General features: G+C 43.2%; 1 protein-coding gene across 3 annotated transcripts; it reads right to left on the bottom strand.

Moving 5' to 3' along the window:
- Positions 1-36,492: 36,492 nt before the first annotated feature.
- Positions 36,493-133,933, bottom strand: SRPX (sushi repeat containing protein X-linked). 3 transcript variants are annotated; one of them, XM_079765823.1, is made up of 10 exons: positions 133,807-133,923; positions 74,404-74,463; positions 65,012-65,203; positions 61,257-61,433; positions 56,744-56,870; positions 53,599-53,720; positions 52,176-52,355; positions 45,124-45,257; positions 39,742-39,863; positions 36,493-37,026 (listed from the first exon to the last, which is right to left on the bottom strand). In XM_079765823.1, exons 1-10 carry the CDS (start codon positions 133,874-133,876, stop codon positions 36,843-36,845), a joined length of 1,368 nt encoding a protein of 455 aa, XP_079621949.1. In that variant the 5' UTR covers positions 133,877-133,923; the 3' UTR covers positions 36,493-36,842. The 3 variants fall into 3 exon arrangements, with proteins under 3 accessions (XP_079621949.1, XP_079621950.1, XP_079621951.1); XM_079765824.1 differs by lacking the exon at positions 74,404-74,463 and having other exon boundaries at positions 133,807-133,933; XM_079765825.1 differs by lacking the exon at positions 39,742-39,863 and having other exon boundaries at positions 36,827-37,026.
- Between the last annotated feature and the right edge of the window lie 10,246 nt (positions 133,934-144,179).

The following is a 144,179-nucleotide window of genomic DNA, read 5'->3' as shown; positions in this document are numbered from 1 at the left end:
CTGAAATGTGATTTTTTACTTTCTTTTAAAAGAACAGATTGAGCAGCCTCCATGATGGCCACATGTCTTACCGCTCACGTGGCTTGGGGGCTGCCATCTTGAAATAACAAAGGCCAACCCCCTTCCTTTAAATAAGCCAATGTCTTTGTAAGCAATTTAAATAAGTCTTCTAAGAAAGTTACTGAAGGCTTCCCATGATCCCTCTGTATATGCAAATTAGCTAATGGGAATACTCTTAAAAATAAATTTCTTGCTTAATAAAAAGGAGAGATTTGAAAATTTTGAAATCTCTTCCACTGGTATTACAGGATAAACTGAGGATTGTTATTAAAATATTAAATCTGTTCCATGCTAGTGGTCACCATAACCTTAAGAGAAATTGTTTCATGTGGCAAAGATTTTTAAATGAAACTCTCTATAGCCTGAAAAATTATTTTGGAAGGAAATAAAGAGAGGTTTTCTTCAAATATCATAAAGATTGTAATTGATAACCAATGCATTAGGCCTCCGAAGGTGGAGATAAGAAAAGATTAAATGACTTTCAGAGATTATTAGGGGACATTAACTGGTTAAAACCTTGTCTATACAAAAAGAAATTGATAGCCAGTTTGAAATTGAATTGCCTTGGCCTAGAGCAAAGAATATCCTTACATGATATTATTCTACAATTTCATTATAATTTTTGATATTTTACAACAGCATATTGTACATTTATCCCAAACAAACTTACAAACTAGTTCTTTGAATATTTGGCAGCAATTTAAAAAGGACATGAAAGGATTTACCCCCTTCCAGGGTGTGGAAGGCCCCCTGGGGAAGCACTTGAGCATTCCATATTGGTCCCTCTTGCCCTTTTTGCCAAGAGGAACCCTCTTCTCACAATGCAATTTCCCATAGCTGTTGCCCGAGTTTTCTGTTCATGCTGAGGTTGAAGCCTCATGGAGGCTGCTACCATGGATCTGTCTCTCGCCCAATGGCATGAGCTGGGCCCTCCATGGAGAAGAAACCTGGGTTCCCCAAGATATGTGATCAGTGCCGGGGCCCCGCCAGCTGGCGAGGGGATCCCAAGGCAGGTGCTGGGCATGGAGGCCATGGGGGCATAGGCTACCAAGGAGACAGAACTGAACCTCACATCACCCTGCTTGGGCCCAGAGGATGGCTGGTTAGTCAAAGACGGGTAAGATTCCTCAGGGGAGGAACAACCTAAGACAGGCACAGTCGCAGAGGGGCCATCAGGAGAGAACTTGGGGGTCAACAGAGGTGGGGCACAGATCCTCACCCCCCCCAATATTACAGGGGCTTGAACACTCGCCCCTTCTGAGGAAGGTCTCCTGCCCCATGGCTGCTTCGCGCTTCCCATGCCAGCTCAGATTGGGACCCAGGCAACATACAGAGACTTGGCCCAGATCAGATCTGGACCCAGATAACAGAAAGAGACTTGGCCCAGCTTGGACTGGGACCCAGGCAACAGAGAGTTGGCCCATGGCAGCTGCCCTATATCTAAATCCAGCCTAAATCCAGGAATGCTCAGGGCTTTCTCAAGGATGCAAAATAACCCTTTCCATTAATATTTACAGGATAAACTAAGATTGTTGTTAGAGTATTAAATTTTGACAGTAAAATAGTCAAGTTTTCAGATTAATTTAAATTGGCTAAATGAAATAAGTGAATATTCAAGAAAAATCTAATTGTACAAAAAGCTGTTTCTAAAGTATTAACCAAAATTTCTATTGGTATTTCATTTTATGGTAAAATTGCTTAACACCCAATGAATTCAAAGCAGTCATATTTTTGTGCAAAAATTAAAAATAAAAGTCATCAAGACTGCATTAAAATTTTTTATAACAGCCTCATAATAATTAATCAAAAAAGGATAGTAGAATAATATCCTGTAAGAAATATCCTGTAGGGTAAATTACATCAAGCCTTAATTGCTTTAGAATTTTACTTTAAAAATTATTTTTCATTTATAATGCTGATAAGGCACCCATGAAAAATCTTATGGTGTCAACATAAGCCAAAGGAAAATCATTAGGACAAAAATCAAAAGGATCCCAAATCTAATTTATACAAAAGAGTTCTTTATTAACCTTTGGTCGAGAATATGTTTATATTTCCAGAAAACTCCAAAGCCCATATGGATTCCTGCAACAACGGATCCCAGAGAGGACCTGATAGGACTGTTTCCAGCCACAGAATAAGTAGTGGCCCCCGATAACAGAGGAGAAATAGTCCAGAAATAAAGATAGTGAAGATGCCTTACCATGATAGCAGTAATTACCTGTGCATTGCTGCAGGTTGACCAGGACCAAGGGTAAGGAAGGTCGGTGTGCACGCTTACAGACCATGTGTGCACACCCTTCTGCATAGAACTCAAAATATTTGATGTTTTGTGTTTTACCAGGACCCCTGACTTAGGGGCTTGCCTTATTTTAACACAGAGAATAGTATTAGCTGCCACATTAAAAGAGATGTTATACCTCAGGCATTAACCATTTTTACAGATGGATCCAGTTCCAAAAAGGCTGAATATACTGCAGCAGGGGAGCAAAGATCCTTCAAACTTTTTATATATCAGTAGAAATGCAAGCTCTTATTTATGCCTTAACAGATTTTGCTACAGAGCCCATCAACCTATAGTAACAGTGCTTATGTGGTAAGTATGACCAAATTTATTGAAACAGCTACTATAGGGCACACTAATTCAGAGGAACTTTTCATTTAATTTTCAGCCTTTATAATGTTATTAGAGAAGGACAATGTCCATGTTTTATTGGAAGCAATGTCCTCAGTATGTTATCCTCCTTTCTGTGCCAACTTTAGGGGTAAATCCCCGAGGACTTAAACCTAATCAAATCTGACAAAATGGATGTCACTCAATAGTGGAAAGAGCCAATCGTACTCTTAAAATCATTTATTAAAACAAAAAGGGGGAGACAGGTGTTATGTGTCACCTCAAAAGAGGCTCAGTCATGCTTTTTATACTGTAAAAATTTTGAATTATAATGCAAAGGATTGTACAGCAGGTGAAAGGCATCAGGCCTCCTGTACAATAGCTTCCACCGAGTCAGCTAGGTGGAAGGAAGCATAAACCAGACAAGAGTTTTATCAGATTCAGTAATAATGTGGGGAAGAGGTTGTGTTTTATATCTTTCCAGAAGGAGCAATGCAGCCAATTTGGGTGCCAGAGCATTACGTCCATCACCACAATGGACCCAGAGAAGTTCCTGTGTCCCTTCACTCAAAAGGACTGAGAGCTGCCCTGATGACAATGAAGCAGAAGAAGAAGAAAACTGAAAGCTAAGCTACACAGGGGACTGAGGTGCCAACATGGAGTCATCTGAAGAAAACGACTGAGGCACAGCAGATTGTGGTAAAGCAAGAAGTTGAAGCTACTTCTTTAATCATGTTTCTGGCCATGCACAGCCAAGTCTGAGGACTCTTGAGTAAATCAGCAAAAGAAACTTTCATTTAGTAGGAAAATGTTACTGTAGTTTGATTTCTTTATTGTTGTGTTGCATTGGCATTGTTTTATTAATAGCCATGTCTGGATTTTGCATTGGCATTGTTTTGTTATTGGGTTTTGCATTGGCATTGCTTTGTTAATGTTTTAATAGTCAGAAATTTGTTCTTGATGTTTAAATTTTACTTCCATTATTAGTAGCTTAAATTGAAAAGAAAGGGTGAGATGTAGGAAGCGGTTATAGGGTTAAGCCTCTGACTGACCTGTGGCAGGGTCACAAACAAGTTCGTTTGGAGGGCAGACCCCTCCCAGCATAATTAAGCCTAATCCTGTAACTGATCCCTAGATCCTTCCTGGGTAGCTAGTGGGCTGTGGGAGAGGCAGCAAGTGCTGCCAAAACATGTGAAACTTACAAGAACATTGTTAATTGCCTTGTTTGTCCCTGATTATAAATAAAGCCTCAGCTTTGCAGTCTGGATCTGTTCTGTGGCCTCAGCCAGGCACAGAAAGATTCACCCAGCCCCAGCTTTCAAATCTATCTCTGTGTCTCCTCTCTTTATTTCTAATATTTCTCAATCCCTGCCTGCCTCCACTTAGAACCGGTTCGTTCATCTCTCTTTCCACGCGGGACGCAGAAAAGGGAGATCCCCGCCATGTCTGCCCGCCCCCCCGCATCAGGCCCCCGCAACTAACAAAAGAGAAAGATGCAAATTGACCATACCTCTGCGACACACACTAGCCAATCAGGAGTGGGTATGCAAATTAACCTGACAAAGATGGCAGCGACCCTGCCCCCCAGCCGCTCTGCGCCTGTGGGAGTCAGAGAAGTCGGGGGAGACGGAGAAGTGGGCGCCAGCGCCTGAGACTGGCTGCGGCCCAGGAGACGAAGAAGCCGCCTACCCCGTGATCCCAGGCCACAGCCAGCTGGAGAAGCCACCCATACTGCATCCCAGGGAAGATGGAGAAGCCGCCTGCCTGCGGTCCAGGTGCCAGCCTAAGGCATGGTAGACAGAGAAGCCACCCACCCCGCAGTCCTGGGCACCACCACCTGCGGCTGCAGCCCAGGCGAAGCCACCTGCCCACCATCCCCTGCAGCTGCAGCCGGCCCGAGCGAAGCTGGCCCGGATCCCAGGTGCCTATGGCTGACCAAAGGGAGGGAAGCCTGGATCCCGTGTGCCTGTGGCCGGCTGGAGGAGGGAATCCTGGGTCCTGGGTGCGGGGCCAAGGCAGAGGTGGTTAGGGACAATCAAGCCAGCAGGGGAGCAGATAGGGATGATCAGGCTGGCAGGCAGAAGCAGTTAGAGGCAATCAGGCAGGCAGGCGAGCGGTTAGGAGCCAGCAATTCTGGATTGTGAGAGGGATGTCCAACTGCCGATTATCCCCCGAGGGGTCCCATATTGGAGAGGGTGCAGGCCGGGCTGATGGACACCCCTCCCCCCACTACCCCCCGTGCACGAATTCAGTGCACCGAGCCACTAGTTTCTATATATAAAAGCCTAAGCAACCGAACAACCAAAAGACCAGTTACTATGATGTGCACTGACCACCAGGGGGAAGATGCTCAACACAGATGCTGCCCCCTGGTGGTCAGTGCGCTCCCACAGCAGGACTGCCACTCAGCTGACCAACAGGCACCAGATGCTGGGCTCACGACTGGCGGGTGCAGCTGTGGCACCGCAAACTTCTCCCACCTCCACAGCAGCAGGGCTGGGATGAGCAGGAGTGGTGCCCAGCCCCAGCTTGGGCTCCTCCCCAGCCGCCTGCCGCTTCATGCATTGCTACATCCCTCAGGGGATGTCGGACTGCCAGTTTCGGCCCAATCCCTGCAGGCCAGCAGTCCAACATCCCCCAAGGGGTCCCAGATTGCAAGAGGGCACAGGCCAGGCTGAGGGACCCCGACGGTGCACGAATCCATACACCGGGCCTCTAATTCTTAACAATACTTGTAGGTATACAGACCTTGTCAGTGCCTCAGGATGGCTGACTATTTTTGATATCTGTCCTTTTTCTCCTTGAAATGCTTTTGATTTCCACTGTAGGTGGAGGTGTCACAGACAGGGCAGATGTCCATTAGCGGTTAGGAACCTAATAAGGTTCATTACAACAATGTTGGTGAGTCTTTAATTAATGTTTCTTTAAATGGACAAAAATGTCCGGGTGTTAAGTCGTGGTCATTGACCTCTTTGTCTCTGGGAGAATATTGTGACATTAATGTTGTAAATTTATCAGTCCCTGTAACCTGGTTAATAAGCCTTGATAATAATGTAAAATGTCTCCTTTTGGTTTTTCTTATATTTGAAAAATAACATAAAAATTAACAATATTTAAAACAATGATAAGAATAATCATTTTTATTTTATTTAGCCTACAATCAATTTTTATTGATTTTTTTTACCTTTTTTTTATTGAGGTATTATATGTGTACATATCTTACCATTACCCCCGCCCCACCCCACACCCATACATGCCCTCACCCCCCAGAGTTTTGCGTCCATTGTTTATGCTCATATGCATGCATACAAGTCCTTCGATTGATTTCTTATCTCCCCCACCTCTCCCTAACTTTCCCCCGGTAATTTGAAAGTCTGTTTGTTGCTTTACTGTCTCTGTATCTATCTTTTTTGTTCATCAGTTTATAATGTTCTTTATTATCCATAAATGAGTGAGATCATGTGGTATTTTTCATTCATTGACTGGCTTATTTCACTTAGTATAATATTCTCCAATTCCATCCAGGTTGCTGCAAATGATGAGAATTCCTTCTTTTTTATGGCAGCATAGTATTCCATTGTGTAGATGTACCACAGTTTTCTGATCCAGTCATCTGCTGACGGGCACCTAGGCTGTTTCCAAATCTTAGCTATTGTAAATTGTGCTGCTATGAACATAGGGGTGCATATATCCTTTCTGATTGGTGTTTCTAGTTTCTTCGGATATATTCCCAGGAGTGGGATTACTGGGTCAAATGGGAGTTCCATTTTCAGTTTTTTGAGGAAACTCCATACTGTTCTCCACAGTGGCTGCACCAGTCTGCATTCCCACCAGCAGTGCACGAGGGTTCCTTTTTCTCCGCATCCTCGCCAACACTTGTCGTTTGTTGATTTGTTGATGATAGCCATTCTGACAGGTGTGAGATGGTACCTCGTTGTTTTGATTTGCATCTCTCGGATAATAAGTGACTTTGAGCATGTTTTCATGTGTCTCTTGGCCTTCCTTCTGTCTTCTTTTGAAAATATTCTGTTTAGGTCCTTTGCCCATTTTTTTATTGGATTATTTATCTTCCTTTTATTAAGTTGCATAAGCTGCCTGTAGATGTTGGAGATTAAACCTTTATCAGTGATACCATTTGCAAATATGTTCTCCCATGCAGTGGGCTTTCTTGTTGTTTTGTTGATGGTTTCTTTTGCTGTAAAAAAGCTTTTTATTTTGATGTAGTCCCATTTGTTAATTTTCTCTTTAGCTTCCATTGCCCTAGGGGCAGTGTCAGTGAAGAAGTTCTTTTGGCATATGTCTGAGATTTTGTTGCCTGTGGATTCCTCTAGTATTTTTATGGTTTCCCGTCTTATGTTTAAGTCCTGTATCCATTGTGAGTTTATTTTTGTGTATGGTGTAAGTTGGTGATCTAGTTTCATTTTTTTGCATGTGTGTGTCCAATTTTCCCAACACCATTTATTGAAGAGACTGTCTTGACTCCATTGTATGTTCATGCCTCCTTTGTCAAATATTAATTGAGCATAGTGGTTTGGGTCGATATCTGGATTCTCTATTCTGTTCCATTGATCTATATGTCTGTTCTTGTGCCAGTACCAGGCTGTTTTGAGAACAGTGGCTTTGTAATACAGCTTGAAATCTGGTATTGAGATCCCTCCTACTTTATTCTTCTTTCTCAGGATTGCTGCGGCTATTCGGGGTCTTTTTTTATTCCAGATGAATTTTTGGACAGTTCTTTCTAGGTCTGTGAAATATGCTGTTGGTTTTTTGATGGGGAGTGCATTGAATCTGTACATTGCTTTGGGTAGTATGGGCATTTTAATGATGTTCATTCTACCAATCCATGAACATGGTATGTTCTTCCATCTGTTTACGTCTTCCTCAATCTCTTTTTTCAGTGTCCTGTAGTTTTCCGCATATAGGTCTTTTACCTCCTTAGTTAAGTTTATTCCTAGGTATCTTAATTTTTTTGGTGCGATGGTAACTGGGATTGCTTCTTTTGTCTCTCTTTCTGTAAGTTCACTATTGGTGTATAGAAATGCCATAGATTTCTTGGCGTTAATTTTGTATCCCGCTACATTGCCGAATTCATTTATTAACTCTATTAGTTTTCTGATGGAATCTTTTGGGTATTTATGTACAATATCATGTCATATGCAAATAAGGACAGCTTCACTTCTTCTTTTCCAATTTGGATGCCTCTTATTTCTTCTTCTTGCCTAATTCCGATAGCTAATACTTCCAGTACTATGTCAAACAGGTGTGGTGAGAGTGGGCATCCCTGTCTTGTTCCTGTTCTTAGGGGAAATGGTTTTAGTTTTTGCCCATTGAGTATGATGTTTGCTGTGGGTTTATCATATATAGCTTTTATTATGTTGAGGTATGATCCTTCTATTCCCACCTTGTTGAGAGTTTTTATCAAGAAAGGGTGTTGGATTTTGTCAAATGCTTTTTCTGCATCTATTGATATGACTATGTGATTTTTATCTCTCAATTTGTTTATGTGATGTATCACATTTATTGATTTGCAGATATTGTACCATCCTTGCATTCCTGGGATAAATCCTACTTGGTCATGATGTATGATCTTTCTGATGTATTGCTGGAGCCGATTTGCTAGGATTTTGTTGAGGATTTTGGCATCTATGTTCATGAGGGATATTGGTCTGTAATTCTCTTTCATTGTGTTGTCTTTATCTGGTTTTGGTATTAGGGTGATGCTGGCTTCATAGAAGGAGCCTGGAAGTGTTCCTTCCTCTTGAATTTTTTGGAATAGTCTGAGGAGGATAGGTTTTAGTTCTTCCTTGAAAGTTTGGTAAAACTCTCCTGTGAAGCCGTCTGGCCCCGGGCTTTTGTTTGCCGGAAGCTTTTTGATGACTGCTTCAATTTCTTCCATAGTTACTGGCCTGTTGAGCTGTTTAGATTCTTCCTGATTGAGTTTTGGAAGGTTGTATTTGTCTAGGAATATGTCCATTTCCTCCAGGTTGTCCAGTTTGTTGGAATAGAGTTGTTCGTAGTATTTTGTAACAATCCTTTGTATTTCGTCGGGGTCTGTTGTTATTTCACCTCTTTCATTTCTGATTTTGTTTATTTCTGTCCTCTCTCTTTGCTTCTTGGTGAGCCTGGCTAGAGGTTCATCAATCTTGTTTATCCTTTCAAAGAACCAGCTCTTGGTTTTGTTGATCTTTTGTATTGTTTCTTTGGTCTCTATGTCGTTTATCTCTGCTCTGATCTTTATTATTTCTTTCCTTCTGCTTACACTGGGCTTTTCTTGTTGCTCTCTCTCTAACTCTTTGAGTTGTTGGGTTAGGTAATTTATTACCATTGTTTCTTGTTTTTTGCAGTAGGCTTGTAGAGCTATGAACTTCCCTCTCAGGACTGCTTTCGCTGTGTCCCATAAATTTTGGATTGTTGTGTTTTCATTGTCATTTGTTGCCATGATGTTTTTTATTTCTTCCTTGATGTCTTTGGTAACACAGTCGTGGTTTAATAGCATGCTGTTTAGTCTCCATGTATTTGATTTCTTTGGGTTGTTTTTATTGTAGTTGATTTCCAGTTTTATGCCACTGTGATCTGAGAAGATACTTGATATGATTTCTATCTTCTTGAATTTGGAGAGACTTTGCCTATGTCCGAACATATGGTCTATCTTTGAAAATGACCCATGTGCACTTGAGAAGAATGTATATTCTGTGGCTTTGGGGTAAAATGTTCTGAAGATGTCGATTAATTCCATCTGGTCTAATGAGTCATTTAGGATTGATGTTTCTTTGCTGATTTTTTGTTTAGAGGATTTGTCCAATGGTGATAGTGGGGTATTGAAGTCTCATACTATGATTGTATTGCTGTCAATCTCTCCTTTGATATCTTCCAGGAGTTTTTTAATGTATCTTGGTGCTCCTGTATTGGGTGCATATATGTTTACCAGAGTTATTTCTTCTTGTTGGATTTCTCCCTTTAGTATTATGAAGTGTCCTTCATTATCTCTTGTTATGTCCTTCACTTTGAGATCTAATTTGTCAGATATAAGTATTGCTACCCCAGCTTTTTTTTCATTTCCATTCGCCTGGAAAACCTTTTTCCATCCCTTTACTCTCAGTCTGTATGCGTCCTTTTTTTTGAAGTGGGTTTCCTGTAGACAGCAGATATATGGGTTTTGTTTTCTTATCCAATCTGTTACCCTGTGTCTTTTGATTGGGGCATTCAATCCATTTACATTTAAAGTTATTATTGATAGGCACTTATTTGTCGCCATTTTTATTCTATACCCCTGTGTTCCTTCTTTGCTTCCTATTTCTTTCTTTCTTTCTTTTTTTTTTTTTTTTTACAGCAGACCCTTTAGCATTTCTTTCATTGCTGGTTTGGTGGTGATAAACTCCCTTAGCCCTTTTTTGTCTGTGAAGCTCCTGATTTCACCTTCAATTTTGATTGATAGCCTTGCTGGGTACAGTATTCTTGGATTGAGACCCTTCCTTTGCATGACTTTGTATATTTCATTCCATTCCCTTCTGGCCTGATGAGTTTCTGTTGAGAAATCAGTTGCTAGTCTGATGGGGGTTCCTTTGTATGTAACTGTCTGTCTCTCTCTGGCCGCTTTTAAGATTCTTACTTTGTCGTTGGTGTTTGCCAACTTAATTATAATGTGCCTTGGCGTCGGTCTTTTGGGGTTCATTTTGCTTGGAACTCTGTGAGCTTCTTGGATTTGTGTGGGTTTTTTCTTCCCCATATCAGGGAAGTTTTCTGTTATTATTTCTTCTAACAGGTTTTCTATTCCTTGCTCCGTTTCCTTTCCTTCTGGTACCCCTATTATCCTGATGTTGTTTTGTTTTGTGTTGTCCCGAAGTTCCCTTAGGCTCTCCTCATGCTTTCTAATTTTTGTTTCTAGAAGCTGTTGTAATTGGGTATTTTTTTCCATCTTGTCTTCTAGCTCACTTATGCGGTCCTCTGCTTCTTCTAGTCTACTCTTGATGCTTTCTATTGAGTTCTTTACAGCAGCGATGTCATTTTTCATTTCTTCTTGGTTCTTCTTCATTTCCTCTTGGTTCTTACTCATATTGTCGAATTTGTCTTCCATCCTTTTCAGCCACCTTATGACCATTTCTCTGAATTCTTTCTCTGATAGGTTGCTTGCCTCTAATTCGTTTACTTCCTTTTCTGGTGATGCCTGCTTCTCTTTCCTATGGGGGCTATTTCTTTGTCTCCCCATGGTTTCTCTTCTCCGGATGTCTGGTTATATAGTTCTCTCTCTCCGGCGTTGATTTAAAGGTACAAAATACAACACAACCAGGCACAACACACAAGGCACTGAACAGAATTGTATTCACGATATTAATAACCTCCAATAAAGGTAACCACCAGAGAAAGACAAATTAGGGAATAGGAGTGGAAGAGGGAGAGTAAAAAGAAAGAACAACAAAAAAAAGAGTGTGAATCTGAACTTGGGAAAAGAGCAGGAAAAAAAGAAAAGAAAAAAAAGTAAGAGAGACAAGAACAATACTAAGAGAGAAAAGGGGAACAAACTATATATATGGGGAGTAGACTCCACTAGAACAACCACTAATCCCAGCAAATTCCAGCAACACGAGCCTGGAGATTAATACAAACTGCAACACCAACTAATATCAAGTGAGGCAAGGGAAAACAAAAGTAAAAAACAAACAAAAACAAAGCAGACAATAGAACCAAACAAACAAACAAAAAGAATAATCAAAACAATCTCATAAAAAAGCATAAAAATTCAATCTAATCAACATTCAAGCAAACAACAACAAAAGGCCAGAGAGAAAAATAATTTTTTTAAGGAAGCATAGAGAGAGGTATGTATGGATTTGGAGCAGGGGGTTGGGAATTAGATATATAAGTAGGGTGAAATTTTAGCAGAGGGTAAACTGAAAAAGTAGGGAAAATCTAAAGCCAGAAAGGGTTAAGATAAACAGGAGACCAAAAGGGGAAAGGTTAGGAGGAGAGTGATGGCAAAATGTTAGCGTTGAGATAGGGTAAGGGAAAGATGCAAATAGAATGTAGGACACTAATCCCAAAATAAAAGAAAGAGAAAATCAAATGACATTTAAAAAAAAAAAGTAAAATAATAGTAATAATAATGCTGATTGAAAATAAAAATGTAATAATTAAAAAGGTGAAAATCGAGTGAGGAAAAAGAAAAAAATTTAGTTTCTTAAGTAAAAGATGCAAAAAATGAAAATAAAAAAATTAGAATAAAAAAATTTTTAAAAAAATTGAAAAAAGAATTAAAAATTAAAAAATAGGAAGACTAAAATGTGCAGTAGCAGCTGTCATTCACTTCCTCTATTATTCTGTTTGGTATGCCTGATTCCCAGTCTTGGCAGTATTTCAGTTCAGCTTCGTTCCTCTGCTCCTCAGTGTTGTAAGCCAGTCCTGCTTTTTAAGCCGGCCGTGTCTTAATTTCTCGTATTTATTTTTGATTACACCAGAGACAATTAGCGTTTCAGCCCCTGGATGGCAGTGTTTCTGAATTGACTTCCGGGCCTCTCTAGATTTTTTTTTTTCCCCTCTATGGCACTCACTACCGGTTTGTGGAGGTGTGCACCTCAGAGCTTGTGGAGGTGTGCGCCTCAGAGCTGCCTCTCTGATGGTCACACCCAGCTCTGCTCCCCAGGTTCCGGAAAAACAACTTCCCCCTGCAGTCTTTCAGGGTTTTTCCACCTGGGTTTTCCTATGTATTGGGCTTAGTAATCAGAATCGGAAAGAGCCCAAGTGTGCGGACAGAGGGTCTGTGCGCCAGACTAAGGAACCTGCACTCCTTTGAAAATTCTTAGTCTGATCCTCCTCGTCAGATTAAAATGAGTTGCTTTTAAGAGGTCACTTCTGTTAGCAGCTCAGAGGACCCCCTTCCACATTCACGGATCACGGCAGCTCCAACTGCCGCCGATTTTTCTAGGCACAGACCTCCCAGTTCCTGCCGGTCCTACGGCTCGCGCGCTTCCCTCCCACCGTGGGGATTAGAAACCACACCTTATTTCAGGCAAAATCTGACCTTTCCGTGGTGCAGTGAAGAGTTCCTTTGAATCCGAATGTTTGCGCCGATGGGGGACCGGTGTTCTGGTGCTCGCAGCTGTTCAGTGTTTGCAATTGTCGCGGAAAGTCAGGTTTCCAATAAAATCCTCCTTTCCTTGCAAGATGGCGAGGCGCCCAGTGAGCCCGCAGCTTCAGGAGGAGACCCAGCCCCTGTGGGTGCTGCACGGTCAGGGGAACCCTGGCCAGCACTCCCCCGCCTTCTCCTGGAGTTTAGCTGTCCCTTGGCTTGCCAAGATACACTCCCCCTGCAAACCTCTGCTGCTCCTACTCTCCGCCCCAGGACCAGACTCCAAACACGACTCTATTCCGTCGCCATTTTTTCTCTCCAATTTTTATTGATTTTGATTTGCCAAAATTTTTATGAATTCAGGTATTTCTTAGAGTCTTATAAATATTTAAATACTAGCAGCCCGTTTGCACGAAGATTCATGCAATAGACCTTCATTCACCTGGCTGCCTGCACCAGTTTTCTGCAGGCACCGGGGACGCAGGCCTTGGCTGTGGCCACCGCCTTCTGCCTTCTTTCAGGGTCGGGGCTTGGCCCTGGGCGGCGGCCTTGGGCTCTGCTGCACCCCAGCGTCCCTGCTAAGGATCGTAGGAGCCGACCCCCAGTGGTTGCCTGCTATCCATGCAGGCTCCCCGCTGGTGCCCAAGGCCAGGAAAGTGCGTCCCTGCTACGGATCTTAGGAGCCGACCCCCTGGTCATTGCCTGCGATCCGTGCAGGCTCCCTGCTGGTGCCCAAGGCCAGGAAAGTGCGTCCCTGCTACGGATCTTAGGAGCCGACCCCCTGGTCATTGCCTGCGATCCGTGCAGGCTCCCCACTGGTGCCCAAGGCCGGGAAAGCCTCCGCCCAAGGCTTTCCCGGCCTTGGGCTGAGCCGCACCCAGCGTCCCTGCTACAGATCGTAGGAGCCGACCCCCTGGTCGTTGCCTGCGATCAGTGCAGGTTCCCCACTGGTGCCCAAGGGCGGGAAAGCCTCCGCCCCGAGGCTTTCCCGGCCTTGGGCTCCGCCGCACCTCAACGTTCCTTCGACAGTTTCCTGGTGGGCGTGGCTTTGTGGGTGTAGCAAAGGTACGGTCAATTTGCATAGTACTCTATTATTAGGTAGCATATGACCTGTTTAGAAATCTATAATTTACAGCAAACCACTCCTTCTCATGAATTTTATAAAAGATGTAATCTATTTGAAACTGTACTAGAGTAAAACAATGATTCTATAAATGACAAAACATAAGGTAGCATGGTTATAGATTTTTTAATACAGTACTTGAGGAAAACTTTGCTTTTTAATGATTATTGTACAATGACATAGAGAATAACATATAGTCCATATATTTTTTTAGACTTAATATGTAACTTCAATTAATATCTATAATTTTAAAACTTTGACCATGGATTATCAGAAGTGCATGTTGAACATCAGAAACAATTCATAACCTTCCAGTGTGTGGACCACAGAGACCTGGAGTGTTACTGCCGAACGGCCTCACAGGGAACCACTGCTCTTGGCTGCTTAGTGTACTGACAGGACACGTGCTACGCTGGGAGTTCCCTGTGTAAATCTGGCTTTCAAATTTTGCAATTTTTTTCTTAGTGCAGGTTGAAATTTTTATAACATCCATTTTAATAAAAAATAAATGTATATAAATAGAACATAGATGTTAGTATTTTTATTATTAATATCATTATTATTACTTTATTATTTTAAGTATGTTAATGTTTAATTACTTTTTGTTGTTAATCCTCACCTGAGGATATTTTCCCATTAATTTTTAGAAAGAGCGGAAAGGAGGGGGGGGGGAAGAGAAAGAGAGAAACATCGATGTGAGAGAAACACATTGATTGGTTGCCTCCTGTATGCTCCCCAACCAGGGCTGGGGATCGAGCCTGCAACCCAGGTAATGCTCTTGACTGGAATTAAGCCTACAATCCAGGTATATGCCTTTGACTGGAATCGTAGTCGGGACCCTTCATTCGGCTGGCCAAAGCTCTATCCACTGGGCCAAACCGACTAGTCCTAATGACTTTTAAAATTTTTTTTCATAAAGACAGGGATTAAATTGTTGAGGTATTTCAGGGCCCATTGGAATAAATTAGTCATTTTTTGTTCAACTATAACATTTGTTACAATTTAAACTTTGGAAAGATTGTTAATTAAATATTGTGACATAAATTTTGTAAAACTAGGTAAGGCTGGGTAAAAATAGTGTTAGTATTAAATATTTTGTCCAGACTATAAGATTTTGTTTAATTTAGAAGTATTTAATTTTTTAGGCCCATAAAAGATTACATCCTAATAATGCCATATGGAGGGAAAAAATGCACAGCACATAATACAAAGATGTATATGTATCATACAAATACCATATACTTACAGATTATATACATAATTAAAGAGTAACTCACCTTTTTTGCTTAAATATGTATTTTCATATTTTTTTAATCCTCACCAGGAGTGAGAATATTTTTCCCATTGATTTTTAGAGAGTGGAAGGGAGGAGTGAGGACGGCAGAGAGAGAGAGAGAAAGAGGCAGGAGAGAGGGAAACATCGATGTGACAGAGACACATCTATTGGTTGCCTCCCACATGTGCCCTGACTGGGGATGGTACTGGACCTGCAAATCAGGTAAGTGCCCTTGACCGTGAATCAAACCCACAACCCTCTGGTGCATAGGACAATGCTCTAATCACTGACCAATGCCAGCCAGGGATGTATGTCCATATTTTATACTTTTTTATTTAAAGTAATTTAATATATGAGAATTTTTAGTGTTTGGAAGTTCCAAATTTTCAATGATAATGAAATATTAACCAACCATTATTGCCTACATGGACTTGTATTAATATATATTTTTTATTTTAATGGCCATTTTAAGATAAGATTTCAAGTAAAACCATCTTTTTTCTGTAAAATGCTTGCCAGTAATAGGATTCCTATCAGGAGTATTATTGAGAGCTGGGGTCTGGGAGTTTCTGACCTTGGAGGCACAATTTCCCATGTAAATTGTAGTGGGGGGGGGGGGTTTGAACATTGGCAGTCTGAGCAAATTTTCTAGGGAGGCTATGTAGTGGGTCACAGTGTGCTGCTTATGGGTTGAACTCTTTGAGGCTCTCAGCCATTGAGTGGCATTCAACCCTATCACATACCTCAGTTTCTCTCCCCGGCTGTCTAATACAGCCCTGAGGACTCGGCGTGCTAGGTGACCAACCTTTATATGCGTGTCCCCGGATGAGTCAATTTCTTAATGACAGTTGTGTTGGAGGTTCCCTGTGGGGCCCCTACAAGTCATGAGGAATGACCTCTGACACCTCCACAAAGATTTTTAGTCCCCTAAGAGCACTAGAGATTCAGGCTGGAGGGAGGACATGCCCCTTATCTTCGGAGCTGAACTAGTTCAGCTCTCCTTTATACAGCAAAGGCATTTGCTCAAACTCTCAGAAAACAATTCAAATTGAAAAGCCAAATTTAAAAACCAGCCACCCATTTTTCCTCCTGTCTCACCTTATAGCCTGGGTTCTGTCAACCCTTAACCTTCTCAGGTTACTATGTGGCCCGTTTTCATCCACAGAGTGAAACAAAGGAAGGGATTCAATAGAAGAGACAAGATCAAGGGGCCCTTGGAGACAGGTTCAGGGGGCTAGCCTGGATGGGCTGCCACTGCCCACTGCTCCCCTGGTTGCAGGTCTCGAAGGGACTTTTAGAGCTTAGGAGAAACAAAGTAAAAATAGGATATGAGAGAAGGGAACACACCGGAGTGAGGAACAACACACACCTTTGTCTTAAGGATTTTACCTGTTTTATTTATTTGGGTTTTTAAATACGTTTTTATTGATTTCAGAGAGACAAAAACACAGGGGAAAAGAGAGAAACATCGATGTGAGAGGTCTATCAATCACTTACCTCTTGTTGAACCCACAAGAGCGTTCAACCTGGGCATGTATCCAGACCTGGAATTGAACACGTGACCTTTTTTTTTTTTTTTTAATATATTTTATTGATTTTAGAGAGGAAGGGAGAGGGAGAGAGAGAGAAACATCAATGATGAGAGAGAATCATTGATCGGCTGCCTCCTGCATGCCCCCCCCACTGGGGACCAAGCCCGAAACCCAGGCATGTGCCCTTGGCTGGAATTGAACCTGGGACCCTTCAGTCCACAGGCCGACGCTCCATCCACTGAGCCAAACCAGCCAGGGCGAACACGTGACCTTTTGATGCAATGGGATGATGCTCAACCAAGTTAGTCACAATGGGTAGGGCAAAGGTTTTACCTCTTTTTTGTTATTTTGTTTTGTTTTGTTTTTTAATCCTTACACAAGGATATTTTTTCATTGCTTTTTAGAGAGAATGGAAGAAAGAGGGAATGACAGAGAGAAATATCCATGTGAGAGAAACACATTGATTGGTTGCCTCCTGCACAAGCCCCAACCAGGGCCCGGGCCAGGGAGAAGCCTGCAACTGAGGTACGTGCCCTTGACCGGAATCGAACCCGGGACCCTTTGGTCTGCAAGCTGATTTTCTAGCCAAACTGACCAGGGCAAGGTTTTACCTGGTTTTTCAAGGTGACAATTTTAGGGGAGGTCTCAATGAAATATCTCAATAGAATATTTATTAACGCCTCATGTGTCCTTTGACATGCTGATGCATTACAAAGAGCAGAAACAGTGATCAGGGTCATTCTCTGATCAGTTTCACCTTTTAAAATGTCACTGGAAAGGGACTTGAACCAAGGGGCATCGGCCCAGACACGGTCTGGAATGTGTAACCCATTGGCTCCTAAGCATCCTAGGTCAGGGAAGATACATTCTTGTGATTTATTAGTTGTGCCTATAAATTACTAGGCCCTGTTAGAGTCTCAGATTCCCCATTCCCCTTGCCAAGGACTTTTCCTAGCTTTTTCATAACCTGCCACAACTCTATACACTTGGGGACTCTTATTAGTGTTGAATTCAACGCAATGACCATCAGTGGACAGACTAGATGCCAGAGCCATAAATAGGACCCCAGACACACACCCTGGACTCCAGAACCTGGACCCTACAGAGGACCACAAACCAAAACCTGGACCCCCGGCCCTGGGATTCAAACTCGAAGCGATTCCCCTGACTCCAGCATACTATGCAGCACAAAATCCAGAAACCGGATGCCAGAGACTGACAGCGGATTCTTAAAACCAGATTCCATACACCAGAATCTGAATCTATAGATAGCTGCACTCGGACCCCACACAAGAACCCAGGACACAAAGCCACACACAAAGAGACCCAAAACTCCAGATACACACCGAATACATATTTGACGTGAAACCACAGACCCTGGACATATAGCAGGGATCTATAACTAAGATGCCACAGCCACAATGTGGCGTTGGAGACAGACACCAGACCTCAGGTGCCAGATGCCAGATGCATGAACTGAACCAGATCCTCACGTTGCACACAAACCCGTGATTCAATAAAGAGAACCCATGTCACTCTGAGTCCAAGCAGCTAGTTTCACAAATACTTTTTTTCATGCCAATGTCAATGTATAAGAGAAGAAAATAATTCCAGAACTTCAAAATCCTATCAATCCCTGCAGTGTCACACACATGAGGCCGACAGAATAGTACAGTAATGATAATGCTCACCTTTGCTGTCAGGTGTCCATGATCTCTCGGCTGCATCAGCGTGATAAGTTAGCCGTGTCCCAGCCGATCGTTTCACAAGGCTGGCTCTTCAAAACTGTGGGAGATTTAAAAAGTAATTATTTGCCTCATACCTTGTAAATTCTAACAGCTGGGCTAACAACCAAATTAACATGATCAAATTAACAAGAGAAGTACCACATTTAATACATGCACAAGGAAAACTCATACAGATGAGTGCCAAAGACAAGAAGGTAATATAGGAACAGGAAATATTGGAAAATGGGGAACCAGGGTCTTAGATAGTGGATGTGAAATAGGTGATATTTAGGAAAAGTACAGGATATGTGGCATGTTAATGCTTGTTAGGTAATCTCCAAAACTATAGGATGGGGAGAAGGGGTAAGATATGAGTATCAATAAACTCCTGGTAGCCTGGCCAGTGCGACTCAGTGGTTGAGCCTTGACCCATGAACCAGGAAGTCGTGTTAGATTCCTGGTCAGGGCATATGCCCAGGTTGTGGGTTCAATCCCCAGTAGGGTGCATGCAGGTGGCAGCTGACCCTTGACTGTTTGTCATCACAGATATTTCTATCTCACTCTCCCTTCCTCTCTGAAATCAATAAAAATATATTTGAAAATAATAAAGGAAATGTCTGAAAAGGAAAATGAATAAATAAAAGTTACTCTGAACAGATAGAATAATGTATTTATTGTGTTATAAAGCTACAATAATTTAAAAACTTGGGTAATGGCCTGTGAATAGAAAAGTTGATGGAACAGAATGCAAAGTCCAGTAATAGACTAAAATACATATGGAAGTTTGGTATAATAAAAATATCTCCTTAGAACAGTGGCAAAATATGCAGTATATAATAAATGGTGTTGGAACAACTGAATGGGAAAATATTGAACCAAAATCAATTCATTTCACTCATAACTAGTACCAAAACTGAAAGCTAATGAAAACATAAGGGTAAAAAGAGATCAAAGTGAAGGAATGGAAAAAGATATATTAAGCAAACATAAACCAAATAAAAATTATATGATAACACAGGAGACTTAAAGGCAAAGAGCATGACTATAAATAAAGAGCACTCCATATCAATAACTTCATTTGAACAGGAAGATCCACATTCACAAGCACTTCATCACATGAAATCTAAGTACACAGAACTGAGCTACAGGGGAAACGAGACAATTTTATAATCATAATAAATTTATAATGATAATATACTTAACATACCTCTCTCATTCAGAGACAGAACATACATCTTTCAGAACCAATAGCCTCCCACAGAGACCTCAGTAAAGATGTAAAAAACTTTAACCTGAGCAGCAAACTATATTCAACGTTCAGAGAACACACTGTACCCAACAACCTTTCCTGCTGAAAGGCACGAAGGTGTTATTCCCAAGTTGCACCCGAGATGGCAGCAGAGGAGCACACTTCAATTATACTTTACTAGAGGCCCAGTACACTAACTTTGTGCACGGGGAGGGGGGGGTCCCCTCAGCCCAGCCTGCACCCTCCCCAATCCAGGACCTCTCGGGGGTTGTCCGACTGCTGGTTTAGGGGGTCAGGCCTAAACCAGCAGTTGGACATCCCTCTCACAATCTGGGACTGCTGGCTCCTAACTGCTCACCTGCCTGCCTACCTGATTGCCCCTAAGTGCCCCCCCCACCAGCCTGATCACCCATAACTGCCACTGTCTGCCAGCCTAATTGCCCCCAATTGCCCCCACCTGCAGGCCTGGTTGGTCCCAACTGCCCCTCTGTTGGCCTGGTCGCCCCTAACTGCCCCCTCGCCAACCTGGTTGCCCCATGCAGCCTGCAGTCAGTCCTTTGGGCGTCCCTCACTAACCCCCCTGCCGGCCTGGTCGCCCCTAAGTGGCCCCCCCCACCAGCCTGATCACCCATAACTGCCACTGTCTGCCAGCCTAATTGCCCCCTATTGCCCCCACCTGCAGGCCTGGTTGGTCCCAACTGCCCCTCTGTTGGCCTGGTCGCCCCTAACTGCCCCCTCGCCAACCTGGTCACCCCATGCAGCCTGCGGTCAGTCCTTTAGGCGTCCCTCACTAACCCCCCTGCCGGCCTGGTCGCCCCACGCAGCTGCTGTGTGGTTGTTAGTTACTGTTTGGTTGTCCAGTCTGGTTGTGAGGACCCTAGGCTGTTATTAGTATGGATGTGACCATGCAATACTATGAGGTTTCAACAAACTTCAAAGAACTGAAATTATATACAGTATGTTTCTTGTTGTCATTGCAGTTAATGTAGAAATCAGGAACAGAAGGCACTGAGAAACTCCTAGTATTTAAAAGTGATGAAATGCACTTCTAAATAACCCCCAAAATACATCACAATTCAAGTTAGAAAATAATGTGAACTGAATGATAATAGTACATGCCAAAACTTATGATGAAAAATGTGCACTAATATATGCACATATTAGGAATAAAAGCTGAAAATTTACATGTTTTGCATCCATATCAGGAACCTATCCTGTCCGGTATAGCTCAGTGGTTGAGCGTTGACCTGTGAACCAGGAGGTCATGGTTTGATTCCAGGGCACATGCCAGGGTTGTGGGCTCCATCCCCAGTCGGGGGCCTGCAGGAGGCAGCCAATCTCATCAGTGATATTTTTCTCTCTCTCTCTCCCTCTCCCTTCCTCTCTGAAATCTATATATACATAAAAGAACCTAAAACAGTAAAACAAATCGAGAGAAAACAGAACGAAGGAAATGTGTGCCTGTATCTGAAGGGGGATATAACCGTAGCAGTTTTTGTTTGTTTTTTTAACTCTTGGGATAGAATTTTGAATTAATTTTATTTTTTTCTGCATTACTTAAGTAAACTACAACAAACAAAGCCATTTTCATTTTAGGAAAAATAATGTTCTAGAGGAAAACATGGGATAACTTATAAATAAGCTAGACTGTTGTGGTAACAACACAACTCTTTCCTTTGCTCACCAAGCCTGGTCTCTTAGTCTAAAGAGAACAGAAGCTCTTTCTAATTGTTTATCCAAAAGTGGCTCCTTTCATAATCTGCACTTCTTTGTGTGTAATTCCAGCCGATCTGAGAGAGGAACTCCTAAGCTTTGGGTCCCTGGAATTTACTTGGCCCTGGTTCTAACATTTACAAGCGATGTTCTTTTGAACACAGAACAGATCTCTCGGGGTCTTCATTCTGTAAATTGTAAAATTCACACACACCCTTTTTATTTTGTTAATCCTCACCCAAGGATATTTTTTTTCATTGATCTTTTAGAGAGAGTGGAAGGGAGGGATGGAGGGCAAAAGAGAGAGAAACATCCATGTGAAGGAGACACACTGATGGGTTGCCTCCCGTACTCACCGTGCATCAAATCTGCAACCCAGGTTCATGCCCTTGACTAGGAATCAAACCTGTGACCCTTTGGGATGCAGTCCGTTGCTCTAACCACTGACCTACAACAGCCAGGCCAAATGCCTGTTTTATAGCTTTAACATTCGTTGCTGACAGACAGAGCCTCAGCGCCTGGGCTCTGCCTCCAGAGAAACTGCAGGATGGGACCGCGCAGCTCAGTAGACTGACAGGGAGGCGGCGCTCCAGAAGCTGGTGTTCAGCCGCAGGACGTGATCATGAAAAGTGGCCCCACAGGAAAGGCTCACTGATGTCCACCCGCCTCTCAATCAGGAAAAATCCTGCTGGTCGTCTTTTATCTGCGACCCACTGTTTGTCCCGTGTCCCAAAACCAGTTATTTTACGAGGCATGTTGACACAACTGATCTAAGGAGACATTTGTATCGTACAAAATTTATTCATGGTTTTGGGTCATTTACTAAAACTTCTATGCTGCTCCATTAATTTACATACAAGTTAATGTGAAAAGCAATGAGGTAATATTTGGAATATAAAAGGTTTCGGGAAACAGTGAGGCGAGGTGATATTTAGGAAAAACACAGCACACTTGGCAGGTTATGTTTGTAAGAAAACCCCAAAAGCAATAGGACATGTTTGGGTGGGGTGGTCAGCAGGCTCCTGTTTACAGCCTTAAGGTCTAAAGCAGAGGCAGTTAGGCTAACGTTCCCTTCCTAAAAGGTATTTCCATGGAAATCTCTTAGAAAAAAGTTGGGGAGAACTATAGGTTCTTTCTTTACTTAACTGCCAGTTCAACATCAACATGCAAAATGCAATGACCCTCCCCCCCGCCCCCAGGGCAGTGCATTGTTCACAGCTTTGGTCCTCTTTATTCCCACCTTTGGACGGTAAATAAAAGCTTCACATCCAGAAGGTAAACTTCCAAGCTTAAGCTATCTACGTATTTTCCCCTTTAATCTTCATTGACTTCAGAGGATGCGGAGGAGATAGAAAAAACCCGGACACGCCCGGACCTGGGGTCAAAACATTGGTGGCTACAGGCCAACCGAGTCACGGGGCCTTGTTGTTACAGCTGAAACACATCATCATTTCTTAGAGAGCGTCCATTAAAGCTGGGGGCAGTGACACACGAAAGGGCTCAGCACAGAAGCCAGGAGAGCCTGGGGTGGCTGTGGCTCCTGAGAAACAGGTCGCAGCGACTAAGGGGAGCCGCCTCTCCTGTGGCCCCGCCACTCACCCCAGCCACTAGCCACCTCGCGCCTCACACGCAGCCTCTCCTCACGTCCTCCGCACGGCGCCACCTCACACCGCACACCGCACACCCCACATCCCTCGGCCTCACTCTCATCCTCGGCACCGCTCACCGCACCCTCACACTCGGCGCCTCTCTCCTCACCTCGCGCGGCTCGCCTCAGCCTCAGCCTCGGGCCAACGGGCCTCTCTTTGAGCCGCTCGCCTCACATGTCAGGACTGCGCTCCTCCCAGGCCACCACTCACCTCAGGTCCGCCAGCCACCTGCCTAGTATCCTGAACCCAGTGTAGGCTCCAGTTGGGTCACCTTCCTCTCCTCAGGTCCACACCTCCGCTCCCCTCAGGTTCAAGGGGCCTCTCACCTCCTTTCCCACTCTGCCCACACATCCTGGGGGGTTGGGCTCCGGGTGCACAGCAAGGCCACGCCCCTAAATTCCAGCTCAGCTATAGCCTCAGGTTTGGCCCCGCCCTCTACTCCCACCTGGCCCTGCCTCTCCACTTAGGAAAAAGCCTTGCCAGAAACTTTTTTTGTTGTTGTTAACACGTTAAGCGCCCAGCCTGTTTTGTCTTCCGGACAGAAAGTATAGTGTCCGTCACCGGTGACTGAATGGTGGCTTAACGTGTTAATCCTCACCCAAGGATATTTTTCCATTGATTTTTGGGGGGGGAGAGTGGAAGAGAGAGAGAAAGACAGAGAGAAACCTGGATGTGTGAGAAACACATCAGTTGGTTGCCTCCTGCAGGAGCCCCAAAATCGAACCAGGGACACTTTGATCCAAAGACCAATGCTTTATACACTGAGCCAAACCGGCTAGGGCTCCATTGATTTTTTTTTTTTTTTTTTTTTAGAAAGAGTGGAAGGGAAGGGAAGGGAAGGGAAGGGAAGGGAAGGGAAGGGAAGGGAAGGGAAGGGAAGGGAAGAGACAGGAAGAGAGAAACCATGACAATGGGCAGTTCTTGAATGATAATGGACCACATTTCAAGGTTGACTCCCAGGTCCTAGGGGCATGGGACTCCAGGCCAGGTTAACACCTTCCTCTCTGAAATCAATAAATTTATATATATATTAAAAATCCATTGTAACCAGATTGTTTTGGTATTTAAATTCCTCAAAGTTTAACAGAGAGACTAGTTCTTTTAATGGGAAATTGCATGAGGAAGCAAGAATTGTCTAATTCTCTAGCATATTGGAGAAATCATTCTGCTTATGTGTATTCTTCTTTTGTCATTTACTTGCCATCCTCCTTTTCTGATGTTTTGTAGTATCTAAGGAAAGGCCACATGTTGGGCCTTTCTGTATATCATGTTTATAATGAGGCTGTTATACTATTTGGGTAGGCAATTAGCTCAAATAGACCATAGGAGAGGGGATTTCATGTACCCACTTAGATCTCTTCCTTTGATGGTAATTTATAAAGCTAGGTGACAAACTGCCATTCTCTGGAGCATTATCTCTATAGAAGAGATTTTGCTTCCAGGCATTTGTTGACAGTTTGGCTCAAATAAACTCACAAAAATTCTTTACAGGTTTGAATGTTTCTTACGATAACACAGGTAATGTTACCTGATATTTATGCTGAGAGCACTTTATCCCTGTAAGATTGGAGTCACTCAAGGGATTAGGCAGATGCAGGGGCAAGTAAGAGGGGAGTTTATTAGAGGTGTGGATGAAAGGGGCCACATGCTAACCTGACAAGCTCAGGGACCTAATGTAACCCCTAATGTAACCACAAAGGATGATCTGAAATGAAACTTTAACTATAAGCAGTTATAGTGGGTAGTTACATCCTAGGCCTGTATCTTCACTGACAAGGTCAACCTTTACCTTAACTGAGCTTATCTGTCTGTTTGCATCTATAATATGTTATTAATAATAACGTATCCTTGAAATATCTGGGTAACTTGTAAGTTCCTTTTTTCTGGACCCCTTGGGGCACAACCTAATGTGCTTGGGCACCAGTGTTGCAGAAGAGCAAAGAAATACCAAGTACACTTCCTAGAGAAAGGGAGGGACCCCGTAACACTAGTGGACTCCGGGAATAATTTCCAAATCAGAGGGAATAAACATGCAGAGGGCTTCACTTTTTATAACCTTCTTGGGTCTTTTTCTTGCAGATATGGTTCTGCCCCCTTTCGTGGGCTTACAGGAAGGCCCCCAGGTGTCGGGGGTCCCCTTGCCATATCTGATGATCTGTCCTGGGGCCAGTGATAATGACCCTCCCACCCCCCAGGGCAGTGCATTGTTCACAGTTTTTATAGCCTGACACGCCTTGAAAGACCAGTCCCCCCCCCCCCCCCCCCCATGTCCCACAAGCTTCTTTTAGCCTTTTGGAGCAACGGCCATGGGATGTTATGGTGAACAGGGGTGACGACCACTCTTAGCTACTTCCTGCTGGAAAAGGATGATGACCAAGGGGTTAGTATCCTGCTTCTTCCTATCAGAGGGGTTTGTAGGGAGTTCTTCTGGTTTGTAGGACCATCTGAAGTTTAAAGGCATTCCCGTCCAGTTTGCAGGCAGGCAGAGGTAAGCAGTGGTCCGACACGCATAGAATGTTCCTGCAGGGGGCACCAGGGGTAGGTGGTGTTTTCAGCCTTGGGGGTAGAGTTGCATAGTTCATCTGGGAGGTGACCTGTTGGATGTTGGCCTTGGGTACTGCTGAAACAAATAGGAGCAACATTAGTTAGCTGCACATTGGCCGTGACAGGTCCTATTATTATTTGTTTCCATCCAATACAATTCCCCCCTCCCCACGTGCATTTGGTAGTAGAGTTGTAACATGCTGCAGGCTGATAAGTATAGCTAACAAAAATCTGGCTTGATTGGGTTTTCTCGTGGACTACCAGGTCTAGCATATTTGGGTAGCGAGTTTCTAAGCAAGGAACAAAGGATGGCATGACAAGGTGTAATCCAACAATTTATAATAAGGCCTTTGTTTCCTTGCTGTGTTGGGAGCAGAAATTTTATGGTGCTTCTGTGTCCCGGCAAGACCAGATGAGTTCTCCTCCTGATACTAGTCTCGGATTCCACTGGCACTCATAAAAAGACAAAATAAGAATTATTCGATAAAACCAGTGATTATCCAAAAATACTAGAGCATGTTACGTTAGGAGGAGATAAGAAAGAAAGATTAGTCTTAGGGAGATTTCAGCAGGATGTTATCTGAATTCCTTGGAGCAGGTTGCTTGGCCAGGTCTGCTGTCTTCTTGAGGGTGATCTGCAGAGGGTGTTTCTGGTCAGAGGTCACCTTCCACTCAGACTGGATGTCACTTGGCTGGTGGGCTGCCTTCACCCAGGAGTGGTGGATCCAGGTATTCAGTCCTGCAACCTTAAGAGCTGTGGGGGTGGTTAATATGACTGGATAGGGTCCCTTCCAGGTAGGCTTGAGGGGCTCCTTTTTCCAGTCCTTTACTCAAACCTGATCTCCAGGTTTATAAGGATGTACAGCTGTTCCTAGAGAGATGGGTAGTCGGTCAATAACCCACCTGTGGACCTCAAAGACAGTTTTTCCAAGTCCTTGTAGTTGTTTCTGGATTTCTAAGTTCCCTATTTCCCCCCAAATCTCCCTTTGGCCGAATTAAGGGAGGGGGTCTACCTTATAGAATTTCAAAGAGAGAGAAACCTACCCTGGCCCTTGGGGCACAGCGTACCCACAAGAGTACAAGAGGCAAGATATCTGTCCAGGGTAAGGTTGTCTCTTGGCATAGCTTAGCCATAGCCTGCTTTAGAGTCTGGTTCATGCATTGCACTTTCCCTGAACTCTGAGGCCTGTAAGCTGTATGTAGATTCCATTTAATTCCTAAAGCCTTGGCTACCTGTTGTACTGTTGTACTATTTCTGCTACAAAGGCTGGGCCATTGTCAGACCCTATGGTCAGAGGCATTCCATACCGTGGAATTATATCCTTCAGCAATGCCTTAGTGACTTCTCTCGCCTTTTCAGTATGAGTGGGATATGCCTCGACCCAACCTGAAAAGGTGCAAAGACTAGCAGTTATTTATTCCCTCTGATAGGCCCTATTTCTGTAAAATCTACTTCTAAGTCCTCAAAAGGAGCTTGTCCACAGCGCTGAACTCCTATTGGTCCCACAGGACCCTGTTTGGCATTGTTCTGAGCACAGAGGAGGCAACGCTGAGAGACTGAGGCACACAAGGAGGGTAGATGGGCAATTAGGTAGTATCTGCCTAATAAAGCTTCTAGGGCAGTCTTTCCTAAATGAGTGAGTTCATACTGCTGGAGGACTACCTTATGTGCTAATTGTTCTGGGACATAGACCCTATGATCTGGGAGTATCCACCAGCCTTCCATTGTTCTCTTGCCCCCTTCTTTCCAGGGACCATCTCTCTTACTGAGGAGTGTATCTTGGAGGTTCAGGTAATTCGGGGGACAACATGATCCATGCTGGTGTTGCTTGTTCTTTAGCAGCCAGCTTGGCTGCAGCATCAGCGCGCTGGTTTCCTTCTGACACTGAGTCTTTCCCTTTCTCGTGACCTTTGCAATGGATGATGGCTATTTTCTTAGGCTCCCAGACTGCTTCTAGTAACTTTAGAATCTCATTCTGATTTTTGAGTCCTTTTCCTCCTGCTGTCAAGAGCCCCCTTTCCTTATGTATGGCCCCATGGACATGCAGGGTAGCAAAGGCATAGTGCAAGTCGGTGTAGATGTTGGCATGCTTATTCTTACTGAGTTCTAGGGTGCTTCCTAGGGCCCACTGTTCTGCCCTCTGCACTGACCATCCTTCAGGCAGGGCCTGTGTTTCAATTGTCACAAAGTTTGATACCACTGCATATCTGGCTCGTCTTTTTCCTTCATCTAAGAAGCTGCTGCCATCTGTGAGCAATACCAAGTCTGCGTTTTGCAGGGGCCTATCCCTTAGGTCTGGCCGGCTGGAATAAACCTCCTCTAGGACTTCCAGGCAATCATGCTCAGGGGCCCCCTCAGCAATGGTTACAAAGGTGGCAGGATTAAGTGTTCTCACTGCTTCTAATCATACCCAAGGATTCTCACATAACAGCCCTTGATACTGAGTCATTCGAGCATGAGTCAGCCAGTGCTGCCCCATTGCTTCCATCAGGGTGACAACAGCATGAAGTACTTTTACATATAAGTTTTGTTCTAAGGTAAGCTTATCCGCTTCCTTGGCTAATAATGCTGTGGCTGCAAGGGCCCTGAGGCACGGGGGCCACCCGGAGGCAACTGGGTCAATCCACTTGGAGAGATAGGCTACTGGTCTTTGCCAGGGTCCAAACTCCTGGGTTAGAACTCCTAGGGCTACCCCGCTGTTCTCGTGAACAAAAGATTAAAGTATCACGTCACATCTGGTAGCCCTAAAGCTGGGGCCTCAATTAGCTTTGCCTTTATGGTGATGAAGGCTTTCTCCTGTTCGGGACCCCAGTCGATGGGTGCCTTCTCGTCTCCTCTTAAAGCTTCATAGAGAGGCTTGGCCAGGTCTGAAAACCCTGGGATCCAAATTTGACAGAATCCTGCGCTCCCAGGAATTCCCGAATCTGCCGCTGGGTACTAAGGACTGGGATGGCACATACTGCCTGCTTCCTTTCAGTCCCCAGCCTTCGTTTCCCTTGGGTGATCCAGAAGCCTAGATACTTGACTTCTTTCTGACAAATCTGTGCCTTTTTCTTAGACACCCGATAACCTGTTTCAGTTAATAGTCTCAGAAGGGCTCGTATTCCCTCCCAGCACTGAGCTCCTGTGAAGCTAGCCAGTAGGAGGTCGTCTACATATTGGAGTAGAACACACCCCAAGTCCTGTCCTGGGAACTTAGACAGATCAGATGCTAGTGCTCCACTAAAAAGAGTAGGGGAGTTCTTGAAGCCTTGTGGCAGTCTTGTCCAGGTGAACTGCTCCTTGGCCCCTGTAGTTGGGTTTTCCCATTCAAAAGTGAAGAGAGGGTGACTGGAAGGTGCTAATCGAAGACAGAAAAAGGCATCTTTCAGATCTAGGCATGTAAACCATTCCGCCTCTTATGGGATGAGTCCCAGAAGAGTGTAGGGGTTGGGCAGTGCTGAATGCAGGGTTATAACAGCCTCATTAATAGCCTGTAGATCCTGCACCAGTCAGTAGTTGTTAGTCCCAGGCTTTTTGACAGGCAAGAGAGGCGTGTTCCATGGAGACCTGCATCGTTTAACAAGTCCCCACTGAAGCAGCCAGTCTAAGCGGATCTGGATTCCTAGGCATGCTTCCCTTGGAATTGGATATTGGCGGATTTTAACAGGCTGTGCCCCAGGCTTTAACTTGATTACACCTGGGCATGGTCCTTAGCCAGGCCTGGAGGATTCCCTTCTGCCCAGATCAGCAGGAATTCTTTCTCTAATTCAGGTTCTAATGGTGAGACCTTTGTCTGGGGGGTATAAAGTCTCCATTCTTCCTCCCTTGGCACTGCTAAGTACAGGATCATTGGGGAGGTCTCCTCACCTAGGTGAAGCTGTGCTGAGCCATCTGGAGCAAAAGTGATTTCTGCCCCCATTTTGGCTAAAAGGTCTCTACCCATTAGAGGCACTGGATAGTCTGGCAAGTACAGGAATTCATGAGTTACTTGGTGACTGCCAAGTTGGCATCGGCGAGGGCGGCAGAATGGTCTATGGGTCTGGTCCCCAGTAGGTCCAATAATAGTGACCTCCTTTCCTGAGAGAGGCGCTACTTTCTGAGTGACTACTGAGTGCTCAGCTTCCATATCAACCATAAAGTTCACAGTCTGGCCCCCAATTTTCATTCTGATCATGGGCTTGTGGGGGCCTAGCTGAAGTGAGCCCAGTCTGTCCTAGTCAGAATCAGCCATTGCTAGCCCAATGAAATCTGCTTCAGGTGGCTCTGGTTGATAGCAACTGGGCAGAAAAGGGGGCCCAGTCTTTTTACTTTGCTGTTTGGGACATTCATTCTTCCAGTGTCCTGTTTCCTTACAATAGGCACACTGGTCTCATCTCAGGCTTGCTCTTCCTTTCCCCCCTGGTCTGTATCCTTGCTGATCTGTCTGGGAGCCTGAGCCTCTAAAAGCTGCTGCTATTATATTGGCCCTTCTTTGTATTCTCTTTTCTTCCTCCTTCCTTGCCGCACTGTCTCCAATGATGAAAACCTTGTTAGCTATCTTTAGCAGTTCTGTAGCATTCTTTCCTGCAAACCCTTCTAGTTTCTGTAATTTTCTCCTGATGTCAGGCTAGGTTTGGCCTACAAAAATGGCATTTACCATGGTTTGATTTTCTCAGGTCTAAAGGGGGTGTAGATCCGGTATGCCTCACATAGTCTCTCATAGAAAGCTGTCAGGAGCCAAGAGTCAATCACAAATTAATTCTAACATTATTTCAGTAAGCTAATGAAACAGAACCTCATGGAAACTTGGTCCTCGCCACAGACTTACTTCCTCATGCCTAAGGACAAAACATTCTTTGCATAGCTGCCCTTCAACTGCCACACCCTTTATCTATAGTCAGCACCCTTTACGACTTTAGCCAAATTATCTAAGCCCACATGACCCGCTCAGCCCCCACCCCTCCTAGGCATCTCCCCTTCTAGAAACCACATATAAGGAACACTGTAAGAATAAAATTTCGAGGCTTGATCAGAAACCCGTTTGTCTTGCCTCCATTCTTTGCGTCCCTTGTCTGTCTCTCATTCTCTTAGGTGCGCCGCCTCGGTACCCCCGTTAGAAGACCCCGCTGGCCGGGGCAGAAAGCTGCTGGACTTTCATCAGGCTTCTGGAAAACCTCAGAGATTTTAGCCATATTGGTGGGCTTCTTGGCTCCGGCCCTGACCCCCTGGAGGAAGGCCAGCTGATATCTTTCTAGCCCGGTCCTTCCATCTTCTGAGTTTGGGTTCCAATAGGTTTCCTCATCTGAGAAGGCCTTCCTGGCCCATCTGTCTGTATCTAATATTCTTGCTGGGGCCTGGGTCTGGAGTCACTTCCGAGCCTCTGTTGCTACTCTCATGCTCTCCTCAGTGTTAAAGAACGTGAAAAGGAGCTGCTTGCAGTCCACCCAGTTGGGCTCCTAGGTCTGGAAGATCATTTCTAGAAGGTCTATCATGGCCTGAGGTGTTTCAGAATAAGCTGGGGTGTGATGTTTCCAATTCAAGATGTCACTGGTGGTAAAGGGCCGATAATAATAGACTGGCCCTCCCTCCTGCAAAGTCCCATCCTTGCCAACTACTTTGGCACCCCGAATCTCCCTTAGAGGCATCTGACGTGCTGGTTGTGGACTGGGCCCTCGATCAGCTGAACACAAGCCCCGCCAAACTGAGCTTACCGGCTTGGATTCAGATCACTAACCTCCAAATATGAGGGTTACATTGGAATTACCCCTTTTAGTCTCCTCAATCTAATCTAATATCAGTAGATTTCATGTAACCCACCTATGTACCTCCTTTGATTGCAATGTATAAAAAGAGGAAAACCCACCATTCTCTGGAGCACTATCACAATCTGTTGAAATATTGCTTCCTGACAATTGTCGACAGTTTGGTTCAAATAAACTCACAAAAATTCTTTACAGGTTTGAATGTTTTCTTACATTAACAGAGGGAATGGGGATGGAGCCACAAGCAGGGAAGGTTCGGACTCAGCCTCTGTTATCATTGGGGTTGATTTTTATGCGCCAAAACTGCAATGGGAGGGAGCTGAGGGCTGTAAGTGGCCTTTGTTATCATTGGCCTACTGTTTCACCCTCGGATGCTGCTGCCTCCTATTGTCTGGATAGGGTGGCCAAAGGCTGTTCCATGAAATGAGGCTGGGGCCACTTTCTCATTCGGGTCTTTCTAATCTGCCTGAGCCAAATGTCCTCTGCTGGCCTGTTAATCCCTACTACAGTCCATATGCATTATCCCATTTGATTCATAACAGTCCTAGAAAGTGGAAAGGCTGGGCATAATTAACCTATTTTTACAGATGAGGAAACTATGTTATAATGTTACAGAAAACCGAAGAAGAACAAAGCAATACCAGAGAGATGGAGTTACATTTATTACACGCAGGTCCAGAGGAAAATGTCTCTCAAATTCTGGGCCCCAACATGCAGGAATTTTCCCTATTTATATGATTTTACCTTCTTTGTCTCCCAAATATGGAGTGTTTCCGGCCCACTTTGCAAGTTCTTAAAGAGCCCCTATGTGCTGGGGCCTTGAGACCTCAACCAGCTGCCTGGCCTGGCACCAGCACTGATAACCTTGTCTGGGGAAGGTTCAATAGCCTCTCTGAAGTGGGAGTAGTTTTAGCAAGCAAGAATTTACAGAAGCCAAACAGCAGGGTTAAAATTTCAAACAGCAGTTTTCATATAAGATGGATGCTTCAATGAAGAGCTTAAATAACATTCCCAAGTAAAGATAGGCTGGGACCAGATCTAAATTTCCTAACTTCTGGCTAAGAGCTCAGTTTCTGATGCCTGGTACGCCAGGGTGGGAGAGACCCAGGAAAGCAGGGGTGGCCCACTGAACGCTGCCTGTCTTGAGGTTCAAGGCCCTCTGCTGTTTGCTGGCTTCCCAGAGCTGATGCCATCCTCCACTCCTCCAGCTCATCCCCAGGGGCTCATTTCTTAATTAGCATACTCATTCTATGCCTTTGTCATGAAAATTGTGCAATCTTGTTTTCAGGTCTCTTAGGGGATAATTCTTGGCAAAGTAAGAACTAGCTGAGTGTATACATTAGCTGGTTCTATATATTGTTATACAAAGTTCTGAGGTCCCAGAAAAACTCGGTGTATTGTTCTTGGATTCCAAAGAAATCACCAGGACATGGGTTTACTAGGACTTAGGTGCCATTGATGAAGTTGAACCACTAAATCCAATCAGGCTTTGCCTCCACCTAGACTTTCCCAACACAGGCTTTTATAGAGGACAGAAAACACATAAAAACAGATTATGCAGTGGAAGGGGATGTGTTTTCAAGCAAACCACGTGAGATCAAAACTGCTACCTGTTTTCTTGACTGAGGAGATGGGTAGGCTCCCAAGGTCTCACAGTCTGCTTACTGATGGTTTTCTTGTCTTCCCACAAGGTGGGAGAGGGAGCTGGAGCATGGGAAGGAGTCATGTTCCCATTTACCGTATGTTAAGGAAAATATTGAACCAAAGGTGATAATTATAGGGAATGATGTCTTGGTCTCATTAAAATAAAGATCCTAATAGCAGGACTGTCTATACCCAGAGTGTGCTGGGCACATGACAGGAGGCATCGGTGGGTAGTGGGCTCCCATCACTGCAGCAGCTCCCATACAGTCTCCGTGCCCACCTGTCAGGGAGGGGCTGGGCAGGGGTCTCCTTGGCCTCTCCTAGTTGGATTAGATGCCTCTACCTCTGCTTCCAATTCCTCCAGATTTAAGGGAGACCAAATTTGTTGTGCCTCCCTCTTGCATTAGTGCTTGGTTAGGTAGCTGCCTGTCGGGATAGCAGCTGTCTCTTGCTATAGTAGCCGCCTCTTGTGACAGTGACCAGCCAGGAAGTCATTTCTGGCACTTTTAGTTTCTTTTTCTAGATACAGTACATCTTTCTAACTGGAATAATATTCCTTTAACAATTATTTCCAAACTGTATGATATCTGCAGTAGTGGTTCAGCTTACAGTTTCATATCAGATGTCCCACCTAGTTTGTCAGCTGTTTTTTCTAGATGTACACTAGATGGCAGCAGACAAAATCTTTTCCTAGTGACCATCACTGATGTGTTATTCCCAATATGCACACAAGATGGCAGCAAAGAACATTTTCCTGTCTTAGGCTATCTGGCCACTCTATTAAAATGAGAACCCAGGTATTTGATTGTTATATCTTTTTTATGTATTGATGATTTTATAACTATATACTGATCTTCTTTGTTTCTTGTTACCATTTTTGGCTTGCCATCTATTTTGTCTGATATAAGCATGGCTAAGCTCACCTTTTTTTCTTTTTTCTGCTTGTTTGGAATATCATCCATCCCTTCACTTTGAGCCTATGTGTATCTCTAGAGCTGAAAATGAGTCTTCTGTAGGTATTATATAGTTATATCATTTAAAAAAATCCATACAGCCATTCTGTGACTTTTTATTAGTGAGTTTAATTAATTTATCTTCATGGTGATTGTTAATATGTAAGGATTTACTACTGCCATTTTACATTTTGCCTTCTACTTTGTTTGTCTATCCATTGCTTCTTTTTCCTTCTGTTTCTGTCTACATTTGTAAGTTGGTGGTTTTCCTTTTTAAAATACATTTTATTCATTTTTACAGAGAGGAAGGGAGAGGGATAGAGAGTTAGAAACATGGATGAGAGAGAAACATCCATCAGCTGCCTTGAGCCCTCAACCAAGGTACATGCCCTTGACCAAAATTGAACCCAGGACCCTTCAATCCACAGGCTGACGCTTTATCCACTGAGCAAAACTGGTCAGGGCAAGTTGATGGTTTTCCATGGTGATTTCCCTTTTTTATGTTTTGTGTCTCTGCTCTAGATATTTGTTTGTAGTTACCATGAAGTTCACATAATGCATTTAATAAATAAAATAGTCCTTTTTCTGCTGATAGAAATTTATCTTCATTTACTTTTCACTCCACATTTATATTTTTGATATCACAAATTATTTCTTCATGCTATGACTTTCTTACCAAATTATAGTAGTCATAGCTATTTTTAGTGCTCTTTTCTTTGAGCTTTATGAAATAATTGTTTAATTTACTATTCTAAAATAGAGTTTAAGTTTTCTGATTCTAATTATAACCTTATTCAGAATTTTGTGTACTCTTATCTTTTTGTTTCAACTTGAAAAGCTCCTTTAAACATTTCTTGCAAGGCAGGTGTAGTGGTAAGTGAACTCCCTTGGCTTCTGTTTGCCATGGAAAGCCTTTATTTCTCAATATCTGAAGGATAACTTTGCCAGATAGAGTACTTACTGGCTGACAGTTTTATCTTTCAATACTTCGAATATGTCATTCTCTCCTGGCATGAAGAATTTCTTCTGAGAAATTTGCTGATAGCCTGAGGGTTTCCTTTATAGTTTACTGACTTCTTTTCACTAGCTACCTTTAAAATTCTTTATCATGGAATTTAGACAACTTTATTATAATGTATCTTGGAGAAGGTCTTTTTGCATTGAGATAAAAAGGTGTTCTATTAGCTACATGGTCTTGTAGATACCTTCCTTCACCAGATTTGGGAAGTACCCCAGTAATTTTTTTTTTCTTTAAATAAACTCACTGCACCCTTCTGCCTCTATTCTCCTTCTAGTATGCCTATTTATCTTATGTTTACTCTTATGATCAAGTCTGATAGTTCTCATAGGGCTTCTTTACTATTTTAAAATCTGAATTCGTTTTTCTTCCACCTGAATTATTTCTAAATTCCTAGCCTTGATCTTGTGGTTTTTTTTCTCTTTCATCTGATCTGCTCTATTTCCAATGCCTTCTAATGCAATTTATCACCTTTATTGAGTTCTTCAGCTCAAGAATTTCTATTTTTTTTATTTTTTAGAATTTCATATTCTTTGGTAATGTACTCCTTTTGTTCATTAATTTTATCCCCAAGTTCATTGAAGAGCCTTTTTGAATTTTCTTATAGCTCATTGAATTTCTTCATAATAGCTATGTTGAATTTTTTATCAGTTAGATTGCAATAGTTCATGTCTTTGGGTTTGGGTGCTAGAGATTAGCATTTTTGTATTTTAATACCATATAATCATGATTTTTCATATTGATTGATATAATATACCTTTGTTCTCACATTTGAAGTAGAGAACATCTTTCTTTCTTTTTTTCGTTTTTTAATCCTCACCTGAGGATATTTTTTCCAATTGCTTTTTAGAGAAAGTGGAAAGGATAGGGAAAGACAGAAACATTGATGTGAAAGAAATACATCAATTGGTTGCCTCCTGCACATGCCCTGACCAGGGCCCTGGGCTGGGGAGGAGCCTGCAACCAAGGTACGTGCCCTTGACCGGAATCCAACCCGGGACCCTTTGGTCTACAGGTCGATGCTCTATCCACTGAGCCAAAACAGCTAGGGCAAGAACACCTTTCTTATTTAGGTAAAGCTTTGTTTACTTTTATTCAAACAATTCAACAGGTTAGTCGTTAGGAGCCTTTCTTTTGTTTTCTAGAATGTGGCACTATAGCAAAAATTTTTGGTTTTTCTTATGAGAGCTGACTCATCACTAAGGTTGGACTATATACATAATAAAAATGGCATGGAAAAGAAAAACACAGGTGGTGCTAGAGCAGGCGGAGGTGTGTGTGTGGCTTTGGGTTTGCCCAGGGCCTGTTAGGGGGACCTTTGAGTGGGAAGTGGGTTCTCAGAGGTCAATGGGCAGATCTCTTGCTAGAATCCTGGGGCAGACAGCAGGAAAGGCATTCCTTTGCTCTCTTTGTCTGCCTTCTTCCTTTCCATCCCTCCAGTTAGGGAGGCCTCTCTTTAGAAATCTGGGTGTCGCTGAAGAGCAAGGGGGACATCCAGCTGCAGACAAAGTGGCCTGGCAAACTTTCAGGCCTAAAACTATTGACCACACTAAGTATGGCTGGTGCACTTGAAAAATAAAATGAGTTTTAACAAATTTGCTCCAAAATATTTTATTAGTAAAAATTTTATATAAAAAATGATGAAAGAAAAGTTACCTGTCACATTGAATAACATATTAAAAGCATGTGCATGATTGTGCTTTCTAAAATTAACCAGCCCATCATGGAGCAAAGAAAGTTAGAAATAGTAAATATAGTCATGTCTTTTTTTGGAAAATGTCAAAGTACAGAAAGCATCGTGCTAATTTTTAAGTGCAAAGAAAGGTCATAATAAAATAGAATTTAAAAAATTACAAATAAAAATCTGTACATCAAGGATATGTTTAAGGACTTTCTGGGTGCCGAGCACTATGTAGAAAAAGAAGAGGGACTACACAGAGAGGAACCATCACATCAGGTGTTGCACGTCTGGCCCATTTCCGCTTGCAGGGCCATCTCCTCTTTCCTCAGTGGGAATGTGTCAATCAGGTTGAAGAGGGCCACAGGGGTCACCAGGGAGACATAGCGCTCCTTGTCCATGCCATGCTTATCAACCAGCACCATGCTGAAGGAGTAGAGCGGGATTCGCAGCAACAGCCTAGGGCAGAAAAAGAGGGGAATATGTCAAGCCCTAGCTGATTAGGTTCAGTGGATAGAGTGTAGGTCTGCAGACTGACGGGTCCCAGGTTTAATTTGAGGTCAGGGCACATGCCCTGGTTGCAGGATCGGTCCCCAGTAGGGGGCGTGCAGGAGGTAGCCAATCTATGATTCTGTCTCATCATTGATGTTTCTATCTCTCCCTCTCCCTTCCCTTCTGAAATCAATAAAAATATTTTTTTTTAAAAAAGAGAGAATATGTCAAGCCCTAGCCAGTTTGGCTCAGTGAATAGTGTTGGCCTGTGGACTGACGGGTCCCAGGTTCAATTCTGGTCAAGGGCACATGGCCGGTTGCAGGCTTGATCTCTAGCGTGCAGCATGCAGGAGGCAGCCAATCCATGATTCTTTCTCATCATTGATGTTTCCATCTCTCCCTCTCCCTTCCTCTCTGAAATCAATAAAAATATTTTAAGAGAGAGAGAGAGAGAGAGAGAGAGAGAGAGAAAATATGTCAAACCTGACTCCCAAGCATTCTGGTGGACCAACCAGACAACCAGAGCCCTATAGTGACAACATGTGCAAAGAAAAGCTTCATACCACAAAGGACTGAATCAGCCTTGAGACTCATGCTACACAAAGTGTGGTCCGTCACATGGAATCTTGTTAGAAATGGAGAATCCCAATCTCAGAGGGAAGATGAGGGAGGGTGGGTGGAAGTTAATCAACCAAGGACTTTGTATGCATATATGCATAACCCATGGACACAGACAATGGGGCGATGAGGGGGGGCTGGAGGGGGTCAATGGGGGGAAAAAGAGGATATATGTGATACTTCCAACAATAAAGATTTATTTTTAAAAATATTTCCCAATGTGATGTTTATAAAGCAATATAAGTAGACATGTAAGAGCATCTAAGAGCATCTGACAGACCCGAGTTTGAACCCTGATGGTTGTTTTTTTCGTCCAAAATAGTATTTATCAAGAATCTCCTCTATGCAAACAATAACTTTTTAGAAAGCATTTTCAGTATCATATGTGGGAATTCTTACCTAACCCCATTATTGGGGAATGGGGGGCATTATTCGCTGGTGTGGACAGAAAGGTTAGAATTATGGTTTTAAACAACTTAGCCTCTAAGCCTGAATCTAGAAATCAGATAATACTACCTCCTTTCTGAGGTTTGTTGTAAGGATTAAATGAAATGGAGTATGTAAAATGATGAAGACTGTGCTGGAAGCATTATAATAATTTAATAAACGATTACCTTTATTTTGAAAAAAAAAAGAAGAAATGGAGAATCCCACACTCACCCCCAAGCCTACTGAATTAGGTAGAATCTGCATTATTAGCAAGATCCACAGATGACAGGCATGCCCATAAAAGGTCGAGTAGCATTGCTTTAGATTATAATGGGCAGGAAGTCAGTAGGCCTGCAGTGGTGCTATGTACCAATTGTTGCTACAAGTCATTTACAACAAAGATAACAGATATTTTGCATTAAGTTGGAGTCAATCCAACTTTGCTAACTAGGTTTGCATAACCACATAGGCACTAGATCTAAGTCAGTGGTTATCAACAGGGGACATCTGGCTATGTCTGGACATATTTTTGGTTGTCACAATGGGGTAGAGGCCAGGGATGCTGCTTAACATCCTCTAATGCACAAGACAACCACCCAAAAAATGATTATCCAGAGCCAAATGGCAATAATGCAAAGGTTGAAAAAGCCTGGACTGGGTGAAGCTGATTGAAGTAAGTTTCAAAACTTTCTAATTCTGGTCCGTTCTGTAGCCAGCACAAGATAGCACAATCACAGGGGATTGAATTTGGTTCATTATAATTTGACTCTACTTCACTAGAATTAAAACTGCAAAAAATATGATTTTTATATCAATACAAACACGTTTAGATGAAGAAAGCTAAAGAAAGCAAACAATGTAGCCCTACCCAGTTTGGCTCTGTGGATAGAGTGTTGGGCCTGTGGACCAAAGGGTCCCAGGTTCAATTCGGTCAAGGGCATGTACCTTGGTTACAGGCTACTCCCTGGCCTGGGGCCTTAGTTTGGGCTCGTGCAGGAGGCAACCAATCAATGAGTTTCTCTCACATCGATGTTTCTCTCTCTTTCCCTCTTCCACTTTCCCTAAAAATCAGTGGGAAAGTATCCTTGCGTGAGGATTAACAAAAAGAAGAAGAAGAAGGAGAAGGAGAAGAAAAAGAAGAAGGAGAAGGAGAAGAAAAAAGAAGAAGAAGAAGAAGAAGAAGAAGAAGAAGAAGAAGAAGAAGAAGAAGAAGAAGAAGAAGAAGCATGCATAAAATGAGCCTGCTCGGTCTCTTTTCCAGATTTATTTATTTATTTTAGTTTAGATATCTTGAAATTGTGTGTGAGGCAGAGTACATACTACAATCTGGATTTAAAATAAAAAAATTTTCTCACATATGTTTAATAAGAGAAGTATCCAGATTTTTGGTGGTGTGTGGGGAGAGAGAGAAATCTTTTGGGAAGGCTCTCCTCAACCCGTCCTACTCCCAACAAGTGGGGAGAAAAGAACAAAGACAAAGCAAAAACACTTGGTTGGAGGGTGAAAGAAGATAATAAAAGCAATTACACATTTAAGGTTACCTGGAATCAAGACTGAATAGAAAGAAACCAGGGAACCTGATCAGAAAAATGTACATTTGTAGGGAGAAAATTTCAGAACAAGACATCCCCCTACCTGAGCTGCAGAGCTAGGGCTGGAGGCATAATTTTCACTCCTATCCTGCCAATGAGGGTCGGGAACACGCCCACCAGCTCTACCACAGTGATATGTCGAAGATCCAGGCTGCACTGTGCTTGCTGGAAAAGAAAAAAAAAAAAAAAAAACGTAGGAAGGTGTGAGCATGGCTGAAGAAAGAGACTTCCATGTCAAATCATAGACTGAAAGAAACAGAATTGGTCTGGCTTTTCCTTTTAAATATATTTTTATTGATTTCAGAGAGGAAGGGAGAGGGAGAGAGAGAGAGAAACATCCATGATGAGAGAGAATCATGGATTGGCTCTTACTATACACCCCGTACTGGGGATTGAGCCCACAACCCAGGCATGACCGGAATTGAACCTGGGACCCTTTAGTCCACAGGCTGACGTTCTATTCACTGAACCACACTAGCTAGAGAAGTTTTTGGAAGTTTATTTGCCCACTCCATACTGTCCTGAAAAGAGTTGAAAACTGGGGTGAAACCAGTGACTGGAAAACCTTAACACCTTCCTAGAGGAATTATTCAGAAAGGCCTTGGCAATAGAATTTTGAAAACCTAAGCAAAACAGCAGTCTCTGTCTTTCCAGATGGGGTAAGATTTTACAGGAGCCAAATTTCCTAGAAAGTGTCCAAGAATACCTCCAGAGGATTCTAAATTTGTCTTTGCAAAGAGAGAAAATTTTTTCCAGAGTCCCCCTACCTGACCTTGTGTCCATCCTATGCACCCCCTGCTGAGTCCCCCACAACCCAGCATGCCAGGGAAACAAGGATAAAATGTTTTAGCTCTCTGAGCTGGCCCTTGGCAAGAGCCACAGGAACATGGCCCATTCAGTCCCGTGCCAGGAGGTCTCTCATCAGGAGCAGCAATGGCCACAGGGAACACAATGTAACATAATGGGGGGGGGGGGGGAATATGAACCTCCTGAATTATTATTTTTAAAAAAATATATTTTATTGATTTTTTTTTACAGAGAGGAAGGGAGAGGGATAGAGAGTTAGAAACATCGATGAGAGAGAAACATCGATCAGCTGCCTCCTGCACACTCCCTACTGGGTATGTGCCTGCAACCAAGGTACATGCCATTGACCGGAATCGAACCTGGGACCCTTGAGTCGCAGGCCGACACCCCATCCACTAAGTCAAACCAGTTAGGGCCTCCTGAATTATTAGAACACCATTAAAAATTTTTTTATTGATTTCAGAGAGGAAGGAGAGAGAAAGAGAGATAGTAACATCCATGATGAGAGAGAATTATGGATTGGCTGCCTCCTTCACATCACCCCACTGGGGATTGAGGCCAAAACCCAGGAATGTGCCTTTGACCAGAATTGAACCCGGGACCCTTCAGTCCACAGGCTGACACTCTATCCACTGAGCCAAACCGGCTAGGGCAGAACACCATTTTTTAAATGACAATTCCACTGAAACAACCCTATATTGGATGACAGAATTGGTAAAACAAATAAACAAACAAAAGACTTAGGAAAGGTAAAAATACACTTTTTATTATTCTAACTGAAACATGTAAGTTGATCAAACCTTCACTTGAAGGCTCTGGTTTAAATACAAATATAGCCCTAGCTGGTTTGGCTCAGTGGATAGAGCGTCAGCCTGTAGACTGAAGGGTCCTGGGTTTGATTGCTGTCAAGGACACATGCCCAGGTTGCAGGCTCCATCCCCAGTAGGGGCAATGCAAGAGGCACCCGATCCATAATTCTCTCTCCTCATGAATGTTTCTCTCTCTCCCTCTCCATTCCTCTCTGAAACCAATAAAAATATATTAAAAAACAAATATAAATATATTGAGTGGTGGGAGGTCACACATAAACACCTAGATGCCCACTATTCAATCCAACCTGTTGATTGGTAATTTTGCTGGTCCCCAAAGTAATAGACTAGACTAGGGCAGGGGTCAGAAGACCTTTCCCACAAAGGTCCAGGGAGCCAATATATTAGACTCTGCAGAGCTGGATGGCCTCTGCCCTAATCCATTGTGCCATAGTGGTTCACAAACAGCCATAGACAATGCACAGATGAATGTGTGTGCCTGTGTCCCAATAAAGTTTTACCTACAAAAGTCATAGTGTGCCCACATAGAGGAAAAGGAAGTTGTTTTGGATTAATCATTTTTTAATGTAACAGAAGAGGTCAGAAAATGTATGATCATGGAATATAGACTGGAAGGCCAATTTCTCACACACTGGAGTGGTGTGAGCTTGTGTTACCTGAACAACAAGTCCTGTAATTGGGACAAGAGAATATGAGGATGGAGGTAGGGTGTCAGGATTGGGGCTAAAGACACCATGAATTGGGTTCCTATTTAAGGAACCTGAAAAAAAAATATATATATATATATTTTTTTAACTAGAGGCCCGGTGCATGAAATTCGTGCACAGGTAGGGTCCCTAGTTTTGGCTGGAAATCAGGGCCGATCAGGTTCCCTGCCTCCCCACCTCCTCCTTCCCTTGCTCTGCCACTGGTCCCCCGCCATGTTCCATGCTGCCCCCCCTGGTGGCCAGCGCACTTCATAGCGAGCTATCAAACTCCCGGTAGAACTCCTGAGGGGACAATTTGCATATTAGCCTTTTATTATATAGGAGGATTGATTTCAGAGAGTAAGGGAGAAGGAGAGAGAGATAGAAGCATCAATGATGAGAGAGAATCATAGATTGGCTGCCTCCTGCACACCCCCATTGGGGATAGAACCTGCAAACTGGTCATGTGCCCTGACTAGGAATCAAACCATGACCTCCTGGTTCATGGGTCGCTCAACCACTGAGCCACGCCAGCCAGGTGAACCTGAAAAATTTTGTATGGTTGTTCAGAGTTTATGGGAATTTCTTCAAGTACACGAAAAGAATGAAGATTTAGGATTCATTGAATTAATGCTGAACTGAGAAGTAAAATTGTAGCTTTTGATTAAATCAAGATTGTTGTAAACACATAGTTGTATTCACTGTAATAAATGAAATATTCCTAAAAAAAAAAAAAACCACAAATGTACAGCACTGTGTCCACACCCCAATGCACATCCTCTCTCTTTAGCATTCAGTCAGGTTAGCCACTCTTAATTGCAAAGAAGCTTAAGGACAAAATCAAGCACTTTCCAGTTTGATCCTTTCAGTATCTACTTGTTTGTTAATCCTCACCTGAGGATATTTTTCCATTGATTTTTTTGGGAGCGTGGAAGAGAGAGGGAAAGACAGAGAGAAACATGATGTGAAAGAAACACATAGATTGGTTACCTCCTGCACATGCCCCAACCAGAGCCTGGACTGGGGAGGAGCCTACAACCAAGGTATGTGCCCTTGACTGGAATCAAACCCAGGATTCTTCAGTCTACAGGCTGACGCTCTATCCACTGAGCCAAACCAGCTAGGGTTCTAGTTGTTTTTAAAATTATTTTTATTATTTTTTTAATTTAAATTCTTTATTGTTTAAAGTATTACATATGTCTCCTTTCCCCCCCATTGACCTCTCCTCTGTCGCTCCCACCCCTAAGCACAAGCCCTAGTTGTTGTTTTTTAAAGACATTGGTTGCCTCATTTAGTAGTTACAAAGTTTGCACAGCTGGGAAGGGCACATTTCCTACAAAAGTGTTCCTCAAATTTTCAGGTGCTTAGTGTGGGAATAAACAAATCATCTTTTCTGTTAAAGAACAGTTTAGACAGCCGCCATTTTGGACTGCGTGACTTGGCAGCCGCCATGTTGGCCACATGGCTTACAACTCCCCTGGGAGCCGCCATCTTGAAACAGCAAAGGCCAACCCCTCCCTTTGAATTAGCCAATCACAAAAGACTGCACCTGAGCTACAATCAAAAGCAAGGGACAGGTCACATGCGTCAGGGATTATAAATCCTGAGCAGACCACCTGCTCGGTATGCACACACTTCTAGACCATGTGTGTGCACCCTTCTATGTAGAAGTAAAGATGTTTGCCTTGCTGCCTGGTTCCTGGGTATGTTTTGTGTTCTACCAGGACCCCTGACTTGGGGTGCTTGCCTTATTTCTAACATTAGGAATCACCTGATTGAATGAAAATGTAGATCCTTATCCAGTAGGTCTGAAATGGGGCTTGAGAATTTGAATTTCCACTGAGCTCCCAGGTGAAAGGTGAGGAGGGGGCGGGGGGGGGGATGTGGGTAGAATATGGGACCTGAGGGCTCCTGGACTCCCCTTATCCCTTGAGCCAAGCTTTTGGGCATATGCTGGACAGGTTCAGCAAAGACAATTGTTTTTTGGCTGGGCCTGGACAGCATGGCAGTGAGGCTCATTAGTGAAGACAAACTAATTTCATTCATTGAAAAAATGATCGGGTTTGTGCTGGGGAGGAGTCCATGTTAATCAGGTTATGCTCCAGAACCAGAAAGGAATATTGATAACTGTAATGTACCAGTGCCTGAAGCTCAAGGTAAACGGATTAGGCATTGAAGCTGGCCTTTACTTTTTTTTTTTTTTTTTTTTTACTATATGATTTCATTTATATATGGAACCTATAAAAGGCGAATTCATAGAAACAGAGACTGGAATGGTGGGTACCAGGGGCAGAGGTATGGGAAATGGGGAGATGTTGGTCATAAACTTTCAGTTTTAAAATGAATAACTTCTGGGGATTGAATGTACAGCATGGTCATTTTAGTTAATAGAACTGTTTAATGTATTTCAAAGTTGCTAAGAGAGTAGGTCTTAAATATTCTTACCATCACACAAAAAATGGCAGTTATGTGACATGATAAAGATGTTAGCTATCCTATGGTGGTAATCATTTGCAATATACAAATGTATCAAATCAAGACATTGTACACTTTAAATTTACACAATGTCAATTATATCTCAACTAGTGGCCTGGTGCACGGATTCGTGCACATTGAAAGGAAATTAATTAGAAGAAAGATTCATGTGGTAATTATGTTACTGCAAAAATTACATGTCAAAATAGTATATATATAATATAGTATTATAAAATTAAAATACAAAATTAAATTGCCAGTGCGCATCATATGTACCAGCCAGTTGGTTGTGTGCAATTGGCTCCAGTGAGAGCTTTATATGTATCGTGCATGTGGGAGCCAACATTTATTTTTAAATTGCCAGTACGTGTCTTATGTACCAGCCAGCCCGTCAGTTGGATGGACGGTTGGTCACTTAGCCAGATAGATAGATAGATAGATAGATAGATGATAGATAGATATAGATATAGATAGATAAAGGTGGGGCACAATTTTTTTTTTAATTCCTGCTCTTTCCTTCTCTTCCTGATAGAGTTAAATATCTTGCTGGCCTTTATTTTTCATGAAATAACTGGGCCCTTCCTTCCTATTAGAGGTCCCTTCCTTGTCTTTGCCCCAAGAACTCACCTGTAGCATTCCCAGCTGCAGCCTGTAGAGCAGGTTTCGGGCTGTAGGTGTAGACACAATGAGGATTCTCCTTTTCTCATAAAACTGATCCAGAAGTGCCGCAGCTGTTCTGACACCCACATTGATATTCATAGCTGTGATTAGAAAAGGCCATATCGGTTAGAAATGGTCTACTCATCCTTGTATGCATATATTCATGGCCCATAGACACAGACCATGGGGTGGTGAAGGCCTGGAGGGGAACAGGGGAAGAGGCTGGAGGGAGTCAATAGGGGAAAAAAGGGACATATGTAATACTTTCAACAGTAAAGAATTATTTAAAAATATAATAAATGAATAAATTTTATAGGACTCCCCAGATTGCTCATCCAGAGGTGAGACCCAATAGCTTTCACCTCATTAGATTTAGACTCCTGCCTAAATAAAAAGCAGGAGAAACAACTGGATTTCCTTTTTTTTTACATTTTTATTAAATTTACTGGGGTGACATTGGTTAATAACATGATATAGGTTTCAGGTGTACAATTCTATACTACATCTTCTATATATTATATTGTGTGTTCACACCCCAGGTCTTGATTTCCTTTTCAGAGCATCTCTTAGTGTCCTTGAGCCTGTCACAACTTAAGAAGAAAGGAAGAAAGAAATGGTCCATTCGTTAAAGCATCAAACAGAAGGTCAAATGACAGCGGGAAGGTTAGGGAGAGGTGGGGGAGATAAGAGATCAACCGAAGGACTTGTATGCAAGCATATAAGCATAACCAATGGACACAAAACTCTGGGGGGTGAGGGCATGTATGGGAGTGGGGTGGGGGGGGGCAATGATAAGATATGTACACATATAATACCTTAATAAAAAATGAAGAAAAAAAAAAGAAATGGTCCATTCGTTCTGGCTCCACCTAGCCTATGATGACACGCAGAACCATATGTATAAGAAGTGGGCCCTGAGATAAAGATTCCATTGCAAGCAGTTATTCACCAGGTGGTCTCAAGAAGCACTGGTAGAGTGGGGAAGTATATTAGTTTCCTCTTTTTTTGAGTTTTTTATAAAGTTTATTTACCTTATTTAGATAAATTGTTTTATCAAGACTTATGAGTATACTAGAATTATTTCTAGTTATAATTTACCAAAATGTACATGAGAATTATTTTCTGCCATGAAGAAAATGTGATATTTCAAGTGAGAAGGAAATTGGGGAGAGGGGCAACTTTGGGGGCTTACAGCCTAGTTCAGTATCTAGTTAAACAGTAATCTTACTGCCCCATTCTGACTGACTTGGGCAGAGCTACAAAGCCCACTCTGAGGGGCCTGCCCTAAGAATATATATATATATATCAAAACATCCCGGGGAAACCAAGATGGCAGCAAAGTTAAACAACTAAACTGCCGCCGCACACAACAATTTCAAAAATACAACTAAAAGACAAAGCGTCTACCACCCAGAACCACAGGAAAGCTGGCTGAATGGTAGATTTACAACTAAGAAGGAAAAAGAAAGAACAAACGCGGAAGGGCTGAGGTACGGGGGCGCATGAATCGGGCTGGTGGCGGGCAACGGGACGCGCAGCTTTTTTTCCAACCCGAAGGGAGATAAGCTCCCGATCACTCTGAAATCCAGTTTCTGGGGACGAGAGGGGGACCCAGACACCTACGGGGAGAAGCTGGACTCTCGGCCATCGTGTCGGAAAATGAGAGTGACTTTCTTGCAGAGGTGCGCCCAGCAATCAGTGTTTACTGCGCTGGAGCACAGGACGCAGGGACTTGGAAACGGGAAAGGCAGAAAAGGCAGACTAGCAGCCATTGCTGTTTGCCACGCCCTAGCCTAGTGACGCCCTGAGACCCCGCCCCACCCTGAGACCCGCCCCGCACATTCTACAAACCCGCCCAGGCTCCAAACAGCAGCTTTTGCATATAAATGGCCTGCCCTGTGGCAGCTTAACCAAATAAACTGCAGCTCCAGTCACACTGCTCCAAAACCACTCAAGCAAAGAGGAGAAAACTGCAGTTTTTGCTGTAACTCCTGCTGAGTGGCCTCAGACAGTAGCTGACCTGCACCCCATTGGAAATCCAGAAACGAGGGCATCTAGTGGTCGGTGTGAGATGACACCAGATTTCAACCACTCACATAAGGGACACATTCAAGAGGCAGACTCAGTGAGCACCAAAGCCCTACTGCAACAAGTCCTGGCCCATAAACGTGTCTCCAGCACAGCAATTCTTCCTTTATAGACACAGCAGGTCCTCACAGCCAATTGGCCTGGAGGTCAATTCCTCCCAGTGACACCAACAACAATCAAGACTTAACTATAACAAGGCTGTACACACAGTCTAAAAAGGGGTGCACCAAGAGCGTCCACCTCAGGTAACTGGGAGGCTGACCCGTTGAACCAATAGGACACAATAGGACACAAAGCTACCCTACCAACTCAGGGAAGCAGCGAAAATGAAGAGGCAAGGAAACAGATCCCAAACAAAAGAAATGGAGGAGAACAAATGACTGGACATAGAGTTCAAAACCACAGTTATAAGGTTTTTCAAGAATTTCATGGAAAAAGCCAATAAATTTAATGAGACCCTTGAGGATATGAAAAAGGTCCAACTAGAAATGAAACATACACTGACTGAAATAAAAAATATTACACAGAGACCCAGCAGCAGACTAGAGGAACGCAAGAATCAAGTCAAAGATTTGGAATACAAAGAGGCAAAGGATACGCCTCCAGAAAAGCAAGAAGAGAAGAGAATTCAGAAAGTGGAAGATAGTGAAAGAAGCCTCTGGGACAACTTCAAGCGTACCAGCATCCGAATTTTTGGGGTACCAGAAGAAGAGAGAGAGCAAGACACTGAAAACCTATTTGAAGAAATAATGACAGAAAACTTCCCCCACCTGGTGAAAGAAATAGACTTACAAGTCCAGGAAGTGCACAGAACCCCAAACAAAAGGAATCCAAAGAGGACCACACCAAGACACATCATAATTAAAATGCCAAGGGCAAAAGACAAAGAGAGAATCTTGAAAGCAGCAAGAGAAAAACAGTTAGTTACTTACAAGGGAACACCCATACGATTATCAGCTGATTTCTCAACAGAAACTATGCAGGCCAGACGGGAATGGCAAGAAATATTCAAAGTGATGAATAGCAAGAACCTACAACCAAGACTACTCCACCCAGCAAAGTTATCATTCAGAATTGAAGGGCAGATAAAGAGCTTCACAGATAAGAAAAAGCTAAAGGAATTCATCACCACCAAACCAGTATTACATGAAATGCTGAAAGGTATTATTTAAAAGGAGGAAAAAGAAGAAAAAAGTAAAGACAAAAATTATGAACAACAAATACATACCTATCAACAAGTGAATCTAAAAGTCAAGTGAATTAAAAATCTGAAGAGCAGAATAGACTGATGAACGTAATAGAATCAGGGGCATAGAATAGGAGTGGATTGATAATTCTCAGGGGAAGGGGGTGTCTGTGTGGGGGGTACAGGAAGAGACTGGACAATATCATACACCCATGGATAAGGATATCGAGGGGGGGAGGTAAGGGCAGAGGGAAGGGTGGGAACTGGGAGGAGGGGAGATATGGGGGCGGGGAAAGGAGAAACAATTGTAATAATCTGAACAATAAAGATTTATTAAAAAAACAAAAACAAACAAACAAACAAAAAAACATCCCCCCATTGGCAGTTCAGGCTTTGGATCAGAATCCCCTGGACTAGCAGTGCTGCATAATAAAGGTTTTCTTTCCTGATTCCTCTGAGTGCTGACTGATGGTTCTCCTGGGCTATTTGAAGAATTGCTGCCACAACACAAGGAACTTTGGAAACACTAAAAATTATTTTAAACACTTAGAACTTGGACAGTAAGATCTAAAATATAATAAAAGTTGGTGTTTGGGTCATTATTTAAGACTTAAAATTTTTTGGAAACACCTTATTATTCTAAATTCCTTATTACTCAATTTTATTTAAGTGGTGAATTCCTCTAACAATTTATATTCCACTAGAAGCCCGGTGCACGAAATTCGTGCACGGCGGGGGGTTGTCCCTCAGCCCAGCCTGTACCCTCTCCAATCTGGGACTCCTGGAGGGATGTCCGACTGCCCGTTTAGGCCCGATCCAGATCGGGCCTAAACGGGCAGTCGGACATCCCTCTCACAATCCAGGACTGCTGGCTCCCAACTGCTTGCCTGCCTGCCTTCCTGATTGCCCCTAACCACTTCTGCGTGCCAGCCTATCACCCCCTAACCACTCCGCTGTCAGCCTGGTTGATGCTTAACTGCTCCCCTGCCAGCCTGTTTTCCCCCAACTTCACTCCTCTGCCAGCCTGGTCACCCCTAACTGCCCTCTCCTGCAGGGTTGATCACCTCCAACTGCCCTCCCTTGCAAGCCTGGTCCCTCTCAACTGCCCTCCCTTGCAGGCCGGGTGCCTCCCAACTGCCCTCTCCTGCTGGCCATCTTGTAGTGGCCATCTTGTGTCCACATGGGGGCAGGATCTTTGACCACAGGAGGCAGCTATATTGTGTGTTGCAGTGATGATCAATCTGTATATTACTCTTTTATTAGATAGGATAGAGGCCTGGTGCACGGGTGGGGGCCAGCTGGTTTGCCCTGAAGGGTGTCACAGATAAGGGTGGGGGTTCCCTTGGGGTGTGGGGCGGCCTGAGCGAGGGGCCTGTGGTGGTTTGCAGGCAGGCCACGCCTCCTGGCAACCCAAGGGGAGGCCCTGGTATCTGGAATTTATTTTCCTTCTACAGTTGAAACTTTGTAGCCTGGGGCGGCAGCCATTTCTGTGGCAGTTAATTCACCTTCTACAATTGAAACTTTGTAGCCTTAAACGGGTGAGCCCGGCCAGGGTGTGTGGAAAGCTTTGCTTCCCCTGTTGCCGGTGGCAACCCTGGCCTGCTCTCTCAAGCTCCATTCTGCCGCCATTTGTTTGAATTTGTTTACCTTCTATAATTGAAACTTTGTAGCTTGAGTGGAGGCTTAGGCCTGCAACGGCTATGGAAAGCTTGGCTTGCTCTGTTACCTGGGAAACCTTGCTCTCTGTGGCTGTAGCCATCTTGGATTGGGGTTAATTTGCATACTTGCCCTGATTGGCTGGTGGGCGTGGCTTATGTAGCGGAGTGATGGTTAATTTGCATATTACCATTTTATTAGAGAGGATGTGTATATTAAATCCTTGTGAAAATCTATTCATTGGTGTTGTGTTACACAAATGACCCATGAATAGAACATTGTTTTGAATCTTGTAAATATTAGCCCTAGTAGAATTGTAAGATGCTGGGCAATAAAAACGTGGCTATCTGAAAAAGATTACAAGTGTAATATTCTTTTGCCTTTGGGGGCCTGGTTGAGCTCTAAGCCATATTAGTTTCCTTTTACTGCTGTGACAAATCACTAGGAACTTAGTGGCTTAACACACAACAATTTATTCTCACACAATGCTTACCATCACAAGTGTGAAATGGGTTTCCCTGGCCTGGAGTCAAGGTGTTGGCAGAACAACCCCCAGATTTTTAAAATATATATTTGTATTGATTTCAGAGAGGAAGGGAGGGAGAGAGAGATAGAAACATCCATAAACATCCATGATGAGAGAGTATCATGGATTGGCTGCCTCCAGCACTGCCCCCCCCAACTGAGGATCTAGCTGTGACCTCCTGGTTCATAGGTTGATGCTCAGCCACTGAGCACCACCGGGGCCTGGCTGTGTCCATCATCATTTTCTCTGGCTCTGACAGCAATTCTGCCTCCCTCTTCTAAAGACCCTGGTGATGACATTGGGCCACCCTGGAGATACAGTATACTCGGCCCACCTCAAAATCTTTAACATCAAGACTCATGCAATGACCCTTTGGCCATGTCAGGGAACCTATTCACAGGTTCTGGGGATTATCTGTGGACATGGGGAAAAGGGGCCGGAGAGAGTCATTATTCTCCCCACTTCAGGACATGGAAAGAGGTAAGTTTCTTTCTTTCTTTCTTTCTTCTTTCTTTCTTTCTTTCTTTCTTTCTTCTTTCTTTCTTTCTTTCTTTCTTTCTTTCTTTCTTTCTTTCTTTCTTTTCTCTTTCTTTCTTTCTTCTTTCTTCTTTCTTTCTTTCTTTCTTTCTTTCTTTCTTTCTTCTTCCTTCATTTCTTTCTTCCTTTCCCTCTCTTTCTTTCTTTCTTTCTTTCTTTCTTTCTTTCTTTCTTTCTTTCTTTCTTTCTTTTTCTTTCTTTCTTTCTTTCTTTCTTTCTTTCTTTCTTTCTTTCTTTCTTTCTTTCTTTCTTTCTTCTTCCTTTCCCTTCCTTTCACTTCCTTTCCCTTCCCTTCCCTTCCCTTCCCTTCCCTTCCCTTCCCTTCCCTTCCCTTCCTTTCTTCCTTCTTTCCTTCCTTCTCTCTCTCTCTCTCTCTCTCTCTCTCTCTCTCTCTCTCCTCTCTTTCCTTTTCAATTGTCATCCGATAATATTTTTCCATTGATTTTCAGAGAGAGTGGAACAGAGAGGGAAATAGACAGAAACATCAATGTGACAGAAACACATTGATTGGTTGCCTTCTGCATGCACCCCCACCAGGGCCTCGGCTGGGGGAGGAGCCTGCAATCAAGGTAAGTGCCCTTGACAGGAATAAAATCCAGGCCCCTTTGGTCCTCAGGTTGGTGTTCTAGCCACTGAGCCAAACCAGCCAGGGCTGTAACCTGGTTTATTTATTTTTCCCCACCTACCTCAGATATAGCAGTGAAAACATGAAAAGTAACACATGCTTTATAAATTCAATGCATTTGCCCAGCTGGCACTGGCGTGGCTCAGTGGTTGAACATCCACCTCCATCCCCAGTAGGGGAGTCATGCTGGAGGCAGCCAATCCATGATTCTCTCTCATCATTGATGTTTCTCTCTCTCTCTTCCTTCCTTTCTGAAATCAATAAAAATATATTTAAAAAAAGAGGGATGGCATTGAACCTTTCCAAGCATGTAGAATGAAACCCTTCCTCCCTATACTTGAATCCAGAAGCAAGGGGTTTCCAGGTTCTGCTGCAGGGGACAGAGTGGGCTGCACACGTACCTGCACATGTGGGCTCTGTGCCAGACCAAGCCAGGTTAGACTGACATACTCGGGCAGGGCTACCCTGGAGCTCATAGCCGCCAATGCAGGAGAACTCGCAAGTGGCTCCATAATTATCCCCGTCGCTGGAGCACTTCATGTAACCATTCTCGGGGGCGTTGAGTTTTCCACAGCGTTTGACTGTAGGAACACAAGCCCAAGTAAGTCTCAATGCTGAGCTCGGCTCCACAGAGTAACCAGGAAAAGTGAGATCTCAGATGCCCCAGCTTTGTCATCAGGCTTCTACATCATGGTGTGAAATGAGTGAGGGGCAGGCATGGCTATCTGGCCAGGGGGTGGGCCTTGGAATGGTTATTGTTCATGCCAGAAAGACCATTGAGATAAACTAGTTTAGCCCTATGTTTTATATGAAGAAGTTGAACACAGAAGATTACAGAGTAAAGATGGTTTGTAATTAGCCCTAGCCAGTTTGGCTCAGTGAATACAGCATTGGCCTATGGACTGAAGGGTCCCGGGTTCAATTCTGGTCAAGGGCACATGCCTGGATTGAGGGCTTGATCCCCAGTAGGGGGGGCGGGGCATGCAGGAGGCAGCTGATCCATGATTCTCTCTCATCATGGATGTTTCTAACTCTCCCTCTCTGAAAACAATAAAAAAATAATAAATAAATATTAAATAAATATTTTTCCAATTAAAAAAAACAAAACAGTTAGTAATTAGCTGCCCAAACCATGAGGCATAAAATAAACTTGAAAAATGATTTTTTTTCAGGTAGACCCAAGGTTTTAGGATAACAAAAATATGGTCCAGTGGCCCAATTTAGAGGGCTTCTTACTTCCATTCTAGAAGTACTTGAAGGCGGTAGCTGGTCACCCAAGCCCAGGGATGGAAAGGTTATCAAATAATATGTTTCTAGGATGGCCAGAGGTGGGCTCATGTGAGACTAGCTTATTGCTCTCTCAGACTCCTTAAGTAAGTGGCCATCCCTGAACCTCATCCAGGTTTATATTGTGAAATTCAGGCATTAAGAATTGAATCCCAATATAAGTAACAAAATAAATGGATGAATTGAGTGGACCCCGAGACATGGAAGCATGGAACAGAGTGCAGAATCTCAGAGGGAAGACAGGGGAGGGTGGGTGGGAGGTAATCAACCAAAGATCTTGTATGCATATATGCATGGCCCATGAACACAGATAATGGAGTGGTGAGGGCCTGGGGCACGAGGAAAAGGTGGGCTGGAGGGGGTCAATGGGGAAAAAAAGGAGACATATGTAATACTTTCAACAATAAAGAATTATTTTTTAAAAAGAAAAAAAAAAGTGAATCCAAGCTGGGAAGTATCCATATAATAGTGGGTGCTCACAGAGGGTTCCCTTTGTTCTTGTAAAGAGGGTGGAAAGCCAATAAGCAATAGTCTTACCTCTTACTTTAACTCGAAATTTGCAAGTGCCCTTGTTCTCTGCTCGGTCATAAACAGTATACTGGATCTTATGGTCTCCTTCTGGAAAATTTGAGCCTGGGGGGAGGCCTTTGAGAATAACACTTAAAGAGGGGAAAAGAACAGAGCAAAGACAATCATTGTGGTCCTAGCAACTCTTAGGCCATTGTGGGCCTAATGATCATAGATAATCATGATAGGCATGTGTTGAGCACCCAGCAGAGGATGCCAGGACACAGAGGGGCAACCATTAGGCCAGTGTAACTAGAACAAATATGGAATAAAGAATATAATTTTTGCCCTAGCTGGTTTGGCTCAGTGGACAGAGTGTCAGCCTGCACACTGAGGAGTCCTGGGTTCGATTCTGGTCAAGGGCACATGCCCTAGTTGCAGGATTGATCCCCAGTAGGGGGCATGCTGGAGGCAGCCAATCCATGATTCTCTCTCATCATGGATGTTTCCATCTCTCTCTCCCTCTCCCTTCCTCTCTGAAATCAATAAAAATATATTTAAAAAAAAGATAATGTGCAAAATGAGACTAAAGATAGACTCCAAGATACAACAACAAAAAAGAATATAATTTTCTAAGCTTTACTTTGTTTTAGAAGAGCTGTTTGAGACAAGAAAATGGAACTCTCCAATTCCTGGGAAGTTTATATTTAATTTTCTCACTGGATGGTAGAACAGAGGATGGAGGAAGCAGAGAACCTAGGGTCTTAGTCGTCAGAGTATAGTCTAAGCAGTCCTTCACTAGATGGGCCTGCAGAAGGAACTGGAACTTTCTTTTTCTATCAGGGCCAGTAGAGACCTTTCCGTAGCAAAAGTTCAACTTCATGGTGATTCCTTGGTGATACTACTAATGATAAGTATACTAATATTGTTCTTTGTAGTTATACAAACCTTATATATGTCAGGCATTGTTCTAGGCATTTCCCATATAGTAGTTTATTTCATCGTCACCACAACCCTATGGGGTATGTATTATTATGGCTGCATCCATTTGCAGCAAGGGTTCATGATCTGAAGAAGGGGCCATGCACAAATGAAAACACTAGACAAAAAAATATGAATTTAGAAGGCATGGGGGGCCAGGTGGAAACTTCACTCTAGTGGAGAAGCTCCCTGACTTCTGGGTCCAGTCTGCTTTTATTCACTTGAATACACATTTGTCCTTTAGGAATGCATACAGGCATATCAAAGGTAAAGTTTGGTAAACAGTAAAAGGATTATCAGGTTAGGAGATTGCCTTGAGCCATTTGGCCAACAGCCGGGCAATATTATGCTGATTTTCAGCCTTGCTAGTCTTAGCCTCTGGCATTTATTTTCATTATTATTTTAATATTTTATTTTATTTTTTAAATATATTTTTTATTGATTTCAGAGAGGAAGAGAGAGGGAGAGAGAGATAGAATAACAATGTATGGTGTTAGATGGTACTAGATTTATTGGGATGATCATTTTGTAAGTTATATAAATGTCTAATCACTGGGTTGTGCACCTGAAACTATACTGTACCTCAACTCTAAATGAAAAAATATATATTTTAAAAAATATTTTTTAGAAAAGAAACATCAATGATGAGAGAGAATTGTGGATCAGTTGCCTCCTGCATGCCCCCTACTGGGATTGAGCCCGCAACCTGGGCATGTGTCCTTGACCAGAATTGGACCCAGGATCCTTCAGTCTGCAGGCTGGTGCTCTATCCACTGAGCCAAGCCAGCTAGGGCTCTTTACAGTTCTTAATAATGATGAAAATGTTTCCTAATAATGGACATGTGAAAGTATCATTGTTACCACTGGGGAGAACCTTATACCTTAGAACCTTGTCTAAGATGGCTGTTTACAAGGTATGAAGGGAGGGGCCTTGAGAAAGTTCCAGAAATCCTACCATGAGAGACATATCACTTTGGGCCTTAGATGCTTTAAGGTCCCAGGAAGCATGACTGAACTGCAAATAAACCTGGGAGCAATTGTACTTCAAATAGAAGTGGCTGCTAACCTCTTGGAGACTATATCTCCTTTGTGACACACAAATAACAGTCGTGAGGAATAAATCAGGGAACTCACAGGAAGCACTTATTGCACAGCTTGACACAAGAATCCTTCCTCTTATTAGGGGACTGTATAACAATACTGTGCATAAGGCGTGAGGGCCCAGCCAGCATGGTTTAGTGGTTGAGCATCGACCTATGAACCAGGAGGTCAGGGTTTGATTCCCAGTCAAGGGCACATGCCTGGGTTGTGGGCTCCATCCCAGTGCAGGGCACACAGGAGGCAGCCAGTCAATGATTCTCTCTCATCATTGATGTTTCTATCTTTCTCCCCCACTTCCCTTCCTCTCTGAAATAAATAAAAATATATATTTTTAAAAAGAAATGTATTTTTTAAAAGCATTTTAGATGTATGTTAAATTATAAGTGCAATTGACCTGGAGAATGGGGTTGAGGTGAAAAAGAAGGCAGGAGAACCTTATGCTTTTTTAAAGAAGACTCTTCTGTAACTGTTTAATGTGGACACAAGTTTAAAAAATAAATTAAAAATAAAATGTTTTGCCCTAGCTTGTTTGGCTCAGTGGATAGAGTGTTGGCCTGTGGACTGAAGGGTCCCAGGTTCAGTTCCAGTGAAAGGCACATGCCATGGTTGTTGGCTCAATCCCCAGTGTGGGGTGTGCAGGAGGCAGCTAATTCATGATTCTCATCATGGATGTGTCTGTATCTCTCTACCCTTCCCTTCCTCTCTGAAATCAATAAAAATATATTTATCTACACTAATAAAAGAGAAAGATGCAAATCAACTGTACCTTCGCGATGCCCACCAGCCAATTAGGAGTGAGTATGCAAATTAACACAACAAAGATGGCAGGTTAATTTGCATAGACAGGCACCTAGCAGCTGGGGGCAGGACGCTTGCGTCGTCACCATGGTGATGACACAGGCGTTCTGCACTGCCCCAGCCGCTCCAGGTCTCTGGGCAGCATGGGAAGGCAGAAAGGCGGCTCCGGCCCAAGGGAAGGCACTGCCGGCAGCCAGGGGAAGGAAGGCCCATTCTTGCATTAATCTTCATGCATTGGGCCTCTAGTTTATATATAAAAGAGGTAACATCATTCCATCTGACAAGTTTCACTCACTCAGTTAGAATGCCGTCTGCTGTGTCTCTTCCTTCGGGTGTATCCCAGGACACCCGGACTGTCAGCTTATTGGGTTCAGCCATACGTTCCTTCACGCTTGGGCACTTGATTCTAGGAGGTTCCATATCTGAAAACATACCAGAGTATTCTCACCATCATCAAGAAACTATCTCATCCACTTGGGGTTTGACACCCAGCATTTGACATGCCCAAAGCTCTAGGCACTCCTCATTTTTTGTTTTGTTGTTCTTTTAAATACATTTTTATTGATTTCAGAGAGGAAGGGAGAGGGAGAGAGAGATAGACACATCCATGGTGAGAGAGAATCATGGATTGGCTGCCTCCTGCACACCCCACACTGGGGATTGAGCCAGCAACCCGGGCATGTGCCTTTGATTGGAATAAAATCTGGGACCCTTCACTCCACAGGCCAACACTCTATCCACTGAGCAAAACTGGCTAGGGTGGCACTCCTCATCTTTGAAGGGTTTGTTCACTTCCCTCTGTATTTCTCTTCCTTCATCTTGATCCTTCTCTCTTGCTGAGATTTAAGATGGTTTGGGTACTCACATGTGCATGGCTAAACCTGCATTCAACTGGCCTTGCTAGGTGTTGTATAGCATAATTTATTAGCTATAGCTTCTTCTTTCCCATGTTTCTAAATTCTGCCTACTGACTTGGCAATATGGCAGTAACCCAGCAAAAGGCAGAAGGCATTCAGCCATAGTGAGTCTCTCCTGCTTTAAAAACAGCATCATAGAACATTATAGAAAGGTACCTTAGTTATCACCCACTTCAATGGAATTCAACACCACAAATATTTAGTAAGTGCCTGCCTTACCCAATGCATCATTCCAACTCCTGGGGTTGAAGTGCACAAAGGCAAGAGAATCATGTGATTCTCAAAGAGTTTACAGTCTATTAAGGGGATTATGTCAGCACACATAAAGTATGACATGAGGTAGAAATAGCACTGCCTCAGGAGAAGAAAAAGAAAATGCTATGGAGGCTTACAGAAGCCACACAATGTTATCATTTTACAGATGCATAAGCTGAGGCTCATAGAGATTAAGTGATTTATTTAAAGCCATGCATGTACATAGTGACAGTGTGAATTATAACCTAAGTTGGAGCACTTACCCCTGGAACAAGCCCTGGAACAGCTTAGGGTCAATCAGAAAGACAAGTATATAATATCTTCCACTTTCTGGTCAAATATAACCAGCAATTTCATAATAGAGAGCATATTTATTTTTTTTTTAATTTAAAGCCCAAGTGTCCATCAGTAGATGAGTGGATAAAAAAAAGCTGTGGTACATTTACACAACAGAATACTACTTGGGCATAAAAAAGAAGGAAATCTTACCTGTTGTGACAGCATGGAGGGACCTTGAGTGTATTATGCTAAGTGAAATAAGCCAGTCAGAGAAAGACAAATATCATATGATGTCCCTTATATGTGGAATCTCATGAACAAAATAAACTAAAACAAAATAGAAACAGACCCATAGATACAGAAAACAAACTGACAGCTGTCAGAGGAGAGGGGTGTTGCAGGGCTGGATGTAAAAGGTGAAGGGATTAAGCAACACCCCCCCCCAAAAAAAATTCATAGACTCAGACAACAGTATGATGATTGCTAGAGGGAAAAGGGGTGGGGGGGAAGTAGAAGAGGATAAAGGGGAGATAAATGGTGATGGAAGGAGACCTGAACTGGGGTGGGGAACACACAATAATATACAGATAAGGTATTATAGAATTGCAACCCTGAAACCCATATAATTTTATTAACCAAATGTTGCCCTAATAAATTCAATATTTTTTGATAGAAATATATATATATAATTTATTTCAGAGAGGAAGGGAGAGGGAGAGAGATATAGAAACATCAATAATGAGAGAGAATCATGGATCGGCTGCCTCCTGCATGCACCCCCCCCCCCACTAGGGATTGAGCCCACAACCCAGGCACATGCTCTTGACCGGAATCAAATCCAGGACCCTTCAGTCCCCAGGCCAACACTCTATCCACTGAGCCAAACCAGCTACGGTTAAATAGAAAAAAATTTAAAGCAGAAGGGGAGGAGATAGATTTCAATGTACAATTACATTGCCCTACTACCTTTTCTTGGAGCAACATTGTTAGAGTGAAGAGATTCTCTTAGTCTCTGTGTCATGTACACTAAACATCTGGATGATATGCTAGGTTGTTTTCTGTATCATTGAGATATACTGACACTATGAGCTCTAAATTAGGTCATCTGGGTGATGAGTCTCAGAGTTTCACAAAGCCAGTTTATGGCTATCTAACAATGATCCCTCAAAACTGGCCTAGTTTTTCTGAAGCAGGGCTTTTCAAACAGAGAAATAACAAGAAATAAATTACTAAAAATAATGGTGAATGTTGACTGGACCCTCCTCCATGCCCACCTCATGCTAACTTTCTATCTCTGCATTATTTCATCGAATTCTCACAACTACCCACTTGAGAAAGGATTGTTATTGTTATCATTCTCCTCATTTATAAACTGGAAAGCATTTCTTCACATTTGGAGTTTTCGTGTGGTCTGGGATTTTAAGACATAATCAAGGATTTTTAAATTATGTTAATAAGTCAAGTGCTTCTGTGTGTGTCTGCCTGCTGCTGACTTAGTATTTTCCTCCAACCTCTGCACACACATTCTTTTTTTTTTTTCTCACCAAGGTGACTATTGACTGTCCAGAATATGGTACAAGTGTAAAAGAGTAAGAGGGGATCACCGACCACAATGTAGGCAGCAGTGGGACAGCCCTGGATATCAGAGAGGACCAGAGTTAGCAAGAACTATAAGAATACCTGTGTGGAGTATAGGGGTGAGCATGGCAACCTACACATCCCATCTTAATGATAGAGGGACCTATAATCTGATAGATAGAGCACCTGAGTTAATCTGAAAAATAATCATATTATTTTATTTTATTTTTAAATATGTCTTTATTGATTTCAGAGAGAAAGGGAAAGGGAGAGAGATAGAAACACCCATGACGAGAGAGAATCATGGATCGGCTGCCTCCTGCATGCCACACACTGAGGATCAAGCCTGCAACCCGGCCATGTGCCCTTGACCAGAATCTAACCTGGAACCCATCAGCCCGCAGGCCAACACTGCATCCACTGAGAGATTGAGCCCGAAATTAGGGCATATGTCCTGACTGGGAATCAAACCATGACCTCCTGGCTCACAGGTCGATGCTCAACCACCGAACCATGCCAGCCGGACTAATCAAATTATTTAAAATCTTAGAACACATATACTTATGTGAATAGGGGTTTAAGCTTCTTATATGTGAATAGGAGGTTAAGTTTTCCTTAAGTTTCCTTTTCAAGGCCTGTGCAGAGTGATGGAGGAGGTGACTCAGCTGTGAATCCAGCAAGCAGAACTGATAAGCAAGGTCAGGCCAACCCACGAGGAGTCAAAACATCATCTCATCAACATCATCTCATCTCCTGACAATAGCTGACCATTTGCTAACCTCCATTTCCCAGCCCACTCCCCTTTATAGCCATGTTCCCTTCACCTTGCCATAAGGTAAGGCAGGATTTGATGCTTATAAGCACCCTGTTCTCTTGGTTGGCTGGCCTACTTAATAAACACCTTATAGATTCAACCCTGCCTTCATTTTTGGACACAGCGACAGGCAGACCGAGTCCAACCAGGGGTTTCCTGGTAACAATATCCCCCCTTCCAGGTCAATCCTCCATAGTCAGAATGAGCTTAGGTCTTTGAATGAATTTCAAGATGGTGGACATAGGTTGTGTTCAACCACCCACACTGGGGAGGACATTTTCCAAATAGAAACAATGACAATGAGGACAAAAAGAAGGCTTTCCTTCACCTGGAACCCACTTATTTTCTCTGCTTCCAGGTTTTGATGGGCTTATGTTCATGGGGATAATGTTAAACAAGCTCTTCTCCCCAATCTTAGCACCATCGGAAGGCTGTCCCTCCGTCTAGGTAGGGAAAACCTCATGGGTGATAGAAGTTGCCCGAAAGCCTGAGAGGGAGCTTGCTAGGTAATTAAAGAAAAGGGATAGGTGTTCAGGCAGAGGGAACAGCATGTGCAAAGGCATAGAAGGGCTGGTTTCAGTTGCTAGTGCGTCGGTCTGTGGACTGAAAGGTCCCTGGTTTGATTCCATTCAAGGGCACATGCCCGGGTTGTGGGCTCGATCCCCAGTATGGGATGTGCAGGAGACAGTCAATCCATGATTCTCTCTCATCATTGAAGTTTATCTCTCTCCCTCTCTCTAAAAAATCAATAATATATATGAGACAAATGTTAGATGAAAGCCATCAGCTATGGAGGATAGAGATTGAGGGTTGGTTTGGGTTGAGCCAGAGAACTTGGGATGAAGGAAGCTACTGAAAGCAAAGTTGGATGCTCTGCTTTACTCACAGGACTTTGATGCTTCCTTTCAAGCATCCTCTGCTCTTTCCAAAGTATATGCCTCCTGAGGACTGTGATAGTTTCTTACCTACACAAGAGGCTGGTTGACCACTCCAGGCCTTGTTGTCCATACACGTGACTGTCCGCTCCCCTTTCAATGTGTATCCTGGTGAACAATAGTACTCACACCGAGAGTTAAAGTAGGCGCCATCTACGCACTTGAACCCTCCATTTACTGGCATGGCAAGTGTAGGACATCGCTTCTCTGAAACACAACAAAGCAGACATTCAGCATTCCGTAGTCTTTGTCCATAGAATTTCCCAGTCCAGAAACCCTGAGAGCATAGGGTGAAGAGTTAATTTAAATACAATGGACAACTGCCCTAGCTGGTTTGGCTTAGTGGTTGAGCCTAGTCCTATGAACCAGGAGGTCACTGTTTGATTCCTGGTCAGGGCACATGCCCAGGTTGGGGGCTCAATCCCCAGTGGGGGGCATGCAGGAGGCAGCTGATCCATGATTCTTTCTCATCATGGATGTTTCTATCTATCTCTCCATCTCCCTTCCTCTCTGAAATCAATAAAAATATATTTAAAAATAATAAAATAAATACAATGGACAACCAATTTGTACTTATTAATCCCTTCACCTCTTTCACCCACCTCTCCACCCACTCCCCCCCATTTGGAAACCATGGAAAAAAGTTCCCTGCATATATGAGCCTATTTCTGTTCTGCTTATTTATTTTGCTTTTTAGTTTTAATTGTTGATAGATATGAATTTATTGCCATTTTATAGTTCACATTACTATCTTTCATCTTCTTCTTAAAGAAGACCTTTTAACATCTATCTAATAATAGAGTAGTATGCAAATCATCACTCCGCTACACTCACAAGCCACGCCCACCAGCCACGCCCCAGCCACGCCCACCATTCAATCTGAGTGAGTATGCAATTAAACTGAAAACATGGCGGCAGCCCCGCCCCCCAGCCTCTCCAGGTCTCTGGGAGTTGGAGAAGTCAGGCGCCAGCGCCTGAGGCTGGCTGCAGCCACAGAGACCAAGAAGCCGCCTGCCCCATGATCCCAAGCTGCAGCCCGCCTCAGAAGCCTCAGGTCCGCCTGCCCAACGTCCTGGGGAGACGGAGAAACCGGGCCCCAGCGCCTGAGGCTGGCTGCAGCCACGGAGACCAAGAAGCCGCCTGCCCCATGATCCCAGGCTGCAGCCAGCCTCAGAAGCCTCAGGTCCGCCTGCCCAACGTCCTGGGAAGACGGAGAAACTGGGCCCCAGCGCCTGAGGCTGGCTGCAGCCACGGAGACCAAGAAGCTGCCTGCCCCGTGATCTCAGGCCTCAGCCAGCTGGAGAAGCGGTTCACCCCACGTCCTGGGGGAGACAAGAAACCAGGTGCCAGTGCCTGAGGCTGGCTGCAGCCCGGGAGATGAAGAAGCCGCCTGCCCTGTGATCCCAGGCTGCAGCCAGCAGCAGAAACCTCAGGTCCGCCTGCCCCACCTCCTGGGGGAGACTGAGAAACCCGGCCTCAGCGCCTGAGGCTGGCTGCGACCTGGGAGATGAAGAAGCCGCCTGCCCCATGATCCCAAGCTGCAGCCAGCTGGAGAAGCCGCCCTCCCCACGTCCTGGGGGAGACAAGAAACCGGGTGCCAGTACCTGAGGGTGGATGCGATCTGGGAGATGAAGAAGCCACTTGCCCTATGATCCCAGGCTACAGCCAGCTGGAGAAGCTGCCCACCCCATGTCCACCCGCCCCACGTCCTGGGAGAGATGGAGAAACCAGCACCAGTACCTGAGGCTGGCTGCAGCCCAGGAGATGGAGAAGCCGCCCACCCTGCGGTCCTGGGCACCAGTACCTGTGGCTGGCTGCAGCCCGGGAGATGGAGAAGCCGCCCACCCTGAGGTCCTGGGCCCCAGTACCTGTGGCTGGCTGTGGCCTGGGAGACAGAGAAGCCGCCCACCCTGCAGTCCCGGGCACCAGCACCTGCGGCTGGCTGTGGCCTGGGAGACAGAGAAGCCACCCACCCTGCGGACCTGGGCACCAGTAACTGCGGCTGGCTGTGGCCTGGGAGACAAAGAAGCTGCCCACCCTGCAGTCCCAGGCACCAGTACCTGTGGCTGGCTGCAGCCCGGGAGATGGAGAAGCCGCCCACCCTGAGGTCCTGGGCCCCAGTACCTGTGGCTGGCTGTGGCCTGGGAGACAGAGAAGCCGCCCACCCTGCAGTCCCGGGCACCAGCACCTGCGGCTGGCTGTGGCCTGGGAGACAGAGAAGCCACCCACCCTGCAGTCCTGGGCACCAGTAACTGCGGCTGGCTGTGGCCTGGGAGACAAAGAAGCCGCCCACCCTGCAGTCCCGGGCACCAGTACCTGTGGCTGGCTGTGGCCTGGGAGACAGAGAAGCCGCTCACCCTGTGGTCCAGGTGCCAGCACCTGCAGCTGGCTACAGCATGGTAGATGGAGAATCCGCCCACCCTGCAGTCCTGGGCGCCAGCACTTGCAGCTGCAGCACAGGCGAAGCCCCCTGTCCACCATCCCCTAAGGCTGCAGCCAGCCTGGGCGCCTATGGCTGACCAGAGGGAGAGAAGCCCGGATCCTGGGTGCCTGTGGTCAGCTGGAGGAGGGAATCCTGGGTACCAGGTGTGGGCCGAGGCAAAGGTAGTTAGGGGCAATCAAGCCAGCAGGGGAGCAGTTAGGGACAATCAGGCTGGTAGGCAGAAGCAGTTAGGGGCAATCAGGCAGGCAGGTGAGTGGTTAGGAGCCAGCAGTTCTGAATTGTGAGAGGGATGTCCAACTGCTGGTTATCCCATGAGGGGTCCCAGATTGGAGAGGGTGCAGGCCAGGCTGAGGGACACACTCCCCACTGCCCCCCCCCCCCCGTGCACGAATTTCGTGCACCGGGCCTCTAGTTTCATATAATCTTGGGGATGAAAATTTCAGATAAGGAAATATAATCAATAGCATTTGTTTTTAAAATCATATTAATATGTTCTACAGGCAAAGACTGCTGAGACCTGAATAGGACAGAAAGATGTTTGTGAATGCAGACTCTTTCCTTTCTTTCTTTTTAAATTCTTTTTTGCTGAAAGTATTACATATGTCTCCTTTTCCCCCCATTGACCTATCCACGCCCACTCCCAACTCCCAGCACAGGCCCTCACCCTCCTACTGTCTGTGTCAATTGGTGTCAATAACATTCTATAAACTATGTTTGGAGTCAGATAGGTATGAGGTTTATTGGGATAATCACTTAGTTATGTAATGTCTAATAATTGGGGTCTACACCTGAACTAATGTAATAATGTATGTCAACTATAATTGAAAATAAAAAAATGATAAAATAGTTAAGCTGGATATATATATATATATATATATATATATATATATATATATATATATATGATAGATAGGTAGATATAGATAGGTAGATAAATGATAGCTATAATGCATGGAAGCAATGGGTGGTTGAAGGTCACACAGAAGAGACATGAAGTTTTGTATCAGACTGGCTTGGGTTGGCATCACAGCTAAGCCATTTTCTTAAGTTAGGTTCCTTAGAAGCAGACCCTGAGACAATAATTTGTGTGTAAGGGAGTTAGTAAGAAAGTGGTCCCAGGGGAGACCAGGGAAGGGTGGGGGAGGCAGGACAGTAGGGGTGGAAGCCATGCAAGGTAGCACCTGACAAAGTCAGCCTCAGTCTGCTCCCTGCAAGAAGATTGGGAGCATGAATGACACATTGAATTTTCCCTGCCACAAAACGTTCAACAAACAGCCTGTAAGAGCAAACGAATCTGGCCCCAATAGGCCCTGAGGACCCAATACAGGGCTGGGTTACTCACGCTTACAGATGACCTTGTGGGACCACCGTTTGTTCGACTGGCAGATCAGCGGGGAAGAGCCATGCAGCTCATAGCCCTTCTGGCAGCGAATGTCACACCGGGTCCCCAAGGCTGTTGTGTAGTATCCTCCTTGAGGGGCCCTGCAGTACACATCTCCGTACTTCACCTTGACAGGGGAGCACCATGGGGCGTCTACAGGTGACAGAAACAAAGGAGGGGAGAGATAGGAAAGGACATCTTCAGAAAATGTGTTTCCTTGTCCTAGAAATCTCTGACTGGCTGCATTCCAGATATTTTTATATTATTAAATTTTATTTATTTACTTATTTTGCATTCCAGATTTTGGACTTCCAAATAGTGCCTCATGTTTTTTAAGATGTCTCTGGGTAGGGAGGTTAAGATCACAAGACTATGTGTCAGACATACCTGAATATGGATCCAGCTTCCTCCATGACTAGCTGTGTGATCTTGGACATGTTACTTAACCTCTCTGAGTGGATGCCTATGCCTATGTCATAGGGCTCTTCTGAGGACCCAAAAAATAATACATACTAAGTGCCTAGCACATAGTAAACATTCAAGAAACACATGTTCTTTTCAAGATTTTCCTTAATGAGACACATAATTTTCTTCAAGGCAATTGATAACATTGTGAACCCAAACCATCCATACATCGTGGCAGGAGAGTGACAGCTGTTAGAGGGGAGGGGGTTTGGGGTGGCTGGGTGAAAAAGGTAAAGGGATTAAACAAAAAAATTCATGGATACAGACAAGAGTAGGGTGATTCCCAGAGGGAAGGGGTGTGGAAGTAGAATAGGGCAAAGGGGGGATAAATGGTGACTTGGGATGACGAACACACAGTATAATATATGGATGATGTATTATAGAATTGTACCCCTGAAACTTGTATAATTTGCCCTAGCTGGTTTGGCTTAGTGGATAGAGCGTTGGCCTACAGACCTAAAGGTCCTGGGTTCGTTTCCGGTCAAGGGCGCATTAAAATAAAAATAAAAATATATTTAAAAAAATATATTAAAAAATTATTAGGGCAGGACTAGTTCACAGTGGGCACTGTGCAATCGATGGGGACTGGTGAGCAGCTCCTTCCAACCTGCCAGGCCTTCTTTTCACCTCAGCACCTGAGCTGTCAGAGAGTGGGGTACATGCACCATCATGTGGCCAGGAAAGAGGATAGACCACGTTTGACTATTCCAAGAATTCTCTTCCGGGGATGTGTTTCTGAGTGCTGCTCAGCCTTGTTCAGGGATGGTGCATAGACTGCATTAAAAATAAATAAATAAATAAATAAATAAATAAATAAATAAATAAATAAATAAATATAAATTGTTCTATTAATTTCAGAGAGGAGGGACAGGGAGAGAGAGATAAAAACATCAATAATGAGAGAGAATCATGGATCAGCTGCCTCCTGCACGCTCCCCACTGGGAATTGAGCCCACAACCCGGGCATGTGCCCTTGACCTGAATCAAACCTGGGACCCTTCAATCTGCAGGCCTACGGTCTATTCACTGAGGCAAACCGGTCAGGGCCATAGACTACATTTTTGAGCTTTGTGCTGTCCTGTCTCATGATGTAATGTTTTGTCAACAGCCTCAAGTGGGTCCTAGAGTCAGGACTCAAACAGTATTCCCTGGACTTTGTCAGTGAAAATAGTGTCCTGAAGGCTTAGTGCAGAGCTGATTAAATTCAACCATGTGGCCCTAGCTGGTTTGGCTCAATAGATAAGAGTGTCGGCCTGCAGACTGAAGGGTCCCTGGTTCAATTCTAGTCAAGGGCACATGCCCGGGTTGTGGGCTCAGTACCTAATGAGTGGGTGTGCAGGAGCAGCAGATCAATGATTCTCTCTCATCATTAATGCTTCTCTCTCTCTCCCTCTCCCTTCCTGTCTGAAATCAATAAAAATATATTTTAAAAATAAATAAATAAACTTGACCATATAAATATAGACTTGTAGGAGCTTACACCAGGCCTACAGACAAAAGTTTTCTTTCCTCGACAGTTGACACATTTTAGTCTGTATGTGCTAACACTTTTAAATGAGAAAAATCTGGACCCTGAAGTGAATTTTAGTATTATAAATGCTATTTTTTAAAGACAGGATATATTCTGCACAGGATAAAAATAATGTAATATTTCATTTTCAAGTTTGAATTATCGATATGTTACTAGAATTTTGTATATCAGAATCTAAGTGTTACAGGTACAAAAAGCATACTGCTAGCCACATGAATAATGTTTAGCTGAATCTCTGTCATATTCAAATCAAATAAATTTAAAATCATTTTTGCTATCACTTTATTGATATTTTATTAAATATCAAAAGCTCAGGACTGAACTAAATATTCAATCAGGTTAAATTCTGAATATGTTTCTGTTTTAATTTGTCTTGTTTGTAAAAGTGTGCAAATACATCACATAGATTAACTGGTTTCTGCTCTTTTCATGTGTTTGTGGGTGGAAAAAAATTCAGCATTTTTTGTTTTTGTTTTTTCAACAAAGATACACATTCACTAAGAAACAAACAAACAAACAAACAAAAAACAGAATTATTTTCTTCTCCATTATTTTCTTCTACATATAAAAGAATATTGAACTAATTTTAAATGCTTTAGTGCTTTCTTTCGTGGTGGCACTAGGTAGGCCATGAAACTAGATTTCAAGATCACAGATAAACGAAAAGTCTTTGGGGTATACTTGCTTAGCATTGCTAAGCTGTGGATATGTCTTCCATGATCACAGTTCTGAAGATACATTCTGAAAAAATACACACATGCACCTATCACTCAACTAAAAAAGACATTTGAAAATGACTGGATTCTGTGACTAGAAATGAAGTATATTTCTCTCTGTGTCTTTTTCTGTCTTTCTTTCCCACTGTAATAGGAAAGCTGGCCTACAAGGATGTACCCAAATGCCCTTGGTATTTTTAATCTAAAAGAAGCACTTTTAAAAATATATTTCTGTTGATTTCAGAGAGGAAGGGAGAAGGAGAGAGACGGGAACATCAGGATGAGAGAGAATCATGGATGGGCTGCCTCCTGCACGCTCCCTACTGGGGATCAAGCCTGCAACCTGGGCATGTGCCCTTGACTGGAATGGAACCTGGGACCCTTTAGTCTACAGGCTGATGCTATATTCACTGAGACAAACTGGCTAGGGCTCAAAGAAGCAGTTTTTATAGTGTCTCTTTCCTTAGTTTCCATATCTGCCCCTTTCGCCTTCTAGACTGCAGTGCTTCTGTGCTTCCCTATCTCTAGTCTTCTCCTGCCAATTGGCTCCCCTTTACAGCCTCTTTTCTAAATTATGAATCCTTGACTGAGAATTGGGCTCCAGGGAGAGCAAATGAAATCCCCATTGGAGGTAGGGGAAGGATGAGGTGGTGAGAGTGAATATGGGAGACCCAGAGGATGGTGACAAAAACATAATGAGCTAGTGTGGTCTACTGGATACAATATTGGGCAAAGAGTCAAGATGCCTGGGCACGTTTCTTACCTCTATCATCTCCTAGTAACCCTGGACAATTCACTAAAATGATTCTTCCTCTACAAAAGACAGAAGTGGATTAAATTATTTTCTTTTTCTTCTTCTTTTTTTTTTTGTTAATCCTCACCCAAGGATATTTTTCCATTGATCTTTAAGGAGAGTGGAAGAGAGAGGGAAAGACAGAGAGAAACATCGATGTGAGAGAAACTCATCAATTGGTTGTATCCTGCATGAGCCCCAACCAGGGCCTGGGCCAGGGAGGATCCTGCAACCAAAGTACATGCCCTTGACCGGAATCATACCTGGGACCCTTTGGTCTGCAGTCTGATGCTCTATCCACTGAGCCAAACTGGCTAGGGCAGATTAAGTTATTCTAAAAGCCCCATCATGCTTTAAAATTGTATGGTTCAGCCCTAACCAGTTTGGCTCAGTGGATAGAGCATCAGCCTGTAGGCTGAAAGGTCCCAGGATCAATTCTGGTCAAGGGCACATGCCGGGATTACAGACTCAATGCCCAGTGTGTGTGTGGGGGTGGAGTGGGGGGGGGGACATGCAGGAGGCAGTCAATCACTGATTCTGTCTCATCATTGATGTTTCTCTCTCTCTCCCTTTCCCTTCCTCTCTGAAATCAATAAAAATATATTTTAAAAAACAAAATAAAGTTGTAAAGTTCAAACTCTTTCTTCTTTCTCTCTGATCTGCTACCCTTATCACAACCATGCCCACCTCCTTACTCCTTCTTCTTATTACTTTGGGTAGTCTCTTGCAATCCTTCCAGCTGAGGGCAAATCTTTTTTTGCATTCTGGGTCCTGATCAAAATTCTATTGATACACAAATTGGAAGAGTGTCCAGTTATCCACTTGTTTTTTTTCACTCCAGTGTTGAAAACCTTCTCATCCTCCAGCTTCTGGACTTTGGCATGAGTTTAGGAGGGACAAAAATTTAGAGTAAACGAAAATGAGGCCCAATACCTGCCATGGTTAGCACACACATTCTCATCTTTTCTACATGACGTATATTTAAGACTAGCAGGTAGCCCTAGCCGGTGTGGCTTGGTGGTTGAGCATCGACCTGAGGACTGAAGGGTCCTGAGTTCGATTTCAGTCAAGGGCACGTGCCTGAGTTGTGGGCTTGGTCCCCAGTAGGGGGCATGCAGGAGGTAGTTGATCAGTGATTCTCTCTCATCATTGATATTTCTTTTTTTTAAATAAATCTTTATTTTTCAGATTATTACAGGTGTTCCTCTTACCCCCCCATAGCTCCCCTCCACCTGATTCCCCACCCCACCCCATGCCCTTACCCCCCTCCACTGTCTTCATCCATAGGTGTAAGATTTTTGTCCAATCTCTTCCTGCACCCCTCAGGCCCCCTTCCCCCTGATAATTGTCTGTCCCCTCCCTTTCTATGTCCCTGATTCTATTATATTCACCAGTCCATTCTGTTCTTCAGATTTTTTATTCACTTGATTTTTAGATTCACTTGTTGGTAGGTATGTATTTGATGTCTTTTTGTTGTTCATAATTTTTACATTTACCTTTTTCTTCTTCTTCCTCTTCTTAAAGAATACCCTTCAGCATTTCATGTAATCCTGGTTTGGTGGTGATGAACTCCTTTAGCTTTTTCTTATCTGTGAAGCTCTTAGTCTGACCTTCAATTCTGAATGATAGCTTTGCTGGGTAGAGTAATCTTGGTTGTAGGTTCTTGCTATTCATCACTTTGAATATTTCTTGCCACTCCTGTCTGACCTGCATAGTTTCTGTTGAGAAATCAGCTGACAGTCGTATGGGTACTCCCTTGTAGGTAACTAACTGTTTTTCTCTTGCTGCTTTCAAGATTCTCTCTTTGTCTTTTGCCCTTGGCATTTTAATTATGATGTGTCTTGGTGTGGTTCTCTTTGAATTCCTCTTGTTTGAGGTTCTGTGTGCTTCCTGAACTTGTAAGTCTATTTCTTTCACCAGGTGGGGGAAGTTTTCTGTCATTATTTCTTCAAATAGGTTTTCAGTATCTTGCTCTCTCTCTTCTGGCACCCCCAAAATTCGGATGTTGGTACTCTTAAAGCCGTCCCAGAGGCTCCTTATGCTATCCTCACACTTTTGGATTCTTCTTTCTTTCAGCCTCTCTGGTTGGGTGTTTTTTGCTTCCTCATATTTCAGATCTTTGGTTTGACTCTTCGGGTACAGTGATCTACAGTTGAGTTTCTGTATATTCTTTATTTCAGACAGTGTATGCATAATTTCTGACTGGTCCTTTTCCATTTTTTTGGTATTCTCATTAAGGTCCTTGAAGGTCTCTTCAAGTTTCTCAGCAGTTTTTAGAAGATTCTTGAGTAACCTTATAAATGTGGTTCTGAACACTGTGTCGTCCATCCATAAGTTTACTTTCCTCTATCTCTTCTATTCATGACATACTTCGGTGTCTCCGCATTTTGGCTGCCTCCCTGTGTTGATGGAGTGGCTTTGTGTGGTCAGTGACCTATAGGGGCCAGTAGCTCAGCTTCCCCAATCACCCTAGGTGGTCGCTCTTGGTACACCTCTTTGTGGGCTGAGTGGAAAGTCTTGGTGTAGTTAAAAGCCTTGATTGCTGTTGGTACACTGGGAGGAGTTGACCTCCAGGCCAATTGGCTGTGAGGACCTGCTGTGTCTATAATGGAAGCACTGCTGCACTGGAGACACACTTGTGGTACAGGGCTTGTTTGAGTGGGGCTTTGGTGCTCACTGAGTCCGCCTCCCGAATGTGTCACTTATGGATGTGAGGAGTTGAAATCTCGTGCCTCTCACTGACCATTAGGTGCATTGGCTTCTGAATCTCCAATGGGGTGCAGTTCAGATGCTGTCTGAGGCTACCCTGCAGGAGCTACAGCAAGAACTGCCGTCGTCTCCTCCCTGCTTGGAGCTTGGAGTCCTTGGAGCTGTCAGTACCGGGTTGCAAGTTTACTAGTTTAAACTGCAATAGTGAAGGCCATTCATATGCAAAAGCAGCTGCTAGGAGCTTGGGTGTGTTTGTAGATTGTGCGGGGCGGAGTCTCAGGGCGTCACTAGGCTAGGGCATGGCAAACAGCAATGACTGGCAGTGAGCCGACTCCAACTGCTTCCCCGCGCCTCCAACCGAGTCCTTGCCATCTCACGCCCCGGCGCAGCCAACAATTCTACCTCCACGCAGCTCTGCTAGTAAGCCAGTCTCACTCCGACCCAATGGCAGACAGCCCAGTCTCTCCCCAGAAACTGGATTTCAGAGAGATTGGGGGCTTCTCTCTCTTTGGATTGAAGAAAGCTATGCCCGCCTCCAGCTGGGCTCCTCCGCCAGCTCATATCACCCGTGCGCTCCCCTGTACCTCAGTTTTTCAGCGTTTGTGCCCTGATAGTGCCCGTCTCTTTCAGTCTAGTTGTAGAGGTTTCGCTCAGCCAGCTTTCCCGTGGTTCTGGGTGATAGACGTTCTGTCTTTTAGTTGTAGTTTTGGAAATTGTTGTGGATGGCAGCAGCCCAGATGTTTATCTATGCCGCCATCTTGGATCTCTCTCCATCATTGATGTTTCTATCTCTCTCTCCCTCTCCCTTCCTCTCTGAAATCAATTAGAAAAAAAAAGACTAACAGGTATATTAGAGAATGACCTGGGTATACATAGATCACAAATTCACATATTTTGATACAACATGGCATTATCAGATTTTGCCCCATATTCTGAGTTCTCAAATCTTCTTAGCAGTGCTGGCTGCAGATCTAAAACTTGTGCTGTTGTTATCACGTGGAAAAGAATCTTGTTTTCACTTATTCAGAAATGGAATTTCTTTTGGATTACTCTCTAAGACAAATCTTTGAAAGATATTTAGACAGTTTGACAGTGATAGTAATTATATCATCCATGAGTGGCTTGAATTCGAAGGGCATATTAGTACAAGCGCCATAAGTTACGGTGAATTAGCAAAATGTTTGACATAGAGGTTTAAAGAAGGGAAGCTCTTATGCTGCTCCAATTAGGACAGGGTTTATGTAGGGAGAAATCTAGATAGGTTATTCAGGAAAGCATTTCCATCTTCCTGGGCCAATGTGGTAACCATTCCAATTGACTGAAGTTGCTGGGGTAGGCAGTGTCCTATAGCAGACTAATGAAGAACTAGCAAACTCTGAATATTGAGTTAAAACATATGATTTTCAGACCCAAAATAGAATGTTTGCTCGCTGTGTGACTCTGGGCAAGTCACTTACCTTCTCTAATCACTGGTTCCTCCATCTGTAAATAAGGAATATCAACATATCCCTACATGCCTTCTCCTTCCCATCAATTAGGATAACAACATGATGGCATTCCAAGAAAAAGAATCAAAAGCCATGCTTGCCACATTCTTGGAACATAATACATATGGGTTAAATTTCATTTTCTTTCTTTTACTTAATATTTTAATATAAAAAACGCTTACTGAATATATACTCTGTGCCAGGCACTGTGCAGAGGCTGGAAGATCTAGAGTTAAATCCCCCATTAACAATGGTTGGTCTATAAGTTTTAAAACTAAAAACTGGCAATACAAACAATCCCCAAAAAAGTATTTGTTCTAAAATATTTAGGATAATCTGTAGGCAGGCACCTATTTTGGCTATCTGGTCTACCTTCCACACTTGCAATGCTATAAGGTGAGGGTGGACACAGGGAACAATTATTCAAGAGCACTAGATAACTCCTACTGTACATGTGATGGGTCATATGTGCATGCATGTGTTTTAGGGAGATTTGTCAATAAGGGACTCGAAGGGGAAAAATATTTTTTTAAAACCTCAATTAATGAAGAAGTGTTAGGAATCACAATACTTCCTTACCTAAAATATCTACTTAACAAGTTTGTACTGTGCTTGACTAGTTTATTCCCGAGGCACTTACTTAATATAGCAGCTGTGGATAGGAATACATATTTGTCTTCACAGGTCAAAAGCAAAAGTGGACTATGGTGGGAAACACACCTGGGCATAGGCACCCGTCATAATATTAGAAAGAGGTTTCACTTGTGTGGAAAGTAACTGAAGGACTCTCTCCCGCTGATTCTCCTATACCTGAGACATTACAACAGAACAGGGCAGTGTCCTCTTCCCAGAATGTGGACACATTTCCTTGGCAAAATACCCACAATGGAACTTTATTAACCAATTTGCTTCAAATTATTTCCCTACCATAAAGGGAACCAGATTCAGAAAGAAATCATTTAAATTTACCTTCGCTTTTTCCAGAGTTCCCTAAGCTTCAGAGAATGACTCACAAATAGAAATATTTGTGGGCATACTTACCTGAGCCTGCATAGGAAGGTTCTTGACTAGGCTTTTTATACTTGCTGGGGGATGGATTGATGAAATGTGTAGAGATGGAGTTCTTGATCATTAGATTAAAGTTTCATGGGGCGACAGACTTTCCTCATCATTTCAAGAGCAAAGTTGGACTCAGAAAGAGCACGAGGAAATGAGCTTATGAAAATCAAGTTTTCTCTGTCCCCATTCATCTCAGTACATTAGCAGCACTGGGTTCAGATTGGACCTTGGATGGTTTGCTTTAGACAATTCTGGCTGTAATGTATGAATCAGGCAGAACTCATAGCTTGATTTTCACTTTCATCAGCTAGAGCTTGGCTTTGCAGAATTAATGACAGTAAAGAAACTTAGGAGAATAAAATGACCACTGGGGTGCTGAAGGTCAGCACTTCAGAGATTTCCAAATGCTTTTTGTTTTCTTTATTTTTTTAAATGAGAACATATGTGTATTAATTTTAAATATTTTTTCTGGACAGATAATTAGAACTTAATGACACTGTCTGGTCACTTTATTATAATATGCTCTGCAGGGCAAAAAGGAAAGTTCTCCTGGCACCAGCAGGTCCTTATTAGCACAGAAGCAAAGCATTCACCTTTATATCTAGGGTGTGAGTACCCCACGTCATCATCTTCTAGCGGTGAATCTCCAGATCCTACAACAAAAAAGAACAGAAACTGCAGCAAGAAAAGCCACATGATACGGACAGATATTTCAAAGCATTGCTTTGGCACAGTCCATGCAAGAGGGGCTATTAGAACGCAGAGCCAGGAGTGAAAGCTTCTATGGTCATTCATGAAGGGACAGGGGGCCTCTCAGAGTGAATCTGGCTGGGCTGCGCTGGCCAGAACCCATCAACATGAGCTTCAGACTGTTTGAGAATCAACATGTGCCAACTGAAATTCTGGACGCAGGATAGAAAGAAAGTCAACCTCACTCTGAGGAGGTGCCAATGTACACGAATCTCATGCCAGGGGAGACAGTAAAAGGTATGTGACTGATACAGCCCACAGTTTCTTCAGCCATCAAAGACACCCAGTAGAACTGAAAATCAGTCCCTCTTCTTCTTTCTTTCTTTTTTTTATGGTTGAGTAGTTTTTTAATTTTTAATTTTTTGAAAAAAAATTCCGACTGTCTTATTTAGCTTAGCATAACAGCTTTTTTATCCACTCAGTAGCTGATGGGCACTTAGGCTGTTTCCAAATCTTACCTATTGTAAATTGTGCTGCTATGAGCATAGGGATGCATATATTCTTTCTGATTGGTGATTATGATTTCTTGCGATGTATTCCTAGAAGTGGGATCACTGGGTCAAATGGGCGTTCCATTTTTTATTTTTTGAGGAAACTCCAAACTGTTTTTTCACAGTGGCTGCACCAGTCTGCATTCCCACCAGCAATGTACAAGGGTTCCCTTTCAGTCCCTCTTCTGAAGTGAATTTGGGTGGAGGATGCAGAGTCAAATCAAATTTCTTAGTGACAAAAGAAATACAAAACTGTGTTGGTATATGGAAATGAGGGCCAAAATCGACAAGATGGATGTTTATTAAGAACCTCTCACCAAGGCATAGGTAAAGTAAAATTTCTTTTTTTTTTTTTAATCCTCACCCGAGGATAATTTTTCATTGATTTTTAGGGAGAGGGGAAGAGAAAGGAAAGAGAGAGAAACATCAATGTGAGAGAAACATATCGACTGGTTGCCTCCTGCACGTACCCCCACCAGGGCCCAGACTAGGGAGGAGCCTGCAACCAAGGTACATGCCCTTTACTGAAATAGAAACTGGGACTCTTCGGTCCGCAGGCCGACACTTTATCCACTGAGCCAAACTGGGTAAGGCTAAAGTAAAATTTCTTGATGAGACTTACTACCCTTGAAAAACCACAGACTCAGTGAGAAAGTCTGTATTTAATTATAAAACTTTAACTCATTTGGAAGTTGGAATGGAATCATTTTTAAAACAATTAAATATGGAATTTTAGTAAGTGGTAGATCCTTAATCTTTGAAGTGGTACCAGGCCCCAAACTTGAAAAACAGTCATCTTAAATCTAGAGATAGTTCTTTCTAGACTTCCTAGTCTGGTGCTGACTATTGAGTCAGCATCATCATGGTCACACCTTTACCTACAGGGAGGGACTTACAGCTGTAGCAGACAAAGACATTGTCTAGTATAGTAAGGTTATTCAAATCCCTGTACAGAATAAGTAAATGAGTAATGGTCCCTGTGCCACATGTATTCTGGGTGGGAGATAGTGAGGGTGGAAATGGAAAGTGTGGAGGTGAGGAAGGCTGGACCATGCCCATTTGACAAAGACCCCCCTCAACTAGAGAAGCCCGGTTATGTGTTCTGCTTTGCTCCAGGGTTCTTCACCTGCTTTCTGACCACTCAGACCGGAACAAGCTCTGGCTGGTTTGGCTCAGTGGATAGAGCGTCAGCCTGCAGACTGAAGTGTCCTGGGTTCAATTATTGTCAAGGGCACATCCCTGGGTTGCCGTCTCGATCCCCAGGAGGGAGCATGCAAGAGGCAGCCAATCAATGATTCTCTCTCATTATTGATGTTTCTATCTCTATTTCCCCTCTCCCTTCCTCTCTGAAATAAATAACAAAATATATATCAAAGAGTATATTTTTGCCCGGCCGGCATGGCTCAGTGTTGAGCACTGATTTATGAATCAGGTGGTCATGGTTCCATTCCTTGTCAGGGCACATGCTCAGGTTGTGGGTACATTTCCCAGTGCAGGGCATGCAGGAGGCAGCCGATTAGTGATTCTCTCTCATCATTGATGTTTCTATCTCTCTCCATCTCCTTTCCTCTCAGAAATCAATAAAAATATTTTTAAAAAATTACACACACTTTTCATTATTCCATATCAAAAACTGAACATGAAAACCTGTATAAACCCTTTAGGAAAGCAGGATAGCAACATGAAGGAAAAGCCTATGTTCCAACCCCCTGATCTAGTCATTCCACTTCTGGGAATCTATCCTAAGGAAATAATATTAAACATAGGAAAAAAATTTATAAAGATTTCTTTACAATGTCATTTATAATAGAAAAATACTATAAAATGACCAACTAGCCAATGTATGGTTAAATAAACCATAGTGCATTCATTGGTCATAACAAAATGTAACTATTATCTAATAAAGAGGGGATATGCAAATTGACCATCATTCCATAAAGGTCGAGATGGCTGCGCCCACAGCGGAGGCAGAGATTCTGTAACACAAGATGGCTGAGCTCACAGCGGAAGCCGAGTTCCCGTAAGAATCCTTAATGAGCAATCAGCAGGGACCAGAGGCTGTGTGGCACTGGGCCAGGGCAGGGGACCTGAGGCTGTGCCCTCCGCCTGGTGGGGCTTGACAGGGGATCTCAGGCTGCACCCCCCCAACCCAACGCCAGGCTAGGGGACCTCAGACTGTGCCACTGCCTGGCAGAGCTTGACAGGAGACCTCATGCCGTGCCCCCCCACCACCACCCAGCAGGGCTTGATGAGGAAACTTAGGACGCATCCCCCGCCCAGCAGGGCTTGATGGGAGACCTCAGGCCGCGCCCCCCCCACCCCAGTGCCAGGCTGGGGCACCTCAGGCTGCACCCCTGAGCAGCAGGGCTTGACAGGGGACCTCAGGCCACACACCCCCGCCCCAGCACTGGGCCGGGGGACCTGAGGCTGCGCCCCACACCTGGTGGGGCTTGACAGGGGACCTCAGGCTGCTCCCCCTGGCCCAGGCCAGGGAACCTCAGGCTGTGCCCCCTACTCTGACACCAGGCCAGGTGACCTGAGCCCGCGTCTGGTGCCTGGCAGGGTTTGACTGGGGTGGGGCCGGCCAGGTCTGGATCTAGCCCAATGGGGGTGGGGCCGACCAGGTCTGGGTCTTGCGCAATTTCAAGGTGCATGTGGGTGGGCAGGGACTTGACTCTGGTTCCTGTGGCGTGCCCCAGACTATGACACAAGGAAGATTTTCATATACATTTTACTAATTTTCTTTCATCTGTGACACTTCTATTATAGACAAAAGGCAAATAGCAATATTAAAATATTTCCTCTAATTAATTCCCTTATAATGTGCATGAATTTCGTGCACTGTGTCAATAGTAAATTAATAATGTTTATAAAAAAGAGAGAATAGCATGGAAAAAGCTTTCTTATAATATTAAGTGAAAATGTACTATAATAAATTATATAAATGGTGTGATTTATAACAATGTAAAACAATGAAATTTGAAATAAACAATGCATAGAAAAGAATCTATGATAATGGGATTTGTTTTTCTTCTTTCTTCTCTTCTAAATTTTCTACTATAAAGATATATAACTTTCACCCTAGCTGGTTTGGCTCAGTGGATAGAGCATCGGCCTGCAGACTGAAGGGTACCAGGTTTAATTCAGGTTATGGGAACATGCTGCAGTTGTGGGCTCAATCCCCAGTAGAGGGCATGCAGGAGGCAGCCAATTCATGATTCTCTCTCAGCATGGATATTTCTCGCTCTCTCTCCCTCTCCCTCCTCTCTGAAAACAATGAAAATAAAAATATTTTTAAAAAAGATATCTATCTCAAAGTGAAGGATATAAAAAGAGATAAGGAAGGCCACTTCATAATACTAAAGGGAGCAATCCAAAAAGAAGAAATAACTCTGGTAAACATAAATGCACCCAATACAGGAGCAACCAAATACATTAAAAAACTCCTGGAGGATATCAAGGGAGAGATTGACAGCAATACAATCATAGTAGGTTACTTTAATACCCCAACATCACCATTGGGCAAATCCTCTAAACAAAAAATCAGCAAAGAAACATCAATCATAAATGACTCACTAGACCAGATGGAATTAATTGACATCTTCAGAACATTTCACCCCAAAGACACAGAATATACATTCTTTTTAAGTGCACATGGATCATTTTCAAAGATAGACCATATATTGGGTCACAAGCAAAGTCTCCTCAAATTCAAGAAGATAGAAATCATATCAAGCATCTTCTCAGATCACAATGGTATGAAACTGGAAATCAACTACAATAAAAACAATCCAAAAAAACAAACACCTAGAGACTAAATAGCATGCTATTAAACAATGATTGAGTTACCAGAGAGATCAAAGAAGAAATAAAAAACATCATGGCAACAAACGACAATGAAAATACAACAATCCAAAAATCTATGGGACACAGCGAAGGCAGTCTTGAGAGGGAAGTTCATAGCTCTACAACCCTACTGCAAAAAGCAAGAAACAATGGTAATAAATTACCTAACCCTACAATTCAAAGAGTTAGAAAGAGAGCAACAAGAGAAGCCCAGTGTAAGCAGAAGGAAGGAAATAATAAAGATTAGAGCAGAGATAAACGACATAGAGACCAAAAAAACAATACTAAAGATAAAACACACACACACACACACAAAAAAAAAAAAAAAAAACAATACAAAACTAAAAGCTGGTTCTTTGAAAGGATAAACAAGATTGATGAACCTATAGCCAGGCTCACCAAGAAGCAAAGAGAGAAGACCCAAATAAACAAAATCAGAAATGAAAGAGGAGAAATAACAACAGACCCACCGAAATACAAAGGATTGTTAAAAAATACTACGAACAACTCTATTCCAACAAACTGGACAACCTGGAGGAAATGGACATATTCCTAGAAAAATACAACCTTCCCAAACTCAATCAGGAAGAATCTAAACATCTCAATAGGCCAATAACTATGGAAGAAATTGAAGCAGTCACCAAAAAGCTTCCAGAAAACAAAAGCCTGAAGGCAGATGGCTTCACAGGGGAGTTTTACCAAACATTCAAAGAAGAACTAAAACCTATCCTCCTCAGACTATTCCAAAAAAAAAAAATTCAAGAGGAAGGAACACTTCCAAGTTCATTCTATGAAGCCAGCATCACCCTAATACCAAAACCAGATGAAGACAACACAATGAAAGACAATTACAGGCCAATATCCCTCATGAACATAGATGCCAAAATCCTCAACAAAATTCTAGCAAATCTGATCCAGCAGTACATCAGAAAGATCATACACCATGACCAAGTAGGATTTATCCCGGGGATGCAAGGATGGTACAATATCTGCAAATCAATAAATGTGATACATCACATAAACAAATTGAGAGATAAGAATCACATAGTCATATCAATTGATGCAGAAAAAGCATTTGACAAAATCCAACACCCTTTCTTGAAAAAAACTCTCAGCAAGGTGGGAATACAAGGATCATACCTCAACATAATAAAAGCCATATATGATAAACCCACAGCCAACATCATACTCAATGAGCAAAAACTAAAACCATTTCCCCTAAGAACAGGAACAAGACAGGGATGCCCACTCTCACCACTCCTGTTCAACATAGTGCTGGAAGTACTAGCCATTGTGATCAGACAAGAAGAAGAAATAAAAGGCATCCAAATTGGAAAAGAAGAAGTAAAACTGTCCTTATTTGCAGATGACATGATACTGTACATAGAAAACGCTAAAGACTCCATCAAAAAAATTATTAGACTTAATAAATGAATCCGGCAATGTAGCAGGATACAAAATTAATGCCAAGAAATCTATGGAATTTCTGTACACCAATAATGAACTTACAGAAAGAGAGACTAAAAAAGCAATTCCATGTACAACCGCACCAAAAAAATTAAGATACCTAGGAATAAACTTAACTAAGGAGGTAAAAGACCTATATGCGTAAAACTATAGGACACTGAAAAAAGAGATGGAGGAAGACATAAACAGATGGAAGAACATACCATGTTCATGGATTGGTAGAATCAACATCATCAAAATGTCCATACTATCCAAAGCAATCTATAGATTCAATGCACTCCCCATTAAAATAACAATGGCATATTTCACAGACCTAGAATGAACTTTCAAAAAATTCATCTGGAATAAAAAAGACCCCGAATAGCTGCAGCAATCCTGAGAAAGAAGAACAAGGTAGGTGGGATCTCAATACCAGATATCAAGCTGTATTACAAAGCCACTGTTCTCAAAACTGCCTGGTACTGGCACAAGAACAGACATATAGATCAATGGAATAGAATAGAGAACCCAGAAATCAACCCAAACCACTATGCTCAATTAATATTTGACAAAGGAGGCATGAACATATAATGGAGTCAAGACAGTCTCTTCAATAAATGGTGTTGGGAAAATTGGACAGATTCATGCAAAAAAGAAAAGAAAAGAAAAGAAACTAGACCACCAACTTACACCATACACAAAAATAAACTCAAAATGGATCTAGAACTTAAAAATACAACAGGAAACCATAAAATACTAGAGGAATCCACAGGCAGAGAAATCTCAGACATATGCCTAAGCAATTTCTTCACTGATACTGCTCCTAGGGCAATGGAAACTAAAGAGAAAATAAACAAATGGGACTACATCAAAATAAAAACCTTTTGCACAGCAAAGGAAACCATCAATAAAACAACAAGAAAGCCCACTGCATGGGAGAACATATTTGCCAATGATACCAACGATACGGGTTTAATCTTCAACATTTACAGGGAACTCATACAACTTAACAAAAAGAAGATAAACAACCCAATCAAAAAATGGGCAACTGACCTAAGTAGATACTTTTCGAAAGAAGACAGAAGGAAGGCCAAGAGACATATGAAAACCTGCTCAAAGTCACTAATCATCCAAGAGATGCAAATCAAAACAACAATACAGTACCATCTCACACCTGTCAGAATGGCTATCATCAACAAATCAACCAATGACAAGTGCTGGCGAGGATGCGGAGAAAAAGGAACCCTCGTGCACTGCTGGTGGGAATGCAGACTGGTGTAGCCACTGTGGAGAACAGTATGGAGCTTCCTCAAAAAACTAAAAATGGAACTCCCATTTGACCCAGTGATTCCACTTCTAGGAATATATCCAAAGAAACTAGAAACACAAATCAGAAAGGATATATGCACCCCTATGTTCATAGCAGCACAATTCACCATAGCTAAGATTTGGAAACAGCCTAAGTGCCCATCAGCAGATGAGTGGATTAAAAAACTGTGGTACATCTACACAATGGAATACTACTCTGCGGTAAGAAAGAAGTTCTTACCATTTGCAACAACATGGATGGAGCTGGAGAGCATTATGCTAAGTGAAATAAGCCAGGCAGAGAAAGATAAATATCACATGATCTCACTCATTTGTGGAATATAATGAACAACATAGACTGATGAACAAAAATAGATCTAGAGACAGAGAAGCATCGATCAGAACGTCAAACCTCAGGGAAGGTAGGGGACAGTGGGGGTAAGGGGGAGAGATCAATCAAAGGACTTATATGCATGCATATAAGCCGATTCAATGGACACAGACAACAGGGGGGTAAGGGCACGAATGGGGGTGGGGGGTAATGGGGGAATAAGGACACATATGTAATACCTCAATCAATAAAGAAATTAAAAATAAATAAATAAAGATATCCACCTAATAAAAGAGCAACATGCTAATTGACCGTACCTTTGCGACGCCTACCAACCAATCAGGAGTGAGTATGCAAATTAACCCAGCAAAAAATGGCATTTCGCACCACCCCAGCCACTCCTGGCCTCTGGGCAGCGTGGGAAGGCGGAAAGTCAGCTCCAGGCCAGAGCGGAAAGGCGGTTCCAGCCAGAGCAAAAGCGCTGCCGGCAGCCAGGGGAAGGAAGGCCCATTCTTGCACCAATCTTTGTGCATCGGGCCTCTAGTATTACTTTCATAATGGAAAATAAACTTTATTATGTATACAATTCAAAGAAGTTTAGTTTCCAAAATACATTTTAAATATATTAGAAATGCTAAAGACTCTACTCGTCCTCCCCTTCCACCCTGTCCCCATTTCTTTCCATATTCAAAGTTGAACTGTAATTCCTCTAAAAATTACTGGATTCTCCAACTCCATATGGGATATCTGCCTCATATTAATGATAGGGGGATTTATAATCTGATAGAGCAACTGAATTAATCTGAAAAATAATCATATTATTTTGAATCTTAGAACACATATACTTATGTGAATAGGGATTTAAGTTTCTTATATGTGAATAGGGGGTTAAGCTTTTCTTAACTTTCTTTTTGAAGGCCTGTGCAAAACAATTGAGGAGGTGACTCAGCTGTGAATTCTTCAAGCAGAACTCATAAGCAGGGTCAGACCGACCCACCAGGAGTCAAAACATCATTTCATCAACATCATCTCATCAACATTACCTCATTGCCTGATGACTAAGGACAATAGCTGATGTCTGTAGACCCCCAGGGCTGCACATAGCTGCACTCCATTCCCAGACTCACCTTAGCCCCTTCCCCTTTATAATCCTGTCCCCTGCAACTGCTGTAAGACAGGATTTGAATGCTTGTAAGGCCCCTGTCTTCTTGTTTGGCAGGCCTTAGTAAACGCCTTATATGATTCAACCCTGTCTTCGTTATTGGACACAGCCCGAGCCTACCCGGGGGTTTCTCGGTAACATTAAGAGCAGTTCTCTCTCCCTTCAGGTATTTTTGGCCTCCTTAGGCAGTAATAAGCTCTGCAATTATTCCTAGCTCTAAGCAAAGAAGACTACCGTCACAAGATTTTGAGATGGAATTTAAAGCACAGGTTGTTACTTAGGGAGCAATATCTGTGAACAGGATAAGATGCAAGCATGTCTGGACAGAAGGAAAAGTTGAGCTCTGATGTCAGCCCAAAGACAGCCTCTCCTGTTGGGCTGAAATGGCTTGACCTTTAAGTCCCTACCTCAATCAGCCATTGGATATGGCCCACCTTGGGAAGGAGGGGATATTGGGTGAAGCACTCCCAACAGCTGAAGCGATCTCTGAAGGGGTTGAAAGCAGATTGTCTGCAGTTGAACCAATCGGTTTTTTTTCTAAAAGAAAGATCTGGTCAGTACATCGCCATATACTATCATAACACTCACTCTTTGAGAAATAACTTGAGATGACTACACTCCTGAGAGGGGACTCTCCATACAGAATGGGAGGGACTGAGACCAACTGGAGAGACAGGGGTACCTGGGGTGCACAGCCCAATGTTACTGGTACATCAGCATTCTAAGACACATTCATCACATATTCTTTATCATGGTGAAAATTAAAGTCTGACAATAGGTAAGTGAGCAAACAAATGATATCACAAGCTATTTTATAGCCACTGGTCAAGTTCAGAATGGGAAATGTATATGAAGCACAGCTAATCCAAAAAGCAGATACTGCAAACTATATAGATGATGAAGTATGAAACGGAATATATATATATATGTATATATACACTTATACTTGTCAAACTTGGAATATAAGATGGGACTGCTGATACCTGCTTTGGAAGCTATTGTGTATGGTTGAATGCCTGAAGCTATAGCAGCCATTTTGCAACCATGATGTCTCAAGATTAAAAATTTCCAGCTGAGCCCTGGCCTGTTGCTCAGTGGTTAGATCGTCGGCCAGCACACCCAAGCGTCATGGATTCAATTCCTGGTCAAGGGCACCTACCTTGGTTGTAGGCTTGATCCCTGGCCGAGGTTAGGGCACGTGTGGGAGGCAACCAGTTGATGTGTCTCTTACATAGATTCCCCCCCTCTCTCTCCCCACTTCCACTCTATCTAAAAAAGCAGTGGATAATATATCCTCTGGTGAGAATTAAAAAAAAATTTTTTTCAGCTGAGGATGGCAGAGTGTAAGGACAAAAAGAACCTCGGGTCCGTGATGACCTTATTAGGATAATAAATCAATCTTAGACACTTTTTTGTTAGATCAACAATCAATGTCCTTTGATTGAAGCCATTGTGAGTAGTATTATTTGTTACTTGCAGCTGAATCTATCAAAACTGATACACAAATGAATGGAAAATTTACTCCCTATTATTGATAGGAGATAAAAGTAAAAAGAAAATAAATGGATATTATCCAGCCCTCATTTCTAAACTTCCAGTGTATATTCAGTCTAAACCCATACAACAACTTAAATAAAAAATGATGACCAGGCCTAGCCAGTTTGGCTCAGTGGATGGAGCATCGGCCTGCAGACCAAATGGTCCCGGGTTCAATTCTTGTTAAGGGCACATGTCAGGTTGCAGGCTCCTCTATGGCTCAGGCCCTGGTTGGGGCTCATTCAGGAGGCAACCAATCAATGTGTTGTTTATCTCACATCAATGTTTCTCTCTGTCTTTCCCTCTCTCTTCCACTCTCTCTAAAAATCAATGAAAAAATATCCTCAGGTGAGGAAAAAATAAATAAAATTAAAAAAAATAATGATGACCAGTCTACAAAATGGACCTCCTGAAGGATATGATAATATCAAAGACTGGCAACTTATTTTTAGCAGATTGTACTTACTGAAACTTACTAAAGCCACACAGGAAATTCATACATATTGGGGAAAGTTTTTCCATAGGGTTAAAAAAAAAGGAAAGATAAATCAGGGGGTGGGGGATTCTGTCTGGCAAACTCTTTATTTACATAAGGTCATCCCTTTAGAATTCTGGTTAACTGAGGTTTTATTATGACAACCATAAAATGCTCATATGGTTTGGATTACCACTATTTGGAAAGAATGCTTCAGTGCTTCTTCCACACAAACACACATTCCACATTGGCTCAGAAATTAGAAACTCCATGCCATGTAGGATTCTGTCCCTCAGCCATACCTAGAGCCAATTCCATTTATAATTGCACTCTCCTTACAGAAAATTCATCTAATTCAACTGATTTTCAAAGAAAGAGCCATAGCTGCCCTAGCCAGTTTTGCTCAGTGGATAGAGCATTGGCTTGTGGACTGAAGGGTCCCAGGTTCAGTTCTGGTCAAGGGCAAGTATCTTGGTTGTAGGCTCCTCTCCAGCCCAGGCCCTGGTTGGGGCTCGTGCAGGAAGCAAGCAATTACTCTATCTCTCTCACATCGATATTTCTATCTTTCCCTCTCTCTTACACTCTCTCTAAAAATCAGTGGAGCCCAGCTGGCATGGCTCAGTGGTTGAGCATTGACCTATGAACCAGGAAGTCCCAGGTTGGATTTCCGGGCAGGGCACATGTCTGGGTTGCGGGCTCTATTCCCAGTAGGGGGCGTGCAGGAGGCAGCTGATCAATTATTCTCTCTCATCATTGACGTTTCTATCTCTCTCTCCCTCTCCTTTCCTCTCTGAAATAAATAAAAATATATATTAAAAATTAATCAATGGAAAAATATCCTCAGGTGAGGATTAAAGAAAGAGCCATTCAATTTTCTCCAAAGTTCAAAAAAGGGGTCTGTCTGGCCTACTGAATCCTACCCTTTCATTCTGACTGGCCAGGTAAATAACAACACTGAGACACCAAACTTTACTCTTAAGAAATATCCTATATAATAAAAGCTTAATATGCTAAGTGGCCAGTTGTCCAGTCAGCCATTCAACCAATCAAAGTGTAATATGCTAATGATATGCTAAGGCTACTTAACCGCTCGCTATGACATGCACTGACCACCGAGGGGCAGATGCTCAATGCAGGAGCTGCCCCCTGGTGGTCAGTGCACTCCCACAGGGGGAGCAGTGGCGGGAGCCTCTCCCGTATCTGCAGCAGTGCTAAGGATGTCCAACTGATGGCTTAGGCCCGCTGCTGTGGGAAGCGGGCCTAAGCTGTCAGTCAGACATCCCCTGAGGGCTCCCAGACTGCAAGAGGGCACAAACAAGGCTGAGAAACTGCCCTGAGTGCAGGAATTTCATACACTGGGCCTCTAGCCTATTATATCTATTAGAATGACATTGTTAATTTTTATTTTATAAGGCTACTAGGGTGCTCCTTCCATCACCCTAAAGTTTTCTCACTGTGAAGTATGTGTGTATGGAGGGAGAACATTGCATTGGAGACTGATGAAAACTGTCACCAATTTGCTAAAACTATATATTTCTTTATTGATTTTTTCTTTATTGATTTTGACATATTATTTAAAAGGACAGATTTATTGGGTCTGTGTTATATATATATATATATATTTTTTTTTTCTTTATTGATTAAGGTATTACATATGTGTCCTTATTCCCCCATTGCTCCCCCACCCTACTCCCATTGTGTTATATATTTTTTAAATATATATTTATTGATTTCAGAGAGGAATGGATAGGGAGAGAAGAAGAGAAATATCAATGATGAGAGAAAATCATTGATTGGCTGCCTGCTGCATGCCCCCCCACCCCTGGGGTTCAATCCTACAATCCCGGCATGTGCCTTGACTGGAATCAACCCTGGACCCTTCAGACCGCAAGCCAACACTCTATCCACTGAGCCAAACCGGCTAGGGATGTTCACATTTTTGAATTAGCACTTATCTTATGCTGCTTTGAATTTTCAGAAGTTATTTCAGATGTGTGTTGGTTCTGTATCCCCAAATAGACAACAAACTACTCAGGGACAATGATTGGCTTTTGTTTCCACTCACTGACCCTCAAAACTTTAGTCTACACACTACTGATCTGCTAAAACAGTTCCACCAGTGTCCAAATGAGACACCCATCTCTCTTCGTGAAGGTTGTACTTACAGAAACAGATACTATATTTACGATTAAAAAAAGCTTCCCAAATAAAGCTGCAACTGGTACATAGTTCTTGGCAGAAAACCAGTGGTATAATTTACAAAATCCTGGCCCATTACGGCAAGACTGAGAATAACAGGATTTATGAAAGAAAAGAAAATTGCAGAAAGTGTGTACTGAAAATGATAGGCAAATAGCCTTTATTTTATTTTATTTTTTTAAATATATTTTATTGATTTTTTACAGAGAGGAAGGAAGAGGGATAGAGAGCTAGAAACATCGATGAGAGAGAAACATCGACCGGGGATGTGCCCGCAACCAACGTACATGCCCTTGACCGGAATCGAACCTGGGACCTTTCAGTCCGCAGACCGACGCTCTATCCACCGATCCAAACCGGTTTCGGCGGCAAAAAGCCTTTAATTGCACGGCTGTAGAATGATATTTTAATACAGCAAGTTAAATGGCAGAGAGAGAAAAGAGACTGTGAGAAAAGACGCTTCCAGAAAACAGTCCTTAAATGAACATCCTAGAATGTCTGTGACAGGCTGCAGCCTACTCAGCTGAAACTTGAGGTTCCTTCTGGAACATTCTCTGATTCCCTGACAGAGGATAGCACATCAGCATCCAAGGAAGAAAACTTGGATTTCACTTGAAGCCTTTCATGAACAATTTGACCAATTTTGCCTGTGATTGGAGGCAGAATGGTTGTTGTTGTTTTCTGAGTAGCTTATCTCTTTGATTTTGAAAGCATCTATATTCTGTTACTATTACCTTCTCTGGAAGAATCAAGTTCTGGGGGGAAAAGAAGGTGAAAGGGAACTTATGGAAATTCTGGTATTCAAAATGACAATCTGCAGGCCTTGTGCAAAACCTGTTGGGAGAGGATAACCCGCAATACACAATGCTTAGTGCTGCCCCTTTTTAGGTTTGATGGACATCTATTGTGTTCTAAATAAAATGGGACCCCTCCTTTTGGGGGACACTGCTCATGCCACCCATGTGGTTCTAGTAGAAATGGCTTTATCCTATCCCCTGACCAGAGGATTTTTCTCTGGTGATAAAATGAAGAAGATGTGAGTCCTATAGATAAAAAGGACAGAGTTTAAGTCTCATAGAGAATTCTAATCCAAGAGAATGAAATCACCAGAGAAAAAGGAAAAGAGAGCTCCCACAGTATTTGAGCCCTTGGTTCCAGCATTCCTTGGACCCACCAGCATATCTCTGCCCTTACATAAAGCAATAAAATTTCCCTTTTGCCAAAGCAAGTTCAAGATGGTTTTCTGTCACTTGCCATCAAGAGGTCTGATGAGCAGTTGGCCATCGATTAACATCTCAATGAAATGAATTAACAAAACATATGGCGTGGCATCTGGTTTGAGTTTGGAAAAAAATCAGTCTTGGCATATCACCTCCAATTTCTTATTTCAAAACAATACTGTAGTTCATCTTTAAAACACATTAGTGTGCTCTTCAACAAATTTGGTAAGACTAACTTTATTCTTAATAAAATATATTAGATATGAATGGGGGGAAGTAAACCTACCTAATAAAAGAGTAATATGCTAATTGACTGTACCTTCAACATGCCCACCAGCCAATCAGGAGTGAGTATGCAAATTAACCCAACAAAGATGGCGGGTTTATTTGCATATGCTGGAGCAGCCGGGGATGGGGCGGGATGCTTGCGTTGTCACCATGGCGATGATGCACGCGTTCCCCACCACCCCAGCCGCTCAGGGCCTCTGGGCAATGTGGGAAGGCAGAAAGGCGGCTCTGGGCCAGAGCAAAGGTGGTGCAGGCAGCCAGGGGAAGGAAGGCCCATTCTTGCACGAATCTTTATTCATGCATCGGGCCTCTAGTAGTTATATAACACAATGTTCATAATAAAGGGTTATGAAACTTTTATTTCAGTAATATATGTATATTTTATATATACATATTTCATTGATTCCAAAAAGCACTTTTTTTTTTTACATTTCCATTTCTCTGAATTTGTGGTGACTTTTACAATGAATGGAATGAAGTAATTCAATTGGCATCAGTTTTTTCTATTTTAGTGATATCTCTGACAACCAATGGAATCTTAGATTTGATGACATACTTGTGTGCATATATGTGTGTTCTGGATTGTGATGTAAAATATACAGAGCAATCTTTGCTATACATATTGATGAAGGCATTTATCCACTCTCATATTTACTGAATGCATTAACACAACCAATTATACAAATGTTCTTCAAATGGCTTCCTTCTCACTGTGAAAAACCCCTGATCTTCACAGGAAAGCTTCAAGTAGCCAAATAGGCAAATGGGGTAATATATTTGATCAATAGACTTCTAGTGTTATTGAACAAATACCACATGCAGGCCCCTGCCCAAAGAGAGGTCCAAGTTAGTTTGTAACCCTGCTAGGATTTCAAGGCACTATTGGCAGGGGACTCCAAGTGCCTTTCACTTATAGAAGGCAGTGCCCTATGGCAGTGCCCCATGGAATACTACATGGCAATAAAAAAGAAAGAACTCTTACCATTTGCAACATCATGGCTGGGCCTGGAGACTATTATGCTGAGCGAAATAAGCCAGTCAGAGAAAGATTAATATCACATGATCTCACTCATATGTGAAATCTAATGAACCAAATAAACTGATGATCAAAAATAGACCCAGAGTCATAGAAGCACGAACAGACTGTTGAACCTCAGAGGGAAGGCAGGAGAGGGTGGGTGGGAAGAGATCAACCAATGAGCTTGTATGCCTATATGCATGACCCATGGACACAGATAATAGGGTGGGGAGGGCCAGGGGGGGATTGGAGCAGCTGTAAGAGATTAATGGGAGAAAAAGAAGGACCTATGTAATGCTTTCAATAATAAAGATTAAAAGAAAAAAGTATAGGAAAGTAAATAAAAAAATGAATTTGTAAATCAGATGTTTGTAACACAAACTTGGCTTTCCTTGGGAAACCATATTATAAATGATGATCACATTGTTATAGTAATAAGGGTAAGATATAATATAGAATAAGTATTAAAGTGTGGAATTACAGTGTGATATTAAAGTATGGAATGGAATGTAAACAAATTGATAAACACCCTTGAGTGGCCTGTGTGTAGAAAATAGATAAAGTGATCTGTTCCCCATATGCAAGGATCCTGGGACCCGCTGATAAGACACACTGAAGACGCCCATCTGGGCACATAAAAAGAGGAAGCTCTGGAGGAAGATCAGAGAGGCCTGCTCTGCTCCTCCACAGACCGTCACTCTCCAACCCCTTCCTGCATCTTCCCAAGCTCTGCCGTGGACTGTGAGTCCAAACAGTGAGCCGGAAACCAAGGCCTCAAACAAGACGCCGAGCTGCAGCTGCAACGTCCAACGTCCAGTGTGTGTGTCTGTCAGCGTGGATCCCCGGGTGGCCTGCCGAGGTCTGGGAACCACCAGGACTCTGGTAAATAAATCGTGAGTGATTCGTGCATTGCATGTCTGTCTCCTGTGTAATTTATGCTTGGTCAATATTAAGTAAGTACCTTGGGTCGTACGTGTCAGTGTCTGTTTAGAGACTGGCTGAGGCACCCTTGGTCACCTGTGCTTACGTCCCTGAAGGAGAAATTGGGACAATTGGCATAGTTGGCAGTTGCTAAATTAAAATTGGACATTAACACATCCCCTGAAGAGTCCACAAAAGCTTTTTTAAGTTATAATGTAGTCAAACTCTAGATATGCTTGGGGGTGTGTGTGACTCAATGCCCACTAAAAGGAGATGATGTTTTCCTTTCTCCAGTGCCTGCTACATCCCAGGTCTGCTGTTCCCCACCCCTGTCCTGGAACACAGCATTCAGGCTCATTCTATTCCTGGTACAATCATCCTGCTAGTTGGCAGTCTTGATCTACTGACCTAGAGTCTAACATATATACTAATAAAGATTTGGATATCTATGTGTGTGTCCTGGTTTTCCTTATTAAGAGGCCTCTGGTCCAAGAATTCAAAGCTCAGAAATGCCAGATGCAAGCACATATGACCATTTTTATGTCTTGGCTGCTCTCAAGGATGCTGAAACTTGTCAAGATGAGTCTGCAGGCATGTTGTCCCCTTCCAAGCCCCTTGCCGGAGAAGGGCCTACTGTGACACATTCCCTTGGTCCTTCCTTCAGCACCTCAAGTCATCAGTAAGCCCCAGGTTCAAGGCAAGACTGTTTGCAGGGAGGGAACTGGTGGATCTGGTCACGTCCCCAATTGCAGGAATAAGGCAAATTCTCAGAAACCATGGGCCAGGGAAGAAGAAAGTATAAACCTTTAAGAAAAGTATAAACTTTGCCAAAGATCTGTCTTTCTGAGCATTTTCCCAGCACTCTGGTGTGTAGATGATACATGTCCAGAATGAGAAGGAAGCAGTCCAATAAAAGGTAAGTAAAATGAAGTAGCAGTGATTCTCCAACATTTCATTACATGGGAGCAGCTCTGTACAGTGCCACCTTAGTCGGCCTTATTGGCCAAAACAGACACCAATGAGTCCTAATGCAGATGTTTGCAGCTTGTGAAGGGGAAGGAGGACTTACTATATCGTGAACAGACACTACCCCAGGCATTCCCCTGGATGATTTACATTAAGTATTTAGATTAGCAATGTGTTCACATTAATAAAGCCTATCCAAAAGGAAGGAAAAATGCAAACACATTACTTTGCATCTCCTTACAAAACTTGTCAGTAGTTGCTTTGCTGGTATTAGTTTCTTTTTATTATTATATTTTTATTGATTTCAGAGAGGAAGAGAGAGATAGAAACATCAATGATGAGAGAGAATCATGGATCAGCTGCCTCCTGCACGCCCCCCAACTGGGGATGGAGCCCGCAACTCGGGCATGTGCCCTGACCAGGTATCGAACCGTGACCTCCTGGTTTATAGGTTGATGCTCAACCACTGAGCCATGCTGGCTGGGCAGGTATTAGTTTTTGAAAGTTTTTCAAGATGTATGGTAGTCATGTCATACTCAAATTCTATACAGCAAAAATAAAATTTGGTATAGGATCTTTTTCATTATTAGGGATTCATCTGGAAAGTAAGACATGGGCATTAGAGCATGAATGCTGATGTCTTCTAGAACCATCACTATTCAATAAAATGCTGAGCAAGAAATTGCAAATGAAAAATTAAGGCAAGCAGTAAATGGGAAACATCTTAGGCAGGCTTTTCATTTCCTCCCTTGGTAAATACAGCCCAAAATTTGAAAATGTTAATCCTTTGTTGTTGTTGTTGTTTGTTTTTGTTTTTGTTAATCCTCACCCAAGAATATTTTTCCATTGTTTTTTAGGGAGAGTGGAAGAGAGAGGGAAAGACAGAGAGAAACATCGATGTGTTGGTTGCCTTCTGCACAAACCCAGACCAGGGCCCAGGCTAGGGAGGAGCCTAAAACCAAGGTATGTGCCCTTGACCAGGATCGAACCTGGGTACCCTTTTGTCTGGAGGCTGACACTCTATCCACTGAGTTAGGGCACAACTCTTTCATTTATTGTAAAATCTTGAACACGTAAGTGATGGGATAGCCTTCTCCACTGAGAATTTTCTAGTTTGTGAATATGAGGAGGGCAGTTTGAGGAGGTATAAGTATTCTTCAACTCACCAAATTACCTGATTGCTCTGGTCCCATCCCATGAAATACATTTCAAAGTAACAATAGGTTGGAAAGGGAATTAATTTCGAAGTCAAGCAAGTAGGACTCTAATTCAGGCAGCATGGGTGCCATTGTAGCCTAAGCATGCTCACACAAAAATCAACTAAAAGTTCTGGATAACTTTTTTTTTTTAAATTTTGAAATCCACTTTGAGTTTGCAAGAAAGAAAGGAATACTCCAAAGCCAAAAACTTTTGCAAAATGGGAACCTGGTCAGGAGATATCGAGGTGCACCTTTCATTCTGAGGATAATTGCCCAAAGTGAGCTTTGATATTCATGGGCCAGTTGAAGACTCATGTAAGAAGACAAATTCCAGGGATAATTAAATATTTGCAGTTTCAGAGGAGACTTCCCATTTCCTCTCAACCCTCACATAGAGCTGTTTCACCAAAGATCTGCACACTCAGTATAAAGAGTGAACTAGAAATAAATCCATCCCATGTACCAGGGCTACAAAGAAAAAAATGTTGTCTTGTTCCTCAACATAAAGTAGAAGATGAAAAAACCTTCCTATGAGAATTCATTACCATATTATTATTGCTATCATATTATTACTAAAAAATCTCATTAATAATAATAATTAAAACCACAGTGATACTATTTCACACCCAACCAGTCTGCCAAAAATTTAAAAATCTAACAAGATCAAGTGTTAACAAGGATGTTTAGCAGTGGAAATACACAATGGTGGCAAAAGGTTAAACTGGTATGATGTGTTTAGTAAATAATTTCGCATTATTGAACAATGTCAAAGTTATATATGAACTGTGATCCATCAATTCCACTCCTAGGTATTTATTCTAGATAAATCCCTGCAGGTTGTTCCAGGGAAATGGACAAGAATCTTCCCAACAGCACTGTTTATATTAACATAAAGCTAGTAACAACCCAAATGCACTTCAAGAGTAGCATGAATAAATGATGTCATGTTTATACAATTGGATTCTATATAGTAATGTAAGTAAAAAAACTATAACCACATGCAAAAAATATTTTAAAAAATCTCTAGAATCTAATGTTGAGAAAAGTAAGTTGCAGAAAAATTCGGTCAGTATGAGTCTATTTATACAAAGATCACATATATGTGAAAGTTAATAGTATACTGTTAGATATCCTATCTAATAATAGACAAATATGCAAATTGACCATACCTCCGACACACCCACAAGCCACGCCCACAAGGCACACCCACCATCCCATCAGAGCAAGTATGCAAATTAACCCAAACCAAGATGGCTACAGCCACAGAGAGCAAGGTTTCCTAGGTAACAGAGGAAGCCAAGCTTTCCGCCTGCCCTTGCCAGGCCTAAGCCTCCACTCAAGCTACAAAGTTTCAATTATAGAAGGTAAACAAATTCAAACAAATGGCGGCAGAATAGAGCTTGAGAGAGCAGGCCAGGGTTGCTCCCGGCAACAGGGGAAGCAAAGCTTTCCACACACCCTGGCCAGGCCCACCAGCTTAAGGCAACAAAGTTTCAATTATAACCCCAACACAAATGGCTGCCGGCCTCGGAGGGAGTCCCAGGCTTGGCTCTGCTCCAGGCTACAAAGTTTCAATTATAGAAGGAAAATAAATTCCAGATACCAGGGCCTCCGCTTGGGTTGCCAGGGGGCGTGGCTGGCCTGCAAACCACCACAGGCCCCTCGCTCAGGCCACCCCACACTCCAAGGGAACCCCCACCTGATCCGGGACGCCCTTCAGGGCAAACCAGCTGGCCCCCACCCCTGTACCAGGTCTCTATCCTATCTAATGAAAGAGTAATATGCAGATTGATCATCACTGCAACACACAATATAGCTGCCCCCATGTGGTCAAAGATCCTGCCCCCATGTGGACACAAGATAGCCACTACAAGATGGCCAACAAGAGAGGGCAGTTGGGAGGCACCCGGCCTGCAAGGGAGGGCAGTTGAGAGGGACCAAGCCTGCAAGGGAGGGCAGTTGGAGGTGATCAACCCTGCAGGAGAGGGCAGTTAGGGGTGACCAGGCTGGCAGAGAAGGGAAGTTTGGGGCAAACAGGCTGGCAGCAGAGTGGTTAGGGGTGATCAGGCTGGCAGGTCGAAGCGGTTAGGGGCAATCAGGAAGGCAGGCAGGCAAGCAGTTGGGAGCCAGCAGTCCTGGATTGTGAGAGGGATGTCCGACTGCCCGTTTAGGGATCCGACTGCCCATCGGGATCGGGCTTAAATGGGCAGTTGGACATCCCTCGAGGGGTCCCATATTGGAGAGGGTACAGGCTGGGCTGAGGGACAACCCCCCTCTGTGCACGAATTTCGTGCACCAGGCCTCTAGTATAAACATATTCAGAAATATTCTAAAGAAAGCATAATGATTAACCAAAAGTTAGAATATTTCTTATCTCAGGAAATACAAGGGATGGAATCCAGCAGGGGTATAGTGAGGACTACAAGGTCATGCTTATATTTTTTGGTTTTGGGTTTTTTTTGTTGTTGTTGTTGTTTGTAATGTTCTACTCAATGCCAGAACACTTGTAATGTATTTGATGCAAAAAGTTTGTTAAGTTGGCTTCTCATTTGTTTGCAATTACTATTATAAGAATGTGTTTACCTAGAAGTTTTTAAAGAATGATTATTTGGGCCTCAACTAAAAGGCCAATAAAATTCAAGAGTCTTAGATCTGGAAATGCTCTCAGAAGATAATCTGATGTGGAGACCTGTTTCAAAGACTGAGAGTGTCCCAATGAAAACCCAAAATCTGGAGACAAAGTCATCCCAGCCTACTCTCAAGCAGCTCTTAGTAGTTTACCTCTAGAACAGCCTGTAGTATGTACTGATGCCACTATCAATTCTCAGGAGACATGTTCTGTGTGGATCAGATAAACCTGGGAAAGTGTTGTTGAGAATATATCAGGTGGACAGAGAAAGCCTCTTAGGATTCAGGCAACAAAATTGGGTCAAATGCAGACTAAAGCAGGGGGTACTAATGTCTATACGTTTGAAATGTATTAAAAAAACTAGACATATTGACGGATGGATAGAGGGATGAATAGATATGTAATGAAGCATGCATAAATGTTAACAGTAGAATCCAGTTGGCACCATAAGATTGTTCACTATCATATGCTTTCAACTTTTCAGTGCATTTGAAATTTTTGCCAACAACTTGGTAACAAAAATATTGATTTGGCCTGGCTGGCATGGCTAAGCAGTTGAGCGTCAACCTGTGAACCAAGAGGTCATGGTTCGATTCCCGGTCAAGGCACATGCCCTGGTTGCAGGCTTCATCCCCAATGCGGGGCATGCAGGAAGCAGCCAATCAATGATTCTATCTCATTATTGATGTTTCTACCTCTCTCTCTCATTCTCCTTTCCTCTCTGAAATCAATAAAAATATTTTTTTAAAATTGATTTGAATGAAAAGGTGTCTACCACAAATTTTAAGTTTACAAAAAGCAGATTATGCCCCCCCCAAAATAGATGGAAATAACAGTGTTTTAATTGTGTGAATGTTTGTATAGAATAGAGCCTAGAAAGATAAACACAAATATTAAAAGTGGTTATCTTTGGCCCTAGTCAGTTTGGCTCAGTGGATAGAGCATTGGCCTGCTGACCGAAGGATCCTGGGTTCAATTCTGATCAAGAGCATGTACCTTGGTTGCAAGCTCCTCCCCGGTTCAGGCCCTGGTCAGGGCATGTGCAGGAGGCAACCAATCGATGTGTTTCTCTCACATAAATGTTCCTTTCCGACTTTCCCTCTCTTTTCCATACACTTTCTCAGGAGCTTTGCTGTGGGGTTTTGTGTAGTTGTAGGACTGAAAGAAGAATTAATTAATGTTCAGAAGAAGGTACAAACCAGGAAAAGATAGATCTTAGTTTTGTTCATTCCAAAGCAGACCCTGAGATGAGTACTTGGGTGCAGGTAGATCATTTGGGAGGTGATCCCAGGAAGCAGAGTGAGAAAGTAGAAGTGATAAAGGAAAAAGAGAAAAAATCAATAATGGTGTGCTAATGAGCAGGTTACTTCTGGGGGCAACCAGGACTCATTCCCTCTGGGGACTCACTGGTGAGCTTGGAAGCTAGGGTATTGATCCACTGACTTCCTGCTCCTCCTTGGCTGAGGTCTGGCCCCAGGGGTGTTAAATCTCTTACTGCTCTAGGACTTCCTGCTGAGCAATCTCCCACAGCACTGGAGAAAGGCTGTAGGCAAAACCTCTGAGACCCAGGGACAACAGAGGTGAGAAGCTGTTAGCATGAGTGGGAACTATCTACCTCACTGCAGGTGGACGCAGAGGTGGGCTGAGGAGAGATGGAGCAGGGTATCAACAGAGGTGGCTACAAATGGGCAGAAATGACAGATTAAATCATCGGAGGCAGTACCTGGTTAGAAACCCAGGAGAAGGAATTTAATAGAGATTCTAAATATGACGTCTTGTATTTCTCTTCCTACAGTAAGCTGCAGTTATCAAATGTTAATGTAAAAAACATTCAAACCTGTAAAGAATTTTTGTGACTTTATTTGAGCCAAACTGTGGACAATTGCCAAGAAACAGAATCTCAACATCCCATATAATAAAAGACTAATATGCAAATTGTCCCCTTGACCAACCGGGAGTTCCACCAGGGGCGGGGCTAGCCTGCCAACCTCCCATGTCCCCTACCCTCGGCCGCCCCCCCCCCCGATTTCCCTCCCACCAACCACCTGTGGCCCCTCCCCCCAGCCAGTTAACCCGCCCCCAGCCATGCAGGAATTTGTGCACTGGGCCTCTAGTATTGGGATAATGCTCCAGACTCCAGAGAATGGCGTTTTTTCACCTCATTTTATACATTACAATCAGAGGGTCATGTGAAATCCATTGATGATAGATTCCAGAGGCGGGAGAAAGCAAAGGAGGGAAACCTCTGGGATTGGATAAAAAGTAAAATGATAGACACATACTTCTTTTACTTAGGTGGGTACAGGATAGTTAACAGTCAACAATTAACATGATAACAATAACAGTGAAGGAATTTGTGGGCTCTGTCCTGGTGCCCAAGGTATTTGATTGTGCCCTGAGAGGTCCAGGAAAAAGGGAAGTTACAAGGATATGTTATTGTAGATGCAAAAGGACAATAGGCTCAGTTAAGGTAAAGATTGACCTTGTCAGGGAAGATACTGGCTGGCCTAGGTGTCTACCCACCATAACTGCTTTTAGTTTATGTTTTAATTTCATACCATTCTTGTGGTTACTTTAGGTCTTTGAGTTTTCAAGGCCACCACACAGGCCTTCCCTGAGCTTGTCAGGTTACCATGAGGCCCCTTTTTTTCATCCACACAATATGGATGAACTTGCCTTGGCAGATATGGGAGAGAGTGGTCAGTTTCCCACATTGTGAGCTGGCAGGTGAAGCACCTTCCCCAAAGGAGAAAGCAACAGTGAGCAGCAGGAGGGCAGAGGCTAAACCACAGAAGTCTAGTATATCGTGAAACAACCAGACCAGGAGGAGACCATTTAGGTCAATTCTTGGGGCCACACTTTGGGAATGACACAGACATGCTGAAAAAATGCTAGAAAGTAAAAACAGTGACCAACCTGGGCTAGCTTTAATAACAAATAAATAGGTAAACAACTGAAAGTTGTGTTGAATGGTGAGGAAACTTTAGATTTATAGTCTGAAGAAAATGATACTTAAGGGAAATAGAATCCCTGTGCTCTGATTTCTTACTGATGAAAATACAGAGAGACTTTCTCTGTATACTGTAATTCAAGTGAAAACTAGGGACAATGCCTGGAACATAACCAGAGACGGGCTTCAACCCAATGTGAGGCAGGATTTTCTAAGACTTTGAGACCATCTTGAGACACCATCAAAGCTTCCTGCATCTGGAAGTGTTCCTGAAAGGCTGTTGCATGCTGGCAGGGGAAGCAAAATGAAGGCTTTTTGCACTGAGGAGTAAGGTGGAGCTCTAAGGCCCTTTCTAAGGTCAAGATTCTGTGGTTCTGTGACACTATAACACAAAACAATGCATCATACACAGACCCTAGATTGACTTTTATGACCCCGAAAAGCAACCTTTGGGGAGGAAGAGTTGGAAAAAGACTCAAAATTAGAGAGAAATAAAAAGGCAGAGTGATGAACACCTACAAAAATCATCTCATCAGCCCTGGGGAGGAGAGAAGGACCTATGGCTTTGAATCTACTGTTAGTTACAAACTTGGGCTCCTGCCCCTTCCCTGATGTAAAAGAAATATGGGGTGTGGGGGGAGAGAAAGAAGTTTTAAAGAATAATCATTTTGCTCAGCCAGGTGGTTCAGTGGTTGAGCATCGACCTATGAACCAGGAGGTCACAGTTCAATATCCTGTCTGGGCTCATGCCCAGATTTCGGGATCCATCCCCAGTAGGGGGCATGCAGAAGGCATGATTCGCTCTCTTCATTGATGTTTCTATCTCTCCTTCTCCCTTCTTCTCTGAAGTCAATAAAAATATATTAAAAATAAGAAGATTAAACATTTCATATGACTCAGATTCAATGTAAAATGAGAGGAAAACAAAAGGTTTTGGTACTGTCATTTAGGAAACAAGCTATGGACACTCTCACACATATTGTTGGAGCCTTGGAGGACAGATACACAGGGAAACTATAAATCCAGATGTGTCCTGGCTTGTTAGAAGCACTCACAGCAAACATTAAACAAGCAAATTCTCTGGGGTGGGGGGTCAAGATGACGGCATGATTATCACTATGATTTTCAGTTGTGGCAAATGTCTCTTTTTAAGAAGGATTCTGCAGCACTGATGGTACAAAGATTATGCAGGCACCAGGAAGTAAAAGTACCCTGGAGAGAATAAAAGATCTATAAGAGGAAAATGAATTTTTAAGATTGACGAGAGGTGACTGGTTGCATAATAAAGGGCATTAGGAGAATATTAAGGCCTGAGGCCCCAGCAAAAAATCAGGGATCATGCTACATGCCAGCTGTCTCCTCTTCTGCACTTTTCCCAATCAGTCCATCAGAGTCATCCCTCTTCTGTACACTTTATTTTTAAATGTTATTGTTGAAAGTATTACAAATATGCCCCTTACTCCCCTCCCTCCCCAGGCCTTCCCTGCTTTATTATTTATCCATAAGCTATGCATACGTACATATAAGTTACCTGGTTAATCTCTCCCCACCCACACGCCCACCCTCTGTTCTACGCTTCTGTGTCTCTGGATCTATTTTGTTCATCAATTTGTTTTGTTCTTTAGATTCAACCTATGAGTGAGATCATGTGATACTTGTCTTTTTCTGCCTGGCTTATTTCACTTACTTTAATACTCTCCAGGTCCCTCCAGGCTGTCTCAAAGAGTAAGATATCCTTTTTACTACAGCTGCATAGTATTCCATGGTATAAATGTACCACAGCTTTTTATCCACTCATCTACTGATGGGCACTTGGGCTGTTTCCAGATCTTAGCTATTGTAAATTTTGCTGCTATGAACACAGGGGTGTATATATTCTTTCTGATTGGTGTTTCAGGCTTCTTAAGATATATTCCTAGAAGTGGGATCACTGGGCCAAAAGGAGTTCTGTTTTTACTTATTTGAGGAAACTCCATACTGTTTTTCACAGTGGCTGCACCAGTCTGAATTCCCACCAGCAATGTACTAGGGTTCCCTTTTCCCCACATCCTCGTCAGCACTTGTCATTTGTTGATTTGTTGATGACAGCCATTCTGATAGGTGTGAGATGGTACCTCATTGTTGTCTTAATTTGCATCTCTTGGATGGTACATGACTTTGAGCATTTTTTCATGTGTCACTTGGCCATCTGTATGCCCATGTTGGAGAAGTGTCTATTCAGGTCCTTGGCCCATTTTTAAATTGGATTGTTTGTCTTCCTTTTGTTAAGTTGTATGAGTTCCTTATATATTTTGGATATTAACCCTTTATCAGATGTATCATTGCCAAATATGTTCTCCCATACAGTGGGCTCCCTTTTCATTTTATTGATGGTTTCTTTTGCTGTGTAGAAGCTTTTTATTTTGATGTAGCCCCATTTGTTTATTTTTCTCCTTAGTTTCCTTTGCCATAGGAGTTTATCCATAAACATATTGCTACAAGAGATATCTAAGATTTTGCTGCCTATGTATTCTTCTAAGATTTTTATGGTTTCCCATCTTACATTTAAGTCTTTTATCCATTTTGAGTTTATTTTTGTGTATGGTATAATTTGGTTGAACAGTTTCATTTTTTGCATGTATCTATCCAATTTTCCCAACACCATTTATTGAAAAGACTGTCTTGATTCATTGTATGCTCTTGCCTCCTTTGTCAAATATTAATTGAGCATAATGGTGTATATTCTCTTGATATAGTATCCTGACATCTTCAAATAATGATGGTTTTACTTCTCCCTTTCCAATTTGCATGTTTTTTATTTCTTCTTATTGTTTTATTGCTGTGGCTAGGACTTCTAGTACTATGTTGACTAAGAGTGGTGAGAGTGGGCAACCCTGTTTTGTTCCCAATCTTAAGGAAATGGTTTCAGTTTTTCCCATTGAGTATGATGTTGGCTGTAGGTTTGTCATATATGGCCTTTATTATGTTGAGATGTGCTCCCTCTATTCCCATTTTGCTGAGTTTTTATCAAAAAAAGGTGTTGGATCTTGTCAGATGCTTTTCCTGCATTTATTGATATGGTCATGTGATTTTTGTCATTCAATTTGTTTATATGATGTATCACATTTATAGATTTGTGAATATTGTACTAGCCTTGCATCCCTGAAATAAATCCCACTTGGTCATGGTGTATGATCTTTTAAATATACTGCTGGATCTGATTTGCTAATATTTTGTTGAAGATTTTAGCATTTATGTTCAGCAGGGATGTTAGCCTGTAACTCTCTTTCATTGTAGGGTCTTTATCTGGTTTTGGAATTAGGATAATGGTGACCTCATGAAAAGAGTTTGGAAGTATTCCTTCTTATTGGATTGTTTGGAATAGTTTGAGGAGTATAGCTGTTAATTCTTCTTTGAATGTTTGATAAAACTCCCCTTTGAAGCCTTTTGGACCAGGGCTTTTGTTTGCTGGGAGTTTGTTGATTACTGCTTCTATTTCATCAGTTGTTATTGGCATATTCAGGTTTTCTGACTTGTCCTGATTCAGTTTTTCCATTGATTTTTAGAGAGAATTGAAGGGAAGGGGACAGACAGAGAGAGAAACATCGATGTGAAAGAGACACATCGATTGATTTGCCTTCCACACACCCAGACTAGGGCCAGGGATCAAGCCTGTAACCAAAGTAAGTGCCCTTGACCAGAATAGAATCTGTGACCCTTCAATCCACGGGCAGATGCTCTATCCACTGAGCCAAATCAGCTAGGGCATAAAAAAAGCATTTTATAAAATTTAACATCCATTCACGACAAAAACTCACAGAAAACTAGGAAGAGAGGGAACTTCCTCACCCTGATGAAGAGGATCTACCAAAAGCCTACAATTAACATTACATTTCATGGTGAAAGATGAGTGCTTTCCTCTATGATTGAGAATAAATGAAGGACAATCATTCTCACCACTCGTTTTCAACATTATATCGGCAGTCCTAGCTATTGCAATAAGATAAGAAAGAAGAAAGGCATGAAGATTAGAAAAGAAAGCCTGATCATCCTAAAGAATCTACAAATAACTCCTGAGGTTAGCAAGATTGCAAGATACAAAGTCATAACACAAAAATCAGTTGTATTTCTACATCCAATAGCTCTATAAAATGATATACTTAAGTATAAATCAAACAAAACATGTAGCAACTCTGTTTTCTGAAAAGCTCCAAAATGCTAATCAAAAAAATAAAAAAGACTCTCCAAAATAGAGAGATATAGAGTGTTTGTGGATTAGAAGATTCAAATAGTAAAGAAGTCAATTCTCCCCAGATTGATCAACAGATTTAACATAATTCTAATGAGGCATTTTTGGTAGATATAGACAAGTTCATACTAAAATGTATGTGGAATTTATATCCAAAACAATTTTGGAAAAGAAGAATAAAGTTGGAGGAAGTGCAGTGCCCAATTTTCAGACTATTTACAAAACTACAGTAATCAAAATAATGGGGCATTGGCAAAGACATAAGAACATAGATCAATGTATCAGAATAAGAACATAGAAACAGACTGGCAAAAAACTGCCAATTAATTTTTGAAAAAGGTGCAAAGGCAATTCAGTGGAGTTTACTGTATGTCAAATATACCTTAATAAAGCTGTTTTTTTTAAAAAAAAACACACAAAAAACAAAAAACCTGTGTGTTCTTTTCGCAGTATTTTTTTTTAATTTCAGGAATTTTGGGAATGCTAAATGCATGAAGAGGGGCCTTTGGGATTCACAGAAATGGAAAAATATTTGGGACACTGCAGTTGTTCATCCAAGTTTCTTTTTCCATCATCTTGTAGATGCTATATGAAAAATGTTCTGTTACTTAAGCCTCATTTAATCAGTGCCCTTAGATCCTAGATTAAAAATAATCTATGAGAATATAAAATAATACATTTCAGATTTTACCACTAATTACAAATGAATTCAAAGAAAAAAAAATCAAGGTGAACGGAAATCTCTTTGTTATTGATAGTACTAAGGAAACCGAAGCCCTTTGTTACAGAGCACAAATGATGCAAGTTCCTTGAAATGAAAGGACATTAGGACACTTGAGGGCAGTGAGAGGTTTTTTTTGTTTTTTTGTTTTTTTTTAAATGAAACCCTAAAAACCATGCTGGCTTGGAAAAGCATAGTAGGAGACACCCACGTCCACTTGAGCTTACAGTAAATGATCTGCCTCAAATTGCTAGTGGCCAGTGGTTACCTAACAGTCATAGCCAGCAATTTGTGGGTGTCTGTCACATCAAGTCCAGTGAGAGAGACAGAGAAAATAGCTAGTCAGCCCTCTGCAAGGAACAGAAATGTATGCAAATTGTTTTCTTGGGGGTGTTATAGCCATGTCTTACATTTGCACTGTACATTACAAATCACTTCCCTAGGAGAGCAGGTGGCATTGTTCATCTTTGGCAGATGAAAGCAGAAGTTAAGTTGGTCAAGTTCATCCAGCTAGTAGACAGATAATGATGGTTACCATCTTTTTGTATAAACTTCTTTAGTAAAATGTCTGTTAAAAAAATTTTCCCACTCTTTAAATTGGGTTACTTGCTTTCTCAAAGGGTAAGAGATTCTTCTTTTTTACTTAAGACACTAAGTTTTAGAATGGTTTCTTACACAGCAATAGATAACTAAAACACTCCCCAAGCTTCCTTCCATCATACAAGTCAGCCTTATAGTTCACTTACTAACCTAGACAGCTCTATTCAGCAAGAATCAATTTTGCAGCCCAGTGGCTTGCCTCAGTGGTTGAGCATTGATCTATGAACCAGGCGGTCATGGTTGGATTCCCAGTCAAGGCACATGCCGGGGTTGTGGGCTCAATCCCTGGTGTGGGGTGTGCAGGAGAAAGCCAATCCATGATTCTCTCTCATCATTGATATTTCTATCTCTCTCCCTCTCCCTTCCTCTCTGAAATCAATAAAAATATTTTTTTAAAAAAGAGAATCAATTCAGCAGTAGAAAGAACGCTAAACCAGAAACCAAAATTATGGATTAAGTTCCAGTTTAGCCATTGTGTGTGTTAGGTCCCCCAAATGCACATTCTAAGACAAGGTACAAGTGCTTTTTAGGAACGAGACCCCAGGAAGCACTATGATGGACTGGGGATGAGAGATAGGAAAGGGCGGAAAGGCAGTAAATGTACTGTTTACTGGTCAATGGCTTTGGGCAACTGGGGCTCCATCCCTCCTTCACTTTGATCCCAACATCACCCTTATGTAAGTTGTTTCCCCATTAAATCTATTCTTAAATGTCAGTTTTACCTTTATTTCATCCAGAAAGAATAATGTTGTCAATGTTGTGGGGGAGGGGGCGCTGGTGAGAGGATGATCCCTGCCAGACATGAGTTCTCAGATAGCCTTGTTTCTACAGCTGCTTCACCTCAGAGAATGTTCTTCCTCTATTCACACTCATCTGCACAAGACCCCAAAGGAAACTTCAGTCAGAGCCAATGGTACCCAGAGTCCCCAGGTACTTAGCCTTTAACTAGCAAAGATAAGACAGGATGTGGCTTGTGAAATTTTAACTGTGGCCATATATTTTACACAGCTAACAACAACAACAACAACAACAAAACAAAAGTTAAAAGGATAATCTTATAAAGTGAAGGCATTACTCTCATCCAAAGGAAACATAATATTTTTTTCCAATTTAGTCTCCCTCTATTGTTTCATATTATGAAGGGCCAAAGTGTCTTTCTGCCCATTGCCTAAAGCTGGAAGAGAAAATAAATTGGAAATGGACAGGCACCTTAATCTGAAGGGGTCATCCCAAAACAGGGGCCCTCAATTAATGTCAACTCTTGTTCCCACCAACAGGCATTCCCAAAGCCCTGGAATCTGACTCTTCACATCAACAGACAGACAGACAAAAGGAGGTCTAGCTTTCAAACTAAAACCAGACAGCGGAACCAAAGCATTGGCATATGGTCCTCTGAAGGCTTAACTGTTCTCCACAGAGGTCAACTCAGACACAGTCAAAATCCAAGAAATGAGGAAGGCCACATCACACCAGAGAGCTATAGAGCATGCTAGGGAGATGCTGAGCTGGAGAAGAGCTCACTCTTACACCACGTTCATATTTTGGGGCGTTAAATCGCCTCTGTTTTCTGGAACATGAGGCAATTCTGCTTCTTTTCAGTTATGTTTAGAAGGCAAAAACAAATAGATAACTCACCCATACACATCAGCTTTTAAGGTCTTAAGGCCTCACCATCATTTAAATGAAGACAGAGCAAAGATCTGGGCAAGGAAACTTAGGGGTTCCTCTCACCTTACCTGCAAGCCTCAATGTTGCTGGGATTTTCAAACTAAGTGACAACACAGTATTTACCAATGCTAATAGCACAGAATGAAAACAGTTCACATTCAGAGCCATGACTGGGACACTGCTGGCCACTATATGGAATGGTGCAGGAAGAAACTCTGGAATGAGAGGGAATGAGCTGAGTTCTGAGAAGGAATGCAAAGATATCCTGCACTGAGAGGCACTGCCTGGGGACAGGCCACAGCCTCAGATCTGAAAGCTTCCAGAGGCTTTTCCATGTCAAGGGAACCAGCGCAAGCAATTTGGATCTGGCTGTCCTGGAAAAATGGGTTAGGGATTTGGATGAAGAATTTTTTGTGGGGGAAGAAAGGAGAGTATTCTAAAGGGAGGTAATGTGCACCAGGGAAGAGAAATGCATCCCAAAAGCTGTTCCCAGCTTTCTTCACATGTTAATACACAAAAACACATGTTAAAGAACACATGTTTGCAACAGCCAAATGTGGGTGGCTTTCAACTGGAAGAAATTTCTAACCAAGTGTGCTCACAACTGTTTAGCAGGATAGATATGAAGCAGATGATGGTACCCAAAGGATGTCTTTTAATTCTTTCCTTTTTTCCCCCTTGAGCTTGCAATGGTCATTGCCACCATAAATGCTTCAGGAAATCTAATGTCATCCTCTCAAATGTCTTGTCCTGAAACAAACAAACAGTTTCCTTTAAAAACAACAAATGGGGCCCTAGACAGTTTGGCTCAGTGGATAGAGCGCTAGCCTGTGGACTGAAGGGTCACAGGTTCCATTCCAGTCAAGGGCACATGTCTGGGTTGTGGGCTCAATCCCCAGTAGGAGGCATGTAAGAGGCAGCCCATCAATGATTCTCTGTCATCATTGATGTTTCTATCTCTCTCTCCCTCCCCCTTCCTCCTTGAAACCAATAAAAATATATTAAAAAATAAAAACAACAAATGGGAAACACTAGTCTAATGAGATGTTCTGAGAAAATTTGGAAATGTTCACACCGGTGGTTCTCACATTGGAGCATGCCCCAGATTACTTAGAGGGATTGTTAAATCACATTGCTGGGCCACTTTCCCTCCTACCCAGATTCCGTAGCTCTGGGGTGGAACCCGAGACTTTACATATCTAATAAGTTTCAATGTGCTGCTGCAGGTCTGAGGACCATACTTTGAAAGTAGAGGAAGGGAGAGGGAGAGATAGAAACATCAATGATAAGAGAGAAACATCATCAATAGGCTGCCTCCTGAAAGCCCCCTACTGGAAATCGAACCGTAACTCGAGCATGTGCCCTTGACTGGAATTGATCCCAGAGGGTAACATGGTACATTAGCGTATCAATGACCCTGCACAGTCCTGCAAATCCAGAAACCTACTTAATCCAGCACAATTTATTTAGAATGCATTCTGCTTCCCATAGAACATCTGTGAATCTCTCTGGGAAGCAGTGCTTCAAGGAAGCCAGTTTGGAAAATGTTCTACTAGGGATGTTCCTGACCATCAGTAAGATTACAGGCTTCTGAAGGAAGAACAACCTGTGAAAGACAGATATTCAATTCAAGCCTTCAGCAGCGATCCAGGATCATGGCAGTAGAGGGCTGTGGACCATACCCCCTAGCAGAAGCTTGGCAGGGCAGCAGATATGGAGAGACCCAAGCCTTGCTGCCCAGCAATCAGGCAGCATCAAGGAAGTCTGTCAGCAGGTAGCAAAGACCCATCTACCTTCAGCTTTGGATTAGGATACCAGGTCTTTTTATAGAGGCAGGAGCAGCTCTAAATCATACTAGTGTGGATTTCTGAAGAGCTGAAGTTTTTTTAAGGGACAGCTTAGCTGCAGGACAAAGCCCCGAAAGGACACTGTTACTAATCAGTAGAGGTGTGCTTGGCTGCTGCTGGCAGAGGGACTTAATAAGAGATGAAGTCAGAAGCCCTCTAAGGGTGGGATTTGTGTTTTAGTTAGAGGGGAAGTAGGAACCTAAAGGATGCACATGCTTATCTCAGGAATATCGGAGATGGGAAAGGAAGTCTAGAGGATGCAGTTATGAAAGCAAAGTCAACAGGAAAAGGGAGAAAAGGAGAGGAAGAAACCTATTGTGTGGTAGTTTTTAAACAGGCAAACCATCCTGTCTTGGCAAAGGGCTAAACTTATATTTTTATTGATTTCAGAGAGGAAGTAAGAGGGAGAGAGAGATATAAACATCAATGATGACAGAGAATCATGGATTGGCTGCCTCGATCCTTCAACCCGGGCATGTGCCCTTGACTAGAATAGAACCCGGGACCCTTCAGTGCACAGGTTGACACTCTATCCACTGAGCCAAATCAGCTAGGGCTGTGGGGTTTGTTTTGATGGAAATGCTCTGAAATTGTGGTGACAGATACATCACAATTTCAGAGCATTTCCATCAAAACAAATCTGTGAATGTACTAAAAATCCTCGAATTAGTTTAAATGAGCATTGTATGGGATGTCTCTATAAAGCTGTTAAAATGTTATCATATATCGTTGGGGAACTCAAAGCAAGTGGCATAGGGAGGGAGCATTGGGGGGACTTTGACAGAACGGAGCAAGAACTGGCTATGGGTCAGAACGTCTCAGAACCCTTGAGGAATATCCAAGCAGCCCCAGGTTGAGACCCTGAGATTTCAACCAAGTGTCGATATGAACAAACATGGAATGTACCCCAGACAGGGGCTCAGTGAATACTCAGTGTCATTAATTTTTGCCTACCTAACCCTGGTGCCCGGCATCATGCCAAACATGTAATGGTCACTCAAAAGTTGCGTTCAATAACTGCCGGTGGGAGTCACCAGAATGAGTTCTAAACCCAGGTCTTCTAACTTTCTGTGTGACCCCAGAGAAATTCCTTCATCAGGCTGAGTCTTGGGAGTGGGGAATATCATCATTAGGAAGCAAAGTGTTGCATCTCAAGTGCACTTCCCAGTCTGAAGTTCCACAGTTCCATGAATTAGGTGGCCAATGCAGGGGAGCTTGGGTGTGGGTGAGAAACACCTGAGGGAAATTAGATAGAGCCTGAGACAACCACCCAGAAGGTCAGGACCAGCCAGAGGCATGCTCCCCAGCAGATTTCATTCCACAGATCCATCGAGAGCCTTCCATGAGCCAGGTCCCTGCTAGGCCATGAGGATACAAAATGAACAAGACTCTAGTACCTGCTCACATGGTGGGGGCATCAGATTCATCAGAGTAGCTAGTGGTGAAACAACACCTTGGAAAGCTGAGTTAAAATCTAAGTGGAAAGAAAATTTCAACATCGGATATTTAAAGGAATCAGAGCCTTTGTCTGACAAATGCTGAGTCAGTGGCAACAAGTCAGAGTTCCTACACAGATGGCCACTGTGGGGGCAGAGTCTCAGAAGGTGGACCACACCAACACTCCCTAACCACTCCACAATGAGCCTGCCAAACCTTGGCTCAATTCTTAATCTGTGGCCTTAATTTAACCAGTGTTTTTGAACATTCTTGGATCCTGGAACTGGCAGGGTCATTCAGCTCTGTTACCCACACAGTAAGTGACAGGCCAGTGTCCTCTGCCCAAGGGTCCTGGGGTGCAATTGGCATTGAAAAGATAGATGTTCACAAGGCACTACTGGACAGACACTGCAAACAGCCAGTGGTAGCAAGGGAAACAAGTCCCTGATGCATGTGAGCCGTCACATTGCAGGTCACTGTAAGAGCAAGGAAGAAGAAATAGTGCAGTTATATTTCAAGTCTAAGGCAGAAAGTCCTCCCTCAAATTCTATGTTTGGATCTGTCTATTACTCATAAAAATAGTTTTAAACCCAATATACTCAATTTACAACCCCAAACCTCTGGGAGAATCCAAGCTATTATGTCCAAACCCATTTATCATCTTCCTGGAAGATAATACATAAAGAGGCATCCAGTATGAGCTAAGGATTATGGGTGAGTGAATCATTCAGCCAGAGCATGAGTGATCCAGAGGTTTCTGAGGCCAGAGCGCCATGCAACTGTAAGATCCAGGTGCAATCAATTATCATCTGGAAAATTTGGGAGCTTAGCAATGCTACCAATGAGTTTTCTCTTGCACAGGCTTTATCCTTAAATCTTTATCTGAAAATCCTGTCCCTAGAACTCCCCAGAGTCTCTAAGTCTCCAAGAATAGTGTCCTAGAGTGATAGGAAATCCAAGAGCCTCAGCAATTTGCTATGCCCTGAATTGTTGCCTGCTCAGATGGATCTTTTGTTCAGAGTACTGCAAATTTCCTGGCATTTTGCTACATAGCATTCTTTTTTCTTTGGGAAATATAGTCTTGGACATTCTGGTTAAACCCTGCAGGAATATTTTACATATAATGTGTTGATTCCCTGTCATACTTACTTCAATCACTCAATCAATCAATTCACAAATATTGAGTAAAGATTTCCTCCAATGCCCCATACACTATGCTAACTGGTGGGGAGGGGGGAGGGAAGGGGTGTACAACTAGTTGCCAGCCCAAGCCTGAAGGCAATTCCAATCTATGATTATGTCTGCTTTGTTTGCTGTTGCTTTTTATACGAGGAGAACAGGAAATCTTACCACTGGTTATAACTCAAGAAGACTACCTGCCCATTAATTCAATCAAAGTTTCACTATTATGGCAATTTCATCTTACTTTGTATGTTGATTTTTGTGCCCATTAAGTGCACATTCTCTCATAGAATTCATTAAGACAATCTAGTGAACAGTGGTTTTGAATCAGGATGGAAAAAAAACACCCACATAGATTTTTGTTTCCGATTTTAAAAAGTTCTTAGAGAGGCCCCCAGGTCTCCTACTTTATCCTTCCATGGGCCCGTAGTGCCATTATCTTTGGCAGCAGCATCTATCAGCATCATTCTTCAATATCCAGGCCCAGTATCCCTCCATGGATTCTCTCTGCACTCTTAGGCCTGTCAACCCATCTGTGTTATAACATTGATCACCTTAGATAACCCTAGTGTCTATTTCTTCTTAAGACAGAGAGCTACTGACAGAAGGAATTCCTTCCATTATTCATCCTGGTATCCTAAACACTCCATTATTCAGTGTCCACTTTGAAAAGTAAATTTCTGGGTAGAGCCCAGGTTTCATTGGAGAAGGGAGAAACTGGTTCTCTTTCAAAACTAAATTCAAATATCCAAGAGAAAGATTCAGGTCTAAAACCCCCGAAACAATGGCCCATAAAAGCTGACAGTCACGAGGTCATATAATCAAGAACCAAGGAGCTGGCCAGAGAAACTCCTTATAAACTGGAACTCAAGAGAGGTTATTATTCACACTGCTTTTTGTATATATTTTTATTGATTTCAGAGAGGAAAGGAGAGGGAGAGATAGAAACATCAATGCTGAGAGAGAATCATGAATCAGCTGCCTCCTGCATGCCCCCTACTGGGATCGAGCCTGCAACCTGGGCATGCGCCCCAACCAGGAATCGAACTGTGACCTCCTGGTTCATAGGTCAATGCTCAATTACTGAGCAACACTGACAGGGCCACACTGCTTTTTGGGAAGTGAATCTTTAATCTGGTTAATCAGAACTTGGCTTCTATAATTCCATACTTTGCTATAGCCTGGCAAAAGTAAACCTTCTGTTTAAACTCAATCTTCATTTTCAATTATTCATTTCAGTTGTGTTCTCTTAAAGGGTAATTGATGTAGCACACATTTGCGTTTACTAAGGAAACCATTCAACCGCTTTGGAAGGGGCCAGAGCAAAGTGGCCAACAAAAATAATAAATGCAAACTCCAGCTTGTGGCTGTAGTCAGTCTCTCATCTTACAGCCCCCAATAGAGAAAGTTATGGCCTCGACAGAGGGTGTTCATGGATTTAAACACAACCTCTATAGCCAGTAAGCCTTAGTCCCTATGTATGTAGATTCATTGCGGCACAAAGTCCTGTTTACCTGCGCATGTGTTTCTCTCAGCTCCTTTTCTTTCCAATAGTCAATCACCCAAACTACAGGAAACTATTAACTCAATAAGCACAAATATTCACCTGGCTCAAGGTGCTCAAGTAGGCATCATGGGAAATAGGGAAGAAGGGTAAGACATAGCATTACTCTGCCTTCAAGAGCTCAGAATCTAGAAGTATAGGCATACCTCGTTTTATTCCACTTCACTTTATTGTGCTTTACAGATGTGGTTTTTTAAAAATCTTTATTGTTGAAAGTATTACATAGGTCCTCCTCCCCCCCCATTAACCTCTTCCAGCCTGCTCCCCTAACCCCCAGGCCCTCACCACCCCATTGTCTGTGTCCACGTGTTATGTATATATGCATACAAGTTCATTGGTTGATTTCTTCTCACCCTCCCTTGCCTTCCCTCTGAGGTTCAACAGTCTGTTCGTGCCTCTATGATTCTGGGTCTATTTTTGATCATCAGTTTACTGGGTTCATTAGATTCCACATATGAATGAGATCATGTGATACTTATCTTTCTCTGACTGGCTTATTTTGCTCAGCATAATAGTATCCAGGTCCTGTCATGCTGTTGCAAATGGTAAGAGTTCTTTCTTTTTTATAGCTGCATAGTGTTCCATTGTGCAGATGTACCACAGTTTTTTAATCCACTCATCTGCTGATGGGCACTTTAGCTGTTTCTAAATCTTAGCTATTGTAAATTGAGGGTGCATATATCCTTTCTGACTGGTGTTTCAGGATTCTTAAGATATATTCCTAGAAGTGGGTCAAATGGGACTTCCACTTTTAATTTTTTGAGGAATCTCCATACTGTTCTCCATAATGGCTGCATCAGTCTGCATTCCCACCAGCAGTGTACCAGGGTTCCCTTTCAGTCCCTCTTCTGAAGTGGGGGTTTCACTGGACAATGGGCAGAATTTGAACAGACTAGATGGTTGGGGGAAAGCAGTCCAGGTGCAGGAAGCCATAATACCAAGAAATGGCAGAATGTCACTCAAGTTCTATAAAAACAGGTAATCTATTTTGGTCAGACTTTAGGAAACCAGGTGAGAAGGAATGTAAAATTATGCTAGAAGCAAATTGTATAGTCCCCTGAGAACATCTGAGAACTTTCTAGTTAACTTTAGAGAGAACATGGAGCTGCTGCTCTTCACCTTTGAGTAGGAAAGTGAAATGATAAAAATGGTACTAGCAGGGGGAGGGGGGGAGGGGAGATGGTGGCTGGCAGGACGGAGTGAAGAGAGAGGAAGTGAGTGAGTGAGGGTATAAAAGGAGAGTGTGTGGTTCTGCGTGGGGTGTGTGAGAGTGAGTGAGGGAAAGTTAAATCTCACAGGAGCAGCAGGGGCTGGCAGAAAGCCTCTCCTTGACAAAGAGAGACTACCACTGCTGCGGGCACTCCCGGGACGGCGGGACCCTAGCACAGAGGGAGCCCACGCCATCTTGAGTGGAGAAGGGCCTTAGGTAGAAACTCATCAACACCACCAAAAAGACAGGCCTTGGAACTGCCCCGCGACCCAGCACCCACTCCAACCAATCTCCTGCTACTCCAGCTGCAGACTCGCGGAACCTGGGACCTCCACCTCCAAAGACACAGTTTTCTGCAGCTATAAGTGCAACTCCCCCTCCCCAACAGCAGAACCCCTGGTTCCTGCCCGAGTGCATGAACACACACTCGTGTGGTCTCATCCCCAGGACACTTCACTCCGGGTTTGCACCCAAGGGTGAGATTCTGTGGAGACGGGGGCCCACGGCCCCGCAGTGGAAATTCCTTCTTCCTTCTTCCTGGAGGGTTGCGGACATTAACCCCAGCTGCGCACGAACTTGCACATCCTCAGCCCCAGGTCACTTTACTTCAGGTTTGCACCCCAGGGTGTGAGTCTGCTCAGACGGGGGCACGCTCAGTGGAAATTCCAAACTCCCCCATCCTGGAGGGCTGCCCACATTAACCCAGCTGCCCCCAGCTGTGTAAGCACTCGCGCGCTCTCATTCCCAGGACACTTTACTCCGGGTTTGCACCCGAGGGTGAGATTCTGTGCAGAAGGGGGCCCGCGGCCCCACAGTGGAAATTCCTTCTTCCTTCTTCCTGGAGGGTTGCGGACATTAACCCCAGCTGTGCACGAACTTGCACATCCTCAGCCCCAGGTCACTTTACTTCGGGTTTGCACCAGAGGTTGTGATTCTGCGCAGACAGGGGTGCGCTCAGCGGAAATTCCAAACTCCCCCAACCCGGAGGGTTGCCCACATTAACCCCAGCTGCCCCCAGCTGCCCCCAGCTGCATACGCACTCGCGCGCTCTCATCCCCAGGTCACTTCACTCCGGGTTTGCATCTGAAGGTGAGATTCTGTGCAGATGGGGCCCACGGCCCCGCAGTGGAAATTCCTTCTTCCTTCTTCCTGGAGGGTTGCCCACATTAACCCCAGCTGCGCACGCACTTGCGTGTTCTCAGCCCCAGGTCACTTTGCTCAGGGTTTGCACCCAAGGGTGTGATTCTGCGCAGACGGAGGCGCGCGGCCCCGCAGTGGAAATTCTGAATTCCCTCTTCCTGGAGGGTTGCCCACATTAACCCCAGCTACTCAACCGTAGTGTCAGGACCCCTGGGAGAGCATCAGAGCTCTGCGACTAGAGAGCGCACCTCCACAGATACTAACACACTGAGCCCAACCAACCACAGGGCGCTAGTGGGAGCCACTGTGAGCTCTCCTTGGGTGTGATCTTGAACAAGCAGGGGGCGCACGCCCTCCAGCAGTAGAAGCTTTGAACTCACTTACCATGGATACCGGCCCATAGGCACCCCAGTTACCTGGCTACACTGCCAGGGCCCTTCAGAACCCTTCAGTGTGTCTCACTGGCAAAAGTACCAAGGTTGCTCCTGTAAAACACCACTGGGAGTAAGAACCTATCCACCACAGGTGCAACAGAAAAAGCTGGGTCTGCTCACCCCACGACTGCAGATCTCAGGGCACCACAGCAACGCCTTTCAAAGACCAGATCCCCTGAGCCCCAACACCCCAACAGAAGGTACCTGGGGTCCACTGTGAGTCCCTGCTGGGCATGTGTGATTACAATTAAGGGTGCAAGACAGCAAAAATTGAGACACTCCCACCCACAGCTGCTGACATCTAGACGCCGCAGTTGTGCCTCTCAAGCTCGCAGGCCTACATCAAGAGAAGCCAAATAGCTCGAGTAGGAGCTACACTAGATTAACAAACCCAGGAAAACTGACACTAATCCAGTAGCACCATCCCCAAAAGAACCTGGGCAGCAAAGCAACTGGATCTACAATTAAAACATTACAGGAAAACATGGGGAGACAAAAAGGAAATCCCCAAAGGAAAGAAAAAGAAGAATCACCAGAAAGGGAGTTAAATGAACTTGAGGCTAGCAGCCTAACAGAGAAAGAATTCAGATTATTCGTTATAAGGATGTTTAAGCAGATGGATGACAAATACACACAACTCAATGAGAACTATAAGGAGCTGAATGAAAATGTCACCAACATGAAAAGAAACCAAGAGGAGATGAAGAATGACATAGCTGCAATAAAGAACACAATGGAAGGCCTAAAGAGTAGAGTAGAAGAGGCTGAGGACAGCATCAGCGAATTAGAAGACAAGGTAGGAAAAAACACACAAACATAGTAGCAATTGGAAAGAATACTTAAAAAGCAAGAGGAGAGCCTAAGGGAGCTATGTGACTACACAAAACGAAACAACATTCAAATAATAGGGATAAAAGAAGGAGAGGAAGAGAAGCAAGGAATAGAAAACCTGTTTGAAGAAATAATGACAGAAAACTTTCCTAATATTGGCAAGAAAAAAACTATCCAAGTCCAAGAAGTACACAAAGTCCCAAACAACTTTAACCCCAAAAGACCGACACCAAGACACATCAAAATTAAATTGACGAACACCAACGACAAAGCAAGAATCTTAAAGGCTGCAAGAGAGAGACAGAAAGTAACATATAAGGGATCTCCTATTAGAATATCAACTGATTTCTCAACAGAAACACACCAGACCAGAAGGGAATGGAATGAAATATACAAAGTGATGCAAAACAAGGGACTGAATCCAAGAATACTATACCCAGCAAGACTATCATTCAAAATTGAAGATGGAATCAGAAGCTTCACAGATAAAAAAGGGCTAAGAGAGTTCATCACTACCAAGCCAGCAATGCAAGAAATGCTAAAGGGACTGCTGTAAAAAGAAGAAAGAGAAAGGCAAGAAGAAAAACAAACACTAAGAAAAAATATGACAACAAACAGGTACTTATCAATAATAACATTAAACGTAAATGGATTAAATGCACCAATCAAAAGACATAGGGTAGCTGAATGGATAAGAAAACATGACCCATATATTTGCTGTCTACAAGAGACCCACCTTAGAGCAAAGGATTCACACAGACTGAGAGTGAAGGGATGGAAAAATATTTTTCAGGCAAATGGAAATGAGGAAAAAGCTGGGATTGCGATACTTATATCAGATAAAATAGACCTCAAAGTAAAGGCCATAATAAGAGATAAGGAAGGCCACTACATAATACTAAAGGGAGCAATTCAACAAGAAGATATAACTCTGGTAAACGTTTATGCACCCAATGCAGGAGTGCCCAAATACATAAAAAAATCTCCTGGAAGATATCAAGGGAGAGATCGACATCAACACAATCATAGTAGGGGACTTTAATACACCACTGACATCAATGGATAAATCCTCTGGACAAAGAAACAGCAATTCTAAATGACACACTAGATCAGATGGACCTAATTGACATCTTAAGAATATTTCACCCCAAAGCCATGGAATATACGTTCTTCTCAAGTGCACATGGGACATTATCAAAAATAGACCACATATTGGGTAACAAGCAAAGTCTCCCCAAATTCAAAAAGATTGAAATCATATCAAGCATTTTCTCAGACCACAATGGCATAATATTAGAAATAAACTATAATAAAAACACTCCAAAAAATTCAAACACTTGGAAACTGAATAGCATGCTACTAAACAATGATTGGGTTATCAATGAGATCAAAGAAGAAATTAAAAACATCCTGGAGACTAATGACAATAAAAACACAACATTGCAAATCCTATGGGACACAATGAAAGCAGTCCTGAGAGGGAAGTGTATAGCTCTACAGGCCTACCTCAAAAAACAAGAAAAAATGGTAATAGATCATCTAACTCAACAACTCAAAGAATTAGAGCAGCAGAGGTTCGCAGGGGGAGTGTATGTTGGCAAGCCAAGGGACAGCTAAACTCCAGGAGAAGGCGGGGGAGTGCTGGGCAGGATTCCCCTGACCGTGCAGCACCCACAGGGGCTGGGTCTCCTCCCGGAGCTGCGGGCTCACCGGGCGCCTCGCCATCTTGCAAGGAAAGGAGGATTTTATTGGAAACCTGACTTTCCGCAACAACTGCAAACACTGAACAGCTGCGAGCACCAGAACACCGGTCCCCCATCGGCGCAAACATTCGGATTCAAAGGAACTCTTCACTGCACCACGGAAAGGTCAGATTTCGCCTGAAATAAGGTGTGGTTTCTAATCCCCACAGTGAGAGGGAAGCGTGCGAGCCTCAGGACCGGCAGGAACCGGGAGGTCTGTGCCTAGAAAAATTGGCGGCAGTTGGAGCTGCCGTGATCCGTGAATGTGGAAGGGGGTCCTCGGAGCTGCTAACAGAAGTGACCTCTTAAAAGCAACTCATTTTAATCTGACGAGGAGGGTCAGACTAAGAATTTTCAAAGGAGTGCAGGCTACTTAGTCTGGCGCACAGACCCACTGTCCGCACACTTGGGCTCTTCCCGACTCTGATTACTAAGCCCAATACATAGGAAACCCAGGTGGAAAAACCCTGAAAGACTACAGGGGGAAGTTGTTTTTTCGGAACCTGGGGAGCAGAGCTGGGTGTGACCATCAGAGAGGCAGCTCTGAGGCGCACACCTCCACAAGCTCTGAGGTGCACACCTTCACAAACCGGTAGTGAGTGCCATAGAGGGGGAAAAAAAAAAAAAGCTAGACAGGCCCGGAAGTCAATTCAGAAACACTGCCACCCAGGGGCTGAAACGCTAATTGTCTCTGGTGTAATAAAAAATAAATACGAGAAATTAAGACACGGCCGGCTTAAAAAGCAGGACTGGCTTACAACACTGAGGACCAGTGGAACGAAGCTGAACTGAAATACCGCCCAGACTGGGAAACAGGCATACCAAACAGAATAATAGAGGAAGTGAATGACAGCTGCTACTGCACATTTTAGTCTTCCTATTTTTTAATTTTAAATTCTTTTTTCAATTTTTTTTTAAATTTTTTATTCTAATTTTTTTATTTTCATTTTTTGCATCTTTTACTTAAGAAACTAAATTTTTTTCTTTTTCCTCACTCGATTTTCACCTTTTTAATTATTACATTTTTATTTTCAATCAGCATTATTATTACTATTATTTTACTTTTTTTTTTAATGTCATTTGATTTTCTCTTTCTTTTATTTTGGGATTAGTGTCCTACATTATATTTGCATCTTTCCCTTACCCTATCTCAACGCTAACATTATGCCATCACTGTCCTCCTAACCTTTCCCCATTTGGTCTCCTGTTTATCTTAACCCTTTCTGGTTTAGATTTTCCCTACTTTTTCAGTTTACCCTCTGCTAAAATTTCACCCTACTTACATATCTAATTCCCAACCCCCTGCTCCAAATCCATACATACCTCTGTCTACGCTACCTTAAAAAATTATTTTTCTCTCTGGCCTTTTGTTGTTGTTTGCTTGAATGTTGATTAGATTGAATTTTTATGCGTTTTTATGAGATAATTTTGATTATTTTTTTGTTTGTTTGGTTCTTTTCTTCGCTTTGTTTTTGTTTGTTTTTTACTTTTGTTTTCCCTTGCCTCACTTGATATTAGTTGGTGTTGCAGTTTGTATTAAATTCCAGGCTCGTGTTGCTGGAATTTGCTGGGATTAGTGGTTGTTCTAGTGGAGTTTACTCCCCATATATATAGTTTGTTCCCCTTTTCTCTCTTAGTATTGTTCTTGTCTCTCTTACTTTTTTTTTCTTTTCTTTTTTTTCTGCTCTTTTCCCAAGTTCAGATTCACACCCTTTTTTTTTTTGTTTGTTCTTCCTTTTTACTCTCCCTCTTCCACTCCTATTCCCTAATTTCTCTTTCTCTGGTGGTTACCTTTATTGGAGGTTATTAATATCGTGAATACAATTCTGTTCAGTGCCTTGTGTGTTGTGCCTGCTTGTGTTGTATTTTGTACCTTTAAATCAACGCCGGAAAGAGAGAACTATATAACCAGACATCCGGAGAAGAGGGACCATGGGGAGACAAAGAAATAGCCCCCATAGGAAAGAAAAGCAGGCATCACCAGAAAAGGAAGTAAACGAATTAGAGGCAAACAACCTATCAGAGAAAGAATTCAGAGAAATGGTCATAAGGTGGCTGAAAAGGATGGAAGACAAATTCAACAATATGAGTAAGAACCAAGAGGAAATGAAGAAGAACCAAGAAGAAATGAAAAATGACATCGCCACTGTAAAGAACTCAATAGAAAGCATCAAGAGTAGACTAGAAGAAGCAGAGGACCGCATAAGTGAGCTAGAAGACAAGATGGAAAAAAATACCCAATTACAACAGCTTCTAGAAACAAATATTAGAAAGCATGAGGAGAGCCTAAGGGAACTTCAGGACAACACAAAACAAAACAACATCAGGATAATAGGGGTACCAGAAGGAAAGGAAACGGAGCAAGGAATAGAAAACCTATTTGAAGAAATAATAACAGATAACTTCCCTGATATAGGGAAGAAAAAACCCACACAAATCCAAGAAGCTCACAGAGTTCCAAGCAAAATGAACCCCAAAAGACCGACGCCAAGGCACATTATAATTAAGTTGGCAAACACCAACGACAAAGTAAGAATCTTAAAAGCGGCCAGAGAGAGACAGACAGTTACATACAAAGGAACCCCCATCAGACTAGCAACTGATTTCTCAACAGAAACTCATCAGGCCAGAAGGGAATGGAATGAAATATACAAAGTCATGCAAAGGAAGGGTCTCAATCCAAGAATACTGTAGCCAGCAAGGCTATCAATCAAAATTGAAGGTGAAATCAGGAGCTTCACAGACAAAAAAGGGCTAAGGGAGTTTATCACCACCAAACCAGCAATGAAAGAAATGCTAAAGGGTCTGCTGTAAAAAAAAAAAAAAGAAAGAAAGAAAGAAATAGGAAGCAAAGAAGGAACACAGGGGTATAGAATAAAAATGGCGACAAATAAGTGGCTATCAATAATAACTTTAAATGTAAATGGATTGAATGCCCCAATCAAAAGACACAGGGTAACAGATTGGATAAGAAAACAAAACCCATATATCTGCTGTCTACAGGAAACCCACCTCAAAAAAAAGGACGCATACAGACTGAGAGTAAAGGGATGGAAAAAGGTTTTCCAGGCGAATGGAAATGAAAAAAAAACTGGGGTAGCAATACTTATATCTGACAAATTAGATCTCAAAATGAAGGACATAACAAGAGATAATGAAGGCCACTTCATAATACTAAAAGGAGCAATCCAACAAGAAGAAATAACTCTGGTAAACATATATGCACCCAATACAGGAGCACCAAGATACATTAAAAAACTCCTGGAAGATATCAAAGGAGAGATTGACAGCAATACAATCATAGTAGGAGACTTCAATACCCCACTATCACCATTGGACAAATCCTATAAACAAAAAATCAGCAAAGAAACATCAATCCTAAATGACTCACTAGACCAGATGGAATTAATCGACATCTTCAGAACATTTCACCCCAAAGCCACAGAATATACATTCTTCTCAAGTGCACATGGGTCATTTTCAAAGATAGACCATATGTTAGGACATAGGCAAAATCTCGCCAAATTCAAGAAGATAGAAATCATATCAAGTATCTTCTCAGATCACAGTGGCATAAAACTGGAAATCAACTACAATAAAAACAACCCAAAGAAATCAAATACATGGAGACTAAACAGCATGCTATTAAACCATGACTGGGTTACCAAAGACATCAAGGAAGAAATAAAAAACATCATTGCAACAAATGACAATGAAAACACAACAATTCAAAATCTATGGGACACAGCGAAAGCAGTCCTGAGAGGGAAGTTCATAGCTCTACAAGCCTACTGCAAAAAACAAGAAACAATGGTAATAGATCATCTAACTCAACAACTCAAAGAATTAGAAAGGGAGCAACAAGAAAAGCCCACAGTGAGCAGAAGAAAGGAAATAATAAAGATCAGAGCAGAAATGAATGACATAGAAACCAAAAAAACAATACACAAGATCAACAAAACCAAGAGCTGGTTCTTTGAAAGATTAAACAAGATTGATGAACCTCTAGCCAGGCTCACCAAGAAGCAAAGAGAGAGGACCCAATAAACAAAATCAGAAATGAAAGAGGTGAAATAACAACAGACCCCACAGAAATACAAAGGATTGTCAAAAAACACTATGAACAACTCTATTCCAACAAACTAGACAACCTGGAGTAAATGGACACATTCCTAGAAAAACACAATCTTCCAAAACTTACTCAGGAAGAGACTAAAAATCTCAATCGGCTGATAACTATGGAAGAAATTGAAACAGTCATCAAAAAGCTTCCAGCAAACAAAAGCCTGGGGCCAGATGGCGTCACAGGGGAGTTTTACAAAACATTCAAGGAAGAGCTAAAACCTATCCTCCTCAGACTATTCCAGAAAATTCAAGAAGAAGGAACGCTTCCAAGCTCCTTCTATGAAGCCAGCATCACCCTAATATCAAAACCAGATAAAGATAACACAATGAAAGAGAATTACAGGCCAATATCCCTCATGAACATAGATGCCAAAATCCTCAACAAAATCCTAGCAAATCGGCTCCAGCAATACATCAGAAAGGTCATACATCATGACCAAGTAGGATTTATCCCAGGAATGCAAGGATGGTACAATATCCGCAAATCAATAAATGTGATACATCACATAAACACATTGAGAGATAAAAATCACATAGTCATATCAATAGATGCAGAAAAAGCATTTGACAAAATCCAACACCCTTTCTTGATAAAAACTCTCAACAAGGTGGGAATAGAAGGATCATACCTCAACATAATAAAAGCTATATATGATACATCCACAGCAAACATCATATTCAATTGGCAAAATCTAAAACCATTTCCCCTAAGAACAGGAATAAGACAGGGATGCCCACTCTCACCACTCCTGTTTGACATAGTACTGGAAGTATTAGCTATCGCAATTAGGCAAGAAGAATAAAAAAGAGGCATCCAAATTGGAAAAGAAGAAGTGAAGCTGTCCTTATTTGCAGATGACATGATATTGTACATAAAAAACCCCAAAGGATTCCATCAAAAAACTAATAGACTTAATGAATGAATTCGGCAATATAGCGGGATACAAAATTAATGCCAAGAAATCTATGGCATTTCTATACACCAATAGTGAACTTACAGAAAGAGAGACTAAAAAAGCAATCCCATTTACCATCGCACCAAAAAAATTAAGATACCTAGGAATAAACTTAACTAACGAGGTAAAATACCTATACGCGGAAAACTACAGGACACTGAAAAAAGAGATAGAGGAAGACGTAAACAGATGGAAGAACATACCATGTTCATGGATTGGTAGAATAAATATCATTAAAATGTCCATACTACCCAAAGCAATCTACAGATTCAATGCACTCCCCTTCAAAATACCAGCAGCATATTTAACAGACCTAGAAAGAACTCTCCAAAAATTCATCTGGAATAAAAAAAGACCCTGAATAGCCACAGCAATCCTGAGAAAGAAGAATAAAGTAGGAGGGATCTCAATACCAGATTTCAAGCTGTATTACAAAGCCACTGTTCTCAAAACAGCCTGGTACTGGCACAAGAACAGACATATAGATCAATGGAATAGAATAGAGAACCCAGAAATCGATCCAAACCACTATGCTCAATTAATATTTGACAAAGGAGGCATGAACATACAATGGAGTCAAGACAGTCTCTTCAATAAATGGTGTTGGGAAAATTGGACACACACATGCAAAAAAATGAAACTAGATCACCAACTTACACCATACACAAAAATCAACTCAAAATGGATAAAGGACTTAAACATAAGACGGGAAACCATAAAAATACTAGAGGAATCCACAGGCAACAAAATCTCAGACATATGCCAAAAGAACTTCTTCACTGACACTGCTCCTAGGGCAATGAAAGCTAAAGAGAAAATAAACAAATGGGACTACATCAAAATAAAAAGCCTTTTTTACAGCAAAAGAAACCATCAACAAAACAACAAGAAAGCCCACTGCATGGGAGAACATATTTGCAAATGCTATCACTGATAAAGGTTTAATCTCCAACATCTACAGGCAGCTTATGCAACTTAATAAAAGGAAGATAAATGATTCAATAAAAAAATGGGCAATGGACCTAAACAGAATATTTTCAAAAGAAGACAGAAGGAAGGCCAAGAGACACATGAAAACATGCTCAACGTCACTTATTATCCGAGAGATGCAAATCAAAACAACAATGAGGTATCATCTCACACCTGTCAGAATGCCTATCATCAACAAATCAACAAACGACAAGTGTTGGCGAGGATGCGGAGAAAAAGGAACCCTCGTGCACTACTGGTGGGAATGCAGACTGGTGCAGCCACTGTGGAGAACAGTATGGAGTTTCCTCAAAAAAACTGAAAATGGAACTCCCATTTGACCCAGTAATCCCATTCCTGGGAATATATCCGAAGAAACTAGAAACACCAATCAGAAAGGATATATGCACCTCTATGTTCATAGCAGCACAATTTACAATAGCGAAGATTTGGAAACAGCCTAGGTGCCCGTCAGCAGATGACTGGATCAGAAAACTGTGGTACATCTACACAATGGAATACTATGCTGCCATAAAAAGAAGGAATTCTCATCATTTGCAGCAACCTGGATGGAATTGGACAACATTATGCTAAGTGAAATAAGCCAGTCAATGAAAGAAAAATACCACATGATCTCACTCATTTATGGATAATAAAGAACATTATAAACTGATGAACAAAAAGATAGATACAGAGACAGTAAAGCAACAAACAGACTTTCAAATTACAGGGGGAAAGTTAGGGAGAGGTGGGGGAGATAAGAAATCAAATGAAGGACTTGTATGCATGCATATAAGCATAAACAATGGACGCAAAACTCTGGGGGGTGAGGGCATGTATGGGTGTGGGGTGGGGGGTGGGTAATGGTAAGATATGTACACATATAATACCTCAATAAAAAAATGAAAAAAAAAGCCATATGTGACAAACCCATAGGCAACATCATACTCAATGGGCAAAAACTAAAACCATTTCCCCTAAGAACAGGAACAAGACAGGGATGCCCACTCTCACCACTCCTGTTCAACATAGTGTTGGAAATACTAGCCATTGCAATCAGACAAGAAGAAGATATAAAAGGCATCCAAATTGGAAAAGAAGAAGTAAAACTGTCCTTATTTGCAGATGACATGATACTGTACATAGAAAACCCTAAAGACTGCATCAAAAAATTATTAGACTTAATAAATGAATTCGGCAGTGTAGCAGGATACAAAATAAATGATAAGAAATCTTTGGCATTTCTATACACCAATAATGAACTTACAGAAAGAGAGACTAAAAAAGCAATCCCATTTACCATCACGCCAAAAAAAATTAAGATACCTAGGAATAAACTTAACTAACGAGGTAAAAGACCTATACGCGGAAAACTATACAACACTGAAGAAAGAGATGGAGGAAGACATAAACAGATGGAAGAACATAGCATGTTCATGGATTGGTAGAATCAACATCATCAAAATGTCCATACTACCCAAAGCAATCTATAATTTCAATGCACTTCCCATTAAAATACCAATGGCATACTTCACAGACCTAGAACGAACTTTCCAAAAATTCATCTGGAATAAAAAAAGACCCCGAATAGCTAGAGCAATCCTGAGAAAGAAGAACAAAGTAGGAGGGATCTCAATACCAGATTTCAAGCTATATTACAAAGCCACTGTTCTCAAAACTGCCTGGTATTGGCACAAGAACAGACATATAGATCAATGGAATAGAATAGAGAACCCAGAAATCGATCCAAATCACTATGCTCAATTAATATTTGACAAAGGAGGCATGAACATACAATGGAGTCAAGACAGTCTCTTCAATAAATGGTGTTGGGAAAATTGGAGAGATACATGCAAAAAAATGAAACTAGACCACCAACTTACACCATACACAAAAATAAACTCAAAATGGATCAAGGACTTAAACATAAGACAGGAAACCATAAAAATACTAGAGGAATCTACAGGCATAAAAATCTCTGACATATGCCAAAAGAACTTCTTCACTGATACTGCTCCTAGGGCAATGGAAGCTAAAGAGAAAATAAACAAGTGGGACTACATCAAAATATAAAGCTTTTGCACAGCAACGGAAACCATCAATAAAACAACAAGAAAGCCCACTGCATGGGAGAACATATTTGCCAATGATGTCAATGATAAGGGTTTAATCTCCAACATTTACAGGGAACTCATGCAGCTTAACAAAAAGAAGATAAACAACCCAATCAAAAAATGGGCAACTGATCTAGACACTTTTCGGAAGAAGACAGAAGGAAGGCCAAGAGACATATAAAAACCTGCTCTAAATCACTAATCATTAGAGAGATGCAAATCAAAACAACAATGCGGTACCATCTCACACCTGTCAGAATGGCCATTATCAACAAGTCAACAAATGACAAGTGCTAGCGAGGATGTGGAGAAAAAGGAACCCTCGTGCACTGCTGGTGGGAATGCAGACTGGTGCAGCCACTGTGGAGAACAGTATGGAGTTTCCTTAAAAAACTAAAAATAGAACTCCCATTTGACCCAGTGATCCCACTTCTAGGAATATATCCCAAGAAACTGGAAACATCAATCAGAAAGGATATATGGACCCGTATGTTCATAGCAGCACAATTTACCATAGCTAAGATTTGGAAACAGCCTAAGTGCCCATCAGCAGATGAGTGGATTAAAAACTGTGGTACATCTACACAATGGAATACTACGCTATAGTAAAAAAGAAGGAGCTCTTACCATTTGCAATGATATGGATGGAGATGGAGAACATTATGCTTAGAGAAATAAGCCAGGCAGAGAAAGATAAATATCACATGATCTCACTCATTTGTGGAATATAATGAACAACAGAAACTGATGGGGGAAAAATAGATCCAGAAACAGAGAAACATCAATCAGAACATCAAACCTCAGGGAAGAAATTGTGAGGTAACCAGAAACCCAAGAATGCCTGAGAACGCCTTTCTAGCCACACTAGCAATCATCAGATGTACGGTAATTTTACCTGGGACAAGAGGGTAAGTATTTTGGTCTTATGCTCCTGACCCTTCATGGGTAAGACCCCTTACATGGGCTGATCCCCTGACCAATGTAGTTACCAATAATACCAAACACCTTGGTCATCCAGGAGGCCCAGGGATTGGGCAAGAAAGTATAAATACACAGGGGTCTCCACCCAGCTTTCCTTTTGTATGACACAAAATCAAACAATGCCCCTTTGTGTGTACAATTAAAGAGAGGTTTCTGGCTTGTGTGGACACCAAAGAAAGGGTGTCACTACTATCACTACTTGCCCCCAGTAGAGGTGCATAAAATGTAACTAAAACCTAGTCTATATAAAAAGAAATGAACAGCCAGTTTGAAAGGGAATTGCCATGGACTAGAACAAAGAATATCCTTACATGATATTCTACACTGTCATTAAAATTTTTCCCAGATTTGGAGTCCCCTCAGTACTTATAATAGTTCCTCGCACCCTTGGGGATTAAAAAAAAAATAATCTGTTTGGTGTTTGGAGACAAACTTAACACATCTCTTGATACTTTAGAATTACAACAGCATAATATACAATTATCCCAAGCAAACTTACTAATTCTTTGAATGTCTGGCAGCAAGTTAAAAAGGACATGTAAGGATTTAATCCTTTTCATTGTGTAGAGGGCCTCCTGGGAAGGCACCTCAACATTCTATATTGGTCCCTCTTACCCTTTAGGCCAAGAGAGATCCTCTTCTCACAATTCAATTGCTCACAGCTGTTGCATGAGCTCTCTGTTCATGTCGAGGTTGAAGTCTCGTGATGACTGGTGCCATGGATCTGTCTCTCACCCAGTGGGGCGAACTGAGCCCTCCCTGGAGAAGAAACCCGGGTTCCAAAAGATATGTGATCAGTGCTGGGGCCCTGCCAGCAGGCGAGGGGATCCCAAGGCAAGTGATGGGCATGGAGGCCACGGGGGCATAGGCTACCAAGGAGACAAAACTGAACCTCACGTCACCCTGCTTGGCCCGGAGGATGGCTGGTTAGCCAGAGACGGGTAAGATTCCTCAAGGAAGGAACAACCTAAGACAGGCACAGTCGCAGAGGGGCCATCAGGATAGAATTTGGGGATCAACAGAGGTGGGGCACAGACCCTCACCCCCCCCCCCAGCATTGCAGGGGCCTGAACCCTAGCCCCTTCTGAGGGAGGTCTCCTGCCCCCATGGCTGCTTCGTGCTTCCCATGCCCAGCTCAGATCAGGACCCAGGTGACTGACAGAGAATTGGCCAACAGCAGCTGCCCTCTTACTTCAACAAGAATTGTTTGAGTTGTCTTGTACCCATGGTGTGGGGAAGTGGGTTTACGATATCTAAATCCAGCCTACCACCAGGAATGCTCAGGACCTACTCAAGAAGGCAAATAATCCCTTCCACTAATATTTACAGGGTAAAATAAGATTGTTGTTAGAGTAATAAATTTGACAATAAAATAGCAGTCAAGTTTTCAGGCAAATTTAAATTGGCTAGTTGAAACAAGCGAATATTCTAGAAAAATTAATTGTACTGGACAAAAAGGTGTTCATAAAGTGTTAACTAAAATTTTTATTGGTACTTCATCTCATGATAAAATGTGCACCATGTAATGAACCTAAAATAGTAATATTATAGTGCAAAAAATTAAAATGTAAAAGCCATCAAGATTACATTATAAAATTTTCAAAAGCCTCCTAACATTTAAATCAAAAAAGGAGGGTATAGTAGAAGAATATCATGTAAGGAAAAATAACCTGTAAGTAAATTACATCTGGAAAATTAATACTTTAGAAAATTCATTGTAAGGCTAAAAGCAAGACACCCATGAAAAACACACAAGGTGTCAAAACAAGCCAGAGGAAAATCATTTGGGCAAAAAATGAAATAGGATCCCAAGTCAAATTTATAGAAAAGATTCCTTTATTAACTTTTGGTCGAGAATATGTTTGTATATTTTCAGAAAACAACTCCGAGACCATGTGGATTCCAGCAACAGAGAGGAATCGACAGGACTACTCCAGCCATGAAGACAGAAGAGAAGCAGTCCAGAGATGGAAGACGCTGACGTGGTCTTCCCATACTAGCAGTTAGCAGCTGTGCATCACTGCAGGTTGCCCAGGACCAAACCAGAGAGAGTCAGACCTGCATTACCACCATTTGTCCACCATCCAGAACTGTAATGTCAGTGCTGACATGTACACATAAGGAACTGTAGGACATTGTAATTGGGTCTCAAAAGAACTGTTGGCCCAGAAAGAAACTCACTACAGACTGATTCATTTCCTGTCACCATAACCATTATTGCTTGAATAATTTTCGGTTCTTATAAGTATATTTCTAATAGCACATGATCTCACTCATCTAGTGGAAATAATGAACAACATAGACTGATGAACAAGAACAGACCCAGAAACAAGGAGGCACGGATCAGACTGTCGGGCCTCAGAGGAAGGGTAGGGGAGGGTGGGGGTAAAGGGGAGAGATCAACCAAAGGACTTGTGTGTAAGCATATGCGCCTAACCAGCGGTTGGGGACAACAGGGGGGTGGGGGCATGTGTGGGGAGGGGTGTGGGATGGGAATGGGGGGATGAGGACAAATATGTGATACCTTAATCAATAAAAAAAAAATGGTACTAGCCTGGCTGTCATGGCTCAGTGGTTGAGCACCAACCTATGAACCAGGAGGTCACAATTTGATTCCTGGTCAGGGCACATGCCTGGGTTGTGGGCTTGATCCCCAGTAGGGGGGTGTGCAGGAGGCAGTTGATCCATGATTCTCTCTCATCATTGATGTTTCTGTCTCTCTCTCTCCCTCTCCCTTCCTCTCTGAAATCAATACAAATATATATTTTTAAAATGGTACTAAAGTAAAATTGTACTTAAAAGATCAGAAGCTGGCAAAAGACAGTAGAGTGAGTTAGAATGACAGAGACTAAAAGTGAGACTGTTATAATAATATTAAAAAAAGAGAGGGGTGTATTTCAATTGTGAGGACTGATGAGGTGGGAAGGTTTGAAGATGGTGCTTTAACAATGGTCTCCAGTGTCTCTTAGAGCGCACAAGACTGTGAAGTGAGAAGCAGTGTTATCAGTAAAGAAAATGCCAGATGAAAATGTCCTGCTCTCCCCAGCATTCCATTTTTTAATGCAGAGTAATTTTGTCAGCTGATTACATGTTTAAAATCCAAATAGAAATTTCTAGCCTAGCCTGAGACTTTAATTGTATATCCTGAGCCAGGTGTTCTGTTCCTAATACATATCTCCAAATGTGGCATTTCAGAAGACTGCTTTGGCTGGTCTGGTATGGTATGGCAGTTAGCAAACCTCACTCAGCTTTCCTGATTGGCCAACACACACTACATTAACCAGCTTTCTCCAGGTGTAAGATTCATGGAGTCTTTTAGTGGTCACATCACTAATTTCCACCTTCAGCCTTGCTGACAGAAGTAGGTGCAGTAATTCTCCAAAATCTCAGATGTAAATAAGGTTTCAAGAGTTCATTTAGCCCTAACCGGTTTGGCTCAGTGGATAGAACGTCGGCCTGTGGACTAAAGGGTCCCAGGTTCGATTCCAGTCAAGGGCATGTACCTTGGTTGCGGGCACATCCCCAGTAGGAGGTGTGCAGGAGGCAGCTGATAGATGTTTCTCTCTCATCGATGTTTCTAACTCTCTATCCCTCTCCCTTCCTCTCTGTAAAAAATCAATAAAATATATATTAAAAAAACCTGGCTCAGGATATACAATTAAAGTCTTCCCCTTATACATGTGCAAAAACAATGCAGATAAGTTGACTATATGAACTTTCCACACATGTTATGGTTTTTTGTTTGTTTTTACACTAGATGCCCGGTGCACGAATTTGTGCACATTGAAAGGAAATTAATTAGAAGGTGGCTGGCGGGGCTGGGTGAGACAGGCCAGACATGCCCTGGAGCCAATCTCCCACAGTCCCTCCCCTGGGGCAGCACTGGGGCTCAAAGGGTGTCTGCGGAGTGAGTGGGGTCCCTCCAGCAGGTGGGGTCCCTTGGCCTGGCCTATGGGGATCAGGCCAAAACCAGCAGTCCGGCATCCCCCAAGTGATCCCAGAGTGTGAAAGGGCACTCTGCAAAGTTGTTGTGGCTCAGCAGCTCCTGTGTTGAGTGTCTGCCCCCTGGTGGTCAGTGTGTGTCATACCTACCGGCTGGTTGGCTGGTCACTTAGCCTTTTATACATATATACACTGAGTGGCCAGATAATTATGATCTCTGAACACATAATAATCTGGCCACTCAGTATATATATATATATATATATATATATATATTAGAGGCCCGGTGCATGAATTCGTGCATGGGTGAGGTCCGGCCAGCCTGGCCAGGGGGAGGGGATATGGGCTGTTGGCCGGCCTGCCTGCTGGTCGAACTCCTGGTCAAGGGGACAATTTGCATATTAGCCTTTTATTATATAGGATATACACTGAGTGGCCAGATTATTATGCGTTCAGAGATCATAATAATCTGGCCACTCAGTGTATATACTGTGTCTTTGTTAGGCTGCAAAGAAGCCTAACCTTCTAAGAGTGGAAATGGGAAGGATTTACTCTAGCTTGGATAGATTTGCTGTGAAATTGCAGCTGGTTATACAACTAGGAGGCTAATGGGGCCCTACATCCTCATCTACCTCTTTCAGAGGTTCTTGACTGTGGGCCTCTTACCTTCTCTTTTACTGGAGACATGATGTCCACTTGCTAAGACGGTGCCTCAGAAATGATCTTCAAAATCTTGCCCCCGTCACATAGGGTGATTTGCCTCAGGACATGCTGGCCTACAGTATCTCCCCTCCCCAGCTTTCCAAAACTTTGGGCTCAGAGTGAAACCCCCATCTTTGAATTCAATAGCCCCAGTCAAGCCCATTTCCTGAGAGACCCTGTGGAGAGGAGCCAAGGAAGGGCTTTAAAAGGTTCTTCAATCGGTTTCTGCTCATGTGGAATCTGAGCAGAGCCTGAGGGAAGGTAAGGAATCAGGATATGGGGTAGCAAGGAGGAGAGCTGTAGCTTCTAGCAGGGGGAAGCCTGCCTGCTGGACGAAGGAGCTAGGCCAGCCAGGGAGAGTGGTGAGTGCCCAGCCTGGCAAACCCATGATTCTGTGGGTGGCTGGGCCCTGGCATCAATCCACACTATACAAGGGTGGAAGCTGAGAGAAAACAGAGTGGAGGGCAGAGAAAGGGAGTGATGGCAGTCAGATGGAAAAAGAGAAGAGGCCCTTGGCTGAGAAAGGCTCCACCAGATGTATAGGCAGCTCAAAGAAGCCTCCCAATTTAGAGTACAACGGCCTCTAGCTAGTTTCTCAACTTCTCCCCCTGCTTCCCCTTCCCCTCTGGGTTCATTTTCAACCTGACTCCTGCTAAAGGGGATGGGAATGGCACTAGTGTGGCACTGAGGATAAAGTTTCCTTTCCACTTTGCCCAGAATCAGTTCCTACCAAATGGCTTAAACTTGCAAGAGTCAGCTCAAAACACAAATGTTCCTCTTTATCACTTCATACATTTGTTTGACTCATTCATTTGGAGATGTGCTGAGAATTTCCAGCAGCCATTCCTACATCTCCCAAGCACATATCTGGGGAAACCCTGTCCCCACCTCCCCATCCCTCATGAGATCCTTCATCTATAACTCAGTAGGTTTGTTTCTCAGACCCCAGATTTAAACTGCCCACTGTGTGGATTGAAAAGCCAAATATTGGCACGTCAACCACTTTCTCAGGGATTTCTTTTCAGGTTCATGGACACAAGTGTGCATCCATGTTGCCCTGCTCCCCTGAAACTCTGCTAACCTAAGACTCCCAGATGAAGGAATAAGCTTGAGATTTTTATTTTTTATTCTATTTTTTAAAAATATTTTTATTCATTTCAGAGAGGCAGGGAGATGGAGAGAGAGAGAAACATCAATGATGAGAATCACTGATCAGCTGCCTCCTGTTTGCCCCTTATTGGGGATCGAGCCTGAAACCTGGGCATGTTCCCTGACCGGGAATCAAACTGTGACCCCCTGGTTCATAGGTCAATGATCAACCACTGAGCCACGCCCCTCGGGCAAGCTTTAGGTTTTTAAGAGGCATCTCTAAAGAAGGTTTGGCCACCCAGCCAGCATGTTTCAGTTGTTGAGTGTCGACCTATGAACCGGAAGGTCACAGTTCAATTCCCTGTCAGGGCACACGCCCAGGTTTCAGGCTCGATCCCCAGTAGGGGGTGTGCAGGAGGCAGCCAATCAGTGATTTTCTCTCATCATTGATGTTTCTCTCTCCCTCTCCCTCTCTGAAATCAATAAAAATATATTTTTAAAAATAAAGGTTTTCCCAATACCAGGAGAACTCTAATAAATACCAGGTTTCCTTTAGAATCTACAGACCATGCCCTCAAGAAGCTACATCCTCTTTCCCTGGGGCTAATGGAGTACATGCCACATGTCACCACGCTCAGTGGGCACCTCTCTCCCAGAGGCTCAGATTTTCTCAGAATCTCCAGCTAGAGGGGTTGGGAGCAGCAGGCAAGGCCCCGCTTGTGCTGTTGGAAAGAGTCCATCAGCAAGTGACCCAGCATACAGCTTCAGGGGATGGCCTAAGACCTCTGTGGGAGGTGGTAGGGGCTCCTTTCAGGACTACCTGCCAGACCGCTGAGACCAGGCCCTGAGCAACCCCATGTAAGGATTCAAAATTCTGGGTAGTGAGAAACTGATAGTGGGGAAGGCCACATAATAAGAATAGAGCCACTGTTGTCTAATATTTACCGCATACTCACTATAGATGAGAGGTTTTCTTACAGACCCTGGGACACTGGAGGATGAAACGAGGCTGTAAAAAGATAAGATGCCTCGATGGGTCCATGACTCAGTAAGGAAATACCTTTGAGAACAGACCAAGGACAGGACACACTTTGATTTGGTGGCTGCGCCTGGACCCTGACCCCCTCCGGGAGTTTTTCTCAGGAATGCTGACTGTCCTTTGGTCCCAGGAACAGGCTGAGCTGTTTGTAACATCACAGATTAGCCACCTTGTTACTGGGCTTTGAGCTCCTGAAGGCCTGCCTGTGGACCCTTCCTTCCCCTTTCCCTGTTACACTGCAGCTCGAAGCTGCAAGTAGCTGTCTTCTCCCTCCTGTGTATATAACCAGCCAGCTGGCAACGGAGTCAGAGCAGATTCTTGTGAGGGACCTGCTGCTCTCCCCTTGCTGCCGGCAGGATTGGAATAAACGCTCATATAGGATTCAACCCTGTCTCTGCTGAATTGGCTCATGTAGTGACAGGCAGCGCGGACCCTTTGGCTGTCTGGCTACAAAAAGAGCCAGCACCCGAACTTCTCAGAGTCGCCTTCTGCTTCGATATGGTTCTGCTTGGACCCCTGGAACCCCAGACACAGAGGGGACTCGGGATCCCGGCCCCACTGGATGCCTGGCGAGGGGCTGGCAATCCTGCCTAAACCGAAGGCTCCCTCCGCCCCCCCCCCCCACTCCCGCCCCATCAGGGAGCCGAGAAAGGCTTCCGACACAAACAAAGGGCACCCTCTCACCCTCTGCACCTCCCGCCGTCCCCTCCTCAGCGGAGGGGAGGTTACCCCTGCCCTACCTGGGAAGCCAAGGGTAAGCGAGATTGGAAACAGCAGCAGCAGCAGCAGCAGCAGCGCGGGGCCCCTCATGGTGCTCCAGCCCTCAGCTCTGCTCCGCAGCGCCGCGCGCTTCCCTGTCGGAGGAGAAGGACCCGACCAAGGGGCTGAGCTGCAAAACTCCTCCTCTCCTCTTTCCCTCCCTCAGGCTTGGGGCCTGCCCTCCTTCCTCAGCCTCCCTGGAATGCTGGCGCCGTCTGGGGCTCCCACCCACTCTCTTCTTCAGGGCCAAGCGCTTCTTCTGACGCCCCAGGACCAGAGCGGGCCAGGAATATCTTTCTGTTCTCCAAGTTCGAGCCTCCTCACCTGAATACACAGAGGTGGACCAACTGCCTCCCACAGCAAGGGTCCCCAGCACAATGTAGGAAGCTGCAGGAGTCTCATAGAAAGAGAAGGGGCAGCCCTAGCGGGTTTGGCTCAGTGAATGGAGTGTTGGCCTGTGGACTGAAGGGTCTTGGGTTCAATTCTGGTCAGGACACATACCGGGGTTGTGGGCTCGGTCCCCAGTGTGTGGTGTGCAGGAGGCAACTGATCAATGATTCTCTCTCATCATGGATGTTTCTATTTCTCCCTCTCCCTCTCTCTTCCTCTACAAGGGGAAAGCCTTCACCAGAGCCTTATCTCACCTCGGGGAGGACATTTTCCTTACTAGTCTTGATGATAAATTCCCAGAAAAACATCATTTGGGGAACTAGTTTTGGAGAGTGGCTTCCAACAACAGACACTCCAAATCTTGGTCATAGGTGTGGTTACATGAATCAGGCTGGGTCAATAGAACTTTCCCCCCAAAGCACTGTCATTAGAGGGATGAGAGTAGGTTCCATGCAGTCCAATCAGAGGTTTGCTCAGAGATTTTTAAAACAGAATCTGGTTGAAAGAATCCTCTTAGTTTCTTCTTTGGTTAGGCATTGTATAAATGTGACCTAAGAAATGCTAGTTTTGTTTGGGGCTCAGAACAAGAGAAGACTCTGCAATATGTCTAGGCTTCTGTGCAATCTGCTTTGCCACCTGGGCCATGTGATCTAGGGCGGTTGCCAACTGGTGGTCCGTGAGGTCCAAAATGTTGGTGATGCTGGTTTAAGGAAACCTTTGGAGCAGTGGTCGCCAACCAAATGGTGCTCAAATGTCAGTGACAGGCAGAGATGCATTTTTTATAAACTTGTCTCTCTATTTTTTTCTTTGTTGTTGAGAGTATTGCAGATGTCCCCCCTTTTATTCTCCCTTGACCCCTATCACTCATTTCCCTCCCTATCTCAGGCCTTCACCACACCATTGTCTGTGTCCATGGACAATGCATATATGCATATAAATTCTTTGGTTAATCTTTTCTCACCACCCTCCCCGCTCCCTCTGATTTTTTTTGAATAAATCTTTATTCAGATTATTACAGTTGTTCCTCTTTTTTCCCCCCATAGCGCCCCTCCACCCGGTTCCCACCCCACCCCATGCACTTACCCCCCACATTGTCCTCGTCCATAGGTGTAAGACTTTTGTCCAAACTCTTCCTGCACCCCCACACCCCCTTCCCCCCGAGAATTGTCAGTCCACCTCCTTTCTATGCCCCTGATTCTATTATATTCACCGGTTTATTCTGTTCTTCAGATTTTTTATTCACTTGATTTTTAGATTCACATGTTGATAGATATGTATTTGTTGTTCATAATTTTTATCTTTACCTTTTTCTTCTTCTTCCTCTTCTTAAAGAATACCCTTCAGCATTTCATATAATCCTGGTTTGGTGGTGATGAACTCCTTTAGCTTTTTCTTGTCTGTGAAGCTCTTTATCTGACCTTCAATTCTGAATGATAGCTTTGCTGGGTAGAGTAATCTTGGTTGTAGGTTCTTGCTATTCATCACTTTGTATATTTCTTGCCACTCCCTTCTGGCCTGCATAGTTTCTGTTGAGAAATCAGCTGACAGTTGTATGGGTACTCCCTTGTAGGTAACTAACTGTTTTTCTCTTGCTGCTTTCAAGATTCTTTGTCTTTTGCCGTTGGCATTTTAATTATGATGTGTCTTGGTGTGGTCCTCTTTGGATTCCTCTTGTTTGGGGTTCTGTGCGCTTCCTGAACTTGTAAGTCTATTTCTTTCACCAGGTGGGGAAAGTTTTCTGTCATTATTTCTTCTAATAGGTTTTCAATATTTTGCTCTCTCTCCTTCTGGCACCCCCAAAATTTGGATGTTGGTATGCTTAAAGTTGTTCCAGAGGCTCCTTAAATTATCTTCATATTTTTGGATTCTTTTTTCTTTTTGTTTTTCTCGTTGGGTGTTTTTTGTTTTCTCATATTTCAGATCTTTGGTTTGATTCTTGGGGTACGTTGATCTACAGTTGATTTTCTGTATATTCTTTATTTCAGACAGTGTATGCTTAATTTCTGACTGGTCCTTTTCCATTTTTTTGGCATTCTCATTAAGGTCCTTGAAGGTCTCATAAAGTTTCTCAGCGGTTTTTAGAAGATTCTTGAGTAACCTTATAAATGTGGTTTTGAACTCTATGTCGTCCTGTAGTTTGCTTTCCTCCATTTCTTTCATTCGTGACATACTTCGGTGTCTCCGCATTTTGGCTGCTTCCCTGTGTTGATGGAGCGGCTTTGTGTGGTAGGTGACCTATAGGGGGCCAGTAGCTCAGCCTCCCCAATCACCTGAGGTGGATGGTCTTGGTACACCCCTTTGTGGGCTGTGTGCAAAGTCTTTGTGGAGTTAAGCCGTGATTGCTGTTGGTACACTGGGAGGAATTGTTCTCCAGGCCAATTGGCTGTGGGGACCCACTGTGTTTATAATGGAAGAACTGCTGCGCTGGAGACATGCTTATAGTGCAGGACTTGTTTCAGTGGGGCTTTGGTGCTCACCGAGTCTGCCTCTTGAATGTGTCACTTATGGATGTGAGGAGTTGAAATCTGTGTCTCACACTGACCACTAGGTATACTGGCTTCTGGATCTCCAATAGGGTGCAGGGCAGCTACTGTCTGAGGTCACTCTGCAGGAGCTACAGCAAGAACTACAGTCCTCTCCTCCCTGCTTGGGATTTGTAGATTATGGAGCTGTCTGAACTGGTTTTCAAGTTTACTAGGTTAAGCGGCAATAGTGAAGGCCATTCATATGCAAAAGCCGCTGCTTGGAGCTTGGGTGAGTTTGTAGGTTGTGTGGGGCGGCGTCTCAGGGCATCACTAGGCTAGGGCGTGGCAAACAGCAATGGCTGGCAGCCAGCCGTCTCGCACCTCCGACTGCGTCCCCGTGTCTTGCGCCCCAGCACAGCAAACAATTATTCCTCTGCAAGCAAGCCACCCTCACTTTCTGACCCGATGGAAGACAGTCCAGCTTCTCCCCGTAGGAATTTGGGTCCCACGCGTCTCCCCTTTGGGTTGAAGAAAGCAATGCCCGCCGCCAGCTGGGATCCGCCGCCAGCCCGTATCGTGCACGCGCCCACCCCTGTACCTCAGCTTTTCAGCATTTGTGCACTGAATGCTCTTTTCTCTTTCCGTCTGGTTGTAGAACTTCCACTCAGCCAGCCCTCCTGTGGCTCTGGGTGATAGACGTTTTGTCTTTTAGTTGTAGTTTTGAAATTGTTGTGCATGGCCACAGTTTAGGTGTTTACCTATGCCGCCATCTTGGGTTCTCCATAACCATGATTTTGAACTCTATATCCAGTATTTTGCTTTCATCCATTTCTTTCATTTGTGACTTGTTTCTTTGTCTCCGCATTTTGGCTGCTTCCCTGTGTTTATTTCTATGTACTGGGTAGCTGCTAATTCTCCTTGAGTTGATAGAGTGGCCTGTGTGGTTGGTGTCCTATAGGGCCCAGTGGCTTAGCCTCCCCAGTTACCTGAGGTGGATGCTCTTGGTGAACCCCTTTGTGAGCTGTTTGCACAGTCTTGTTGTTGTTAACCTTTGACTGCTGTTGGTATCACTGGGAGGAATTGACCTCCAGGCCTATTGGCTGTGATGACCAGCTGTGTCTACACTGGAAAATCTGTTGTGCAGGAGACAACCTTATGGGGCAGGCCTTGCTTCAGTAGGGCTTTGGTGTTCACTGAGTCTGCCCCTTGAGTGTGTCTCTTATGGATGTGAAGAGTTGTAATCTGGTATGGTCTCACTCTGATCACTGGGTACACTGGCTCTTGGATCTCCAAGGAGGTGCAAGGTCAGCCACTGTCTGGGGCCGCCCAGCAGGAGCTCCAGAGAGATCTGCAGATTCTTCCTCTTTGTTTGGGGTTTGGAGGTGCCCAGATGAGTCCCAGCTGTGAAGTAAGGCCTCTGCTGCTGCCAGGTAGTGGGCCTTCTTTTGGAATCTCTGGGGCTCTCTGACCCAACAGCAGTTTGTTTTAGGCAAAAGAACAGGCCATTCATATGCAAAAGCCTCTGTGCACAGCTTGGGTGGGGTTGTAAATTGGGTGGGGTGGGGTCTCTGGGAATCACCAAGGAGAAGCAAACAACAATGGCTGCCCTGAACCAGAAAAGTCCCAGGTTTTCCGCATCCTGTACCCTCATGCAGGAACAATGATTGCTGTGAGCATCTCTAAGAGTAAGCCGTTCTCACATTCCTGTCCTGATGCCAGACAGTCCAGTTTCACCCTGTATGTGCCTGGGTCCCCCAGAATCTAGCCTTGAACTGGAGTTCAGAGCAAGCAGGAGCTTGTATCTCCCTCCTGGTTTAAAGAGCAGCATACCCAGGTGCAAGCACTTTTCGTGCCTCCACACCTCTTACCAATCTCAATGCGCTTTCTTCACCTCTCTAGTTATGGAACTTCCACTCAGCCAGATTTCCTGCAGTTTTGGATGGTAGCTGTTCTGCCATTTAGTTGTAGTTTTTATGTGGTTGTGAGAGGCAGCAAGTATAGGTGATTACCTATGCCACCATCTTGGTTTCTTCTGATTTTTGAAGTCTTCGGCAAAATCCTATAGGTGAAGGAAAACCTGACCCTTAGAATTTTGTAGCCAATCTCTTCCATCCTTTGTGAATAATGACTCTCCTTTAAAGAAACAACTTTTGGCTTGCCACTGGACCTTAATAGACAAAACACTTAATCATGGGCCACGATGTTGCCATGTAACCTGGGCTGTCCATCATAAACTGAGTGTTTTCTAACAGGCGGAGCCATAAAATTGGGTGTGCCTAGTGGCACTCCATCACCAAATGGAAGGTATAGACATGTAATCAGGATTGAGCAAGTCTTGAAGACAAAAGTAAGTTGTATTAGGAAGCGGCCCAAATGCCTGTGGCCTCTATTTCTGCTACATTGCCTTCTCTCTTCTGGCCTAGAACTCTGTCCTAATGGAGCATTCCCTATGATCAATAGACTGAGGAAGAAAAACCTAGGCCTAGTTTATAGATAGCTCTGCATGGCATGTAGACACCACCTGAAAGTAGAGAGTGGTAATACTACAGCCCTATCCTATGAGAGCTCTGAAGGACAGCAGTGAGGGGAAATCCTCCCAGTAGGCAAGACTTTGAGTGGTCTACCTGGTTACTTGAACAGACACATTGGATATAGGTTTTCCTTCTCTGTCCATATGCTTCTACAAAAATTACTATTCATAGTCTTACAGAATCCCTTATCCACCATCATGGTATTCCACACAACATTGCTTCTAATCAATAAACTCACTTCACAGCAAATAAAGTGAAGCAAAGGGCCCATGGTCATGGAATCCACATTCCCCATCATCCTGACACAGGTTAATAGAAGTGGAATGGCCTTTTGAAGACATAGTTATGGCACCAGCTAAAGGGCAACACCTTATGGGACTGGGGAAAATCTTCCTGGATGCTGTATATGCTGAATCAGCATTAGATATATAGTGCTGCTTCTCTCAAAGACAATATTCATAAATCTGTGAGTATAATGGTTCACTATAACCTCAAGTGATCTATTAGCAAAATGTTCCTTCATATTCCTGTGATACATAGGCTCTGCTGGTGTAGAGGTCTTTGTTCCAAAGGCAGGGATACTTTCATGAGGGACCCAATCATGATTCCACTGAAATGGAAGTTGAGATACTGCTGCATGGACATTTGTGCCACTGAATGAACAGGTGGAGAAGGGGCTACTGTTTGGCTAGGGTGATTAATTCTGACTATGAAGAGGAATAGTGCCACTACTATCACACAATGGGGGTAAGAATGATAACATCTGGAAAGCAGGAAATCTTCAAGGGTGCCTCTTAATAGTCCCATGTCCTAGAGTTAAAGTCAATAGAAAATTACAAGAACCAAACTCAGGCAGGGCTGCTAATATCCCAGAGCCTTCAAGAATGAAAATTAGTGCTCTAGCCAGCTTGGCTCAGTGGATAGAGCATCAGCCTGTGGACTGAAGGGTCCCAGATTTGATTCCGGTCAAGGGCACATGCCTGGGTTGCGGGCTTGATCCCCAGTAAGGGGCATGCAGGAGGCAGCTGATCAATGATTCTCATCATTGGTGTTTCTATCTCTCCTTCTCCTTTCCTCTCTGACATCAATAAAGAAAATATTTTTTAAAATATGTTTTATTGATTTTTTACAGAGAGGAAGGGAGAGGGACAGAGAGTTAGAAACATCGATGAGAGAGAAACATCGATCAGCCGCCTCCTGCACACCTCCTACTGGGGATGTGCCCACAACTGAGGTACATGCCCGTGACCAGAATCGAACCTGGGACCTTTCAGTCTGCAGGCCGACGCTCTATCCACTGAGCCAAACAAGTTAAGGCAAGAAAATATTTTTTTAAAAGAATGAAAATTAGTATCACTCCACCAAGCAAAGAACCATGACCATTAGCTGCAGTACCTGCTGACAGGAAAAAGAATATGGAATGGGATATTACTTGGCCAGAAAAAAAGAACAAAATCTTACAATTTGCAAAAGCATGGATTGACCTGGAGGGTATTATGCTATGTGAATTAAGTCAGTCAGAGAAAGGCAAATACCATATGATTTTACTTATGTGTGGAATCTAAAAAACAATATAAATGAAAAAATAAAACAGAAACCAAGAACATACTGATGGTTGCCAGAGGGGCGGGGGGGTTGGTGAAGAGATTGATAAGTACAGATTGGTAGTTACAAAAATAGTTATGATGTACAATAGTAAGGTACATCACAGAAATTTAGTCAATAATATTATAATAACTCTGTATGGTGCCAGGTGGGTACTGGATATATCAGGAAGGACCACTTTGTAAAGAATATGATTATCTAACCACTATGCTGCACACCTGAAACTAATACAAAAGATATTTAATATAAACTGTAATTGAAAAAATTAAAAAGTACAAAAAAAGGATATGTAATGGTAGACTTTGAGAAGTTATTATAAATATCAGCTATGATCATGTGACCATTGCAGAGACAAAGCCTGTAATAGTTATGAACATTTTCCTAGTTTTAATCCTATCTAATAAAAGAGTAATATGCAAATTGATCATCACTCTAAGACACAAGATGGCTGCCCCCATGTGGTCAAAGATGGCTACCCCTATGTGGAAACAAGATGGCCACCACAAGATGGCCTGCAGGAGAGGGCAGTTGTGGGCAGTTAGGGGTGACTGGACCAGCAGGGAGCAGTTAGGCGTCAATCAGGCTGGCAGGGGAGTGGTTAGGGGGTGATCAGGCTGCTAGGCAAAAGCGGTTAGGGGCAATCAGGCAGAAGCAGGCGAATGGTTGGGAGCCAGCAGTCCTGGATTGTGAGAGGGATGTCCGACCGCCCGTTTAGGCTCGATCCTGGTGGAATTGGGCCTAAATGGGCAGTTGGACATCCCTCAAGGGGTCCCAGATTGGAGAGGGTGCAGGCTGGGCTAAGGGACACCCTGCCATGCACGAATTTCGTGCACCAGGCCTCTAGTACAAATACATTTATACTAGAGGCCCAGTGCACAAAATTTGTGCAAGGGTAGGGTTCCTAAGCCTGGCTGGCGATCAGGGCCTATCGGGTTCTCTGCCTCCCCACCCCTTCTTCCCTTGCCGCCAATCGGGGCCTGCTGGCCAGGGGGAGGGTCTGCGGGAGATTTTGATACCCAGTTTTGGAACGTGCAGGAGGCAGCCAATCAATGATTCTCTATCATCATTGATGATTCTGTCTCTATTTCCCTCTCTGAAAGCAATCAAATATATAATTTTAAAATGCAAGGTTTTTAGAGGAAGAAAGGTAAGGCAAGAGAGATATTGAAAAAAAAAGGATAGGGGGGCATTTGAGATCTTATTTACATTTCAAATAGGATAACATAAGGTGGTCCTCAGGGGGTGACAGGTGAGGAGTGGCAGTGGGTGGAGCAGGGCACTGCAGGCTGAGGAACGGGCTGTAATGACTAGGAATGTCTGTGACAGTGACACTGAGTGTGTGTTGGGACCATAGCTGGGATAATTCATCCCCAAGAGGTTTTGATCCCAGATGGGAGGAGAAACACTAAGATTAGCGGGCCTTTCTTAGCCTAGAAGGTGACATGGGCAGCAGGAGCAGGCTTCCCTGCTTCCCTACAAATGTAAACAGTGTAACGGGACATGGATATCAGTCACATGGCCAAATCAATGGCCTGCCAGTCCTGGTAGCTGTGTCCTGCCACTCTCTGGCTGTGTTGCAGTGCTATTGGCCGGGGAGGCTGAAGCCATGCCCCTGAGCACATGTAGTATACAAAGGGGCGGGCAGAAATCTGGAAGCTGGAGCTGACAAAGCATGGCCCAGCAGCGCTGTGTCCACCATGGAGCAGGATGGGGAGCAGCTGTTGGCCCAACCGGCTTTGGAGTTGGAGGGGCTGCACTTCCTGCATGTCACCAGTGAGTCTCCGCTAGCCACAGGACCAAGGGGCAGCAGAATGTGGGCCACACCAAGGTTAGTGTGTGGTCCTTTGCAACAAACCAGCTGGGCCAGGCAGGGCCTGGGGAGGCATTTCCCTCCTAGAGCCACTCTTCCCAGGGTGGCAGCATCCAGCCGCTTTTTTTCCCCATTTTTTTTTATTGGAAAGCAAGCTCTGGGCTTGCAGTTCCTGGGATCCCTGGGCCATAGCGTGCACCTCCAGTCCTTGCTGCACCCCTTCCCTCTCCTCCTGAGTTGAGCATTAGCCTTGCCTGTGCCCTCTTGCAATCTGGGACCCCTCGGAGGATGTAGCAGTCCACCAAGCAGCAGGTGGCCAGGGAGGAGCCTGAACCGGGGCTGGGTGCCACGCAGTTCATGTTCATCCTGGCCGCTGTGCCTGCTGCCGCCACTTGGTAGTGCTGCTACTGCTTGGTAGTGCTGCCGTGGATCGCCAGCCATAAGCCTGGCTTCTGGCTGAGTGGAGCTCCCGCTGTGGGAGCGCACTGACCACCAGGGGGAAGTTCCTGCATTGAGAGTCTGCCCCCTGGTGGTCAGTGTGCATCATAGTGACTGGACAACCAGTAGTTCTGGTCGTTCTGGTCATTCTGCTGTAATGGTCACTGAGCTTTTATATATATATATCACAGAAATTTTTTTTTCTTTTCTCCTACCTTTATCATCTACTAGAGGCCCAGTGCATGAATTTGTGAACAGGTGGGGGTCCTTCAGCCTGCCAGGTGATCAGAGCCAATTGGGGTCATCTCACCCAGTTCCTATCGGGCCAATTGGGGCCCATCGGGTGGGGGAAGGGACCGCAGGAGGTTGGCCGACAGTGAGAGATTAGCTGTGGGAGTGCACTGACCACCAGGGGACAGATCTGCTTTGAGCATCTGGTAGTCAGTGCTCATCATAGAGACCGTTCAACTGGTCATTTGGTCAACCGGTCATAACAGTCACTTAGGCTTTTATATATATACTAGAGGCCCGGTGCACGAAATTTGTGCACGGAGGGGGGTTGTCCCTCAGCCCAGCCTGTACCCTCTCCAATATGGGACCCCTCAAGGGATGTCCGACTGCCCGTTGGGATCGGGCCTAAACGGGCAGTCGGACATCCCTCTCACAATCCAGGACTGCTGGCCCCCAACTGCTTGCCTGCCTGCCTTCCTGATTGCCCCTAACCGCTTCTGCCTGCCAGCCTGATCACCCCCTAACCACTCCGCTGCCAGCCTGGTTGATGCTTAACTGCTCCCCTGCCAGCCTGTTTGCCCCCAACTTCCCTCCTCTGCCAGCCTGGTCACCCCTAACTGCCCTCTCCTGCAGGGTTGATCACCTCCAACTGCCCTCCCTTGCAGGCTTGGTCCCTCTCAACTGCCCTCCCTTGCAGGCCGGGTGCCTCCCAACTGCCCTCTCCTGCTGGCCATCTTGTGGTGGCCATCTTGTGTCCACATGGGGGCAAGATCTTTGACCACATGGGGGCAGCTATATTGTGTGTTGCAGTGATGATCAATTTGCATATTACTCTTTTATTAGATAGGATAGAGGCCTGGTACAGGGGTGGGGGCCAGCTGGTT

Source organism: Cnephaeus nilssonii, assembly GCF_951640355.1.
Source record: "Cnephaeus nilssonii genome assembly, chromosome: X".
In the NCBI taxonomy this organism is placed as follows: domain Eukaryota; kingdom Metazoa; phylum Chordata; class Mammalia; order Chiroptera; family Vespertilionidae; genus Cnephaeus; species Cnephaeus nilssonii.
This window is presented reverse-complemented; position numbering and strand designations above follow the sequence as displayed.

Excerpts from the sequence above, each read along its gene's own strand:
- SRPX (XM_079765823.1), bottom strand. The coding sequence starts at position 133,876 with ATGAGGGGCCCCGCGCTGCTGCTGCTGCTGCTGCTGCTGTTTCCAATC. Across the intron at positions 74,464-133,806 it reads GCTTACCCTTGGCTTCCCAG|GATCTGGAGATTCACCGCTA; the intron begins GTAGGGCAGGGG and ends TTTTTGTTGTAG. Across the intron at positions 61,434-65,011 it reads CCACAAGGTCATCTGTAAGC|AGAAGCGATGTCCTACACTT; the intron begins GTGAGTAACCCA and ends GTTGTGTTTCAG.